The sequence below is a fragment of the Chiloscyllium plagiosum genome, unplaced genomic scaffold, assembly GCF_037043375.1.
Source record: "Chiloscyllium plagiosum isolate Xiang-an unplaced genomic scaffold, Cpla_swu_hap1 HiC_scaffold_13, whole genome shotgun sequence".
Taxonomy (NCBI): domain Eukaryota; kingdom Metazoa; phylum Chordata; class Chondrichthyes; order Orectolobiformes; family Hemiscylliidae; genus Chiloscyllium; species Chiloscyllium plagiosum.
The window spans coordinates 58,469,502-58,605,818 of NW_028270151.1; the positions used below are offsets into that span (position 1 = coordinate 58,469,502).

The 136,317-nt window shown below is 40.1% G+C and overlaps 2 protein-coding genes across 2 annotated transcripts; both read right to left on the reverse strand.

Annotated features, from left to right (window-relative positions):
• Window positions 1–47,514: 47,514 nt before the first annotated feature.
• On the reverse strand, window positions 47,515–78,822 carry otol1b (otolin 1b). Its single transcript, XM_043702926.2, has 5 exons — window positions 78,786–78,822; window positions 68,506–68,877; window positions 64,432–64,521; window positions 59,936–60,007; window positions 47,515–48,621 (listed from the first exon to the last, which is right to left on the reverse strand). The coding sequence occupies exons 1-5, from the start codon at window positions 78,820–78,822 to the stop codon at window positions 47,738–47,740; spliced, it is 1,455 nt and encodes a 484-aa protein (XP_043558861.2). The 3' UTR covers window positions 47,515–47,737.
• Window positions 78,823–91,044: 12,222 nt separating this feature from the next.
• Window positions 91,045–99,676, reverse strand: LOC122556368 (uncharacterized). Its single transcript, XM_087993252.1, has 3 exons — window positions 99,440–99,676; window positions 94,480–94,812; window positions 91,045–92,200 (listed from the first exon to the last, which is right to left on the reverse strand). Exons 2-3 carry the CDS (start codon window positions 94,808–94,810, stop codon window positions 91,347–91,349), a joined length of 1,185 nt encoding a protein of 394 aa, XP_087849378.1. The 5' UTR covers window positions 94,811–94,812; window positions 99,440–99,676; the 3' UTR covers window positions 91,045–91,346.
• Between the last annotated feature and the right edge of the window lie 36,641 nt (window positions 99,677–136,317).

Consider the following 136,317-nt stretch of genomic DNA (forward strand, 5'->3'; position numbering starts at 1 on the left):
TCCTCTATATTGGGGAGACAGGCCGGCTACTTGCGGAGCGTTTCAGAGAACACCTCTGGGACACCCGGACCAACCAACCCAACCACCCTGTAGCTCTACATTTCAATTCCTCCACCCACTCCACCAAGGAAATGCAGGTCTTTGGACTCCTCCATCGTCAGACCACAACAAAACGACGGTTGGAGGAAGAACGCCTCATCTTCCGGCTAGGAACCCTCCAACCACAAGGGATGAACTCGGATTTCACCAGTTTCCTCATTTCCCCTCCCCCCACCCTGTCTCAGTCAAATCCATCAAATTCAGCACCGCCTTCCTAACCTGCAATCTTCTTCCCGATCTCTCCGCCCCCACCCCAGTCTGACCTATCATCCTCACCTTGACCTCTTTCCACCTATCACATTTCCGACGCCCCTCCCCCAAGTCCCTCCTTCCTACCTTTTATCTTAGCCTGCTGGACAAACTTTCCTCATTCCTGAAGAAGGGCTTATGCCCGAAACGTCGATTCTCCTGTTCCCTGGATGCTGCCTGACCTGCTGCGCTTTTCCAGCAACACATTTCCAGCTCTGATCTCCAGCATCTGCAGACCTCACTTTCTCCTCAAAGATATCAGATACTTAGCTTTGTAAATAGAGGAAGTAAATACAGGAACAAAATCAAGTTGAACCTTTATATATCACTGCTTAGGTTTTAGGTGGAGTATTGTGTCATTCAATTTCAGGTTCCACATTTTAGGAATAATGCCAAGGCCTTGGTGAGTGTAAACAGAATCATACCAAGGAACAGGGACTTTAGTGATGTGGAGTATCATGCGGAGCTCAGATTTTTCTCCTTCGAGAAGAGAAGGTTAAGGGGGATCTAAGTTATATATAGTGTTATCATCCCTGCTGAGGGTAGTACTGGACAAAACAGATCTGAACGCAAATTGATCCCATCTAATCAACATACATCATTTATTTGTAATAGACTTCTTCATAAATATTAAGTGCAATCAAAAGGCAACTGTAATTGCAAAATAGCAATGTTTAGATATATCTAAACCCGTATAATTGCCCATTAACAGAATTGTTTGAATATCCATTATGATATAGTCTCTTGGTAAATACCTTCTATAATTTTCAATTTTTTAAGAAACCCACAAACCCAAAAGAAATTAACTGACAGCAATCAATGAGGAACTTGTATAAACATATGCACACTATAAGTGCAATAATAGGCTGCTTATTTAAAAACAAAGTTAAAAATCACACAACACCAGGTTATAGTCCAACAGGTTTAATTGGAAGCTTCCAATTAAACCTGTTGGACTATAACCTGGTATTCTGTGATTTTTAACTTTGTACACCCCAGTCCAACACCGGCATCTCCAAATCATATTTAAAAACAATACAACAAGACAGTCACCAAACTAAAACATTAAAAATTGTTTTATTCTCAAAATGGTACTTGTGGTAGCATGTTTATCGCTGTATCATTGGGTGTGGGTTCAAGTCTTATTCTCTGATTTGAGTACATAATCTAAGATAAAATTTCAGTGTATTGTCTAGAGAATGTTTTATATTTAGAGATAGCACCTTTCAGGTGAGACATAAATCCAAACCTGCCCTTTCTGATGAACATAAAATCTTCTTAAGACCCTAGTTAAAAGGAGAGTGAGGAGTTTGATTGATTACCTTTTTTGGTGGTTATTTCTCAAGAAGCACCATTGTTAGGTTGGGTTGAGCTGCTATATATCTTAGTTATCTCAGACTAATATAGACGTTTACATAAATTCTATGAATTTAAGAACAATGACTTAGAATACCTTGTAACTTGATGAACCTTCTAATATAAATGTTATAAATAGCAACAGCTCACTCAAGAATTTTCTCTCTGGGAGTCAGGATCAAGTTATTTGACCCACAAGCTCCACCCAAAGGTTAAAGCAATCAAGCACTGTACAAGGATCTGTGATCCTAATCAAATAGTATAAGACTATGAGATAAAGGAGCAATAAACATAACAAACGGATCATTTGTAACATGTCTCATATTGCTTATTGGTTGCTGTCCGCATTTGGGCAGCGCATTCCTTTGCAAAAACAATTACAATTTCACAGGTTTCATCAGCTGTGAAGTACCTCTGTCCAACTGAAGGATATAAAAGGTGTTATATAAATCCAAATTCTTATCATTCTTCATGACTGCGCCTGAGGAATGCTACTTTGGAAATAAATGACAAACGTTTTTAACATTATAGACAAATATACCAGTTTAATATTAGTTGAAATGTGGGAAGAAGACAGCTAGATTTGTCTAGAGACATTTTCTTTTTTGCACTAATGGAAAATCTGAAGAATAACTGGGACAAGATGGCATACCCTATTGTGAAATAGGATAGCTGAATGTTTTCCAAATGCCAACTCTGTAAAGGAGATCTGCATGTCAGCAAATCAAGCAGTTGAGGCAGTTTTTAAAATGAGATTATGATGTATCATATTTTTTAGTTCAAATTCTCCCTTAGTGACTTCATCTTCAGTTGATGTGTAGGTACATGTAGCTGACAGCAAGTTCTCCTCATGCTCTTGATGAAGAATGCTGTCTTCATATCTAATTCTAGCCTCCATGAAATGGTTCAAGGAGTGCCTTCTTGTAATATGGGCTGGATTTCCAATCTAAATATATATTTGGATGGGATGGGGTATGGTGGGCTTGTGGTGGTTGCCAGAAATGTTTCCCTGCTCAGCCAGCCCACTACAGGAAAACTGTCTGAAAAGGCGGCATGTGTGTTCTGTGATGGTGGTGGATTACATGGGGTCAATGCTACCAGTAGTTGAACTTGTCACACCCACAAGGAGTTTGAAATTAGCCACAGGGTCTCCAAGTGTGGAGGTGTTTTTTTTCATTGTTTAAAAGCCATCTTTGTGTTCTGGGAATTTGCCCCTGTCATCAGTAAAACACAAAAATGTTCCTCCAATCCTTAACCCCACCCATCATGCATCGCCCATGCACACTACATGACAAGATCTGCACCAGAACTCACTTCTCTTTTGCCATTCATATCCCAAGCTATGTCCCTCTATCCGCCCCTTATGATCCTTCAGAGTTCCCATACCAAACTATGGCAGTTCCTCACCCATTCATCAACGATACACTCTGTACAAACCAATGAACCATATAGGAACAATGCCAGGTGTGAAATGTGTTCCCCAGGCTCAGTTGTTTGAACAGAATAATAGATGTCTCAGCTCTCAGAATAGAGAAAACCTTAGTCTATTTCAAGCCCTTTCACCTAAAACTATGCTCAATCCCTCCATATTTATTCCCATGAGATATTGTGGTGTCCAATGCCATCAGTACTTTGAAGGTCTGGTTGATTGACACATTTGTAGAGCTGCAATTATACTCATTTATTTAAAAGGTATGAATAAATCATCGTTTCTGAACTTGTTCCACACATACTATCGTTAATATAGTGCTTTGCGCATGAGAGAAATTATTGTTAGGCCTCCCCACTGATATTATCAACAATTCACTCCTCAGAATCTGGAACAAGATAGCTGGTAAACAGAGAAAAATCAACCCAAGTTATATTATTTCATGATGCTCATGTTTTACAAACAAAACGTACTATCAAAACAAAATAATCCTAAAATCACAATCATAAAAAACTGCACATATTCAAATGTTGATCATTTTTATTAGTCCTGAATTAGGAGCAGCATAAGGAAAATTACAATTATAACAAAACTGAGCAGTTTAAATTAGCCAGTGAATCAGAATAAGCAGAAAGTAATTCAGTGATGCATTGAAGTACATGCAAGTTCAGCAAAACCCACATCTTCCATAAGCGACGCTTGTAAGCAAAAACATCAATTGAAAGTTTGAAATATCTTTCCACGGATAACACAGGTAATTTTGAGTAAAGTAAAATCTTGGGGTCTTGAAATATTGGAACTTAATTATACCAATATTAAAAATGTGTTTTTTGAAGCATTTTACCTAAGGGTTTCATCTGATTGAATTTGAAGTGCAAAGTGAATGCAATAAAATTTTTTTTGTAGCACTGATTTATTTCCCTCGTGAGCTATGTACAGTGCACAAATAAATCAGTTTGAAATTAAGATTTTTAATTTCTGATTAATGATTTTATTTCAGTTATTTCTGAAAGAAGCACACATCTAACCAGTAATACATAGTTCTTCAATTCAATATCAATTTCTTTGCCCTTGATCTACTTGATCCACTCCATACTTATCAGAAGAATTTGGCAGAGAACATGTTTCATTTGGATTAAGTGTAGCAGAATGATTAATAAAGTCTTTGGCTGTTTTATCTGCGATTAATCTGATTTGTCATGACTCTAGTATAATTAATCCCCAAGGATTATTCTTGTATAATGAAGATTAATCTTCAGCACAAAGAAAACTCATTTCAACTTGCACTGCTGCTCTAAATGTGATAGAGTGACTCCTTGAACTTCCCATATGTAATGCTTTTACAGATATTTAAATGTGAAAATAATTCAAGAAAATTCTTAACATAAATTGCAATCTGCAAACAAGAAAATGAAATTCATCAGTGCACAACTTCATGGACTGGAAAATTAACAATTGATTTTTAGACTAAAATAACAATCTCAACTGCTTCATCCAAAGATAAAGATTTTGGATGGTTTGAATTTCTGTATCAGCTTGCAATACTATTGCCTTGATTCTATTTAATAGAGAATAACTTTAAATTGATTAGTGTGGAAAAGATTAAGTCTGCCTGAAACAGATAAACAAGAAAAATAATCAAATAATGAATGTGAAAATTAAATTAAGTTTCACAAATGTTGAATAACTAATTATTATATACGATTTCTCTAGACGTCTTTGGATAATGAAGTATTTTCAAGTTGCTATAAAACTTTTCCAACAAATTTACACTGCTCCATTTTCAAATTTCCAAAATCAACCAGTTTCTCTCATGGCAGAAAAAAATACAAAAATGTTCTGGACTGCACTCCATATAAAAATTTAATGATTTATGTTAACTATAATGTTGGAAATTTTATTGGTTCAATGAATGATTCTGCACAAATTGTGACTTATAAAACTGCAGAAGCAATTAATGTGTTAATGATAATTACCCTAAAATATTTTAACTAAATTTCAGCTAAACATTAAAACTTTATTATACAAATTTGCTGACCATGTTGCTCAGTTAAATTTCACCTAAAATGCAATACATGAAATTATAATGAAAAAGTTAATAATTTTCCTTGCTTTCTCCAATTATGTCAATTTTAAAAATCATTTCCATCCTTGAGAAGATTGAACTAAGAAATACTGTGATACATGCTTCATCCTTTAGATTTTGGGATTTCAACTGACCATAATCCACAGATCTCACATTATTATGATTCCTGGATTTTCAACAAAATTGAACTTTTATTGCCTAAAAACTAGACTGAACTTGAATTATTTTATAGATATGAAACTGGTGCCAAGGGGAACAATATATTTGGTGTGTTCCTTTCTCACTAAAAATCAGGGCCCATCTTAAGGCAAAAGCTCTGAGCGTTAGAACTTTGCATGTCAAAAATGGGGGCCTATTCAATACTTAACATCCATTTGTGTTCCAGGTCTTGTATGAGAATACCAGCTCCCTACTCTGTATGATTGTGATGAATGTTGCTGTCACCAACCTCTTGGAGTAGGAAACTACAGGACCTGCTTAGTCTTGTGTGGTAATGAGAAAACACTTATTGGTCTAATAAGAGACTCTTCTGGTTCAGAAGATACAGTTTAATACTGACTAGCTGCAGATTACATTGATAAAGACAGACATTGTTGCAGAAAGTTTGTGGAGGACCGGATGTTAGGTTTCACTCTTTTGAGATCCAAGGCTTAAGATCCCTATGGCATTATCATTGAGAGTTAGGTTTACAGCACCCCTCAGTAATAACCCTTTCAAATCCTACACAACACATGCTCCATTTCTTCAAATGCTATAACTCGAAGGATAGTATCCACAAATCGAATCAATCGGCACTATTCCCAATCAGGAAACATTTTACTACAGTCTTATGCTGAGGAATAGGAGGAGCACACTTTTTAGGTGCATAAAGAGAAGTCCTGCTGTAAGGCCTGAAGCACATGCTGTATAATGAAAACAATTATTACTCCAGTGATTATAACAAGGTCAACCAACTGAACCTCATGGAATATGAGTTCCCTGATTGGGGCTGTTAATCTGGTCCAATCAGGGAGCCCTGGCTGACAGATTAAAAGGAGAGGGTTCCCCCTCCAACTCTATTTTGATTTAATCCCTGACCTCCCATTCACTTTTTGAACATGCAGCATTGCCCGCTCTCGAAGGGCATTGCTTGTCACTGACCACTCTGGTGTTTCCTTTCTTCCTGGTAGTGGAATATAACTAAAGATTTACACACTTGTTGTTCTTCACTGTGTCCTAAACTTACACACACACACACATACGTATACACACACACACACACAATAAAACTAAGCACTATTTCTGTTAGGCAGTAGTGTGGGGAAAATAAATTTTAAAAAAGGGGAGTGTCAGAGACACTGACATTCTGATAGTTGACTCCGAATGAGGCAGTACTAAACTCAAGAACTGTTCATATGTAAATAAAAGTTGATGTGATGAAGGGATACTGGCCTCTGTGGAGTTATTTCAATTACCTTACCTCCATATGGAAAAAAATTGTCTTTTTCAGTTTGACCTTGGGAATATCCTGAAAGATGGAAGGACAGTCTGAATATGAGCAATTCCCCTGTGATTGTAAAATGTGTTCATGGACAGCAAGCCTTTAAAAGCTGCCGAAACATCAGCCAAGAAGCACAACATCAAGCATATGCCTTGATCAGAGGTGTGATTGTAAAAACCACTGGGTTATTAAAATGGTATCGTTGTTGCTTCTACAGTGCGGGAGAGTTTGGAAATATACTCCTGCTCTAGTATTCACACAATTGTAGCTTGCTGTGCAGTATTCAACTTTATCATTTCAAAAAACCTGGATATAGACATATGAGCATTTGAATTAAGAACAGGAGGAGACCATTTGGCCCCTCAAGTTTTCTGCATCATTAAGATCATGTCTGATATAATTATGGCCTCAGCTCTACATTCAGGACTACACGATAAAGCTTGACATTCTTGTTAGTCAAGCATCCAGCTACTTTAAAAATCTTCAGTGTCACTGCCTCCACTGTTTTCTGGACAAGGGAGTTTCAAAAACTCATAACCCCCTGAAAGAACACTTATTTTGAAATTTTGTTCCCAGTTCCCACAATGGGCAACATCGTTTCAGCATCACACACGTATTACCCTTCGAATGTTCTATGCATCAATAAAATTAAGCGTTATTCTTCTTAATTTGTGAAGATCCAGTCTATTCAAATTTTCTTCGTAACACCCAAATTCCAGGTATTGGTTGAGAGAATCTCTTCTGAATTGCCTCTAACAGAGAGGATAATCAGAGCAGTAGCCCCATCTGCTTGACATCATAAACAAATGGAAAGGAGTATGATGAGGACCATCATCTAGGGGGCTCAGCGGTGAGGGGATTAAATTATCACGAAAATGTTAAAGCCTATTTAACAATCTTACTGCTATCAGTGTCAGTACACCCTGTCCCTGATTTCACATAAATCCTTCATTAAATATCTCAAACATAACATTGCATACCTTTGATTGCCTATGGCCATTAAAGTATACCAATCGAGTAAATGATCACAACAAAAAAGTTATAATTTCCATGAATAATTGAGCATTCAGTAAGAGTGCACTCTCAATTCCAAATATCTCAAGAAGGAATATTAGTCATTCAGCACTTACCTCATAACATTCTTCCCTTGAGCATCTGAAAATGTTTTCCATTCATCTGTTTAGTGCATTCCCTACATGCAATCTGGGGGCCAGTATCAGTAGAGAATGGTTGGCTGATGCAAAGCTGAAACTTTATTGCTGGAACAGCACAGCAGGTCAGGCAGCATCTAGGGAACAGAAGATTCGACGTTTCGGGCACATGCCCTTCTTCAGGAATGAGCAGAGAGTGTTCAGCAGGAGAAGATAAAAGGTAGGGAGGAGGGACTTGGAGGAGGGGCGTTGGAAATGTGATAGGTGGAAAGAGGTCAAGGTGAAGGTGATAGGTCGGAGTAGGGTGGAGGCGGAGAGGTCAAGAAGAAGACTGCAGGTCAGGAAGGCGGTGCCGGGCTGGAGGGATTCGGCTGAGACAAGGTGGGGGGAGGGGGGATGAAGAAACTGGTGAAGTCCAAGTTCATCCCCTGTGGTTGGAGGGTTCCCAGTCGGAAGATAAGACGCTCCTCCTCCGACCGTCGGGTTGTTGTGGTTTGGCGGTGGATGAGTCCAATGACCTGCATATCCTCGGTGGAGTGGGAGGGGGAGTTGAAATGCTGTGCTACAGGGTGATTGGGTTGGTTCGTCCGGGTGGCCCAGAGGTGCTCTCTGAATCGCTCCGCAAGTAGGCGGCCTGTCTCCCCAATATAGAGGAGGCCACACCGGCTGCAGCGGATGCAGTAGATAATGTGGGTGGAGGTGCAGGTGAATCTGTGGCGGATATGGAAGTTTCCTTTGGGGCCTTGGAGAGAAGTGAGGGGGGAGGTGTGGGCGCAAGTGTTGCACCTCCTGCGGTTGCAAGGAAAGGTGCCGGGAGTGGAGGTTGGGTTGGTGGGGGGTATGGATCTGACAAGGGAGTCGCGGAGGGAGTGGTCTCTACGGAAAGCTGATAGAGGAGGGGAGGGAAATATATCCTTGGTGGTGGGGTCCGTTTGGAGGTGGCGGAAGTGACGGCGGATGATGCGCTGTACATGGAGATTGGTGGGGTGGTAGGTGAGGACCAGTGGGGTTCTGTCCTGGTGGCGGTTGGAGGGGCGGGGCTCAAGGGCGGAGGAGCGGGAAGTGGAGGAGATGCGGTGGAGGGCAACGTCGATCACGTCGGGGGGGAAATTGCGGTCCTTGAAGAAGGAGGCCGTCTGTGTTGTGCGTATTTTGAACTGGTCCTCCTGGGAGCAGATGCGGCGGAGACGAAGGAATTGGGAGAATGGGATGGCGTTTTTACAGGGGGCGGGGTGGGAGGAGGTGTAGTCCAGGTAGCTGTGGGAGTCGGTCGGTTTGTAGTAGATGTCCGTGTTGATTCGGTCGTCTGAGATAGAAACAGAAAGGTCTAGGAAGGGGAGGGAGGAGTCCGAGACTGTCCAGGTGAATTTGAGGTCGGGGTGGAAGGTGTTAGTGTAGTGGATGAACTGTTCAACCTCCTCGTGGGAGCACGAGGTAGCGCCGATACAGTCATCAATGTAGCGGAGGAAAAGATGGGGGGTGCGGCCAGTGTAGTTGCGGAAGATGGATTGTTCCACATACCCTACGAAGAGGCAGGCATAGCTGGAGCCCATGCGGGTGCCCATGGCTACTCCTTTTGTTTGGAGAAAGTGGGAGGATTGGAAAGAAAAGTTGTTCAGGGTGAGGACCAGTTCAGTCAGTCGAAGGAGGGTGTCGGTGGAAGGGTACTGGGTGGTACGGCGGGAAAGGAAGAAGCGGAGTGCTTTGAGTCCTTCGTGATGGGGGATGGAGGTGTACAGGGACTGGATGTCCATGGTGAAGATGAGGCATTGGGGACCGGGGAAGCGGAAATCCTGGAGGAGGTGGAGGGCGTGGGTGGTGTCACGGACGTAGGTGGGGAGTTCTTGGACTAATGGGGACAGGACGGAGTCAAGGTATGCGGAGACGAGTTCGGTGGGGCAGGAGCAGGCTGAGACGATGGGTCGTCCGGGGCAGTCAGGTTTGTGGATTTTGGGCAGGAGGTAGAAACGGGCGGTTCGGGGTTGTGGTACTATGAGGTTGGAGGCGGTGGATGGGAGGTCCCCTGAGGTGATGAGGTTATGGATGGTCTGGGAGATGATGGCTCCCAGACCATCCATAACCTCATCACCTCAGGGGACCTCCCATCCACCGCCTCCAACCTCATAGTACCACAACCCCGAACCGCCCGTTTCTACCTCCTGCCCAAAATCCACAAACCTGACTGCCCCGGACGACCCATCGTCTCAGCCTGCTCCTGCCCCACCGAACTCGTCTCCGCATACCTTGACTCCGTCCTGTCCCCATTAGTCCAAGAACTCCCCACCTACGTCCGTGACACCACCCACGCCCTCCACCTCCTCCAGGATTTCCGCTTCCCCGGTCCCCAATGCCTCATCTTCACCATGGACATCCAGTCCCTGTACACCTCCATCCCCCATCACGAAGGACTCAAAGCACTCCGCTTCTTCCTTTCCCGCCGTACCACCCAGTACCCTTCCACCGACACCCTCCTTCGACTGACTGAACTGGTCCTCACCCTGAACAACTTTTCTTTCCAATCCTCCCACTTTCTCCAAACAAAAGGAGTAGCCATGGGCACCCACATGGGCCCCAGCTATGCCTGCCTCTTCGTAGGGTATGTGGAACAATCCATCTTCCGCAACTACACTGGCCCCACCCCCCATCTTTTCCTCCGCTACATTGATGACTGTATCGGCGCTACCTCGTGCTCCCACGAGGAGGTTGAACAGTTCATCCACTACACTAACACCTTCCACCCCGACCTCAAATTCACCTGGACAGTCTCGGACTCCTCCCTCCCCTTCCTAGACCTTTCTGTTTCTATCTCAGACGACCGAATCAACACGGACATCTACTACAAACCGACCGACTCCCACAGCTACCTGGACTACACCTCCTCCCACCCCGCCCCCTGTAAAAACGCCATCCCATTCTCCCAATTCCTTCGTCTCCGCCGCATCTGCTCCCAGGAGGACCAGTTCAAAATACGCACAACACAGACGGCCTCCTTCTTCAAGGACCGCAATTTCCCCCCCGACGTGATCGACGTTGCCCTCCACCGCATCTCCTCCACTTCCCGCTCCTCCGCCCTTGAGCCCCGCCCCTCCAACCGCCACCAGGACAGAACCCCACTGGTCCTCACCTACCACCCCACCAATCTCCATGTACAGCGCATCATCCGCCGTCACTTCCGCCACCTCCAAACGGACCCCACCACCAAGGATATATTTCCCTCCCCTCCTCTATCAGCTTTCCGTAGAGACCACTCCCTCCGCGACTCCCTTGTCAGATCCATACCCCCCACCAACCCAACCTCCACTCCCGGCACCTTTCCTTGCAACCGCAGGAGGTGCAACACTTGCGCCCACACCTCCCCCCTCACTTCTCTCCAAGGCCCCAAAGGAAACTTCCATATCCGCCACAGATTCACCTGCACCTCCACCCACATTATCTACTGCATCCGCTGCAGCCGGTGTGGCCTCCTCTATATTGGGGAGACAGGCCGCCTACTTGCGGAGCGATTCAGAGAGCACCTCTGGGCCACCCGGACGAACCAACCCAATCACCCTGTAGCACAGCATTTCAACTCCCCCTCCCACTCCACCGAGGATATGCAGGTCATTGGACTCATCCACCGCCAAACCACAACAACGCGACGGTCGGAGGAGGAGCGTCTTATCTTCCGACTGGGAACCCTCCAACCACAGGGGATGAACTTGGACTTCACCAGTTTCTTCATCCCCCCTCCCCCCACCTTGTCTCAGCCGAATCCCTCCAGCCCGGCACCGCCTTCCTGACCTGCAGTCTTCTTCTTGACCTCTCCGCCTCCACCCTACTCCGACCTATCACCTTCACCTTGACCTCTTTCCACCTATCACATTTCCAACGCCCCTCCTCCAAGTCCCTCCTCCCTACCTTTTATCTTCTCCTGCTGAACACTCTCTGCTCATTCCTGAAGAAGGGCATGTGCCCGAAACGTCGAATCTTCTGTTCCCTAGATGCTGCCTGACCTGCTGTGCTGTTCCAGCAATAAAGTTTCAGCTTTGATCTCCAGCGTCTGCAGACCTCACTTTCTCCTGGCTGATGCAAAACCTTCTGGCACACCACCCCCCACCTAACTCCATCCAAGGTACCAAACAGTCCTTCCAGATGAGACAGACGTTCACCTGCCTCTCCTCCAACCTAGTTTACTGTATCCAGTGCTCTCAACGTGGTCTTCCCTACAATCAGGGAGACCAAATGTAAACAAAGGGCCCATTTTGCTGAGCATCTCAGCCAGGCCAGTAACGGACAGCCTGACCTCCCAGTTACCGCCCATTTCAATTCCCTTTCCCATTCTTTTTCTCTTCCATTGGCACAGTGAATCATACTTCAAATTGGAGGAACACCTCCTCATCTTCTCCCTGGGTAGCCTACATTCTGACAGACTCAACATCTCCAATTTCAAATAACCTTCCCATCCATCACTTGCGCCCCTTTCCAGGCCCGCATCCTCCCTTCAAGAACAAAGAAAATTATAGCACAGGAACAGGCTAATCCTCCAGCCTACACTGATCCAGATCTTTTATCTAAACTTGTCACCTATTTTCTAAGGATCTGTATCCCTTTGCTCTCTGCCCGTTCATGTGTCTGTCTAGATACATATTAAATGACACCATCGTGCCCGCCTTTACCATCTCTGCTGGCAACCCATTCCAGGCATCCACCACCCTCGTCGTAAAGAACTTTCCACACATATCTCCCGTAAACATTTCCCCTCTCACCTTGAACTCATGACCCCTAGTAATTGAGTCCCCCACAATGGGAAAAAGCTTATTGCTATCCACCCTGTCTATACCTCTCATGATTTTGCAGACCTCAATTAGGTCCCCCTTCAACCTCCATCTTTCTAATGAAAATAATCTGAACCTACTTAACCTCTCTTCATAGCTAGCACCCTCCAGACCAGGCAATATCCTGGTGAACCTCCTCTGCACATTCTTCAAAGCATCCACATTCTTTTGGTAATGCGACGACCAGAACTGAATGTAGTATTTCAAATGTGGTCAGACCAAACTCCTGTACAACTGTAACTTGCCAACTCATGTACTCAATATCCCATCCAAGGAAGGAAAGTATGCTGTATGCCTTCTTGACCACTTTACTGACCTGCATTGCCACCTTCAGGTCACAATGGACTTGAACACCCAGATCTCTCTGCACATCAATTTTCCCCAGAGCTTTTCCATTTACTGTATAGCTCTCTCTAAAATTGGATCTTCCAAAATGCATCACCTCACATTTGCTGGGATTGAACTCCATCTGGCATTTCTCTGCCCAACTCTCCAATCTATCAATATTCTGCTGCATTCTCTGACAGTCCCCTTCACTATCTGCTACTGCACTAATCTTAGTGTCATCTGCAAACTTGCTAATCAGACCACCAATACCTGCCTCCAGATCATTTATGTATATCACAAGCAGAAGTAATCCCAGCACAGATCCCCATGGAACACCACTGGCCACAGTTCTCCATTTTGAGAAACTCCCTTCTACTAATACTCTCTGTCTCCTGTTGCCCAGCCAGTTCTCTATCCATCTATCCAGTACACCCTGGACCCTATGAGACTTCACTTTCTCCATAAGCTTACTATGTGAAACTTTATCAAACACCTTACTGAAGTCCATATATATGACATCCACAGCCCTGCCTTCATCAATCAACTTTATCTCTTCTAACTGAGCCTTCCCTCCAGCTACCAACCGGATCCATTCCTCCTATCAACCAACATGTCGTACCCAGCACTTGTGTTCACCTATCACTACCTCACCACTCTGCCCCTCTCTCTAGCCAACAACCTCCACCCAACCCCCACTTATCTACAGCTCCCCCTACCCCAACCTCCATTCCTAAACAAGGGTTATACACAAAAAAATGACTTCTCCACCTCCTGATGCTGCCTGGTTTGCTGTGTACTTCCAGCATCCTGCTTGCCTGCACAGCAATACAAAAGGCTCATTGGACTGAGGTGATCTTCCACTCATGTCAGCTCGGTCCTGGGATGAGGTTAATTTTAATTGCATGTATCATGTTTTATAGCTGGAAAGTCTGATATAAACCATTATATATCATTTGTACCATGCTCTGATGTTGTTTCATTCACATTCAGTTATGGGATGTAGGCATTGATGGAAAGAGCAGAAATTTTTTGTCCATCACTAATTGCCCCTGAGATTAGGATGGTGAACTCTTTCAAGTATAATGGGTGTTGTTAAATTTGTGACATGGCCATCCGAAATAAAAGTTGAACAAAATGGAAAAGGAAACCAATGATGAGAGATATACTATGAAACTCAACAAAACAAAATTGTATAGAAAATGTTTTATTAAATAACATCACAAAATCACAGCAGTCTGCATACCAGGCTGGTCCAAAGTTACATAATCAGTACAGCATTAGGTCCATTGTGTCCACATTAGTTCTATATCCTGTTGCCAGTCTCCTTACTTTTCCCCATAATCCTACACACCATTTCTATCCAATTAATCTCCAATGCCCTCTTCAATGCCTCAATTGATTATTCTTCCAGTGCATCTTCCAGTGTGTGAAAGAGTATTTTTTCATGTCATCCATGCTTTTTTTGCACATTAGTTTAATGAATGCTTACACCTTAGAATTCTCAGTCAATTCAAACTCTAGGTTTTAAAAGGTTTATAAGATGATAGTGATGGGGTGGAATGACTAAATGTGTCACTTGACACCCAAATCTATTTCAAGAATCAGAGTTGCTTGTATTACACTGATAGGGAGAAAGTCTCTGGGCGGTACAGGGACTTCCCTACTGAACGAAAGGAAACATACACATTTTATACATTTTCTTTTATCACACCATGGCTGTTACAAACCAAGTGTATTATTAATTGATTACTAACACATCTAATCAGGATAATCATGCGACTGTGTGATCAGTCCATGGGCAGCTTTAAGTCATCCCTTGACCTCATGATGTTTACCAGCATCCCCCTGTCTATTATCCTTGGGAATTCACTTTACATTCCAGGCTTAGCTCCTGTGCCAGTTATTCAGGACTCCCCTGCTGATAGGAAGAGGCCTCTTCCATCTACTTTAGAGAGCATATTTGAAATCACAAAACCTTTTGGAGCACTGCTTCATTTGACCTGATGAACGGACAGAGCTCCAAAAGCTTGTGATTTCCAATAAACCATATGTGTACTATAACCTGGTGTCCTGTGACTTCTGATTTATCCACCCCAGTCCAACCCTGACATCTCCACATCATGCCTCAGGCTGAATATGCACAGTTAAATCCCACAGTGCCTGTATAATTAAAACACAATTTTGATATATGACGTGGCTAGAATTATCTGGGGTCTTAACATCACATAAACACAGGAATAGTATTGGTCAGATCCTTCCCTTCTATCCCATATAAATACCAGACTTTGGACCAGCCTGGTATGGAGGCTCCAGTCAGCATTCCTCAAGGCTGTATCTTGTCTAGTTTTCTCTACACAAGCAGCTCCACCCTACTTCTGTTTATCAGGCCCCATTATACACATTTCCCAAGACCCTTTGTATGTTATCTTAATCTAGTTACCTTAGATATACTCCTATTAACGCAGCAAATTATTCTAGTTTATAGTTTAACTTCAAACAATTGATTATGGAAGCTGCCATTTTAGCTAAATATCTACTTCAGCCATTTTATGTCAACTGAGAACCACTTTCAGCCATTTTATACTGCTTCAGCCATGGGCAGTCCTAACAATAGTTATGTCTTCTAGTGCACTTTTACAAAACATTACAAAAGGAACTAATGTGATCAGGTTGTAGCCGGTACTTTTTTGAAAGCGCAATTTTCCCCAGGACCTTTAGCCTTAAAATACAGATACACGAAAACAAACAATTTACAGATGATTTTGATCTCGGTCAGTGGAGGAGTGGAGTACCATGCTGCTGACTGCATTAGGGAGTCTGTGACCTTGCTTTTTGTACTGGAGTCTGTTCTGTTGCAGCGTGGTTTCAGTGAGGACGCCTAATGAGGAGGCCTGATTTCAGCAGGACCACTCAAATAACAGCATTTACTGTAAAAGCAAAACACTGCAGATGCTGGAAATTTGAAATGAACACAGAATATGTTGCAAAAGCTCAACAGATCTGGCAACATTTGTGGAGAGTAAAATTGAGTTAATGTTTTGAGTCTGGTATGACTGTTCTTCAGAACTTCAAAAATTCTATGGGGAATGTACAACATTAATGGTGTTAGCCAGGTTGCAGAATGTAACTGTCGAAAAGTGTGGCACTGGAAAAGCACAGGAGGTCAGGCAGCATCTGTGGAGCAGGAGAATCAATGTTTCGGGCAGTAGCCCTTCATTAGAAATCAGGCACATTTTTGATGAAGGGCTTATGCCTGAAACATTCATTCTCCTGCTCCTCAGATGCTGCCTGACTGGCTGTGCTTTTCCAACAACACACTCTCAACTCTGATCTCCAGTATCTGCAGTCCCCATTTTCTACGAGTTGGAGAATGTCATGGCTGCAGGAAGGGAAGGCAGTGTCAGTGCTGGGGTTGGGCAATGTCGGAGTGTGGGAGGTATATGAGGTGAGCAATGTTGAAGTGTGGCCGTACCAGAGTGCTTTGACATACCTTCTGATTGTAACTCTCACAAACTATGTGCCTGCTAGGAACAGTGACAATAAATGCATGTGATGAAAACTAGGTAAATACTGGACAAAACACCTAAAAACTTATACATTGACAGTACCAGGGGAGCATCAACAAAGGCTCCTAATGAGCCCTTCTGACAAATTATATTCCCAGTTCACATGTAAATCAGCTTCCTAGAATGTCCAATGTCACTGCAGCTCTCAATAGCGAGCATCAATTGAGAGCTGAAAATCTGGGCCTAATTTTGATAAAAACTGGTGAAGTTTAGCTCTGATCAAATGTTCATTAAGCTGCAGCTCCTTGTAATAACAACACCTTCTAAACAGGCTAATGCTCATACTGCAGCCTAGGACAATACAACATTTAAGTGCCTGTGGCATCTGTTGTATACTGGGCTCATTAAGTCACAATTTGTATGTGATTTGGAGAATGAAACCTTAACCCACTTTCAATGCCCATTCCAGATGCTCAGTAGCAATGTAAAATGGGTGCTGCATGAGAGATTTTCCCTTGCTGCTAAAGCATTTTTGCTACTTCTTTCAGAGGTTTGGGAAGAAGGAAATTAGTGGAACAAATTAAAGCCTTACTAACAGCTTATCTGTGCTGTTCTGACAGAGATTAGTCAATGTGTGCTACTTTGAACTATGGCTACCCTTCTGAGAATCCTTTTTGCTGATTCTGGAACAAACAGGTTAAGATAGAAGCAGGCAGCACAGATAAATACATTTGCATGCTAGGAACTCCATGAGGTTCCCTGGCTATACCACTAGCCATATATACACATCCAAAACATTGTAGCTTAGAATTACAGCTGAAATCTTTACTGTCAACTACAGTAAGGCAGCTTTTGAACTTTTCTCACTTCAGCAGTTAGGGATAATTACTTTTCATTACTAAAGGTGGCTTAGTCTGAACCTTTAAAACAGCAGAGTAATTTCATGTGATAGCAGAAGGAATCAGGTAAAATCATCTGACCTGCAGTTACAGCGTGCAGATCACAGATGTGTCATGAATGTTTTTACTTAATGTACAACAGACCACTCTAAAATAGGGGGGCTGTGAAGTCATGATAAATATCTAAGTTCATTGAAATGACAAGTGCGAGAGAAATGCAAACAGAACCTGTGAAAGAGTTGGATGCAAGTTTTAACATCTTTTCATAGTATCTCCCTGAAAAGAGGCAGCTGCTGGTTGTATCAAAGAAGTTATTACTTGGGTGAATTGTTTTGTGCTACTGACCAAGCAAGATGCTTTTGAGAGTTTGGTTTATGTTCAAAAGAAATGGACTGGAACAGATGGAGCTTTTGAAGGTTTAAGGAATGGAGATTGACTGCAGTGTGTCTTGCTAATGGTAATTGATTCCTGAGGAAACGGGCCTGACTGGATTGAATCTTGAAGGACATTGAACATTTTTATCTGGAATGCTGGGAAGACATTAACTTGCTGGAGAGCTGGACTGATTGTGAATCATCCCTTTTGTGCTATATATCTGCCAGAAAGACATGCAATGAATTGGTCAGCTAAGCAAATCAGTGGCAGATTGAAATTAACCTTGATAAAAGGTGAGTTGATGCACTTTGGAAGAAGAACAAGACAAGGGAGTACACAATGAATGGCAAGACAATAAGAACCTCTGTGGAACATAAGGATCCTTGGGTGCTTTTCTACAGATCCCTGAAGGTGGAAGAACAGAGTAATAGGTTAGTTGGAATGCTTGCCTTTATCAGTTGTGTTATAAATTCTAAGAGCAGAGGGATCATGTTGGAGCTTTGGTTAAGCCACAACTGGAGAGCTGTGTGCAATTCTGGTCACCACACTATAAAAAGTATGATGGTTGCACTGTAGGTGGTGCAAAGGAGATTCACCAGGATGTTGCCGGGAATGAAGCATTTTAGCTATGAAGAGAGGCTGGATAAGCACAGGCTGTTTTCTTTGGACTAGAGAAGGTTGGAGGGGGACCAGATAGAGATGTGGAAGATTATGAGGGGCATGGACAGGGTGACAAGAAAGCAGCTGTTCCATTCAGTTAAAGGGTCAATGTTGATTTGGGTTGTCGTCACAGTAGAAAAGGAGAGTATCTGGCAAAGCATAAGTACGTGTCTTCATTTGTAAAGTGCCCATCTCATTTATAGGAAGCTTGGTTTTGTTTTTAAGTAATATAGCACCCCTGAAGTACTATTAAATTAACTTGCAGGACTGTGCTGTTAAATTAGGCAAATTCTGGGGGCATTTTACTTTGGCATGATATATTGTACAGCAAATGCTGTGACAGCATTATCTCTCCACTACCTCAGCGAGGTTACTCTAGCAATACTCTTAACAGGAAAGTGCCACTCCACTCCAAAAACATACAGATTTCACCATATATAGTGTCTGCTACAGAATTACGATCAAAACCACTGTACTTTGCTTCTGCCACCATTTTATAGTTCCAGCCAGTTCTCCTGTAATGTGGTCAGTTGCCTATAAGAACTCCTAATGTCTGGTGGCCCATCAATGTGATCCCATCATGGTATGTGCCGGATGTGACAACATTTAATATGAGCTGCACTCATGTTATAATAAAAGATCAGCTCAGTAGATTGCAAGCACATCCGGCATCTCGCAATAATGACATTAAGAAGGACTTAGCACACAAACATCAGCTATAATTTTTACTTTTTGCTACAATTGTTAATCTATTTTTGGAGGGATAGAAATCCTCAGAGCAGCACTAAGCATTGATAAACAGTTGGTGTTTCCATCTAAAGTACTGATATTTACAGATATTTAATCTTTCATTGCAAATACAGTCAAGGCATAAATGTTAATCAAATTATTTCTGTTCCCATGTGATTAATACTACATCATCTTGCTATTTGATATTATGTTATTCCCTTTAAAAAGACTGCAAATGTATTTTCAATATGACCATTGAAAAATACAGGGGAGGGGGGTAATTTTCTGAGTTTTACACTGGCAGCAAGGAAGTCTCATTTTTGCCAACTCATTGTCAAAACATTACTGGCTTTCAGACTTGGTATTGCTGGATAAGGTTCCTCATGGTAGCATGCATTTATTATACTGCAGCATTTTACTCAACTGCATGCATTATTTTAGCTGTAACCAAGTATAAAAAATAAATATTCAATTTCTATATTTAGCAGAGTTTTTAAACTGTCTCAGTACGGCTCAGTAAGTATGAATGTTGGTTGCCCTAATAGGCGAGGCCTATTTTCCTATTTTCCAGTGTCCAAAGATAAACCAGCTCACTGATACAGTTGGGGTGAGATGACCTCTATGTTCCCACAACCGTTCCTTATAGTTCTTTTATTTGTGATAAACTCTATCATTAATTCTTCTTAGTAGTACCAGAAGAATTATTAAAGAAAATGGAATTGGGTAGAAGTTCCGCTGAAGTCAAGCCCTGACTTCCAAGTCTATGAGCTCAGAGCTTTGAGATCCTGCTCTGAAAATGATGCTCACTGTGTGTGAGGCACTAAGGATGATATTGGAAAGCTTAGACAATGGAAGGAATTGCAGTTGATCACTGCAAATGCAAATATCTGAAAATGACTTGACACTTTGCATCAGCAATTGGAGCAGGTCTTGGTACCTGTAACTATGATATGCATCACTAATGACAGAGATTCTGATCTGGTACAGCAGCCTAAACCTTCACTCATATGTGGATCATTGACCATCAGGCCTTGGTAGATCAATGAGAAACATCTTTCAAGAAATCTAGGGCAAAATCTCTCAAACTATGGAGGACCCAATTAATATCACTCTCTATGGAGTACAGGAGGGCAACAAGCTATTTGTACAAGGAACCGACATATTTCGTACAACTACATTTCATCTTCCTCATATAGCCCTCCTTTCTGGACGCTTAATCAAGCCTTTTCTGGTCTGCTCCCTCATGTGTTTTGCATATGGATACAATGGATCAGGGTTAAATTGTCCTCTCACCCGGAATAATAACTTGCTGAAGCCAATCCTCTCATACCTTCGGTGCTGTTTAGCAGTGATCACCAATTTCAAGGGTTCAGCAAAGATTAACTTTCCAAAGATACTTAAAAATCAAGAAGTGAAAAGGAGGGATCAATTTACAGTAATCTTTACAGATTTAGTAGAGGTAAAAACAATGACTGCAGATGCTGGAAACCAGATTCTGGATCAGTGGTGCTGGAAGAGCACAGCAATTCAGGCAGCATCCGAGGAGCTTCGAAATCGACGTTTTGGGTTGAGTAAACTATTGAAAAAAGCTACTGCCAAATTCCCTCATCCAGGTGATTGGATTATAGGATCTTAAAGAAAGTGTAGCATGGATAATAGAGACAGTGGTTACAATTTTATAATATTCCTTAGATTTTGGAAGGATTGCAGCAGATTGGGCAAAAGGAAATTGAACACTTATTCAAGAAAGGACAGAGACAGTCGGTAGAAAATAATGCATCAGTTAGCCTAATAATTGTCATAAAGAAATCCATGAAGGAGGTTATAGCATAGACATAAGGCATAAGACTGGAGGTAAGGCTATTCGGCCCATCGAGTCCACTCTGCCATTCAATCATGGCTGATGGGCATTTTAACGCCACTTATCTGTACTCTCCCTGTAATCCTTGTGAGATCAAAAATTTATGATTTTCTAAGTATCATGCAGATTGATAATGTGATTAGGTGACATAAACATTGCTTTGTAAAAAGGAAATCATGTTTGTTTCATTTATTGATTTTTTTTAAAGGAAGTAATAAGAAAGATGTGAGGGATAACATTAGTATGAATAAATGTTAGGTTAGCTAACAGGAATCAGAGAGGAGGGGTAAAGGAGTCTTTTTGGGGGTTGGCAATTCATGGAGTAACCAAAAATATCAGTGGAGGGACCTCAATCCATATGACTGACTTGGAATAAGGGACCAAATGCATCATAGTTAAATTTGTCAATAACATCAAGGAGATTGGGAATAACAAGTTCTCAAAAGGAAGTAAAGATTTTGCATAGAATATTGAAAGGTTAAATGTGGGCATGTATTTGGCAGATAGAGTAATACGTGAAAAATATGTGAACTTGTCCACTTTGGCAAGAAGGACAGAAAATCATAAATCTATCTGACTAGAGAAAACTCTGTAGTATGAAAGGTTTTGAGTGTCCCAGTACATGAATCACAAAATAGTAAACGTATGAGTACAGAAAGTAATTAGGCAGGCAAAAGGAATGTTGTCATTTGTTGCAAGGGAGTTGGAAAATAAAAGCAGTGAAGTTTTGCTGCAGCTGGTCAGGGCCTTGAGAGCATATCTGGAGTACTGTGTACAATTTAGTTATCCGTGCTTAAAAAAAATGCAATCACAGTGGTTTCGAGAAATTCCCTTGACTCATTTCTGGGATGAAGTGCTTATCTTATGCATAAATGTTGAACAGGTTGGGCCTTTACCCATTGGAATTTAGAAGACAGACAGACGATCTTCTTGAAACATAAAATCCTGAGGTGTCTTAATAGGATTGATACTGGGAGAATGTCTCCTGTTTTGGGAGAAATGTGTTATGAATAAACAACAACAAAAGCTTTCCCTTTTCAAATGGAGATGAGCTCCCAACCCCTGCCCACCCCCCCACCCCTCCCCCCATCGAGTGTTCTTAAGTGGAATTTTATTCCCCAGAATTTAGTAGAAGCTGGATCATTGATTTAAATAAGTTCAAAGTTAAATAATAAATTCTTGATAGACAAGGGCTTTGGTAGGTAGACAGGGAAAGGAAGTTGAGACAAGATTACCAACAAAATCATTTTTTGAATGGGGGAGAAATTAGACACGTATCTCTGTATGCCTCTTTATTGAGCTATTTCCTCTTTAAACTGACCTCAACCATTCCATTGTTTCAAAGGCAGGTTGATTTGCGGACACTGGTGAAAGGAAAAACCTGCGATGATATTTACATGGCACATTGATAGACTTTCTCATTGCCTTGTGAAACATAGGCATCTCTGGCTGCTCAGCTTTTATTGCCCATCTCTTGTTGCTCTTAAGACACCAACTGTGGTGAGCTTCTTCTTGAACTGCTACAGTCCATGCTATAAATTAATCCACAATGCCATTAGAAAAGGAAATCCAGGATTTTGACCCAATGACAGTGAAGGAAGAGTGATATATTTCCAAGTCAGGATGGTGAGTGGCTTGCAGGGGAACTTGAAGGGTGGTGGTGTTCCCATGTATCCTCTGCCTTTGTCCTTCTAGATGAAGTGGTCATGGGTTTGGAAGGTGCTGTCAGAGGATCTTGAATGAATTTCTGCAATGCATCTTGCAGATAGTACACACTGCTGCTGCTGAGCATTGGTAGTGGAGGGAAGGATATTTGTGGATGTGATGCCAAGTCTTGTCCTTGATGGTGTCAAGCTCCTTGGGCATTGATGTATCCAAGCAAATGGAGAGTATTCCATCACACTCCTGATTTGTGCCTTTTAAATTGTGTTCAGGTTTTGTGGAGTGGAGGAGTTGAGTTACTCACCATAGTATTCCTTGTATCTAAACTACTCCTGCAGTGGATATATTTATATGAAGTCCAGTTGATTTTCTGATCAATGGTAACCCCCAGGATGTTGATATTAGGGGATTCAGTGGTGCTAACACTGTTGAATGCCAAGGATAGTTGGTTAGATTGCCTTTTACTGGAGATGATCATTGCCTGGCATTTGTGTGATGCAAATGTTACTTGCCACTTGTCAGCCTAAGCCTGAATGTTGTCCAGATCTTGTTGCATTTGAACATGGACTGCTTTAGTAGCAGAGGAGTCGCAAATGCTGAACAACATGCAATCACTGGCAAACAACTGACCTTATGATGGAGAAAAGGTCATTGATGAAGTAGCACATGATGGTTGGGCTTGGAACACTACCTCAAGGAACTCTTGCAGAGATGTCCTGGAAATGAGATGACTGATCTTCACAATCACCATCATGTTCATATGTGCCAGGTATGACTCCAACCAGCAGAAAGCTTGCCTCCAATACTCATTGATTCCAGTTTTCCTGGAGCTCCTTGATGCCACACTCAGTCAAACATGGCCTTGATGTCCAGAGTTGTCACTCTCAACTCATGTCTGGAATTCAGCTCCTTTATGAAGTGGCATGGTGGCACAGTGGTTAGCACTGCTGCCTCACAGCGCCTGTAGACCTGGGTTCAGTTCCCACCTCAGGCGACTGACTGTGTGGAGTTTGCACACTCTCCCCGTGTCTGCGTAGGTTTCCTCCCACAGTCCAAAGATGTGCAGGTCAGGTGAATTGGCCATGCTAAATTGCCCGTAGTGTTAGGTAAGGGGCAAATGTAGGGGTATGGGTGGGTTGCGCTTCGGCGGGTCGGTGTGGACTTGTTGGGCTGAAGGGCCTGTTTCCACACCATAATGTAATCTAATCTAATCTACCCATGTTTGAACCAAGGTTGTAATGAGGTCGGGAAATGGTAGAACCCAATGTGGGTGTCAATGAGAAGGTTATTACTGGTGTCTTTGGCTGTACTTCTCAGTACATCTTGTTCTTAGGTTCTTTTGTGCTTTAATTGCAGCATTTGCTTAAGATTTAAGTTATCCACTTCACTGAGACATAAATCCATTCTCTTTCTCCATTACTTGCATGATTAGAGGGGGAAAAAAAATCTCCTTCACTTTCCACACTGGGTTTGTCGTTCTTGCTGATGTAATCAATGTTGCTGGAGCTACACCAAAATACTTTGGAATTTACAAGATGTTGGTCACTGAACACCCAGTGGTTTGCCATCCTCAGGCTGGAATTCCTCGTTGATTCAATAAAGCACTTCATAATATCTGGTACTAATGCAAAGATTAGTCTTATTCCAGGACATAAATGTATCCTGCGTCATGTGTTTTGTTTTTGAGATTTATTTTAAGGGTTGAAACTGAAGAACTGTTTAACCTCTTAATCTTTATTATTCACATAAGAAATATTTCCAGTTGACACATGATAGATACAACAGTAATGTGTCACCTTACCACTCAAGAATATATAATTGCATAAAGTTGCAGCTCAAAATTTTAAATTAGTTTCTAAGTCGGGAAAATTCCTTTGTTCCTTACCTGCGATCTCAAGGCAACTTCTGCAATTTGCATTTATCTGCATAAACTGAAAATAGAAATGCATAATACCATAATTTGGTTGGCAGTAAATATGCTGCAAGTATATCATGAATAGCTCAAACTTTATCTTCCGAGTTTTATCATGACTATTATATATGGTGTGATTTTATTACTAATTAACTGTTTGAATCTAAATGCACTTGTATCGGTCCTGCACTACTACCCAATTCAATGGGACGGTTTCGATTGTACTCGAGAGCGATACTGCAAGATTTATCTAGTCTGGTCTCGTCGCCCAGATCCAGCTAAATAGATATTTGTTGTCAAATTGCGCTTTCAATATAGAAGCTAAGGTAGCCTTTAGAAGAAATCATAATTCATATCAGTTTTGTTTAAATTGCAAACAAAAATCTTATTTTCCCACCCACAAACACGGAAGTTGGAATGGCGAATTGCGCAGTCCAATTAAATGCTGGGGTTTCGGATTTGATCCCGGACTCCTCCAGAATTATGCTTTTCAGCACCAGTGACAGCTCCTCGTGGGAAAAGAAGATCATGGCCCCTGATGCTCAGATGTACATTTCCCGCAATTACATTGCGTTTCGCTTTTGAATGTCTTGAGCGAAAAACGCAGTACAAATGAAGATTGACAATCTGACGTTTCATAATGCTCCCCCCCAAAAAAAAACTCCCCCCCCAAAAAAATGATCAAAATACAGGACGCATTTTGTTCTCCTGTCTGTTATTAGGATTTGCCGCGAATAACGTACTCCTTGCAGTAAGTGCTTGTTTAACATGCAGTGTAACAGTACTCCCTTAAAGAAACTCCGTCTCCTCAGTTTCTGTTTTGCTGCATTGCTGCAATACACAGAGCAACAGCGTCGTCTCCTGTTCGTTGGAATAAATAGAAAGTTAAAAAAAAGACACTGCTACTTTGGGATCTGTTCAGATTTTGGTTATTTGTGTTTTGTATGATATAGACCTTTGAAGATGCCTGCATAGTGGGAATGTCACTGGCGTAGAGTGTTCAAATGTCGTAATGGCAGGTGGTGAAAATATCTAGAGCTAGTCAAATGACAAGCCAATATGCCAATTTTATCTTGTTTAGCACCATCCTTTAGAGAAACAAATCTACTGTCCTTATTCGGCCAACAGGTGATTCCAGATCCAAAATAATGTGGTTGACTCTTGACCACCCTTTGTAAAAAACTAGGAGAGCCTACTACATCGAGGGAAGGAGGGATTAACAACAAATTCCGATGACATTCATGATCCATCTAAAATGGTACTGCGACTTTGCCAATAACTGGATGAGGCAACGTGGTAGAAAAGATTATATCCGCAGACGTGTTCGCCATGATCCTATATGTAATTTAAATATCCAGAATAACTGAGCTAATTCTATTTCAGGGGAAGGAATATGTTCAGTGTTTATTATACATATTTCAATCTTTCACAATTGTGGATTTTTCTCTTGTGGCTTTTGTTTCTCAACTTCTGAAACAAAACTCAATCTCCATATTTCTAATGGCTTTTATCAATATAAATTCTAAATTTTGATCATGGTGCTTATAATCTGATCATGACATTTCCACAATATCACGTTTTTCAAACATTTTCTCCACAGAAACTGAATTTTAATTCCCACAATAAGATTAGATTAGATTCCTTACAGTGTGGAAACAGGCCCAACCAGTCCTCCAAAACGTAACCCACCCAGAACCATTTCCCTCCAAATACTAACACTAGTGGGCAATTTAGCATGGCCAATTCACCTAACCTGCACATCTTTGGATTGTGGGAGGAAACCAGAGCACCCAGAGGAAACCCACACAGACACAGGGTGAATGTACAAACTCCACACAGACAGTCACCCGAGGGCTAGAATCGAACCTGGGACTGTGAGGCAGCAGTGCTAACCACAGAGCTACCGTGCCGCCCTAAATAAGACAATATATATTTCATAACATGAATTTGTCTGTCTCAGTTGTGTTATGTTATTATTTCTTAGCATTTTCATTAAAGGTTTGGTTTACAAGCATCAGCCTCTTACCCTTAATGAACTGAATATGGCTTATGTGGTCTGAGCATGTGCAGTGTACCTCATTACCCAGAGTGCAATAGTTATTTGACCAGCAAGAAAATCAAGAACATGCTAAATGAACTGTCTATTCATTGCCTTAAAAATTTAAGATTTAAAGATCTGCATCCACTGCCTTATGAGGAATGGAATTCCACAGACTCACCTTGAAAGAATTTTTTTTCATCTTGTATTGACTGGGCAACCCTTTGTTTTTAAAATATGATCCCTAATTCTAGATTCTCCCACAAGAGGAAACATGCTTTCCACATCCACCCAGTCAAGTCCTTTAGGATCCTACGTGTTTCAGTTTGGTTACTTCAGACTCTTCCAAACTTCAGAGAATACAGGCCTAGTTTGTCTAGCCATTCTTCATAAGAAAATCCACTCATTCTAGGTTTTAGCCTAGCAAACCTTCTCTGACTGGTTTCCATGTATAAATATCTTTCTGTAGGTGGGGCGGCCAGTACTGTACATAAAACTCCAGATGCAGTCTCATCAATGCCCTGTATAACTGAAGCATAACCTCCCTACTCTTGCACATCAATTCACTTTGCAATAAAATAACATTCCTGATAGCTTTCCCAATTACTTGCTGTACCTGCATACCAACCTCTACCATTCATGCACTAGGACACCCAAATCTCTGCATCTCAGAGCTCTAACCTTTCACTATTTAGATAATGTGATTTTCATTCTTTTTACCAAAATGGACAATTTCCCACTTTCCCACATTGTATTCATTGCCAGATTTTTCCCACTAATTACCTAGCAATACAGGTAAGGTGGCTCAGTGGTGGCATTGTGAAGCAGCAGTGCTATGGACCTGGTTTCAATTCCAGCCTCAGGCAACTGGCTGTTTGGTGTTTGCAAATTCTTCACACCTCTGCATGTGTTTCATCTGGGGGCTCCAGTTTACCTCCACAGACCAAGGGTGTGCAAGTTAAGTGGATTAGTCATGGGAAATGGAGGGGTTACAGGAATTGGGGGGGAAGGACCTGAATAGGATGCTCTTCAGAGGGTCAGTATGAACACCATGAGCTGAATAGCTTGTTTCCATACTGTTGGGAGTCTGTGAAATAGTTTGAAGACTCCTTATGTCCTTTTCACAATGCACTTTCCTAACTATCCTTGTGTCAAAGCATTTAGCTCCAATATCTTTTGTCCCTTCATCTAAAACATTTAAATAAAGTGTAAAGAAGGTCAATATACTACTGCCAACATCTTGAACTTTTGTACTCCACATTACACTTTGTGGAAGCACCTTATCAAATGCCTTGTGAAAATCTTAATACAATACATCTATTGGTTCCCCTTTATCTGCAGCACAAGTTACTTCTTCAGAGAACTCTGATAAATATAGTCAAACATGATTCCCCTTTGACTAAACCACATTGGTTGATTACATGGAAATTAATCAAGCTCTCTGTTATAACATCTGTAATAATAGCTTCCACATTTCCCTGTGTCAGATGTTAAGTTAATTGGCCTTTAGTTTCTGACTTCCTGCCTCCCTCTTTTTTTGAATAAAAGGAGCTGCATTCAATATTTTCCAATCTAAGGAACCTTCCCAGAATCAAATGATGTTGGAAAATTAAAACCAATACATCAACAATCTGACTCAATATTTCTTTTAAAACCCTAGGATGAAATCCATCATGACCTGGAGACTTGTCAACTCGCAGTCCCAGCAATTTACAAAGTATTAAAACCTGATCATTTTAATTTTCCTGAGTTTGTAATGATGCTGCACTTTTAACAAGGTTATGTTGTCCTTAGCTTTTTGCGAGAGGGATCATAAAGGCAGAGGTGCTGCAATGTCTGGAAATATCTACCTGAAAAGGCTTTTATGTTTGTTTTTAAACACTTGTACAATGAAAAGTGTACACTTGTACAGTTCTCCCAGTTCAGAGCTGTTTCTGGTTTGGTCTGGTCAGGTCTTAGCATGGGGTCTGTTTGAAGCTCTGGTCAAAAAAGCTGCTGAGGGAAAAGACTCTGATTCAATGAAGGTATTCTGGCAGACTCTCTCTACAATCTTTCTCCTGTAAAAACCTGTGTTTTAACTTACCTTTCTGCCAAGGGTGAGTGTTTATAGGATATTGCAGGAAATCAGAACAGCTCTTTAAGTTGCGTTTTCATGACAGTTAGGTGTGCAAATAGTTATGTTATTCTAAATTTGCTTTTCTTTTGTTCATGTGTAAATAAATTCTGTTTTGTTTAAAACCAAGTGGGTTGACCAGCTGTATCACTCTTAGGACAGTCACCCGACATCTGCTTAAAATAACTAGAAAAGTTAGGTTCTGGGCTACCTTCTGAAAATGTTTTGAGGTTTCCTCACCTTTCAGTTCCTTGTTTATAGTTATTTTTCCTCTCTTAACAAGATAGCATACAAGTGATGTTTGTGCTGGTTGTGATTTGAGAACGTCAAGTCTTGATAACCATTCATTCAAAAAAGAGCTTCAAAGTAAATCACGCAACTTCAAAACTAGGCAACATTTTTCTTTAGACTGTTTCCTCAGACTCTTTTTACACACACTACATGTGCTCCCTCAAAACTCCATGCCAGGCAAGATTATCCACAGAATTTGGGATTTAGTCAGCGCAGTGATCTCCTTGGTTATTTGCTTTTAAAGAACAGTACAATTGTATATTTACTGATTACTTGAATCATTATAATGCACAATCATTTTATGCCTCATTATGGCAATATTCTTCTCTTCAATTTCTCTTTCAACACCAGGAAGCTAGCTCTTTGCCAACTGTTAAGATTTTGGAGACTGTAAGTGCACCAACTCCGAAAGAAGAATCTACCATGTCTTGACATGATGCACTCCTTCCCATCCAATAAAATAATTATCTGTATTTTGTAGTCTGCAACAAAGTATCTGCAGCTCACTGTAGATTTCAACACAAGGTTTTCAGAAAGATTTATTGATTTCCATGGCACGGATTTCACTTACTGGCAATAATCTCATTCTGGTACCATCCGTAAGGAATCGCCACTATCCAGTACCTTTGAAATTATTATGACAGTTAAGCAGCCAACCACGTTAAAGTTTGATTCATTGGATGTGGGTGCCTCTGGCTTGGCCCACAGACAGTAATGCAGGATTTAAAAAGATTGTCCTCTCTTGAATGGTTTTACAGTGTCCCAAAAAATTGAAACGTTTACGTGGCGAAGATAGAAGTTGAAATATTGTATTTAAAGACATTTATATTTAAAGCATTATGGAACTTCTTAACAAAAAAGTTGACATTCCACAACTATAAATTAGATTTCAGCATCAAAGTAGTAATTATGACTTCGCGCAATATTTATAGCCTAATTAACTTCAGTCTGCAAGACAAAGATTCTGGGTTTGTAGATCTTTTTGAATCAATCTGCTCATGCGTGTTATGACAAAACTCTGGAGCAGGTAGGGCTATGAAACTGGACCTTCTGGCCCAGACACAGAGACACTACCACAACACCACCAGAGCCTTTCACAAGGTTTTTTTTAATTTCTAGTGAAACTGATAATACAAAAAGCGTAAATTCACATCAAGTCAGTGAGTTCTAATTGGTTCCGTCTAGAAGAACTTAAGTGTGCCTTGTGAGGAATGGAGAATTACTTACACTATTTAAACATTGAAATTAAGAAGTATGTGAATGCCAGAAGTTGTTGTTTCTTTCACAGACTAATGACAATAAATGCTGATAGTTTTGCTACCATTATAACAAAGCCCAGTCCAATAGCTTCATAAGTGATTTTAGGTCTGAATTGTTTTGCTGCTGAATCATTCATTGAAAACAATTTCTCTAAGTATAAATTTTCAACTTACAAATCCTAATCATGAACATCATTCAATTGGAACATATGTTGGAAAATTGAGCATGGATTTTGGATATTAACATTATTTACAAGTTTTGGCTAGCATTGAAAATAAATTAAATAGTTCTGTCACTGGTGGTAATTCTAATTCCCGGTAGTTCTTAAAAGGTTAATACAAATCCACTAAACAATTGTCATTCTTCATTTTCTTTGTAACATTTTGTTCGACATATCGATATCACAGAAAATCTCAGATAACAGTAAAAAGGAATATTGTGCCCAAATCTGCTTTACTTCAATATTTACAGTCATAATTACTATTCACCATTAGCATCATGGACAAAACAAGGCATTGTTGGAAATAGAATTAGTGTACATGCATATAACTGTGGAAAGAAACTAAGATTTTATAAAAACTATGAATATTTTATGGGATACAATAGTTTCTGTCCTGCTGGGAGCATAAAAGTATTGCAGTTGCAAGAGTTGTACAAACAGTTTTCAGTGAAAATTTAGATAAATATTAAACAAGTAACTAATCAATTAAGTAACACTGGACAGACAAAGGTGATATTCCTTCTTACACAGTGTCTCTTGCTTCTGATTTTTCCCAATATATTACCTTCTATTTTGTTTTTTGTTCTCCATGCACTCTGCTTAAGTCCTTCCATTTCTCAGTTCCCAATTCCCTCCATTTCAATTGCTGCTTTTCAACTCTTTTTTCCATTCCAATTATAGCCCTCAATTTATATTACCTGTTAAGTTTGCAGTAGTGGGGTTCCAAGTAGTACAATATGCATTTTGCTGCTTTCAGATGGAGGAAACAATTACAATTTTTTGTAGCAAGTATTGGAGATGTAACGAGACCTGGACCCAGTAAGGGCAGTGAACTTGAGAGCGGTCAGTACAAATTGAAGAATTAGACTCTGCCTGGAGTAATTTTATATTTTTGATTTATGATAAAGTTGGCTTGGTGACAATCCTCACTTTAATAGCAGATTTTTATTTCCCTACAGCTAACTTTTTGAGTCAGATATAACTTCAGTAGAAACACAGTAAGGAACTTTAATTCAGCTTCTGTCTCCACAGATGTTGCCAGACTTCCTGAGTTTCTCCAACATTTCCTGTTTCTAGTTTCCTTTAGTCAAGTCTGTTTCTTACCCTGAAGAGTGGAAGGTTAAAGGCTTTGACTTCTTTGCTCTTTTAACAATGTTTGTATGCTATGCAACTATCACTTATCACCAAAAGCCATATTACTTACGAAGGTCCCATCACAAAGATAACTGTTACCTTATACAGGAGTTTGGTTGCTCAATCACACCTCATTACCCACAATTGGCTGGAAATCCAAATTCCCCCAAAAGGTTTTGTTGACAGACCTGGGAAGAAGGGATGATGTTGATGTGCCGGTATTGGACTGAGGTGGACAAAGTCAGAAGTCACATGACACTAGGTTATAGTCCAACAGCTTTCAGGTAAAGTGACGAAGGAGCAGTGCTCCGAAAGCTTATGATTTCAAATAAACCAGTTGGACTATAGCCTGGTGTCATGTGACTTCTGACTTTGGGGAGAAATGAACGCAGGTATGGGCTCACCACTACCTTATCTTGCACCATTGAAAACCAAGGCTCCAGGAATGGGTTTGGGAGTCTGGAATTGAGCCCTGCCTGCCATTTTTTTTAAAAGACTGAGCCCATATGATCCATTAAAACCTACCTCAAATGTACCAATAAGCTAACTCCTAAAACAGATTAATGCAGTCACAATAATTCACCAAGAATTTATTTTAATCTGATGTTTTGTTAGCTAAATGTATCCATGCCCAAAGACTGGGATCACTTTTATATTTATCATTCTCAAATACCCCAGAAAATAAACCTTATAACCATAATCCAAATAGTGAAGCAGTCCATTGAATGTCCCACTTCTGATTCACCTAATCAGTACTATACAACATCTTGGCATAAACTTGTCACTAGAAAATCAGAAAGCATAATCAAAAGTATGACTTTTCTTACCCATATTTCGAATGTAGTAATCTCCATTGCAGTGCCTATGTAGAGATACATATTAAGATGTTATTTGATATTTAACAGGGTATTTACCACTTATTGCTGTTGGTTGGATCTGGTCTTGCATGTGTTTAAAACAATTCCATAGCAAACTGATCAAAGTGTAATCCAACATGGTGCAGGAAGGCAAATGTCACCTGAGTAAACAGGGCAAAGTATCTCTTTAATAAATCAAACTGAAGGATTGTGAAATTAAAAAAGTTTAAGGACTGAAAAGTGAATTCACCCATTCCAATTTGCATACAATGTCAAATGAGATACAGAAAGATATAGATAATTAGATTAAGAGAGCAAGGAAGACAACAGAAAGTGATAAAATTAAATCTTAGACTTCAAAGAAAAACAGGCTGCCAAGGTATCATCCCACTCAAAATATCAGACAGTGTTGAACAGGAGGGCAGTGGGAATTTTGTAGTCTGCTTCCCCACGCACCCCCCCTCCCCCGCCCCTCCCACCACCAGCCATCCCTCCACAACACCCCCATTTCCCAAAAGCAACTCAGTAGTTGGGAAGTGCATAGTTCTACCATAGTGGCTGAGCAATATGTAAGAAAGTCTACAGTCCAATATTTGTCTCAGTTTGTACAGTATCAGTGCTTCAGTGACTTGGCCTCCACTGCATTCTTTAGCATTGATCACTGTCCTTGGAGTGAAGACATTTTCTTCATCTCAGTTCTAACTGGTCTACCCCATATCCTGAGCCTGTGTCCTGTTGTTCTGGAATCCCCAGCTAGGGAAGACATGCTTCTTGCAGTTGGTCTGTCTAGGCTTGTTATAATCTTATACATTCAGATCCCCCTCTCATTCTTGTAAACTCTAATGAATACAGACCCAGTTGAACCAATCTCTCCTCAGAGGATAGTCATTCCATCCACAATATCAACCTAGTGAATTTCCACTGCATTCCCTCTGTGCAAATATCCTTTTCTTTGGTGGGGAGACTAAACCTGTTGCAAAACTCCAGGTTTGATCTCACCAAGGTCCTGGATAACTGTAGTCAAATTTTCGGACTATTTCTGAACTCAAATCGTCTTGCAATAAAAGCCAATATACCATTTGTCTTCCTAATTGCTTACTGAGTCTACCTGTCTACTTTCATTATCTGGGGTGGAAGGACACATGGATACCTTTATACAACCACATTTCCCAATATGTTACCATTTAAATTCCTTTCTGTAAAGCTCCACATTTAGCCATTATCTCAGTTAGAACTCAAATATAAGAAAGCCAAGTAATGATAAGGAAATAGAGAAATGAGCTTAAAACTCCAAACTACTATGAAATAATGCCACCCTATAAATAATATAGAATGCTTAACAGATTATAAATAAAGATTTATCATTTCAACTTCTTTTCTAGTATTTCTGGTGAAGAGGCCATGTGACTAGAATGAATACAGATTTCAACATTGCTTTTTGAGCCCATTTTGTTACAGACATTAAGCTAAATCAATTTTCTTGTGGCGTGCTTCTTGTGGAAGCTAATACTGAATACTCACAGTAACATGTGAGTACTCCAAGGTAATACCTTGGAGTATTGACCTTGAAATTGTGGTCAACAATATAAAATATTTAAAATTATATGCTAGGTATTATAGTTTCATTCTAATATTAATCTATTTAAATAAAAGAGAAATAAATCAATTTTTGAAGCATTAAAAAAGTTTTGTTGATTACGTCTTAAGCAACACAATTTTCTGAAATCATGTGTCCAACATTTAAATGTCATTAGATGCCACTGGTAACATTGTATATATTACCAAATGCTTGATCAGACCTCATCCCTGATAACCAGAAAACCACTTTTTTGGAAAATAGCAAATCAGAATTTTGCTGTATTAAGCAGTCTTATTTATCTAGTGCAGTTTGATCTCAGACAAAATGTTCAAGATACAGATTAAAGCTAGAATGAATAGATTGATGACTGGGTTAAGGTTATCTTTTGCTTGACAGTGCTAGCAGCAAAAAGATGAAGAATTAAAGAGATTGATGCTGATTGCAAAGGACAGAAATAGATGAAGGTGCAGAGAGTGATAGTGAATATAAGCAGAAGTGAAATGCTGCGAATAGAAAAGTATTTACAGAAAATTATACAGTCTATATTGAGTTAGTTTTAAATCTTTGATTCATGTTTCTACTCAACTATCCTCTTTCCAAATATTTCTAAAAGTATGAATTATGCAATAATCTTGAAGAATTCTACAAGTGCTGTGAGAATGAAGATAAATTAATCATTGGAAGAATTTTAGGTACACATCTAATTGACCTTGTGTTCAACCTCCAATTTTGGATAGACAGTGCACAATTGCCAGAAACATCCAATCAGGCCATGCTGGTTTTTATGTTCCATGAGAGCTATCATTTTAGCCCTTTATTTCCTCTCCATCATGCAGGCTACATCACATTACAGTATCAGTATTTGCATTTATGTAGATTCTTTGAAAGCAGATTTAGATTTCTAAATAATTTAGACGAATAATTACTTCTGAAGTGTTGACAAATGCCAAACAGGGTAATGGATGGAACACAACAATACTCAACTACAAAATGGGCTCAATTTTCTTCAAGGAGCTAGCAATTTCCAAGCACTGCTGTGACTATTTTCCTACTTACAATTGCCTGAGTCAAAACTGACTAGAATTTCTGATCACAAATTACTTTTTCTATTAGGATTTCAGGCTGGGACTAGGAAATCTGGCTGGCCATCGATATTTAAGTGGCTATGACAATTTCAAGGGATAGGTCAGCAATTACCTGAGAGAAAGAAATTGAATAACTGAGACAAAGTATATATCAGGTTGCTGTTTAAAGACCTGGAGCTCCTGTGTTTTCTGAATTGGCCCTGTATAGTTTAGTGACATAAAGCAAAGGAAGCAGCTAGTATACTGTATCAAAGACAATAGACCACAAAAAGATATGGTACAGACCCAGTATTGGGCTATGATGTTGGCAATGATAACTTACATGTTTACACATTGGCAGACAAAATTCAATGGCCTCAATGAGTGAAAGCATCTTCAATATTAACTCCCAAAAGACAGTGGGACAAGTTATGTAAGAATAAAAATACACAGGGCTATGGGAATAGGGACTAACTGAATCATTCTTCCAAAAAGAAAGCTGACACAGGCACACTGAGCTGTATGGTCCCTTTCCTGTACACTGTATCAGTCTATCACTTTTTACTACAATGGCTAAAGTTTGAGGAAACAGTAAGAACTACTAATGCTGGAAATCTGAAACAAAAACAGAAAATTGCTGGAAAAACTGAGCAGGTCTGGCAACATCTGTTGAGAGAAAGCAGAGTCAACATTTTGGGTTCGGTGAATGTTTAGGCAATTGTTTAGCCTCACTCAGGGCATGTCCAGACAAGAGGGATTCAACATCAGCCCACAGCAAAATTCTAAAACAAAGCCATGTGTTGGCCAAATAGTCAACATTTTCTTCAGGACCAGGCCAACAAGCCATTATAGTTGCTGCCAGTATGCAGACTTAAGGCAGAAATAAAAGTCCTACTGGGCCTAAATTGAGTCAGAGAATCATAGGAAGGAAAACGCACATTGTAGAAAGCCCACCTATGTCTCGCTTGTTGAGTTAAATGGCTTAGCAACATCCAAATCAGAACCAATCAAAATAAATGCCTGGTTAAATAGTCAACTCATTCCCATAGAGGTTGACACTGATGTGGCTGTGTCAGTGATTGCAGAACCAGTCTTTAGCAGAATTCATTCTGGTCTCCAGCCTTTAAGTTTGTGTAAGACCTCAGCTAGACTGAGAACGTATATTGGGGAATCTTTACAGATTGAGGGGACAACTTCTGTTCCAGTCTCATATGAGAAGCAGCTGGTTCAGTTATTACTGATTGTAATAAAAAGCTCAGGCTCAAGCCTGATGGGGCAAAATCTGTTGAGAAAGATTCTCCTAGATTGGCTCAACATTTTTCAATTAGAAACGGCAGCCTAATTGAAGTCCTAACGAAATACCTGGAAATTTATCAGGAAGGTCTAGGGACTATCAAAGGAGTCAAGGCCAGCTTGCCTGTTGACCAGGAAGCAATTCCACGATTCTGTAAGGACCACACAGTGCCATTTGCCTTATGGGCAAGGTAGAGGAGGCTGGAGAGTAAAAGAATCATCAAACCAGTCCAGTGTGCAGAATGGGCAGCACCGCTCATATCAATTGTGAAGTCTGATGGGTTGGTTTGTCTTTGTGGGGATTTTAAACAAATGATAAACTGCTTCTCACAGCTGGATAAATACTCGACCCTTTACATGAAGGACTACGTTCAAAGCTGCAGAGGTGCTGTCCTTTGCTAAGCTGGACAAGTACCATGTGGACATCCAATTACAGCTAGATGAAGATTCCCAGATGTATGCTGCAATTAGTACCCAATTTTAGTTTGTACCAATATACAAGACTGCCATTTGAGATATTATTAGCCTGTGCCAATTTTCAGTACATGATGGAAAACATTCTACAAGGTCTATCCCAGGTTGCCACTTATCTAGATGATGTGCTAATATCTGGTAAGACCAATAAAGAGCACGTAAAGAACTTGGACATAATCTTTAGACATTTCTCCAAGGCGGCATATGGCCTAGAGTCAGAAAATGTGTGCTCCAGGCACCCCAAGTGACCAACTTTGATTAGAGAGTCAACAAGATCCATTGGAAGATAAAGTGAGGGCAATCAAAGGTGTCCTGATTCCCATGTCTATACCAAAGCTTAGGTCTTTCCTTGGGCTGGTGAATTATTACATAAAGTTCATATATAACCTGGCCTTGATACTGGTACCCTTACACCTGCTATTGAAGAAGGGTCAGCCTTGGAGATGGTCTCGTTGCCAAGACATAACCTTTGGGGGAGTGAAGAAGCAGCTATCATTGTCTAAAATGTTGGCACACCATCATCCCAAGTGAGGTATGGTGATGGCATGTGATGCCTCCTTGTACAATATCAGGGTAGCGTTGGCTCACAGATGGCCCAATGGAGACCAACACCCAATCACTTCCCATATTGTGGCTGAAACAGAGTGCAAAAATGCCCAAATAGAGAAAGACGGTTTGTCGGTCACCTTTGGTGTGAGAAAGTTCCACCAAAACATTTCCAGAATAAATTTGTAATAGTAACAGACCACTAATCCCTGCCAGAGCTACTCAAAGAGACAAGGTTGTGCCACCCATAACTTCAGCTCCGATTCAGCAATGGGCTTTCATTCTAAGTGTGTATGATTACAATTTGGAACATTATCCATGAGACCATGTAGCAAATGTGGATGCCTTGACCTTCCTCCCATGGGCAGACACATCAACAGTGGTGCCACCATTCTGGTTTTAAACTTTCGGGACATCCTTCTAGTCACTGCTGACAGTATCAGGTTGTGGATGCAAAAAGATCTATCCTGGCAAAACTAAAAAATAGTGGCGATGGGGGAAACAAAAGGTCAGTCCCAACCAGAATTTAATCATTCCTGGACCCAGAGAAATCAAAATCACTGTAGAGGACAGCATTTTATTAAGTGGAGCAAGAGTGATTGACCTGAGCAAAGGTCACTGCCAAATACTGGCTGAACTCCAGGGTTATGCAGGGGTATCCAAAATGAAGATGCTGGTGAAATATTATGGTCTAGTGGCCAGGATTGGATGCAGACATAGCCACATTGGTGGGGCAGTAGCCAGGTTCCGCCTAGGAACCCTCTAACCACAAGGGATGAATGCAGATTTCTCCAGCTTCTTCATTTCCCCTCCCCCCACTATATCTCAGTCCCAAACCTCGGACTCAGCACCGCCTTCTTGACCTGCAATCTTCTTCCCAACCTCTCCACCCCCTCTCCGGCCTATCACCCTCACCTTAACCTCCTTCCACCTATCGTATTCCCAAAGCCCCTCCCCCAAGTCCCTCCTCCCTACCTTTTATCTTAGCCTGTTTGACACGCCTTCCTCATTCCTGAAGCAGGGCTTATGCCCGAAACGTCGATTCTCCTGCTCCTTGGATGCTGCCTGACCTGCTGTGCTTTTCCAGCAACACATTTTTCAGCCAGGGTGCCAAGGACAAAAATTACCATCAGCAGCTCACCAGATTCTTGGGAAAGTTTGGATAAACCTTGAACTCAGTTACAAGTTAACTGTGCCAGTGCTTTCATGGAATTTATGTTTTTAGTCATTGTGGACACCCATTCAAAGTGGTTTGACATGCATAGAGTTCATTCGTCAAATACGGGGACGATGACTGAAAAGCTACAAGGATCTTCTGCAATACGCGGAGTCCTGGAAGTGTTGGTCACAGATGATGGGCCATCATTTACCAGCAGGGAATTTGAGTATTTCCTGAAGTTGAATGGCATTCAGCATATAAAGACAGCTCGATACCATCCATCATCCAAAGGTCTGGCGGAAAGAGCAGTCCAAATGTTGAAGGCAGGCATAAACAGCCTATAATGTCACTCAATACCAAACTGTCCCAATTCCTATTTGATTATCAGACCAGCCCTCATGCAACTTCAGGAATAGCTCCAGCAGAGTAGCTAATGGGGAGAAGACTCCGCACCAGGTTAAATCTGATCTTCCGAGACCATGGGTGGGGGGCTGCTAGTGAAGGTGGAATGGTATCAGGAAAGGCAATGCCAGTCACACGACTCCACTAAGTGAGAGAGACAGTTTACTTAAGGACATGAAGTTTGGGTACAGGAACAACGGAAACTGCCCTGCATGAGTCAGAGGCATGGTCGACACAAGGTAGCATCCTGCGATATACAAATGTTGGGTCGGTGAGGCAGTTCTGAACAAGCACATGGACCACATGAAAGCTGCAATGGGCAGGAGCAAAACATACCCATCCCTCAGGACAGCCAGAAAAGCTGTCAGAATCCGTTGGTTCTCTGCCTCTATTTGGCATCAAAGGAATCTTGGAGTTTGAGATGGACATGGCTATAGATGTCACAGCCTTGATGCCTTTACTACCTGAAGAGGAGGATGACTTTCTTCCAAGATGCTCCAGCTGCTTGAGGCAGGCTACAGTTCAATACATGCGGCCCATATCCAAGGCTGAGTCGAATAGTGGGCCTTGTGTGAAAATGCGGCAGGAGAGGCTGCAAGAAAAAGAACAGGCCTATTTTCCTGAGTTTGAGGGGAAGTTTGTACTGGTTGTAATGAGATCAACAGGTGGACCTCATAGAATATGAGGTCCCTTATTTTGGGCTGTTGATCTGATCCAATCAGTGAGCCCTGGCTGACAGATAAGAACAGGAGTGTCAGACATCCTGTTCACTCAGAGATCTGGCTCGGACAGAGCTGGATCAGTGTCAAGTATTATACACATGTAAATAAAGCGTAACTTGGTGAGGGGATACCAGCCTCTGAAGTTATTTAACATTCAAACTTAAGTAACCAAAACTTCTACAGAATATTCAAAATGATAAGTAAAATTCAAAGCATCAGCTTGATAATATAAATAGGTTTGATGGCATTGCAAATTATTCTATCAGCAATAACTAAAAGGACAACAAGATTAATGTCTTTATAGGTGTTTAGATCATTTCAAATAAAGAATGAAATAATATGTTTGAACTATTACATGCTAGAAGTGTATTGAATTTATTATTTACCCCATAAATGAGTATAGCACTCTGTTATTGTATGGGAGAGCTTGGCAATTTGTCTATTTCTCCCCCATTTAAAGAAGGTGATGGTAATGGGCATAAAATTTCTGGCACATTGCTAACATTTTCTGTTTTGGCTCACTATCAGGGACAGCTGCACTAGGTTAAATGCTGCACTAGATTAAGCAAATAATATGCCTTGAAGTTATAATGTGTTGAATTTGAAGTGGTATGTGGTCTGAATTATTCAGTAGCTTGCCATTATAGAAAAATGATATCACCATTTAGGATGTACTTGAGCTGCCTTTGGAAAATCATTTCACCTAAATTAACTTTAAACAGTTTTACTTTATATTCATCTTTTAAGATTACATCTGCTTAGTTGTCCAGAAGTTAGCATTAAGCCACAGAAGGTTAGATCATAGAACAAGGCCCATTAGCCCATCAAGTCACTTGCTCTTTGTTAGAACAAACCAAAATTAATCCCAGCATCACATATCCTGATGACATTTTATGCTTCTAATGTAATCTAATTTTTTTCCTTTAAAAGATGCAATGTTTTCTATTTCAACCATTTGTTTGGATGTTGAAACCGAGTTCCAGCAACTTTCCATTAAAAGTAATACCTTTCTAACCATACAATCAATGGTATTTTGATGGCCTATTGTGACTAATGTTCCAGCCAGAGAAAGTAATCTCTCCCTTCTAATTTGATCAAAACCTTTTATAATTTTAAAGACAACCCTCTGCTTTACTCCTCTCAACTTTTACAATTCCACAGGAAGTAGTTTATGAGTTTCAGGGCACTCTTCAGAAGTTCTCATCACAGGAGTATTACCCTAGGAGTAGTGTCCTCAGCCCAACCATCAATGTTCTTCCCTCCATCAAATGGTCAGAACTAGGAACATTCACCAGTGATGGCACAATGAACTGCACCACTCACAATTCCTCAGATTCTGAAGCCCTCTTTATCCATATGCAGCAAGGCATAGGTAACATTCAGGATTGTACTGCTATGTGGCAAATAACATTCACACCATATATGTGATGGGCAATGGCCATGTCCAACAAGAGAGAGAATCTAACCATTGTCACTTGATGTTCAATGATATTACCATTATGGAATATCCCATATTCAACAATCTGGGGCCTCTATTGACCAGGAATAGAACTGGACTAGCCGTACACATATTGTGGCCACATGCAGGTCAGAAGCTAGGAATTTTGCAGTGAGTAACTTACCTTCTGTCTCTCCAGTGCCTGTTCACCATCTAAAAGATACAATCCCAAAAATGTGATGGAACATTCTCCACTTGCATAGTGGGTGCAACTCAAACACTCAAGAAACTTGACATCATCCATAACAACCTGTTTGATTGACTCCAACCATTACCTTCAACATTCAGTTCCTCCACCATTTATTCATAGTGTGTACTTTCTGCACTGATATCCACTGCAGTAACTCTTCTAGCAGCCTTTGAGGAACTCATAAGTTCTAATATTTAGAAAGACAAGGGAAGTAGGTGTTTGAGAACAACACTATCTATAATTCACTGGGTTAAAATCCTGGAACTCCCTTCTTAAAGGAATCATGGGGGTACCCCTACGCACTATGGAATGCAGGGTTCAGGAAGGCAGCTCACTATCATCTTCTCTAGGTCAATTAGAGATAGGTAATAAATGGTGCCTTGGCAGCAATGTCCACACCACATGAACAAATAAAAATAGGCACCATTTTAAACTTACATTGTGCACATTCAATGGTTTTAATATTCTTTCTCTGCTCAGGAGCTAAAAACTGCACATAGTGTATTAACCACATCCCAACTAAGGTTTGTGAAACTTTAAACTTGCTCCTTCACACTTACATCTTGCTTTAGTAAAATGATGTATTTGTGGCTTTCTCCATCCACAGACACATATTGAATGTTTTCAACCTTGTAGTACTGTGACATACTTTTTAACCAGTTAAACTATTCTTTGTATTTCAAACTGATTTCATTTTGGCGTGAAATATAAAAGATGGAGTATGATTGATACAGTACAACGGCCTGAAAGCAGATATATTCTGGAAATACACTGTAAGCAGAAACATTCATGGCTGAGGTATTCTGTGTGCCAATGCTAAATGATCACCAGTGCCTTTATATAATGCCACAGAAACATTCTGTTAGCACAATTGCTGACAAAGAGAAAGACAATTCAGTTTCTGTCATTTGTTATAATAAAATAATTTCAGATCTAGAAATTAATCAAAATGACCTTCTTTGTATTCCTGGTGTGATCTTGAGAATTTCATTTGCTGTATTTCCAATTTCAATTTTGACCTTATCTATCTCTGATTCTTTCTCTCCCTTTGTGGATTTTTCTTTTTCTAACCTTAGTGATGGGCTTTCTACAGAAGTCTATTACACGCTTATGAACTTACACTATTGCCTGGAATATTTTTCTATTTACCCTGTTTTATGTACAAACTCAATGTTCTTTTCTGTGAATTTCTCCATCTTTGTTGCATCTGCTCTAACAGTACCTTCTTCCATTTTACTGAAATGTCAGTCTTTGTCCACATCTAAAGACTGTCCTCTAGTGTCACTGGCAGACCCAACCCTCCAACCAATTCCAACTCATTTGCGTACTATTCCTCTTACTCGTTCATCTCCTCACAACCATGATATGGTCTCATCTGTTCACCAACCTTTATATCACTTGATCACATTCTGCAATTTCTGTCATCAACATATCTATGTCATCAACAAAAGCTTGATAAAGTGTTGTGAGCCTAAAAATGTACTTGTTCTCTTCACAAAGATTACTGACTATCTTACATCTCCAGTCATCTTGTTTTAATTTCACTGTATTTGACATTTTTGTTTGTGTTTTAGCTTCTTTTTGTCTCCTATTCACTTGATGAAGAAAAAGGTACAGTACTAAAGTGTTCAGTCATTGTGCAAACGTTTTATTTCTAAACTCTGTCTCACGTGATTCTTTCCAAAAACGATTATGTGGCCAGATGTGAAATGGACAATTCACAGTAGCATTAAAGAATTGCTGTCTCACATAGTATACCTCAATTACTCTTCCAAATATCATCAACACCATTTGTTTTGAAACTAAATCTTTCTGAAAAAATTGCTGTTGAACTGTTTTGTTAAACTGGGTTTTCAAATATAGCAGGAGCAAATTACTGTAGATGCTGGAATCTGTACTGAATCATGGATGTCACCTGACCTGCTGTGATCTCCAACATTTGTTGTTTTCAAAAATAGTACTTGTATGTAAAAGTGGCACTTTGTTAGCAGATTTTCCAACAAAATACTTCAAGTATCATAATGTATTAATGACATAATTTTAGATAAACAGGCTTCCTTTCTAGCAATTAGTGCTCAATATTGCTTGAAATAATTTCACTACTTTGTCAACTCAAAATATAAATCAAATCACCCTAACATTACATTTTAAGTTCAATAACCCAGTCAAAGGTACAAAGCTATTATAAAGTGACATCTGTTGAATGCAAGAATTAATATTGTCACTTTCTGAGAGTTATCTCACATATTTGCTTCTTCTTTCTGGAAGAAATTGAATGACAATAAAAATATCTGGAAAAAAGGTTTCAAAAGGGATTTTTCAACTATTTCCCTTTTGAGTTATTTCCCTCACAATCAGAATATAGAATGTCCTGAGATTACCAATTTGACAAACAAGTCACAGATTGGTCTGAAACACGAGGAAGGAAGAGTAAATGTCAGTGAAAGAGGAGGAAGAGGAAAGTTTTGCCTATTCGGAAATATTACATTATCAACTCAAAGCACATGGGATTACTAACCAACCAGATGACAGCTATTGCAGGAGAAAAATATGTTTTCATGTTATTACAGCAGAAGCAATGTGGAAAGAGTCTTAATACTACTCTACCATTGTCAGAATTACAACACTGGTGTCTAAGTATCAACAGTTTATGCCATAATTAATATAACTTGAGCATGTCAATTGAGTCCAAAATGCACAGTTAGGTATTGGTGGATTACCAAACTGCATATCAACATACAGACTATGACCTCTGCAGTGGCCCCTACTTTGAGTTCTGCCTAGGCTTCCTAACTAAATTTTATAATTCAAGCTTTAGATACATTGGATCACGATTTATCTCATTGGAGGTCCGGGGGATGGAAGGTTTGAAAAGCACCAATGCTGTTACTGAGAGATCTAGTCACTCTATGGCATCCTCAGTAGCAAGAGAATAATCAGTGGCTTGTGTGAATAATTAATGTGTTGATCAGGCAAAACCACATTTGTATCATTAAGCTAGTCTGCTCAAGTGACTATCATTGCAGAGTTTGCAATGCAATTAGCACAGGGACCCAGTGAATGTTACCTTCCTAAACGTAGATAATGTCATAGAGTCATCGAGGTTGACAGCACGGAAACAGGCCGTTTGGTCAAACTTGTCCATTCTGACCAGGTTTCATAAACTAAACTAGTCCCATTTTATTGCTTTTGGCCCATATCATATCCCTCGAAAACTTTCCTATCCATATACCTGTCCAAATGTCTTTTAAGTGTTGCAATTTTTTCCAGCTCTACTATTTCCTCGAGCAACTCGTTCAATATAAGCATCACCTTCTGTGTGAAGAAGTTGCTCCTCAGTTAGAGATACATCATTACTTCCTGTCGGTGAAGAAACGCTGGTTAGGAAGTACATGTGGGAAAATCTTACTGAACAGACAGCCAGGAGTAAATAAACCCTGGAATGACTAACACTGAAATGTGTCATGACAGTTATTTTACATCAGCAAGATTAAAATACTTGGGAGAAAATGCCATTGTATTAATAGATCTTGACACATGGCTGGTGGCAACTCTTCATTTGACAAGTTTATTGATCACATTTGTGGATATCTAAGTGCATTGAATTAGATAAATTAATTAAATGTGATACCTACCTTACAATCCACGCTGAGTGCTCAGCCAAGCCAAGTCAGTCATGTTTCCTCATTCCTTGTCAGAGTCATGTTAAATACAGATGCTCCATGTTTTCACACTGTTACAAATGTGCACTTTCAGGGCAAATTTTTGTAAGATGTGTGAAACATCACCTCATTAAAAAACAGGTTCAATCCTATCCAGCCGATTACTATCCCATCTGTCTATTCCTAATTGCCAGAAAAGTGATGTTGTCAGCAAAGCAACACTTACTCAGTAATAACATGCTGACTGACATACAGTTTAGGTTCAGCAAGGCCTGCTCAGTTCCTGAGGTCATTACGATACAGGTCCAAATATGGACAAAAGAGCTGAATTCAAGATGCAAGGTGAGATGACTGCGCTTGACATCTAGGCAGATTTTGACCAAGACTGGTATCAAACAGGCCTGGCTAAATTGAAGTTATTGAGAATTCAGGGGGAAACTTCCACTTCTCGGAGGCATACCTAGCATGAAGGAAGTTGGTTGTTGCTCTTGGAAGTCAATCTCCTCATTTCCTATGCATCACTGCAAGAACTTCTCAACATAACATCCTAGGCCTAACCATCTTCAACTCTGTCATCAATGACTGTCCCTCCAACAAACATCAGAAATGAAGATGTTCTCTGATGATTGTGCAATTTTCAGTATCAGTTGCATCTCATTAGTTAGTAATGGTTAGGCAAAATGTGTCAGCGCAAGCTTGGAGGGCAAGAGGGTCTGTTCCTGTGCTGTATTGTTCTTTGTGATTCTAACACAGTCTGTATCCATATACAGCAAAATATGGGCAATTTTCAGGCTTGGGATAATAAGTGACACGTGACATTTGCACCAAAGTGTCAGTGCCAAACAACAAGGAAGAACTTATCGTCTCTTTTTGATATTAAATGGTTTCACCATTTTTAAGTCCCTCCCCCATCACTAGCATCCTGGGCTTCATCACAACCAGAAACCTAACTGAAACACTCAGATTATTATTATGGCTTCCAGAACACACAGAGGCTGGGAATTCTGCAGTGAGTGATTCACCTCCTGACTAAATCTTGTCCATCATCCAGGAGACCCACAAGTTGGGACTATGATGGAATACTCTCCCCTTTCCGAGATGAATGTAGCTCCAACAAGACTCAAGTGGTTGTCAGAGCTCAGGATAAAAGTTCCCATTTGATTGGCACCCTAACTATTCCCTCCACTACTAACATAGTGTCAACAGTTGGCAGTACATATAATATGCATTGCAGCAATTCACCAAGGCTCCTCCAACAACACCTTTCAAACTTGCAACCTTTGTATATGGGAGGACAAGGGCAGCAAATATGGAAAAACACTATGAATTGCAAGGTCTCCACCAAGCCATACATACCATTTTTGACTTTGAACCATATTATAAAAGTAATGAGTCCAGATGTTGGAATTCCCTTCCTAGCAACATTCTAGGTGTTCCAGATTGGTTGCAATGGTTCAAAAACATGGTTCACCATCTATGTTCTTCCTGGTTCATTTTTTCTGATGCATAGACCTCAGAGGTCCACATGTAGCAGCAACTTATGCATGCAAAAGTCAATGCATCAGCACTCTAATTGGCGTGCATGAGATCTTTGAGTCTTGGGGGATCATTAGTCACAAATACTTTCTCAAGAGGCATTTGGGGTGAAGAGCAATTGCTTGTTTTGCAAATAATGCTCACTTCCCATGACAATTTCAAAACACACCCTGTACTTTGGAGGCTTCTATTACTGTGTGACACTGCATTTATTGGTGCACATTTTCTATCAGGAATAGTTGCATTTCCTAGTTCAGGCAGTTAGCATTTGTCTGGTGCAACTCTGCATTTCAGCTTGGATGATTTGGGCAAATGGCTCCTATTGTCCCCTACCAGATGAGCTGCTGACTCACTGTTTCATAAAAATCTAAAAAGACCTTCAGAGTTTATTCAGTATAAATTTCACCTTTTCAGCATAAAACCTGTATTGTATGCTGGGTGGTTGCTCAATTTTCCTTTCCACTGACATCAATGAACAGCTTTGCTGCATATTGAAAGTTATCCCTATAGCCTCATCAGTGAGAAATACATGAAGAAAAAAAGATTTCAATAACTAAAAGGCTTTAATATGGTTAGTGGCAGATACTGGATCATACCCTTTCAATTTGAAATTGAATTTTGTTAGAAGCCAGTATAAATAAAGTGCATAGTGAAACAAAGCTTGTATCATTCTGAACATTATCTTGTCAACAGAACACTTCCCCATGAAACCTGCCTACATGGTTACAGATATCATCATTGTATTTTGTAATTTCAACATCCTTTTTCACACCACTTATGGGATAAGATCAAAACTAAAGACTTAGTTAAACCTTGTGAAATATTCTGTTACCCATTTTGAAGATGAATATGAAATTGAAATAGGAAGACAAGAAATGCCATATGTTCACAGCATTTATTGATTTAATTAACTAATATAATATAGTCAGTACAATGTCAAGTTACTTTAAACAAAAATCAACAAAATTAAGTTCATTTTTGATTATTTCAAATATACTGTTTCATTTATTGTCTGAGCAAGGACCAAATCTTAAACTAAAAGTACATTCAAAAGGGGATCCAGGTTGTTGCAAGATAACAGATTTATTTCATACAATGTGAAGCTTACTCTGGATACAAAAGAAACCCTGTAAATGTACTATCATCATCATTGCTCGCAAAAATGCCATTCCAGTCTCGGGTTATCATCAACCAAATTTGATCATTGGGTTTTAACTTTAGAATAACCAGGCCAGATGCCTGATCTATATCTTGACCAAAAATTGCATCTCTACTCTTCAAGGTACGAGTTCCATTTTTTACCAGACTAACTCGTATAGGTCTACTTCTCACAGTCAAATGGTAAGAAAACACATAAACACCTCCAATGCTGCAGTGAAATTTTCCAGTTTCTGGATTGTAGACATTTTGTTCATTATAAAACACTTTTTCAAATTTTATTGGGGTCCCAACTGGAGGGAAGGACTTACTTGGCAATAATCCCACACTAAATGCAGATGGCATGATCTTTATATCCTCACCTTTGTTTCCTGGCAAACCTCTTAGTCCTCGCATGCCCTTTCGACCACGAGCACCTTTGCGACCATCTTTTCCTTTTGGCCCTAGTGATCCTTTGGGTCCCTGTGGTCCATGATCCCCCTTATCTCCTTTTTGTCCATCATTTCCCTTTTCCCCCCTCAATCCATCACTTCCATTAATGCCATCATTCCCTGGATCACCTTTTTCTCCTTTATCACCTTTGTCACCTTCTGCCCCTGAATCTCCACGATCACCCTTTTCACCAACGTCCCCGCATTCTCCCTTTTCTCCTATCTCTCCTCTCTCACCTTTCTCACCTTTTTCTCCAGTTAACCCCATTTTGCCAACATCACCTTGCTCCCCTTTTTCTCCTTTGGTACCATTTTCACAGGGACCTCCCTTATCGCCTTTATCTCCTTTAAATCCTGGAAAACCAATGTTCCCTTTATCGCCTTTAGCTCCTTGCTCACCTGAAAACAAAACAAAACAGAAGATAAGCACATCTCTGACTTTTGAATTTTGTTCTATTTGTTAATGTATTTAACATCAAAGGCGGTCAAACATTTATAGTTGCTCCTGAATTATCCTTGAGAAGCTGGTAGTGAGCCACCCACCTAAGCTACCACAGCCTGCGTGATGTAGGAACACCCCGAGTGTTAGGAGGATCTAGCTTATCTATTTCCAGCTGCAATGGAAAATGGACACGTTTTCAAATCAGGATTCTGCATAGTTTAGAGAGAAACATATGCACCTGTTGCCCTTACCCCTCTAGATCAACTCTGGGCAAACCATAGCCCACCAGACTTTCTTATCTTACCCACAGCTGCACAAGGGAATGTACACAAGGTTTATAGCAGATACAATGATCGCCAAATGCACATAAACAACTGTCCCTGGCACCGAACTGATGGACACCAGGAGTTACAGGAAAGTTAAAATGTAGATCCTGAAGAACTTCAAGGCCGATGAAAAATACATCCTGATAAACTGACATTGGTCAATGATTAGAGTTCAGAAGTTGGATTTCCTTCGGGAGTAAATAAGCTGCCATGTAAAAGCAGCCATCACTTGAAGAGCAGTGAAACACAAATTAAGTATCCAATCAGAATTACTTATTGGATTGCTGCAGTTTTGATTTGCTTCTTGATTTTGTAAGTATATACACTGTAATTTTAAACTTCCACTTATTTTACACTTGCACTTTCATACTCATCATGAAGAGTCAGTACAACTAGAATAGCGTGATATTCCCATTTTTTAAAAAAATTCCAATTGTAAAAACTAATTATTGCTGAGGAATTGTGCCATGGGTCCCGATAATCATAGGTTTTCAACCTGTAACCTTAACGTGACAGTACTCTGGAGAGTGCTTTCAACCATCAAAACTTTTATATGTTCACAACCTAATGAGCTTATTCTTATTTTTTGTAATTTTGTGTACATCCTGTCAACTTTTTACATTATAATTCCACATTAAACTTCACTTAGGTAGAGAGAACAGAAAAACATGAGTTTCACCCCATAGAACAGAGAAAATTAAGAGTAGATATGGTAAAGTTTTAAAATTACGTAAGCTATTGATTAAATAAAATTGAAGAAATGTTCTAGTGACCGAAGGATTGGTGAGTAGTGTGCTCAGATTTAAAGTAATTTGCAAACAAGCCAGAAGATGGCAGATGTGTCGACTCAACAAAAGCACAATTGACATTTGTACTGGTGAAGAAGATTGACAGATCGAAACAAAACTCGTTATCTGCAACAAGTTTCATGGCATGTATAGTTAAGGGTCTCCTCAAGCAATTAAATTCTCAGATAATCCCAATGCTTAGTTTGTTGAAGCACTTCAGAAGATTAGAGTTGAAAAAAACCTTCTGTCCCTGCCGGAATGGCAGGTAATGGTGAACTCCTGAGAAGAGAGAAAAGTGAATAGAACTGAAAGTGAAGAGTGTGTACTTTTATGTTTGGATTCTGTGTTGTTAAAAAAAATTAAACTTAGGATGTGCTCCCTAACAACTGTGGGATAGATTCACTGTGGATGTACTCATTGGCACCTTTTTTAAACATCAGTGATGTGACCAAATCTCATCTCCAGGAATGATAAACAGAGACAGGATACTCGTCCTTGTATATACGAAAAGATGTGATGATTTTCTTTTGATGTCTTCACATTTTTTTCCTCTTTTCTTTATTAGTTTTCTCTAGTGGTCCTTGCAACACCATATTGGAGAACACAGTAATACAGCATCCATGTTGGCAAGACAAAAATAAACTACTGTGGGCATTAGAAATAAAAATAGACCTTGTTGGACTCAGATTAGGCAAAGGTGTAGTGAGGAAAGAAGTATCACCAAACTTTAATGACATTGTAAGGAACGGTTCATATTATCCAGGGTGGTGTGAAAGGGTACAATTGTTGTATATAATGCACTGTCAAGTTAGGTAACTATCATAATAAAGGTTTTATGTTTTATTTATGCCAAAATAAATAACTATTGTCAGGATTTGTTTCTTGGTCATTTATGGCCATATTTTCCATAGATATTCAAGACCTAAATGGGGCCCTCTGATCAAAATATTTGCTTACTCCCATGGTACGAGGTCATGGGGTTGAGGGGTGCTTTTGGCAAGTTGCTGTAATACACCATAGAGCTAGAAGGTTCTGTACCAGAGTACATTTGCACTAGAGGGGAAAAATGTTTAAGGAAATGGATGGAGTACTAATCGTGTAAGCTATTTTGTTCTGGATATGTTGAGATTCTTGACTAATTTCAAGCAGCAGGGAAAAAGGAGCAGGTCCATAGTGGGATAAGGAAAGTTGGATCAGGAATGGAGGAATTAGGGAGCAATTCCACAGTAGGGGGAGATGGGTCTTCATCCAGAGCGAGTGAAGCAGGGGTTAGGTCCCAGGTGCCAAGGGGTTTTGAATACTGGGAGGTAGACAGTGGGTCAAGTCAAATAGCAAGGAACACGAAGAGAGTGCCAGGTCCTGAACAAGGGAAGTGGCATATTAGGTCCAAAGCAGGAGAAAAAGGGGAGCGCAGGAGAAGGGGGGTGTTGGGTCCAAAATGGAAGCAAGGATTGGGTCCAGAGTGAGGGAAGGGTGGTATTGGGTCCAGAATAGGAGAGGAATGGGCCTAGAGTGAGGGAATGGAGATGATGGGTCCAGAGCAGGAGAAGACAGGAGTGGATCCAGAGCAAAGGAAAGGGGTTGCCGGGTCCAGAGCAGTGTGGGTTATCAGGACCCGGGGATTCTATAAGGGTCTGATGGGTTTAAGTGCTCTGGGGGAGGTGTAGTCTTGGGAGTGTAAAGTAGTACAGAGTCAGAAGTTAGACTGCATTTAATATCCAATTCTTCCCCTAAGCCACAATCAAACCTCCAAATTTGCCAAGTTAAAAGGATAATTTTGGAGATTTTCAAGTACAAAGGAATTGTCCAGTGGAATCTTCAATTTCCCAAGCAATTCCTTTGAAGTCTGCTATGAAAGAGATTCTCAGCATCCCCATTCACCCACCTCCCATCTACACTGGAATAAAAATGGTCTGATCATCAGAAGATCCGTCTTAAGCTTTTTTCTGCACCTATTACTATGAGGGCAGTGTCTTCCTTCATCTCACTTCATCTGCCAATTTCAGTAGATTGGTTTAGGTGCATCGCTTCATCTCCTGTACTAATCTGTACAAATGAGTCAAGTTAAACAATTGTAGTTATTTGTGTCAATGTAAAAGAAAATAGATCCCTCATTTATATGTCATTATTAAACATATAAATTGTGAAACACATCTTTTAATTTACACAAACCATTAATAAATATACCTACCACAAATAAAATAGTTTGAAGTTATGTAAGATTAAGGCAGTTATTGTATATGCTGTTTGCAAATCTAGAAGTGGTGTTTTCACTTCTCTTTGATAAACAAATATTTACAAAATCATTAAGTTGCTGTTAGCCAGTTGGCAATGCTGCACAAGGTAGCAACCAGAAGGATGGTGAGGAATCTATGGCAGGCTCAGGTGAGGAAGGGACTGCAATGCTTCATTCCATGCCCACACCAGCATCGCCACTGGACAATCACAACCAGGCAGCTATTGCGTTTTTAAATATCAAACCTTTGCTTCCAAGGGTACTTCCTTGTTAAGGGCTCCTCTCTGTTTGTCCATCTCGAATCAGCAGCTCCCAACTCGGACAAAATGACTGTCAATGTGCCAATATCATTCCATTAGCTCTGTAGCCTCCAGAGCGTACATGTCATTCACAAACCCTCTCTCTACCCGCTCCCCCCCACACTCTAGCCTGAACCTTAAAAGTAGTGCTGGGCTTTGAGTGGTGTCCCGAGACAAACAGTTGGGGCCATAGCCAGAAGCAGCTCCCAGGCCTCATCGCACACCCAATTTTATTTCTAGCCATTATTTGTTGCAAGGGACAGGCAGGGAATGAACTCTAAGCTCGCAACTCCGTCACTATGAGTGGCTGATTTGTTTTGTGACCATGGTTTACTGGGATGAATGACAGAGTCACATCAATCCATGGGAATCTTGATTGGAAGACCACATTGAAGGACAGAAGTAACACTCGGAGCTCATTTTACGGACTCTCAGTGCTTTATGACTGTGGGGCCAACTTCCAACTGGCCAGTTATCTGGCTACCAATATTCCTCATAGGATGGGGATTGGCCATTCAGCCCTTCCATAACTTCCCGCCCTTTGATATTACATGTTAGAATCAGTATGGTTAAAATAAAGTTTGGAGAGGTGGAAGCAAGTGGATTAGCATATAGATCCCTCTCAAACTGCAACGTAAAGTGAAGGATAGGCAATTTCAGCTGATCATGAATCCATGTTGATCATGCAGATGCTTTTGCTCTTCAAACTGATGTGAGCCACAGATTGTGAGATGCTCACATATTGGTATCTGTGCACTGCATGTGGGTGAATATTCTTGTCAAAATTATGTCTGTCTTCTGGTTCCTGACCACAAATATTCCTGGACCAGGCAATATTTACTGTGTTACAGTGATATATGGAGGACATGAAAATGCCCTGCAATCATATGTTGAAGTTTGTACTGATGGTGCTCCACCTCCTCAGGCAACTAGTCAGACCTGCATGTCTCAGTGAAGCATGTTGCTCTGTCTGCTGTTTGGACTCATTGCATGATTCACAGGAAACAATTAGCAACTAAAGAACTGAACATGGAGCGACATGTGCAATTGCAGCATTCACATTTGTGACCTATATTGCACCTTCACCACATTATGTGTGTCTGTTTGAAATCCTGTGTGACAACAAGGATTCTGATCATTTGTGTTGTTGTTTCACACTAAGGTTCCCTGGTTGTCAAAAGTAAGACAAAATCCTGATGAATCAAATTTAGAGAACTCAAAACCCCATTGGGGCGAAGTTGTCAGTCATTCACACTGGCAATATAGGAAATTCAATGGAAGGAAATCCATAACAATCTGAATTTCTGGCTTCTGGATCAGCTGAGCTTATGCATGCCTGTCATCTGACTGCACTAATAATTCAGAGCAAAGTTCAGCCACACTAAAATGAAAAGTCATGTGCAAGCCGACGATGATGGCTACAATATGGTCCCCTTCATGTCTGGAATATGTACTCACCAAGACACATTTTCAACATGGTTGAAATTAGAGTGTTTTACCTTCTTTTACTATTTTTCTCCCTAATAGTTAAACATGAAATGTGTTTTGTTCGAAGGCAAAGCAAGAAACATATTACTTTAGCCTGTGACAACATGGATATCATGGAAAGGCTGCCCCATTTTGTGTTGGGAAAGCCCAATATGCCACATTGCTTTGCAAATGTCAGCCCACAGTAGCCATCCAAGTGCAAACACTATCCATACATTCTGAAGATAATAAAATCCTTTGGATGACTTCTAGCTTTTTTGAGACATGAATCAGGAAAGTGGACAAAATGTACCAATGCAAGAAAAAGAAGGCTAGCACTCTGATGACACTGAAGTGTCCTATATGAATGCCCAATCCCTCACCATTGTTCAAGCCAAAGCTGCAAAGCCAACAGAGATGTCTGGGATTTTGCAGTGCAGCAAAAAAGCATCTGTTTAATTTACATTGATGACATGAAGATAGCACATCAAGCAGAAAAAAGTATACTGAGTTTGTCCACAGTTAACTGCCAATGTTTTTGCTGCCATTGTCTTTTAAGATCTGGTTATTGTAAGGTCTGAACAAATTGAAAACTAAAGACAATTTTAATTTATTCACTAGATCACTGTGTTTTCGATTTGTTTGACTGAAAATGTGTTCATAGGAAAATTTGGTTACGTTAGTGCTTCCTTGACTACCTTGAAGCTCCGCTTAATACAATTTTGTAGGCAGGCCTCTTGCAATTCAAATTACCATGATTTTACTGTAGGCAAAGACAGAACATAAACATTCTTCAATTGGATGATCCAGTCACAGCATTTGTGAAGCGCATTACATTTTTTTTATGCTGAAGTTGAACTATAATTCATTTCCCCAACTTTCCATGTTTCTGGCTTGAAATGGAAACAGTGTCCCACTCATATTATGACTAATCATCTCAGCTACTTGCAAATGTATTTTGAATCTTTTTTCTCCAATTTGGATGTGACAAATTTCAACTAGTTTCAAAACACTTTTGAATGTCACTCTGAAGATTTGGATTTGCCCAGAGCAGAAACGCTTTTTGAAATTCTGCAATTAAACTTTAGAAATGTTTCTGGACTTTCTCCAAGAGTCCGGAGTCGCCATGAAGACCAATCGTCCTGAGATCACACTAAATAGATGAAAAGTGATAGTTTCTTTCACCAGCAAGTATTTGCATGGAGCTGGATTTGGACACTTACCTGCAATGAGTCTCAATATTGATCAAACTGATGTCACATCAGAGATTAGATGTGTAGTAATTAGCCATGCTGCTAGATTTTAAGAGACTGCTGCAGCATGACTACCTACATACCCTCTCATTAGGCACAATAACATAACAGTTTTACAAAATAATTTTGCAAGAGATGTTCATATGTATACAAAACACTGCTTGCTAATCTTTAATGTGTGCATGTTACTAACAAAATACGAACTTTAACGTCCTACTATTTTGCTTTCATTGGTATCTAGGGTCACAGCAATTTTGTAGTGTTATAATTCAGTCACAACTTTAGGAAGCATTTTCTGGGTAGACTTATTACCTAAATTCAATTGCTCCAAATGGCATGTCACCTCTACCACAGTTCTCCAACTGAAATGGGAGTTCTGCAATGGAAGTGGTAATTTATCTAGATTACACTGTATTCAAGATAGTTCTTAGTATAATATAATGCCAATGCATAATCTGTAAAGAATAAAACTTCTACATGTACAGTCAAGCAATTATGGTTATTATATGAGGAGAGGCACAGTATAAAGCTAAAAGAAGCAGCTTGCACAAATGTCAAGCAAAGTAATAATTCAAAACACTGAGAAATATGGAAATCAGTAAAGGCATATAAGGAAATAGAGACTTGATATGTTAAGTGCTACAGATTAATCAATTTTTCATAGCAATTATAGAGTCAGAGAGTCCTACAGCACAGAGACAGGCCCTTTGGCCAAAACTGGCTCATGCCGACAAAAATGTCCATCCATGCTAACCCCGTTTCCCTGCACTTGGACCATATCCTTCTAAACCTTTCCTATCCATGTGTTTGTCCAAATGCCTTAAATAAAAGTAATGTACCCATCTCAACCACTTCTACTATTGGTTCATTCAATATGCACATAACCCTCTGTGTAAAAAAGTTGCCCCTCAGTGGGAACCATTTATTCTTTCCCCACTTACCTTGAATTGATACCCTCTACTCCTTGATTCCCTAACCCTGGGAAAAAGACTGAGTGCATTCACCCTATCCATGCATCTCATGATCTTATACACTACTATTAGATCCTCCTCAGTCTCCTATGCTCTAAAGAAAAAAAATCCCAGTTTGTCCAACCCCTTCCTATCACTCAGACCATTGAGTCTAGGCAACATCCTTGTAAATTCCTTCTGCACTCTTTCCAGTTTAATAACATCCTTCCCATAGCAAAATGATCAAAACTGAACACAATACTCCAAATGCGGCCTCACCAACGTCCTGTACAACTGCAACGTAACTTCTCAACATCTATTCTCAATGGAGGTGCTGGAAAAGCACAGCAGGTCAGGCAGCATCTGAGAAGCAGGAAAATTGATGTTTCGGGCAAAACCCCTTTATCATGCCAGAAACGTCAATTTTCCTGCTCCTCAGATGCTGCCTGAACAGTTGGACTTTTCCAGCACCACTCTGATCTAAACTCTGATTTCCAGCATCTGCAGTCCTCACTTTTGCTTTTCTATACTCAATGACCTGACCAGTGAAGGTCAGTATGCCAAAAGCTTTCTTCATGGCCCTGTCTACCTGTGACTCCACTTTCAGAGAACTCTGCATCTGAACTCCAAGCTCCGTCTATTTCACTATACTCCTTAAAGCCCTACTATTCACCATGAAACTCCTACCTTGATTTGACTTTCCAAAATGCAATATTTCACACTTATCCATATTAAACTCTATTTGCCATTTCTCGGCCCACTTCCCCAGCTGATCAAGGCCCTGCTGCAATTTCTGAGAACATTCCTCACTGTCCACGATACCGCCTATTTTAGTGTCATTTGCAAACTTACTTAACATGCCTTGTACATTCTCATCCAAATTATTGAGATATGTAACAAACAGCAATAGACCCAGCACTGACCCTTGAGGCACACCACTAGTCACAGGCCTCCAGTCCAACAAGCATCCTTCCGCTATTACCCTCTGCTTCCTACCCTCAAGCCAATTGTATTTCCAGTTTGCCAACTTTCCCTGGATTCCATGCGATCTAACTTTCCACAGCAATCTACCATGTGGACGCTTAACAAAGGCCTTACTGAAATCCATGTAGACTATGTCTACCACCCTGCCCTCATCAACCTTCCCGGTCACTTCATCAAAGAACTCTAGCAAATTTGTGAGGCATGACTTCCCACTCACAAAGCCATGCTAACTGCTCCTAATCAAAACCTATCTTTCCAAATGCACGTATATCTTATCCCTCTGAATCTTCTCAAGTAACTTACCTCCCACAGATGTTAAGCTTACTGGTCTATAGTTCCCAGGCTTTTCTTTTCAGCCCTTCTTAAATAAGGGCACAACATTCCTTACCCTCCAGTCTTCAAGGACCTCACCTGTGGCTAATGATGATCCAAATATATCAGCCAGGGCCCCTGCAATTTTTTCTTGAGCTCTTGCAGAGTTCTTGGATATATCTGGTTAGGAACAGGAGATTTACATATCTTCATACATTCTAATTTGTCCAACACCCCCTCTACTGTGATATGGACTGTCTCCAAGATATCAGCACTAACTTCCAAAGTTCCCATGTCTTTCGCCATGGTAAAGATAGAGGAAAAATATTCATTGAAGAGCTCATCCACGTCCTGCAATTGTACACATACATGTCCACTTTGGTCCTTGAGGGGCCCTATTCTCTCTCTAGTTATTCTTTTACCTTTAATATACCTAAAGAATCTCTTTGGATTCACCTTAATCTTCTCAGCCAATGCTATCTCATGTCCCCATGCCCCTCCTGATTTCCTTCTTCAATAAACTCCTGTATCCCTCCAACATTCCCTTGATCCTAGTTGCCTGTACCTGAGCCATGCCCCCTTCTTCTTTCTGGTCAAAGCCTCAATATCTCTTGTCATCCAGGATTTCCTACTCCTGTCAACCTTGCCCTTCACCCTCTCAAGCACATATAGACCTTGAACTCTAGCTATCACATTGTTAAAGGTTTCCCACTTGCCAGAGGTCCCTTTGACTGCAAACAAACTACTCCAATCAACCCCTACAAGCTCCTGTCTAATTCCATCAAAGATTGCCTTGCCCCAATTTAGAATGTGAACCAGTTTTGTTTTCCTCCATAACTATTTTCAAATTAATTGAACTATGGTCACTGGTCCCAAAGTGCTCCCCCAATGTCACCTCCACCACCTGTCCCTATTTCCCAGTTCGGAGCAGAAGTATGAAGTTGAACGCACGAAGCTACAGACACAGCTGGGGTGTGTCTATTTCAATATGAGAATAATTTTACAAAAGAAGCAGCTAAGCAGAATCTGCATGGATCACTGGAAAATATTCAAAGAAAAGGAACAGACATAGAAATCCAATGGAGTGAGTACAGAAGCTATAATGGGAACACCAGAAGTGAGTTTAGATAAAGTACGCAAGTATGCATCAGAGACATATTCTGGAAGTAGAATCAACCAAGGAATGTAGACAAAGGAAGTGCAAGACTAAGGGAGACATTGGCTGTAAAAATGGCTGTTTCATCAGCAGAGAGGTTATCAAGAAAGCTGATGATACAAAAGTAGATGGGAACACAAGTGGTGAGGAGAACAGAAAGAGTCACCACAGAGATATATGGATGTGCTAAGTGAGTGATCAAAAACTTAGCAGATGAAGTGAAAGATAGGATAATGTGAGATTATATACTTTGGCAGCAAGAATAGAGGGGCTAATTTGGTAGTTTCGGCACAAAAATCACCAAAACCTAGCATACAAGTTCAACAGGTAATCAGGAAGTTATATGGAATGTGGACTTTTTTTCAAAGTGAATAAAACCATACAAGGCATTAATTAGACCTCTCCTAGAATCATGAACAATTTTTTACCCTTTTCTAAAGAAAGATATAGTGACATTGAAGGCTGTCCAGAGAAGGTGACCTCTGATGCTTAGGGGTCTTGACAGAGTAGATGCTGAGGGGTTATTTCTCCTTGTGGGAGTCTAGAACCAGAGGGCATAAACTCAGAGTAAGGGGTCATCCATTTAAGACTGAGATAAGTCAGAGTTTCATCTCTCAGAGGGAGGTGCATCTGTTGAATTCATTCTCACAGAGGCTGTAGTCATTAAGTATATTCGCAGCTGAGGTAGACAGATTTTTAATAAGTATGGAAATCAAAGGATATAGGGGAAAAGGCAGGAAAGTGCAGTTGAGGATTATCAGATTAGCTATCTCATTGACTGTTGGAGCAGATTTGATGATCTGAATACTGCTCCTACATTCTACCGTCTTTTGGTCTGAGTGCAGAAAAATGAGGTACAGACCATTGTGAGGAATGCACTGCATATTTGAGGATGCAGGCCTGAGAAAGTGACTAAGCTGCTGTTTAGGCCTGAATGGATATCAGGTGAGCTTGGAAATCTAGCAGACAACAATAAGTGCACAAGGACAAAGTTTCACTGAAAATGACAAAAGTAGGTTTTTTTTAAAAAATTACATCAACATCAAGGAGATTAGATACATGTAAAATAAGCTAGATTGCAAAGGTTACAGTTTCAGGGAATTTACAAAAATGAAGCCACATAAAAATAAAGATGTCCAATGAACAATTAAATGTATAAACTTGTTAATTTTGCTTTTATACTATTGATTTATTTAATTTCTAATTATTTTATTGTGACTCGAACACTTAATTATTCCTGTGATTAGGAGTTAATGACAGTATATTATCGTAATGATGTCATTTTATTTATAGCAAAATGTAAATAAAGGAATAGGTTTTATTAACAGACCGACTACGCTATCATCTATTGCAAACAAAATGTCTTAAATTAAAATGCTACATTACAATTAATCAAATAATTGGCTCTCTCATGCTGCATATTACTAAGTATATATACCCACCTAGTTGGTAGATCAATAAAAACTTTATTATATGTAAGAAACATGTTTTTTTCCATACCTTTTTCCCCTGGTTTTCCGATAAATCCTGGAAGTCCATCAAATCCATCGAGACCACGGTCCCCTTTTGACCCTGAACAGCAACAAGTACTTCTTTTAAACCATAGTTAAGTGTTACATTTTTGACAAGTTGAGTTTATATTTATAAATAAGTTAATATAATTAAAGTTCAGCAATACTGATGAGACAATAACAAAATAATTTCTGAGGAAGATTGACAGTGTAGCTGCTGAGACGTTTAATGCCTTGGCTAATAAGTCCAGCATTAGAATACATATTTTCAAGCTAGGAGAACTACTTTTTCCCCCTCAATTTATTCTGAATCTTTGCAATTCTCTAGCCCAGAGGGCTCTGGTTGCTCAGTCATTGAATACATTCAAGATTGAAACAAAGGGAAATGAGACTGGGCAAGGACAGTTCATGGTAAGGCTCAACCATAATTGTATTAAATGGAGCAACAAGCTCAAGGGGTTTGTATGGTCTTTCATGCTCCTATTTGTTATGCTCATATATTTCTACTATTTATTAATATGATGCATTAATCAAAATGGAATTCTTCCTTAAACTATAGTATATTTAAGTTGGGCAAATATGTACCTAGGATACAGTAGGCTGAATCTTATAGGGGACTGAGCACATGGGACTATGGTGAGATGACCAGTGAAGCTTGTCTCAACATCAGGAGCACCTCGCTGCATCTTTTATGTATTTGTTTGGCAGTGGTGAGTTGAGAACTAAGCAGGATTATAGCTTGTTAAAACATATTATTGGCACCACAAAGCACCTCATTAGCATTCCACTTCGTATTTTACCAAATTCATCAAACAAGCAAGACATCTGCAATTCTCAACATTGAATTCAGAGTGGGTACCTCGCTACTTCAGCTCCCCACTGGCTCTAAAAAGATCTCTGTGTTGCTCAACACCAATGAGAATCTGTGGGCATGATCCACAGGTACCAGCCACGTGCACCTTTCATCTACGGATTTTGACATCTGACATCCGTCAACCCTTCACCATGATACCTCTCTGATCCACCAGCTGCTTAGGAATCACATTTATAGAGGGTCGTAAAATCATGAGGGGCATGCATAGGGTGAATTAACCAAGGTCTTTTTCTTCAGGTAGGAGAGTCCAAAACCAGAAGGCATAGGTTTAATGTGAGAGGGGAAAGATTTAATAGGGACCTGAGGGACAACCTTTTTCACTCAGAGTGGTGCGTGTATGGAATGAGCTGTTAAAGGAAGTGGTGGAGGCGGGTATAATTACAACATTTAAAAGGCATTGGGATGGGTACATAAATAGGAAGGTTTAGAAAGATATGGGCCACAAAGTGACAAACAGGACTAGATCAGTTTAGGATATCTAGTCAACACAGAGGTGTTGGACTGAGGGATCTGTTTCCACGATTATAATTCTATGACACTATGGCTCTATGACTTGCATTGCAGAGTGCTCCAGCAATTAAAACTGAAAAGCTGCATCAGAGACACATTGTTTGTAGGAACAGTTACCTAGCCCTCTACCATGCTTGAATTCAAAAGCATGCAAGAAAAGGAAGGAAAATGGCATTGATCACATCCCAAGTGGGTGGGGTAACAGTCTTGATCTGTGATGCAGGGGTTACAGGATTAAATAATGAGAGGGTTTTGTTTAAAAAGGAAATAACATCACACACAGACCCCTATTCTGTACAGAACACAGGTCTGCTGGGTCCCTAATCCCTGGCCATCCTCACACATGTGCAGCAAGCAGGAAGCCAACCTCCTAAACCAGGTATCACTAACCACCTCATTCACACCAGTACATTTGGGCACAGAGTTCAGGAAAAAAAAACATGCAGGTGCCGGTGTTGGACTGAGATGGACAAGGTCAGAAGTCACATGACACCAAGCTATTGTCCAACAATTTTACAGAGGAACCTTGATTATCCAGTATTCAGTTATCCGAATATCAGATTATCCGACAAGATCACGAGATCCCGATGCCTGGATAAACTATGCTATCCGGCATTCAATTATCCGGAATTTGATTAACTGAATGAAATACTCCCCGCACGTGTCCTTTAGATAATTGAGGTTCCTCTGTAATTGAAATCGCAAGCTTCCAGAGCGCTGCTCCTTAGTCAGGTGGAGGAAAACAATAGAGTTGTTTTAGCAGGAGGGTAAATGGTATTAGAATTGTCCTGTACACACCTTGTTCATTTTGCTTCAAGATGCAGCAGCAAGTTCTTAACACAGACAGACATCACTCTGGTACATCCCGTAGAGACATGGTGTTAAGCATCGTGCTGGCATAGTTGCACTCGGGGCTAAACAGAGACTCGAATAAACAGATGCTGCACCAAAACAAATCGAATTTTAGGCAAACATGAGACTTCATGTTTACTGGTAAGTTACTCATGCCACCAAAGTGCCCTTATCAGGTTTTCCTTCTTTCTCTCCCTCCCACACCGTGTCATCCTTGGTTCCCCAGTCGGAATGATGGAAGCTGCTCAGCAGGAGGGACGTTGGCCCTGGAGGTTTGTTCAGGCAACTCCAGGAGAATTCTCCAGTTCTGAAGAAGGGTCACTCGACCCGAAACATTAACTCTAATTTCTCTCCACACATGCTGCCAGACCTGCTGAGTTTTTCCAGCAATTTCTGTTTTTGTTTCTGATTTCCACCATCCGCAGTTCTTTCTGTTTTTATCCAGGGAAATTTCTGCCTGGACAGCTTGACAGGCTGAGGGGCTACTTGCGTGTGGTTCCACCTAAAGTTGGGTGCCTCCTGCAATTGGTCTGTCTCCTTGTGAGGAAGGGGCACATGGAGTTCACACTGGGTTCCCCGTCCATAATGCCCTCAGGCCTGAGCAACAGTAGCTGTGCCAATGGAGCGCAGGCATGTGCTTGACCTGGCTCTCCATGGCAGCTGCCAACCTGCCCATCGGGGCTCCTAGACTGACTCATGCTTGACTATTCTCCAGCAGCCACTGAGCAATGAGGGCCATTGCATCCTACATACCTGTTTCCTGATCCTGTTCCTCCCTGTGCATGTGGACAAAGTTCCTGACTGCCAACACCACAGTGTCCTCTCCTGCCTGGGGCTGAGCAGGAGCCTGGTCTCTGGCAGTCCTTCAAGGGCCAGTGGCCTGGAACCTTTCTTCCTCAGCCAGCTGCGAACCTGTCACAGCTGGGTGCTCACCAGATTGCTGCCACACTTTCTAAGCCTAACATTCCCACCGAGGTGTCAGTTTGTGGGCTGGTGGAAAGTGAAGGAGGCAGCCTTGCTGATGTTTCCTCCAAGGGATCAAGACTTTCATCCTCAGAGGTTGAGGAGATGGCTTCTGGGGCAGTCAGCCATTTTTGCATGGATGTGGGTGACATCACACTGGTACTCTGCAAGACATAAGGTGAAAAGGCATCATGACCAGGGGTTAGGAGTGGTATGCAATGAATCACACTGACAACTTAGCTATGTTACTGTGAGTGTTGTAGTGGAATGAAGAGTGCTATATCCTGAGTTGGCAAGACATGGACATTTCAGCATTTTTGCAGCTGCATTCTTGACCTTCTGCTGGAGGGGCTGGGGTTTCTCCTAGTGACTGTTGAGGAGATTAACATTGGGCACCCCTCTACCTGTCTGGGCTCTTTCTGCCCTGCTATGGGCTGTTTTCTCCCACAACAAGAGAAAGGGAGAGTTTGAGTGAGCTGCAAGTGGGTGCACAACTGCCTGCACAGGTGTTGGAAAAGTGGTGAGGTGTTCAGAAGGAGTGAGTAGACAGCACAGAGGGCAGGCAGAGATCATGGTGGTCATTTGAGGAGAGGGGTGTGAAAGCAGGTGAGGGATGATGTTTCGGACAAGTGAGAATGGTAGAGATGAGCCTTGGTGGGAGTTGAGTGAAGTAGCAGAGAGAGAGAGAGTGCGTGAGTGAGTGAGTGCAAAATAACAGAGAGAAGAATGTTCCACTTACCCTGACAAAGTCAAGCAGGTCACTGATCTTGCAATGATACTGCTGGCCATTCCTTCACATTGTTAACACTGCAATGGGTGACCTCAGATCAGGCTGCCGGGATCCAATGGCATAGCATCCTCTGCTGGTGCTCCGGGAAAAGGACACCCTTTCTTTGCACCACCCCATCCACCAGAACCTCCAGGTCTCTGTTGGAGATACACGGTGACATTACCCCGCGCTCTCCTCCTCCAACATGTTCGGAATCTGTCTGTGACCAAACAGGGCAGATTCTGAAAGTCAGTGTTTATCCAGGTGCTTAGTGATCTTTTAAAGATAACACAGCCAACAGCACTGCTGGTCTTTTGTCAGATATCCGATGAGTAGTAAGTTGTTCCAGGAATAAGGTGGAGCTAGAATCAGATGTGAGAGATGCTACAGTGACAGGGTTAATGGTCAATGAGGCAAGTTTGCTAGGTTTTGCCAAGTTATGGGAAAAAACCCTCCAAAATGCTGGACACACCTCACACTTAGTCAAAAAAAACCATCAACCAAATATCCAGCTTACCTTTTTCTCCAACAGCACCCTTGATACCAGTTTGACCTGGGGATCCAGGGAGACCTGCTATCCCCTGGTCTCCTTTTTCACCTGGAGGCCCTATAACAGAGGAAAGGTAATAAATGCTGAATCAATAGGTGATTCAATTCATGTTCCAAGTATCTCTAGCTCATCTGGAAGTAGACTAATTGGAGAACTTTATCACATATCACTGCAACTAATTAATGACAAATATGATTATTCAGTCACAGTGCGGAATGAGACATGACCCCTACCCCCGCCCCATCACCACCCCAGGCCACTTGTGTATGGCCTTAGACAACTATCATATCTAAAATTCCTCAACACAACACGGAGAAACAATTTAAAAATCTATAAAGTCTGTGTTTTTAAAAGCTGAATAAATAAGTTCTATGTAGTGAGGATAGAACAAACCAAACGTCAAACATTGTCTTCCAAAAATTGTTTTTTTAGAAGAATTCAGCTCTTTTAAAAATTTGCTGCAAAATTTATGTTTTTTGCTTCATAATTAGAATTTCTAACTTTAGCCATAGCTGTAATAACTTGATTAATATTAGATGGTCAAGCTATTTGGAAGCATTTTTATCTACTTGATTCAGTCCAGAAAAAAAAATGATAAAAGTATTGCTGTGTCAAATTGAAATAAATGCCTCAAATTATATTATTTAAGGAACGTCTTCTGTGAGCATCTGATATTATAGGCACTCCTGGTTACAACCGTCCTGTTCCCTGCACCTTATAAGCAATCTAGTTTTATTAAGTTGAAAAAAAACTTTAAAACTTCAGAAATCTTATCACAATATTTATAGTTCAATGCAATGATTTTGAATACTTAGTTTGATTTTATACACTTTTTTTTCCAACAGAATTGTCACAGCACCCAAGCGAACCATTCAGCTCATCATTTCTGGCTATCTAAATAAGCGTCATGCATTAGCACCATTCTCCTGTCTCTTCCCCATATCATGCACCTTATTTAGACAAAAATGATCACTCAATGCCCTCTTGAATGCCTCAATGGAACTTGTCTCCACCACATTCTATCCATTGCATTCCAGACCTGAACCAATCACTGTGTGAAAAGAAGAATTTCTCACCCCACATTTGCTTCTTTTGCAAATCACTTTAAAGCTGTTCTGTCTCATTCCTGATTCTTTTATGAGTGGAAAAAGTCTATGCTCTTTATCCAAATGTGAAGAATAACAGATACCTGTTCATTGCTTTGATTTTTATGGCAGGCTCTTCCATATTAGACACTCGTGATATTGTTGTGAAAAATGTAAACAAATTGACATTTTCAATTCAGAATAACTCTTAACTGACTGCAAATCAGTTCTCCAGCTGTCTCTACCAGTAGAATTTATAAGTTGACAGCTGAAGTTAGACTGCCATGACTGTGCTGTTTTTGTTCATATCAGACCACTGCTTCAAGAGACACTAACTTTTATTAAGTAATGCGCTGTAGACATTGGAAAAGACCACAACAATGGACAAGGTCAAGGTGGGAAAAGTCTTTTGTAATCAATGATCTTGTTCTGAAATTGAGGGCAATAAATAGTCATTCATTCCACACATAACCCATACTTCAGTTGTTTTGGAGTGCCACTGGGCAGCAAAGATGGAGTAAGCACAAATATGATTCATCATCCTGAGCATCAAAATTCAATCAATTTTCAAAATGAATTTGTATTTCCAGTTGCACTTTAAGATCCCTAAAATATTGATTAAGCTGTCTCATCTTATATTTTTCATTTAGAGAAAATGCCGGATGAAATCATGGATATGAACCAAGAAAATTGCACTTGATCAGGCAATGTTACTCCATTACATGTCTAAAAGTAAATATGAATGGAACATTTACCTCCGCATTGCTTTATGGAGATAATATTGCAGCCAACGATAATGCTAGGGTCCACTGTTATTTGGACATGCTGAATACTTGCATTGTTCTCTTCTGCCCTCATTAATCAATATATATTTGACACTCTTAGTGCTCAGTGACTGAAGCATAAGGAGTTTCATAGATTCTAATGCCTAAATATCAGCTTCCATTAAAAAGGCCAACTGGTCACCCTTAAAGCAAAATTGATTATAATTTTCAATTATGCTCAGGAAAATGCAGAGGCAGACAGAGTTCAACCTTAGAACCAACAATTGAGTATTTATTAACCGGTCAATAGGAAAGAACAATTGAAATAACTGCAGAGTAAAAACAGCAAATTACAGTCCAGGCTCAGGGGTCACACTGAAGAGGTCTATAAAATCCTGAGGGGTATGGATAGGATGAATAGCCAAGGTCTTTTCCTTGTGGGGAGTCCAAAACTAGAGGACATAGGTTTAAGGGGAAAGATTTAAAAGGGACCTAAGGGGCAACTTTTTCTTACAAAAGGTAGTGCATGTATGGAATGAGCTGCCAGAGGAAGTAGTGGAGAAAGCAAGGACTGCAGATGCTGGAGAGTGTGCTGCTGGAAAAGCATAGCTATCAGACAGCATCCAAGAAGCTGGAGAGTCGACGTTTCAAGCATACGCTTTTCTCAGGAATATGGGGATGGCCCAAGGGGAGTGGGCCTGGAGGGTGGAGGTAGCTGGGAATGTGATAGGTAGATGAAGGTGTGGGTGAAAGTGATAGGTTGGAGAGGAGGATGGAGCAGATAAGTGGGAAGGAAGATGGACAGGTAGGACAGATTGAGAGGGCAATGTCGATTTGGAAGGTTGAATCTGGGATAAGGTTGGGGGATGGGAAATGAGGAAGCTAGTGAAATCCACATTGATCCCGTGTGGTTGGAGGGTCCCAAGGCAGACATAAGCGTTTTTCCTCCAGACATCTGGTGGCTAGAGTTTGGCAGTAGAGGAAGCCCGGGACTTGCATGTCCTTGGCATAGTGGGACAGGGAGTTAAATTGTTTGGTGACAGGGCAGCGGAGTTGTTTAGTGTATGTGTCCCAGAGATGTTCTCTGAAACGTTCCGCAAGTTGGTGTCCCGTCTCCCCAGTGTAGAGAAGTTACACATCGAGAGAAACGGACACAGTAGATGAAGTGTGTAGAAGTACAGGTAAATCTGTGTCATTGTGGAAGGATTCTTTGGGGTTTTGTATGAAGGTGAGGGGTGGGGGGAGGTGTAGATGCAGGTTTTGCACTTATTGCGTTGGCAGGGGAAGGTGCCAGGAGGGCAGGGCGGGTTGGTGGGGGTGTGGGCCTAACAGGCGAGTCGCGGAGAGAATGATCTCTATGGAACATAGATAGGGGTGGGGAGGGAAATATATCCCTGGTGGTGGGGGTCTGTTTGTAGGTGGCGGAAATGGTAGAGGATGATGCAATGTATTCGGAGGTTGGGGTGAGTACCGGGTCAGGGGGGGCTGTCCTTGTTGCATTGGGGGAGGGGTTCGAGGGCAAAGGTGCGAGAAGTGGAGGAGATGCACCAGAGGACATCGTCAACCACGTGGGAGGGGTAATTGCAGTCTTTGAAGAAGGAAGTCATCTGGGATGTTCTATGGTGGAATTGGTCCTACTGTGAGCAGAAGTGGTGGAGGCTGGTACAATCACAACATTTAAAAGGCATCTGGATGGGTATATGAATAGGAAAGGTTTAGAGGGATATGGGCCAAATGCTGGCAAATGGGCCTTGGCTAACTTAGAATATCTGGTCAGCATGGACGAATAGGATGGAAAGGTCTGTTCCTATGCTGCACAGCTCTACAACTCCATAAATATGAGAACATTTTTCCACTATATTAAATATTCATGTGTGTTCTATGTCTGAATCACTTTTCAGACACACCATTAGATATTTTGATTAAATTTAAACACCATACTAACAGCATGTTGCTGTTTTCTAGCTGTCAGGAACCCTGTGCATTGAACGTCTAACAAGCCTTAAAACCCCATAGTTTGGAAGACTGATACCAAATCAATGCGGTGCTATTGGCACCAATCCTTGGATCATCGATCTGCAACTTTGCAGGAGCTAATGGTGGTGACCATGGTAAAGGGGAAATGATACACTGGTTCTATAACAGAATGCACAGACTTTACTGTATAAATTCAACTATTGTGTCAATTTTACCTGCTTCGCCAGGTTCTCCCTGTTCACCTTTTTGTCCTGGTACTGGAGGACAGCAGTCACAGCAATTAAAAAGGAACTCATCTGAATCAATAGTAAAATTTCCATTATCTTCAAAAGGCGGTACAGTTGGAAAGGTGTCAAATAAACGTAGAGATGTTGACTTCAATGTGGAACTCTCAGAGGAAAGACCTGAATTATCAGTCCCAAGTTCTTCTGCAGGTACAGTCGAGGTTGGAAATAAAGCCCTCGTAAAAACTTCATCTTTCTTAAATTCAGCTTTTGGTGGTGGTGTACTTTTTGCAACTATTTGTGCTATGAAGAGGAATAACAGAAGGAACTTTGTGTGCCACGGAAGGTTAAACATCCTTGCAGCTGGAAAAGATCAATCAGTATATTAACAGTTAATGGAAATAAGAGACAAGATAAATAACAATGTCAAGGACCATATTAGAATTCACTTTTCAATGTTAGAAAAACTTTTAATTTTTTTTAAAAAAAAGCTTAAATGTGTGCAAAAATATGCAGCTGCAATTTTCAAAAGTTTAATATCAATGTGATACAACTCATGGGGCTCTCCAACACATTCATCAGCATTTATAGCCTCAGTACAGATATGCAGTAACCATCATGGACATGATGGGCAAAATAGACTCCATCTGTGTTGTAACTATTCTAATAGACAGTTAAAGTGCTCATCAGTAACACTGTTTAGACAAGGGTATAAATACCATTATTTAACAATGAACAAAATTGTAACTGTGTCACCCAAACAAAAATGACCATATTTTTCTATGTTTGCAATGGGCTGGATCTTCTTTTGCACATGGAAGCGAGACAGGTAGTGGTGTGCATTGAAAATTACATTTTTGGAAGTAGTCATTGGTTGACAATACCTTTGGAAAGCGAAGCGAAATTGAAAGGATGAACAAGGGGATTTGGGAACCTAGAAGTCTCCAATTAATTGGTTGTGGATTCTGAGAAGCCGCTGCTATTATGGAGCCATCAGGGTGAATGGACATAGGTCAACGTAATCATGAAGCAAAGAATTATGCTCAGCTGCTCAAGCAGTGGCACAGAGGAGCTAAGCGGCTTCCATTTGTGAGTGGAGTGGCAGGATTCCAGAAATCGATGTAAGTTTGCTGGCATTACTTGAGGACCAGATGTTGGCAGGGGAAGCTCCAGTGAACAAATGAGTGCCAACTGATAGAGTTCAAATGGGAGTCACTCCAGCAAAATAGCAAAGAGAAAATTCATGAGGAGACCACAAGAGCACAGCAAAAGAGCTACAAGGGGATGAAGGCACTAATCTAAGGATTGGGATTGCTGGCTAAGAGTCAACTATCTGCAAATGACAGAGCACAGCTGGTGAGAGACCATAGTCAAGATATTTATGTTCTGGTACATAAAGACCAAATGTCATATGACCCACAGATACCCCTACTTGCAACCATCAAGGTGATCAATATGCTGCATTTTTATACATCTGAGGATCATCTACAAAGCTGAATGACACCTCACAGTCTGCAGCTTATCATGCCATCAGGTAGGTCATAGATGCCATATTCCAGAGGATAGATGCCTATTCCACCACAACAGATGGATCTGCACAGGCATAAGCAACATTGGGCTTTGTCACCAATGAATCCCTCAGGTTCAGGAAGTCATGTTTTCCCCCATAGGCCATCAATGCACCTGTAAATTAGCCAGTTTCCTGAACAGAAAAGGTTTCCAGTAAATGAATATCCAGCTGGTCATTGACCACAGGAAGCACATTCGCAGATCTACTGCCAACCCCCTGGAATCCCCCATGCTTCCTTTATCTGAGAGAGTCTTCTTTGGACCTACATCCAGAAGCCACAAAATAAAACAAACTATGGATGCTAAAGATCTGAAACAAAAACAGAAATTGCTGGAGAAACTCGGCAGGTCTGGCAGCAGTGGAGAGAAAGCACTGTTAATGTTTCAGGTTCATTGACCTTTTCCAGTTCTGAAGAAGATCTGACTCCCCTTGAGCATCCAGTTATGAATGGAAAAAGGTGCTCCAACCAGAGTCATCCATTAACACAAACCTGTACTGAGCAGACCTTTCGCATCTTCACGGTGGCACAGTGGAGGGTGGCACAGTGGCAGTGGTTAGCACTGGGTACAATTCCCGCCTCGGGCAACTGTCTGTGTGGAGTTTGCACATTCTCCCAGTGTCTGTGTGGGTTTCCTCCAGGTGCTCCCGTTTCTTCCCACAGTCCAAAGATGTGCAGGTTAGGTGATTTGGCTGTGCTAAATTGCCCTTAGTGTTAGGTGAATAAGTAAAGGTAGGGGAATGGGTCTGGGTGGGTTGCTCTTTGGAGGGTCGGTGTAGACTTGTTGGGCCGAAGGGCCTGTTTCCACACTGTAAGTAATCTAATCTTGAAAATATCCTTCCATTGCTTTGACAGTCATGTGGTCTTCTCCAGCATGAGCCAGCCAGAGTATCTCACATTTGTATTGAATATGTTTACATTACATTTAACTACTAATCGGAAACTTCTACTTTTACAGTGTAAATGAAAATAAGCTAAACTTTTACTGGGAGAGAACACACTGCACTTTGTATGCCAGGACAGAGCTTCATGCAATCATGCTAACACACTTTTCTCCTGTCTATTGGCTTTTAATTAAATTTGGAGAACACAGGGAAGCTTATCTGTGTTTAAAGGATTGAATCGTGGAGGATGGAAATTCACAAGCACGTGCCTCTTCCCTCAGTAACAGTAACGAAATATAATTGACATCAAGATCAAAAAGTTAGCCTTGCAGCCTATATGAAACAAGGCACCTTAAAAGCAAAACAACATGTTGAAAGTTACTTTAAGAACTATAAAACACCATGTTATCTGAATACCAAGAACAATACTACACAAGATCACTTTAAGATTAGATTCTCTACGGTATGGAAACAGGTCATTTGGTCCAACAAGTCCACACTGACCCTTCAAAGAGTAACCCAACCACACCCATTCCCCTACCCTATATTTACCCCTGACTAATGCACCTAAAACACTATGGGTAATTTTGCATGACCAATTCACCTGATCTGCACATCTTTGGATTGTGGGAGGAAACCCACACAGACACGGGGAGAATGTGCAAATTCCACACAGACAATCGCCAGAGGGTGGAAGCAAATCAGAGTCCCTGGTGTTGTGATGCAGCAGTGCTAACCACTGAGTCACCAAGCCACTCAAGTGAAGACAAGAGACAAGGGCTTGTCTCGGATTTGAACACAGGACATCTAGCATCTCGACACTATAGAAAACCCTAAGTCAGAATCTTACCCCTAGACTAACAAGCCACAGGCTAAAATGGATTTTTGCCCCCGTCACAGGAGGAACCATTGATGAGGGAAGGAGTTTCTATAAGCTGTGTCCCAAAGCTTGGCACAAGCCACTAACTGAAGCTGCAGTGGCCGCTTTCAGCTGGCAGCGGGGAGTTGGAGACAATGGGGTCACATCCTGCTGTGTGTCCCTGTCTCGCTTCGTGTGGAGTCAGGGTGAATCATGGATGAGTTCATGGGTGAATCACGGGTGCAATGTCAGTACGTGTTCGGTCTCAATGCTTGATCTGAAATATTTGAGGCTCTGTACCTGAGTGGGCTTGAGCCACCAAGCTTTCAGCCAAACATACTTACCAACTGAGACACGGAGGACCAACATTAGACATGCAAATTCCCCTAAATCAGGGATCTGAAGGGCCGTTGGATGGCTAGACTTCTCACTAATTTTCCTGCTAACATCAACAAGAGTATCAGAGACCTGAGGAGCCACAAACACCCAGAAGGAAAGGACCACAAACTGCCAAGGTCTTTCTCAAGAAACTACCTGGAATACTTCATCCGTGATGCTGGTAACGGTGAGATTCAAACTCATAATTTGATAGAGACTGGAGCTTAAATCCATCACCTTAGACCACTCAGCCACACTACCACACACTTGTGGCATTAAAAATACTAAAGTTGATTAAGGTTTTCACAAGGTCCCATATAACAGTTTTTTCATACTTTTCCAGAAGGTAGTTGAGTAAGGTGTCACAAAGATGCTAGATAGCACAAACTAGAAGCTCACCGTATTGTGAAAAATGGGATTATTGTGGATTAAGAATTGGTTCATACACAGACGTCAGAGTAGGATGAACAGGTCTTTTTTAGACTGGAAAGGTGCAATTAATGGAGGAGGCTACAGAGTGTATCCAAATTTGCTGATGATGCTAAAATATGTGAGATAGCATGTTGTGATGAGGGCATAAGGAATCTGCAAAAACTTAGCAGCTGGAGTTTAATGTAGAAACATGTGAGGTCTTGCACCTTTGGTAGGAAGAATTAAAAGGCAGATTACTACTAAAATGGAGAGAGACTCCAAAAAAGGGTAGCCTGGAGGAATCTGAGGTTTTTATGTATGAAACACAAAATGTTAGCATGCAAGTGCAGCAAGTAATTACAAAGTCAAAAGGAATGTTGAACTTTATTGCAATAAGTTTATTGCTTATTTTTAAACTCTATTAAAAATAAGGAAAGGCCTTGTTACAACTGTACAGAATGTTGGTGAGGCCACATCTGGAGTATTGCATATACTTTCGGTCCCAAAATTTAAGCAAGGATATACTGGCATTAGAGGCAGTTCAAAAGAGATTGACTCGGCTGATTACTGAGATGGAGGTGATGATGTATCGAGAACAGCTAAACAATTATTTACTAGAACTTAGAAGAATGAGGATCCTTTTGAAGCATGTAAAATTTTGAAGAGGCTTGACAAGATAAACATTGAGAAGATATCTCCACAAATGAAGAATCTCAAACTAGAGAAAATAATTCCTGCAAATCGTGGTACTCGTTTAAAACTGAGATGCAAAGGAATTTCTTCTCTTGAAGAGTGATGAATATCTGGGATTCTTTATTCCAGAGAGTTAAGGAGGCCAGATTACTGAAAACATTTAAAGATAAGATGGATAGATTATTGAAATACTGAAGAGTGGAGGGCTATGAGGAGCTGGCACTAAAGAGGATTTGGGGCCTTAGTAAATGAACCATGATGTTATATAGTCATACAGCACCAAAACAAACCCTTCAATCCAAACAGTCCAGCCCGACTATAATCCCAAACTGAACTAGCCCTACCAGCCTACACTTGACCCATTATCCTCCAAACATTTCTTATTCATGTACTTATCCAAATGTCTTTTAAACATTGTACCCTCGTCCACCACTTGCTCTGGAAGTTCACTCCACATGAAAACCATTCTGTGTAAAAAGGTTGCCCTAATGTCCTTTTTATATCTTTCTCCTCTCACCTTAAACATATGCCCCTTAGTTTTGAACTCCCACACCCTACAGAAAAGACATCTGCCATTCACCTTATCACATGATTTTATAAACCTCTATAAGGTCACCTTTCAACCTTCTATGCTCCAGTGAAAAGTCCTAGTATCTCCTTATAACTCAAGCCCTCCATTCCTGGCAACATCCTAGTAAATATTTTCTGAATCCTCTGCAGCTTAATAATATCCTTCCTATAACAACAAGGTGACCAGAATGGGACACAGTACTCCAAAACAACAACATCCTGGACAACCTCAATATGTCATCCCAAATCCTATATTAAAAGGTCTGAATAAAGAAGGCAAATGCCTTCTGAACCACCCTGTCTACCTATGATGCAAACGGCAGTGTAGGCTCCAGGAGCAAAACGCTGCTCCTATTTATTATGTTTCTTATGTTGTACATCTCAACCTGCAGATTATTCAGAGACAAGGGGGGGATCTGACTTCAGGGTTCTACTTCAATATCTGATTCAATGAGCCCACTTTGCATTGATGCAACAGCTACATAATAACTACAACATCAGTAAGGTGCAATAATTATTGTTCATTGATAGAACTAAAATTCAAATTAAAATAGGATTGAACTAAAAATAATTCAGAACAATTAGTAATTTTTCCTAATCAGTAATAGTTTCAAAATGGAATAAGAATAGATGAGGACAATGGGGAAAAGTATCTTAAAATGATTCACAATGAGAAGAATTTCAGTAGCAGCGAGATGAATGATGTGGCAATCAGTCTTGGGCTGTGCGAGTTGAGGGAAATATTTTGGTCAGAACAACATGAAATACAAGCTTACACTTCTTCTGAATAGTGAAATGCAACCCTGGCTATCTAACTGATTCCCTGGGACAAAGAAACATAGGCTAGATTTTTACTCCCGGCCAAGACTGACATTGGAGACTAGCTGGCATTAAGAATAGCCTTGCCAGCCAGAATGGTTTCCAGCTTCAAGACATTTTTGCAGAGAGGTAATGAAGGAGGAGAGTGCAGCAGGACTACCCAGTGGGTTGCCAACTTATGTTAAGATTAAGATTTTTCCATTGGTGCCTACAGGTCCCAAATGGCAGAAGATTGTTCAGAAATCTAGAGACAGCCTCCTGGAGGCAGACCCGTGGATGGGAAATCACTCCCTGCCTGCCTGGGTGCATAAATGGTTGCAGGACATGCTGTGAAGGACTCCCCTACTGCTTCAATTTGATGGCCTGGCTAAGAGCCAATTTTTAATTGAAGTTTAAAAATTTAGAGAGAAGGCACTTCTATTTTGAAAAAGCCTCACCTTTAATTACAGGCATCATGACATACTGCTGCTTTCTTGATGGAGAAGTCAAACTGACCTGCCAGTTTTAAGAACAAGCCCACCACCCTGTCTGTTGATCTCCCTATTGCCTTTTGTTAAATGTCCCTTGAAAACATAAGTCAGCAACTCTTTCTAAGGAGCCTAAAACAATCCCAACCCTTTTACTACCCTGAAATAATAAACCAATATGTTTAAATTGTGGAATGGGGCTCCAACCCAAGTCCACTGTTTCAAACCAAGAGAGCATAATCAACAAAACCTATGTTTGTACAGCAGATTTCTATATTTGCCTTAGCGAGTTTTGCGAAGATTTGTAGCTCAGTCAAGGTTCTGGATATAGGTTTGCTCGCTGAGCTCGAAGGTTCATTTCCAGATATTTCGTCACCCTATTAGGTAACATCTTCAGTGGGCCTCAGGCGAAGCACTGCTATTAGTTCCTGCTTTCTATTTATATGTTTGGGTTGGTGATGTTATTTCCTGTGGTGATGGTATTTCCTGTGGTGAAGTCACTTCCTGTTCTTTTTCTCAGGGGGTGGTAGATGGGGTCTAACTCGATGTGTTTGTTGATAGGGTTCCGGTTGGAATGCCATGCTTCAAGGAATTCTCATGCGTGTCTTTGTTTGGCTTGTACTAGGATGGATGGGACAACACCAACCCAACAAAACCCAAACATATAAATAAAAAGCAGGAACTATCAGCAGTGCTTCGCCTGAGCCAACTGAAGGTATTACTTAGTAGGGTGACGAAATGTCTGGAAGTGAACCTTCCAGCTCAGTGAGCAAACCTACGTCTATATTTGTCTATTTGGCCATGGAAAATGTATTTGTTTTCTCCATGGCATCTTTGAGAAAACATACATTTTCTTTGCATTATTAAGAACTGAAATTATTATTTTGGATTAGTGGAATCAGTGTTGCATTCAAAATTAAATACAAATGATGAATTGCCACATTTCAGTTGTGATTACTCAGTTGCAGTTATATGTACTAATATTTTTGCCTCACTGCACAAAAAATATTTGGGGAAAATGAAAATGTCAAGCTCATCTTTCAGTTATAAATCAGCAAGAGAATTATACTCCATGAAGTTTGGATGTAGAGCAGACTATTGGCTAAATGCTGTGAATAACTATAATTCAAAAGGTATTGTGATGCAAACCATGTGATACATCCAATACCATTTATTGAAAGTTTTAATTTTTTTTAGTTTTTGTATTAGTAAGATGCGGGCTTTGCAGATGTCTAAATTTAATAATAAACTTGTTAGTATCTCTGTGTCTATTTTGATTTCTTTTAAAACAGTTTTTGAAGCCTGGCTTTAAAAGGAATGGATTTCCTATATCTTAGATCATTTTGTGAATGTGCGAGTAAAATAGTGGGACTTCAAGGTTTGGTAGAGATTCCTGAAACGTACTTTTTTTTAAGATTAAGGGAAACACTTACAGTTTGGAGAGACAGAGGTTCTGTTTTTAGATCTACTTAAAATTCAGACAGTCCAGAGAAATGTTTGAATGAATATGGTTGTACAGACTAGGGGTCCTGGGAGAAAATATACAGAACTGGGTTACCTTACAGTGAAGGATTAGTCTTTGTCCCAGGTCAGAAATGTAGAGGTAGAACCCTAAAAAGGTTACTTAAAGGTGAATATGTTTAAGCTCAGGAGTGTAATAGCTTCAGGAAGAGTCTGTCTGTAGTTCCAGTCTATAAGTTAAAATCACAAGTGACTTTAGCCTATTGAGCTGAGACTCCACTGTGAGTATTATGTCAATGGTGTCTTTGGGAACGAGGCAAGGTGTGTTTTTGGATACTATACCAAGGCTGTGTTTTGCTTACTGTCCAAAGGCTGTTTATTTTATTTTCAATTTATAAAGAAGGGTTTTAGGATTGATAATTAAAAATGCAATCTGTGTTCAAACATTGTTTATTCCTGTTAAAAGCAGCTGGTTTGCTTTATTCTATCTTCGTTATTTCTTTTGTTAATAAACCATTTTATTGTTAAAGCAGAAATCTGCAACATTTTGAGCTTATGTTTCAGCGAGAGAAAAACAAAACATGATCAATCAAGCAAGGTGCCTGTCCAGAGTCTGACTTTTTCAGTAAAAACATCAGCTGATATCTTAACAACATTCACAGTCTTGGTATCTAGAGACCATGTTCAGCAAGAAGTTTTCTTTTGCTTTCAGTTATTGTTTTTAAATGTAACAAACATAGACATCTGTGTTTCATTTTACTGATATCCATTGCTTGTGCACTTCCTGAACCCTAGCACAGATTTTTATAATTGTCTCAAAGTTTAAAAATAAATAACAATACAGATTAAAGGGTGTCAATCTGGTCTATTATTACCCTTGGACATTGAAAAACAAAATGTGCAGTATGACTGCAGAATTCTGGTTCAACTCCATTACTTTAAGGAAAATGCTTGGGAAGATATTGAGTCACACTTGGTGAATGTTATTTGCAAATGTTTGCTTTGTCCATGCTACAATTTAGATAATGAACAATGAGGTAAGCGGGAACAGTGCAGAATAAGCAGGGTAACAGAATTATCAACCATTTCAAACAGCAAGTCATGGCCATTAACTTTTATTGGTTTTCCCCATTCACAAGTAAAAGAGAGAAACTAAATCTTTGCCATTCCTCTTAGATCACTGGGTGTTGGTCATGGTTCTTGCAATAGAGCACTTTTAGAAGTATTTGAAAGCAGTGGTCTAACTAGAGTATCACTGAGCAGTTCTCCATTCCACTTATATAAATTGCATTAACAAGGCATAAACACAGTGGCTGTTGTTTCCAGCATTTACTGGTACTGTGTATCTACACTAATGCAAGATTTTAATGACAAAGGGTTATTTTGCTTCCATCAAGGTAACCAAAAACCTACAGTTATCCAAAAACAACTCAAGTCTTTGTTGCAAGATGTAACCTAAGGATGTTTTAGGTTTGCTCTATTGGTTCTGCAAAGCCATTGAAACAGAACGTTTGTTCCTCCTTTACAGAATGATAGAGTTGAGTGATTCCTATCACTTCCGAGTACACTTCAAATGTTGCTAAAATGTTTTTTTTTAAACTGAGTTTGAGAATTAACAGCAACCCTGAAGTGGTACTCTGTAAGGTAACAAGTGAAAACGTTCACATTTCTACAAGTCATAGTCAGTGAATATTACTTTCTTTTTACAGCTTTGAAATGCCCACAAATCTTCCGAACAACGCTGATAAACGCGATAAAATAAACCCAGAATATATGAGACTTTAAACTCCCTTCCAAGATGATCTGTAATGCACCGTTTCCTACAGGTGTCCAATGCTTTAACTTATTTCCACATTCAGAGGCACATTATCTCAACATTTACATCTGTGCAACACAAACATGTTCTTTTCTAATTTAGGAATGTTTAGCATAAACTTTCCCCCCATTAAAGTTAAGAGTAATAGAGGTAATTCGCGATTTCAAGAGCTGTTAAAGTTGACTTTTAGATTTTTTTTGTTAACGATTACAACGCGAAATAATATACTTTTGTAAAATCTAGACTCCCAGTGTTGAAATACATGGTAACGTTGATCTTGCAGAGTAAATAATTCTACTACCGACAGCAAAAGTACTGAAGCTAGCACCAAGTTTATTGGCATACCTGTTGGAATGTTTCCTTCACCATTTATCCCAATCATCTAGACCAATCCGCCCCAAATGAAATGCATTTCCCCATCCATTGATTGATTTATTTATTGCTTTTTAGGCCCGAGCCAATGGCAATGCATGAGGTATTTGCAGAGGCAGGGGATTGGCTATTTTTTTCTGAACATTTTCTCTACCCAAACTCCAGTGATTAGCCAGAAACCAGTCCTTTTTTTTTTCACGGATGTCTTTTTGCAGTTCAATTACTTTTCTACTGTTTGGTGGGGATGAAGGTTCTTTAAAAATCTAATAGACTGTATGAATCCAGTTTGGAAACCTCAGGTTACGTGTAATTTCACCATAATATTTGCAGGCAGGAAAATGCTAAAATAAACTCACTTGATGATTTCAACGTGGAAGTACACATTTTCATTTTTATAGACTGAATGTATAATACTATCTTAGTATTTTCTTAGTACTTTCTGCTGTAAGATTTAGGCGATTAATGCCCAAAAGAATTAATTCTGATCCTAAGTTCAGAACCATGCTACGTCATCAAGATCGCAGTTTAGCATTTCATACCAATAATTCCATATTTCTGGTTTTTTTAAACAATCAATTTGAAAACGTTATTTTTGTATGATCAAAGTTCACTACAAAAATGCCCTGAGATTTTGCCGAGCTAAGACTTGTTCCATTCTTGGCAAATCTAAAGAAATGGGTAATGTTGTGATTTAGTGAAATTTGTGGAGTAGGCTGGCCACTGCCACGAAGAGATTGCATTCGCTTTAACGGCGGCAGAATCGTTAACTGGTACAGGCCAATTTCGGGCTTTCAAAATAAAAACAGATATGCCGGTCTGCTGCTCTCTGTGGAGATGGGAGATGGTTTCAGATCAATAACCTCTCATCAAACCTGTACTCTACGATTACACATGTGGAAGAGTTTATGGAGATGTGATACTAATATTGAAATCTAAAGATGTATTTAATGATGAGAACTTTTGATTTAAAAGGAGCAGGACTTGGTTTTTAGGCCCTCGAGCCTGTCCCGCCAGTGAGTCACGGCTGATCTCCATCTAATTCCATATTTCCATATTTGCCCCATATCCCTTCATACCTTTCATGAGCAAAAGTCTTTCCGTCTCAGGTTTGTAATTCATAATTGTCAAACACCAATTGTCATTTTCATAGGAGAGTTCCAAACTTACATCACCCTTTCTGAACAGAGATATTTCATCATGTCATTTCTGAAGTTCTGGCTGTTTTAGTCATAGAATCATAGAGTCATATAACTCCGAAATCCTTCTGTCCAATTCGTCCATGCCGATCAGTTTTCCTGAATTGAACTAGCCCCATTTGCCTGCATTTGGCCCATATCCCTCTGAACCTTTCCTATCCATTCACCAGTCCGAATGTCTTTTACAAGTTATAATTGTACCAGACTCCATCACTTCCTCTGTTTCCATACACACACCACCCTCTATGTGAAAACGTTGCCCCTAGGGTCCCTTTTAAACTTTTCTCCTCCCACTTTATAACAATTTCACCTAGTTTTGAACTTCCCTCCTCTAAAGAAAAGACCTTGGCTGTTCATCTTATCCATGTCCGTGGTGACTTTATAAAGCTCAGTAAGGTCACCCCTCAGCCTCCTATGCTCTAGGTAAATAAGTCCCAGCCTACCCAGTCTCTCCTTGAAACTCATCGCACTCCAGTCTCAGTAATATCCTTGTAAATATATTCTACACCCTTTCCAGTTTACAGCTTTAGTTCCAGGCTCCCTGTCTGGAGAAATAGGTAGAATTGAACATAAGTAGAATAAATTCAATGGTATTGTATTTTAATGTCATTTCTATTGCAAATACTGATGCGTTACATCCAGAACCTCAGCCTGAGCTACAAATCTTTTCAAAACTCGCTAACTGATGCGAAGATATTTAACTTGAGCAGGATAGTTTTCTAGCTTGCAACTTAACTGTAGACGAGATGTTCTGTGCAATTTACAATGGGATATTCTGGATGCTTATTATTTCTTCATTAAAAAGTAAGTTATCTTTAAAGTCAATCTAATATTATGCATTACAACAGTTTCTTAAAGGCTGGGAAGCGGCCTGCTTTGCGCAATGTTCACGGGACTACTAACCTGGTATTTACTGGAATGGAAGGGATAATGGAGGCCAAGCCGAATGTCGAAGATTAGCTGCAGCGTCTGCAAAAATGTCAAATTTACAATGATGCGAAAATATCCGATGTTTTAAAAGACATTTCTACAAATACAATGCAAATTAAATGATTATGATTATTGAAGCAAACATTTTCAAGAAATATTTTGGGGGAGAGTCTTAAACTCATTATTATAAGAAGAGGAACAAAAATAAGAAAGCTTTTTGGCAATGATTCTATGTATTGGACGTTTCTCTTCATCGGTGTTAAGATTGAAGACACCATAGTTTTACAAATAAGGAAGAGTTAATCTAATTCTAAAGAATGCTGCCTAGGGAGGTCAGACTATGTTTTCCTCCACTGGCCAATTTTGGTGCCTCTGGAAATTAGATTTCAACTCAGGGCGGTATGATGGTATCATTGGCTCTTTTCTCGTCAAAAGCTGTTAAGAGTTTCTGTAAAAGCTGGATCTGCTGGTGTCAATTTAGTTGCAACAAGCCTGATAGATGTCTTTAATTTGAACATCAGCTAATCTAGTTGTGGCGCTACGAAGAGACAAATGTAAAGTTGTGCTGCTCTGAAACTAGACATGAAACACTGAAACAAGTTCGGGGAAGGAGAGGTTATTGGCCCAGAGAGAAATAATGAAACCTATATTTCCATGTTAACGAGCTTTCAGAATTGGAACATGGTCAGATAGGTGATTAAACTCAGACAGGTGATTGAAGTCCCAGGATACATAGTTTCCATACAGTAATTAAATAGCGTGCAAGGGCAAGCAACAATCGCATCCGGGAATTGACGGCTGGGTAAGAAAGGCAATTTTTGGTTGTTTAAAAATCCGGACAGGGAAGATAGATAATTAAGTGTCTTTAAAAAAAGATTCACGAGGTTTTAATTACTGAGGTATTGATTTAGGAAACCGCAGACAGAAAAGTTAATAAGAAACGCGCTTTGTCAGACGTGAAGAAGATAACTTTTGCATTTGGATGTTGACCAACCAACAAAGGCAAGAACTATATGAGATCTAATCTCATGAATGTAAAGGGAGAAATAGAGAACTACCTCTAATCCATTCAACACGATATAATTAAAACTATAATGTTCAAGATAGAACCATAATGCTCAAGAAGAGTTACCCAGTAACATTTCTAAGCCGGATAGTGTGTGACTTACAGAGAAACCTATTGGGCTAGTGATCCCTTTTAGCTGCGGCCTCTTTTTTCCTTCTCGGTGGGAGAGATCAGATGTGGAAGGAGCCACTCTGAGTTACCAAATAATCTAGATGGTGCAATTTGCTACTGTGCATCAACGATAAAGGGAATGAACATTTAAGATGATGCATGGGGTACCAATCAAGTGAAGACTTTATCTTGGGTGGAGACACACATCTTATTTTATTAGACTTACTGCACAGGCAAATGGAGAATATTACATCATACTTCTGAATTGTACCCCATAGATAGTGGATAGGTTTTGGGGGATGAATTACTGAGGGCAGAATTGTTAGCTTCTGACCAGGTCTTGCAACCACATATACTTAAAGGTCCACACTGGTCTAATTCAATTTCTGGTCAATGGTGACCCTCAGGATGTTGATTGGGGTGGGATTTAGTGGTGGCAATATCATTGTATGTTGAGGAGGAATGGTTAGATACGTTGTGGTTGGAGATGATCATCACCTGACACTTGAGTGGCATAAGTGTTACTCACTAGAGTCACTACAGATGTACAGCACGAAAACCTGTCCATGCCGACCAGATATCACAACCCAATCTAATCCCACCTGCCAGCACCTGGCTCATATCCCTCCAAACCCTTCCTATTCATATACCCATCCAAATGCCTTTTAAATGTTGCAGTTGTACCAGCCTCCACCACTTCCTCTGGCAGCTCATTCCATACACATACCATCCTCTGTGTGAAAGTTGCCGCTTAGATGTCTTTTATATCTTTCCCCTCTCACCCTAAACCTCCACCCTCTAGGTCTGGACTCCACCCCCACCCAGGGAAAAGACTTTGTCTATTGATCCTATCCATGGCCCTCATGACTTTATAAAACTTGATAAGGTCACCTCTCAGCCTCTGACGCTCCAGGGAAAACAGCCCGAGCCTATTCAACCTTTCCCTATAACTCAAATCTTCCAACACTGGTAATATCCTTGTAAATCGTTTCTGAACCCTTTCAAGTTTCACAACATCGTTCCAATAGGAAGGAGACCAGAATTGCACGCAATATTCCAAAAGTGGCCCAACCAATGCCCTGTACAGCCTCAACATGACCTCTCAACTCCTGTACTCAAAACTCTGACCAATAAATGAAGGCATACAAAACATCTTCTTCACTATCCTATCTACCTGCAACTCCACTTTCAAGGTGCTATGAACCTACGCTCCAAGGTCTCTTTGTTCAGCAACATTTCCGAGGATCTTCCCATTAAGTGTATAAATCCTGCTAAGATTTGCTTTCCCAAAATGCAGCACCTCGCATTTATCTCAATTAAACTCCAGCTGTCACTTCTCAGCCTATTGGCCCATCTGATCAAGATCCCATTGTAATCTGAGGTAACCTTCTTCGCTGTCCACTACACCTCTAATTTTTGTGTCATCTGAAAACTTACTAACTATATCTCTTATGCTGACATCCAAATCATTGATATAAATGATGAAAAGTAGTGGACCCAGTACCGATCCTTGTGGCACTCCACTGGTCACTGGCCTCCAGTCTGAAAAACAACCCTCCACCACCACCCTCTGTCTTCTACCTTTGAGCCCGTTCTGAATCCAAATGGCTAGTTCTCCCTGTATTCCATGAGATCTAACCTTGATAATCAGTCTCCCATGGGGAACCTTGTCAAACACCTTATTGAAGTCTATATCGTTCAAATCTATTGCTCTGTCCTCATCAATCCTCTTTGTTACATCTTCAAAAAATTCAATCAAGTTTGTGAGACATGATTTCTCATGCACAAAGCCATGTTGGCTATCCCTAATCAAGCCTTGCCTTTCCAAATACATGTACATACTATCTCTCAGGATTCCCTCCAACAACTTGCCCACCAAGCTCCCTGGTCTATAGTTCCCTGGCTTTTCCTTACCACCCTTCTTAAACAGTGGCACCACATTAGCCAACATTCAGTCTTCCGGCACCTCACCTGTGACTGTCGATGAAAAAATAGCACACAAGAGGCCCAGCAATCACTTCCCTAGCTTCCCACGCCTGATCAGTTCCTGGGGATTTATCCACTTTTATGCGTTTCAAGACATCCAGTTCTCCCTCCTCTATAATATGAACATTTTTCAAGATGTCACCATCTATTTCCATACATTCTATATCTTCCATATCATTTTTCACAGTAAATACTGATGCAAAGTACTCGTTTAGTATCTCCCCCATCTCCTGCGGCTCCACACAAAGGCTGCCTTGCTGATCTTTGAGGGGCCCTATTCTCTCCCTAGTTTCTCTGTTGTCCTTAATCTATTTGTAAAAACCATTTGGATTCTCCTTAATTCTATTTGCCAAAGCTATCTCATGTCCCCTTTTGTCACTCCTGATTTCCCTCTTAAGTATACTCCTACTGCCTTTATACTCTTCTAAAGATTCACTCGATCTATCCTGTCTATACCTGACATATGCTTCCTTCTTTCTCTGAATCAAACCCTCAATTTCTTTGGTCATCCAGCATTCCCTATACCTACCAGCCATTCCTTTCACCCTTACAGGAATATACTGTCTCTGGACAGGCTTCCTATTTTCCAGCCATCCCTTTACCTGCGAACATCTGCCCCCAATCGGCTTTTGAAAATTCTTCCCTAATACATCAAAATTGGCCTTTCTCCAATTTAGAACTTCAACTTTCAGATCTGGTCCATCCTTTTCCATCACTATTTTAAAACAAATAGAATTATGGTCGCTAACCCCAAAGTGCTCCCCCACTGACACCTCAGTCACCTGCCCTGCCTTATTTCCCAAGAGTGGGTCAAATTTTGCAACTTCTCTAGTATGTACATCCACATACTGAATCAGAAAATTGCTTGTTCACACTTAACAAATTCCTCTCCATCTAAACCCTTAACACTATGGCAGTCCCAGGCTATGTTTGGAAAGTCAAAATCCCCCACCATAGCCGCCCTATTATTCTTACCGATAACTGAGATCTCTTTACAAATTTATTTCTCAATTTCCCTCTGACTATTAGGGGGTCTATGGATCATCCCTTTCTTATTTCTCAGTTCCCAGATAACTTCCCTGGATGTATTTCAGGAATATCCTTCCTCAGTATAGCGTTAATGCTATCTTATCAAAAATGCCACTCCCTCTCCTCTCTTGTCTCCCTTTCTGTCCTTCCTGTAGCATTTGTATCCTGGAACATTAAGTTGCCAGTCCTGTCCATTCTTGAGCCATGTTTCTATAATTGCTACGATATCCCCGTCCCATGTTCCTAACCATGCCCTGAGTTCATCTGCCTTCCTGTTAGGCCCCTTTCATTAAAATGACTGCAGTTTAATTTATCAATCCTACCTTGTTCTCTGCTTTGTCCCTGCCTGCCCTGACTGTTTGACTCACTTCTGTTCTCCACTCTGCAAGTCACAGATTGGTCTCTTTCCTCACTAACTCCCTGGGTCCCACCCCTCCCCACTTTAATATTTTAAATCCTCCCGAGCAGCTCTAGCAAATCTTCCTGCCAGTATATTAGTCCCCTTCCAATTTAGGTGCAATCCATCCTTCTTGAACAGGTCACGTCTACTCTAAAAGAGATTCCAGTGATCCCAAAATGTGAATCCTTCTCCCATACACAAGCTCCTCAGCCATGCATTCATCTGCTCTATCCTCCTATTCCTGCTTTTAATAGCTCATAGAACCTCAACCTGAGCTACACGTCTTCTCAAAACTCGCTAGCTTGTAGAGTAATCCAGATATTACTACTCTCGAGGACCTCCTTTTTAAATTCCTGCCTAACTCTCTGTAATCTCCCTTCAGAACTTCAACCTTTTCCCTTCTGATGTTGTTGGTTCCAATGTGTACAATGACTTCCTGCTGGCCCCACTCCCCCTTGAGAACATTCTGCACCCGCTCTGGGACATCTTTGATCCTGGCACCAGGGAAGCAACGCACCATTCTGCTTTTTCTCTGCTGGCCACAGAAACATCCGTCTGTACCTCGGACTAGAGAATCCCCTAACACAATCGATCTCTTGGAACCCGACGTACCCCTCACTGCATTAGAGCCAGTCTCAATACAAGAAACTAGGCTGTTCGTGCTATGTTCTCCTGAGAATCCATCACCCCCTACATTTTCCAAAACAACATACTTGTTTGAAAGGGGGAGAGTCACAGAAGACTCCTGCATCACCTGCCTACATCTCTTACCTTTCCTGGAGTTAACCCATCTATGTGACTGTATCTGCAACTCTTCCCCCTTCCAATAACTGTCATCCATCAAGTCCCCTTGGTCTTGTAAATTCCTCATTGCCTCTAACTGTCTCTCCAACCGATCCATTCGATCTGATAGGATTCGCAACCAATAGCATTTATTGCAGATATAATCCTCAGTAACACGTAAACTCTCCCTAAACTCCCACATCTGACCAGAAGAGCATATCACTCTGCTAAAGGCTATTTTTGTTTCTTTCAATCTAAAAACACAGAAAATAGCACTGTCTTATTCCGCTACGAAATACTTATGGCTTATATTTTAGCATTTAATCAAGAGACATATCTCAATATCGCATATAATCAAGAAAGAACTCACTCTACTCACTACTGCAGACCTACTGTAAGACCATGCTTAAAATATTCACTTATCTGTTTCTGTGCTGTGACCTCTCCCAAACAGGTTCCTCCAAGGTTAGTTGTGAATTTCATTGTTTGTTAATTTTTCCAGATGTACTCCAATGTCCAGCGATACATGAATTCAAACAGCAAAGTCAGTAACTGTGCAGGTTCACTGCTGTGTCAGTTAGCAGTGTGGGTATCCTCTCTTTCTCTTTCTCTCTCTCTCTCTACTGCACTGACCTCACCATATGCTTCCTTTGTCTGTTCCTCACCCTTTTAAAAGTGCTGTTGTTTTGACTTCTTTTTTCTCCAAAGTTCCAAAACAAAGCAACAGCATTTAAAACAGTAATTGCTGCTCCTGGAATTTGAGGAAACCACCTCCAATAGCTAAACTACCTCAAAAAAGGAGCAGCCTGTTAGCCAGAAAATTTTCCCTTCCTCCATCTTGGATTACTTATCATTCCAAGCCTGGATATTGTTAGGCATATGAACACACACTGATTCAATGTCTGAAGAGTCAGGAATGGTACTGAACATTGTACAATCATCTGCAAATACATCTAATTCTGATCTTATTATGAAGGGAAGGTCAATGATGAAGCAACTAAGATTGTTGGGTTGGGAACTCCAACCTTAAAATGTCCTGCACTGATGTCCTGGAACAAAGATGTTTGAACTCCAACAGTCACAGATATCTTTTGTTGTGCCAGTCTTTTGACTGAAACAAATGGAAATTTCACCCCCTGATTTCCATAGATGCCAGTTTTGCCACATTCAGTTAAATGCCACCTTGATGTCAAGGACACTTACTCTCACCTCACCGCTAGAGTTTAGCTCTTTATTCCATCTTTGACTCAAAGCTGTAGTGAGGTCAGGAGGTGAGTGACTCTGGCAGTTCCAACTGAGTGTCAGTGAGAAGTTATTGCTGATTGAATTTGAAGTGTGATGGGCTGAAAAGTTAAAAATTGCAAAGGTGGTGCTCATGAATACTACTTTGTAACTTAGCATTTTTAAAATTAAAGCCAGGATTCAGAAATTAATTGTGAGATATTTTAAGTAATATTTTTAAAAGATTATACAGTTCATTTTAATCAACAGTTATTGTTTTTAAGCCAATGTTCTGTACCATTTCCAATTGGAAGAACAAACAGCTAATTTGCTACTTATGCCTTTTCAATGAAGGGCTGAGAAAGATTGAGTCTTCCAAGATTGAGTTCAACTGTAGGGAATTTTAAGTGCAAAGCCATACTTTACCACAATGTGGGAAAGAGAAGCAGTGTGTCAAGATCTGTTAATATCATGCATCGCTGAAATATGTCACCATACCATCCAATTTAACCCTAATCTTTAACTTAAACTGATGAGAAAGACATGTACTCTTCTTATCCTTATCAAGTCATCTCTTATTAGTAGTCAACTTAACTAATTTAATTGCAATTGGCTTAAAAACATTGACAAAATGAAGTATTGACAAAAACAACACGATTACTTTTGTCGCATTCACAAAAAGAAGCTGGAAAGTTACTGGAAGATAGCTGAATTATGGGAGCAAAGTGTTTCAGACACAGATGTATTGTTTACGCATGTGTTTATCCATGTCTTTTTTTTACAAATCTGGATTGCTAATAGATGTAAAAAGCAAATGATGGCAGAAGACGACTCTTGTCTCATGTGCCATGGGAGCTGTAAAGAGCAGTCTCAAAATAAGGCAGCAAACCCCTGCAAGGTATCTTCTTCTAATATGTTGTTTTTTTGTTGTTACTAGCTTGTTCATTCCTCAAAGGAGAGTTTATAGTGCTGTTTACTGCATGAAGCATGAAAAGTTAGATTGAATAATTTCTTATTGGAAGTCATTCTCTTGATAGCTCAAGGAAGAAATCAAGTCTACCACCTGTGATACTGGGGAGCAGAGGAGGAGGCCATGAGGAGCATTAATTTACATTTCTGACTGAAATGATTTGCAAATGTATCAGCCTTGTTTATTGCAGTGAAATCTTGAGGTTCAGGTTATTTGCGAGACTCATCCTTTAGGTCATTGATTTGTTTGCATCAGCATTTATGACTGCTTGCAACTGGACTGCAGATCTTTAAATTCAATCTATTAGTTGCTTTGCTTTGTCTGTAGCATACCGTTTCGGGTAGTTAGGATGCATGTAGTCCTGAGATGTACATTCATACATTGGCATTACATTTTTAGCTACATTTGTGCTGACTTAAGCATATCATTGAAAGAAAATGAACATTTTAAAAAATTGGCTTTTGATTTCAAATTTAACCAAGTTAAGGACAATGCATTTGATGAATCAGTTCAAATTATCAAAAATGGGTGATCAATGCTATTAATGACAATTTATAACATTTATAATAATTGAGGCTTTTTATAGTTCATTCTCTACTGGATTAATTTCTTATTTAAACTTTGTATATGTAATGTATTTGTGTTGTCTTTTTTTACAATATTAAAACTAAAGCTGTGCTATTAAAAATTCTTGAACATAATTAATCAGATATCACTGGTCCCAGCAAGAAAATGTTCTGAACTGTTTTTACACAATTCCTGGATGGAGACAATCCTTTGGAGTTGATTTAGGCTAGGAATTTCCATTCGCCCCATTCGTCAATGAAATTGCTCAATCATTTACAATATTTCATTGACTTCTAACTATAATAAACCCAATCAACCACACCCAGATGTCAAAGAACTTAAAGGATAAAATAAGGCAGAAAAGGAGGGCTCATGTCAGACACCAGGAATTCAATATTGAAGAAAGCTAAGAGGAGAATAAAAGCATAATGGTGAATCCCAGAGGAAGCTAGGAAAGTAAAGGAAAGTAAAATCAAGGAGAACTCTCAGATATTTTACCAATGCATTGAGTAAGATGATAACTAAGGAGGAGTGGCCTCATAAAAGATCTAAAGTGTAACCTATATTTAAAGGCAGAACCTGTAGCTCTGAATGGCCAGTTTTCATCTGTATGCTGAAAAAGGGTGGTCAATGCATGTATAATAATTATTAAGGAGGAGTGGGAAATATTGAATATGATAAACAGGAGAAGAAAGGAAACAATGGGGAATTAACATACTTAAAAGTGGATAAGTCACCAGTGACAAATGAAATATACATCAGTCAATTGAAAGAAGCCAAGGAGGAAATACCAGATTCTCTGACCATCGCTTTCTAATCTTCATTAGGGTGGATGTGATGGAGGATTGCAGGTCTGCTAATATACCTTCTTAAAGTGGAATTAGGTTTTTTTTCATTCATTGATGGAACATGGGCATCACTGGCTGACTAGTATTTATTGCCTGTTCCTAGCTGTGTTTGAGAAGGTGGTCTTGGGCTGCCTTCTTAACTGCTACAGAATAACGTACATTATGTGAATAATACTTATTAATAAAGGCAGAAACCCTTTTCTCAATTAATTGTCTGAATATATGCCTGAAATCCCATAACTTAGAAAACATGGGATGAGGCTGAGTAGCTGAGTTTTTCAGTAGGTGCAGACACAGTAGGCAAAGTGGCCTCCCTCTGTGCCACATGCTGTTGGTACCTTTTCTAATTACTGTATGACTCTGAAATGAAGAATTGTGCAGTTATGGAGGACAATGGCAGAGGTGAGACACTGGCATAGTGGCAATATCATTTGCCTAGCCAACACAAAGGCCTAAGTTAATACTGTAAGGACACCAGTTCAAATCCCAACTGTGGTAGTTGGTGGAATTTAAAGTAAATCAATTAAGTCTGGAATCTAAAGCAAGCCTTAGTAATGGTACGTGTGACAATTATTGTGGATTTTTGTAAAAACCCCTTTTGATTCAGTGGAATCTGGAATTAAGAATCTAATAATGACCATTGTTGATTGTCAGAAAAACCCATCTGGTTTACTCATGTCCTTTTAAGGAAGAAAACTGCCATCTTCACCTGGTCTGGCCTACATGTAACTCCAAACCCAGAGCAATTTGGTTGACTCTTAACTGCCCTCGAGGCAATTAGGGATGGCCAATAAATGTGGCCAAGCCAGCGACACCTTCAACCTATGAATGAATAAAGAAACTTAATATCTTTTATGGAGGGGAAATCTGTACCTGATCTATCTTACATATAACTCCAGAGCTACAGAAATGTGATTGACTCTTAACTAGTCTCTGATATGAACCAAGGGCAATTAGGGATGGGCAAGAAATGCTGCTATCCTTGCTAGAGATGCCCCCAACTCATGAAACAATAAAAAAAGGTTCAGCATGAACACAATCAGTCAAATGGCCTTCTTCTCTGCTGTAACAATTCCAAGATATTAAGTAAATATATTAATATATAAATACTATCCAGTATTATTAGGAGGGAAATGAACTTTATTATTGTAACTGATTGGAAGATACAATAGATTAATTACAATTGAATTTTTAATCAATTCAGATGCAGTAGTACACACCATTCCTTTTCTCAAATGTCATGCAAATCTGATATTTTTATTCTAATGATATTCATTGAGTTTTCTGCAGAAATGGAAAGAACAGAATTGTAAGTTCTCAAGTATATGAAATGTTCAAAATAGTAGCCAATTTAAAAATCATACAGTACTTCACTAAATATTACAATAAAAGTTTAAGAAACATAGTATCTGGGCTTATACAAATAATCAGAGGCTGAGTAGAAATCCTGAAAAGGTGGACATACTACTACTATGTGTCATTTGCGTCCCTCCACCACTGTTAACAAGTCCAAGCCAGATTTCATCCCCATTTGAAAGATTCAAGATCAGAGATGCAGAAGCCGAACCAATATTTCCATTAATCTGGACACTAGAAGTGTTAAGAATGTTGACACCATTCATAAAAAAGCCAATTGTCAGTTTCCATTCTGAAACTATTACATTGTATGTAAACAAGTAGATGCCACTAACCTCAGCAATAAATGTTCCTGAACTAGTGTTATACAGCTGCTGTTCATTAAAGAAAATGTTTTGAAATTTAACTGGCGTTCCAATCAATGAAAGTTCAATTTGACCCATTAACCCAACTGAAAAAGCCTGAACCGTAGCACATCCATTTTTCTCATCACTGGGACTCAGAAGTTTTGTCACTTCCTGTTGATCAGTTTCAATTATTCCTTCAGTACTTGAGCTGCCTTCTGACGCCTGTGATCCTTCTGGCTCGGAAAATGTAGAAGGTGCAATCTCTCTGCGAAATACCTTTCTTATTTCTTCCTGAGAATGGATTTCTTTAGAAGAATCAGGAAATTCAATATTACTTTCTTCTTCACGGTTCCTTTCGAAATGTTCTGCTTCTCCAGAAGATGAGTTTTGGCTGCTTCCAAAATCTCTGTCAGCTCCTTGATGTGACTTTACTCCTTTTGAGCCCAAAGGACAACACTTAGCAGGATTATTCTTTGGACCTGGAACCCCTAATGCATTGGAATTATTCAATGCATTATTTTCTTTGAATCCTGGTGCAGGTACTTCAAGGATGTTGTTTTCTTTGATGCCAGACAAACCTGGAAACAATATAAAGTGTTAAAATCTCATCTTTGGATTGAATCATCAGAATTTGTCCCTTCACCTCCCCAGATGACATTCAAAGAACCAGCCAGCTTTATCCTATTTATAGAATAGAATAGTGTAGGATCAGGGCATTCAGTTCAAACCAAGTCTCTGAAAAGCATCTCATCCAGGCCCAACCCCATACCCTATAACCCTGCATTTCTCATAGCTAACACACCTAACCTACACATCACTGAACACAATGGGCAATTTAGCATGGCCAATACACCTAACCTGCACACCTTTTGACTGTGGGAGGAAACCAGAGCACCTGGAGGAAACCCGCACAGACACAGGAAAAACATGCAAACTCCACACAGACAGTCATCCAAGGGTGGAATCAAACCTGGGTCCCTGGCACTTGAGGCAGCAATGCTAACCACTGAGCCACCACACTACTTCTATTATTCAGCTCTCTGTCGAAAGTCTTCTAGGCTTCAAGACAGCACTTCAAGTCCATATTCAGGTTTCTCATAAATTTTCTGAGTTTCTACCTCTACCATCTTTTCAGACAATGAGCTCCAGGCTCATATCACCCCCTGGATGAAAACTTTTCCCCACTAATCATTAGATTAGATTACATTACAGTGTAGAAACAGGCCCTTCGGCCCAACAAGTCCACACCGACCCGCCGAAGCGAAACCCACCCATACCCCTACATTTACCCCTTACCTAACACTACGGGCAATTTAGCATGGCCAATTCACCTGACCTGCACATCTTTGGACTGTGGGAGGAAACCGGAGCACCCGGAGGAAACCCACGCAGACACGGGGAGAACGTACAAACTCCACACAGTCAGTCGCCTGAGGCGGGAATTGAACCCGGCTCTCAGGCGCTGTGAGGCAGCAGTGCTAACCACTGTGCCACCGTGCCGCCCACGGTGGCATCTTAGCTATTACCCTAAAACAATATTCCCTGCTTGTGATCCCTCAACAAAAGTGAAAAAGTAATATTAGTAGTAATAGTACTAATTCTGGTTAGACCCCTAAGCTGTTATGCACAACAGATCATTCAAAGTTACAGAAGTACTATTCAGTGATGAGTTATTCTGCCATGTTAATGTACTGGTACTGTAATAATTTCAATAATTGTTCAAGTTTTTTCACCCTATAATCTGTATGTCCTTGCTTACTGTGACCTGCTTGTACTGCTTGCAAAGTTTTTCACTGTACTTAGGTACACAGGACAATAAATCGAGTCAAATCAGTGTATCAGCAGTAGGATTTGGAGAAAATGTAGTAATACAGAGACTGCAAGGTTTGTAAGGGTTTGTAGCTCAGGTTGAGGTTTAGGGTGTAGGTTTGCTTGTTGAACTGTCGGTTTGATATCCAGACGTTTCATTACCTGGCTAGGTAACATCATCAGTGGCGACATCCAAGTGAAGCAAAGCTGTTGTCTCCTGCTTTCTATTTATACCTTTCTCTTGGATGGGGTTCCTGGGGTTTGTGGTGCTGTCATTTCCTGTTCGTTTTCTGAGGGGTTGATAGATGGTATCTAGATCTATGTGTTTGTTTATGCCATTGTGGTTGGATTGCCAGACCTCTAGGAATTCTGTTCCAGGATAGATGTGTTGTCCCACTCTCAAACCAACACTAACAAACTTAAAAGACCCAGTACAACCCATGGACAAAACCAACGTTATTTACAAAATTCCATGCAAGGACTGCCACAAACACTATGTAGCACAAACAGGAAGAAAGTTAGCCACCAGGATATACGAACACCAGCTAGCCACAAAAAGACACAACCCTCTCTCCCTCGTAGCTCTACACACAGATGAAAAAAACCACCATTTCGACTGGGACAACACATCTATCCTGGGACAGGCTAAGCAAAGACATGCCAGAGAATTCCTAGAGGCCTGGCACTCCAACCACAACGCCATAAACAAACACATAGATCTAGATACCATCTAACAACCCCTCAAAAAATGAACAGGAAATGACCTCACCACAAAGCCCAGGAATCCCATCCAGGACAAACATATAACTAGAAAGCAGGAGACAACAGCTTCGCTTCACTTGGAGGTTGCCACTGATGATGTTACCTAGCCAGGTAATGAAACGTCTGGATATCAAACCTACCACTCAGCGAGCAAACCTACACCCTAATACTGAAACTGTAACAATAAATTTCTACTAGTATGTTGGAATTTTCAATGACAAATGTAGCATAGTACAAAGAACTCGTTACTTTTTTATTGTCAATTCATGAAGATTTATAGTCTTACCATTAATTTTTGAATCCATATGAGCAGTTATTTCAGCTTCATTGTTTTCATTAGTTGGAAGGGGAATAACTTCTGGAGATGATATGGCAATTAGAACATTTGTTTCATTCTCTTGAAATCCAGAATCAGTCGTTGTAACTAGATCAGAGAAAGTAGTCTCAGTTTCAGAGGAAGCCGTTGGGTCTGGAGACTCACTTTCACGAGATCCAAAATCACCTTGTTCCATAGGTAAAAAAATTCTACCAGAGTCACTGTCAGCAAGACTGGTTCCATTCTGAGCATATAATCTGGAAGCCAGCATCGGCAGTATTATCATAAATGTATGAAGCATTTCTACAAAGATTTAAAAAACACAATTTTTAAGTATTATTTAAATGTTATATGTTTGTGATTTTTTAAAAAAATACATATTGAGATCTAAGCAATGGTGGTGAATGAAATACAAAGTTTTAGCCACCCAGTCGGACAGCTAAGTTAGGAATAGTAATAGAAGGAAATATGATTTCACCATATTCTCTACAACATTACATCTCATACCATTGAAAGTTTCTTTATCAGTAAATTATTTTTCTTATAGCTTAATCAAGCTTGTTCCAATGGGCAATATTGTAATGGGTACCCAAACCCAGAAGTAATTTTACCATCATACTTACAGCTGACATGTGCATTTGTTCTATTATAAATTAAATTCACACCCTCATGCATCTATTGCAACATCCAATCTTCGAATCTGTTACTGTTATTCTAAATACCACTCCACTTGAGCAGTCCTTAATACATCAAATATTTCAATTGGCTTACCAGTGATGAAAATTATTTCTCAAAATCAAGACAGCAAGTTTAAGATATATCAGCATTTTCCTCATGAAACATTTTGAAAATTTACTCTTTGGGGAGACAAATATTTATCAAAAAGAAAAATTGCCTCTATGAACTGTACATAATTCTTATGACATCATGGGGAGATTATATTCCACACAGGTTACACAAACATCATTTTTTGAGCTGAAATATCTGGGTTCAAGTCCCAGCTGCCCCCAAAGTGTGTCACAGCATGTCCTAACAGGCTGATCAAAGTAACTATACAAATATTGTCCTTGCATGCCAAACCATCAGCATAGGTCATTTACCAAGTGGAGTGAACAGTTCTGGGACTTGCTTACATTTAAAATTCCATGAGCACTCTGTTGCTGAACACCTCACCTGGATGTGATGTGTTCAGTAGAATGTCATAGCTTCTGAGTCTTTTTGGCATTTGGGAATGCTTGCAAACTTAAAATAAAAACCTTGATGTTATGTTAAGTTATTTACTTAAATTAACATTGTGAATCCTCTTTTCCATAATATCAGTGTAATGTAACAAAATTATTAATGGTAAAAACTGGAAAGGGACACAAAAACCACCAATTGTTAAAATCCTTTGGACCAAATGCCTTCACACAGTTTTTGGAAAATGTTCAACCAACAGGTGCAAATCCCAGGCACATTCTAGTTTACTGTTTCCATTAAAAATCAGTTGCACCATCAGTCTCATTGAGGGAGCACACAACTTCACTAAAAGTGAAACTACTCAAATCCATTTTAGGACCTTGATCAATTTACTACATTTGATAGAAATCCAAATAAAACAACAGTTTTTACCCACAATGTTTAAAAAGCACATCTCTACATATTAAGCAAATCCACACAAATGAACTTTAATACATTTTTAAAGCAATCAATGTAAAATTTCAAAACTTTCCACATGAACATGTCCTATTCACCTTTTGTTTATCTGAATAATGTGAGTTTACCTGCACAGAAAACAAATCAACCTTCACTACAATAGCTTCGATCAAAATTTATTTTGCCCTGGTCCGTGGCAAGTCTTAAATAGAATGTAAGTGCTTCATGAAAATGAGCATTTATTTCTCAATTGCATGTTAGATGCCTGTCATTTTCTTTTTAATAAATTGAGGAATTTGAATGAAATGTAGGGATGCGCTTCAGTGCTCAATTATAATTACCGTTATTTTCTGACTTAATAGTCACTCACCAAATAACTGACTGTGATTTGAACAAGGCCTACACGCTGCTGCGCTTTATATAAATTAATGACAGTTCTGAGCCAAGAAGTTTCAGAGCTGGGTAGTTATTCAGATAAACCAATAGAAATTTATTTTTTTTTACAAAAAATTCCAAATACCACTTCAATGGTTACTGACACAAAGCTTTTTTTTTTAAATTGCACTTTCACAATGAGAGTTCAGTCTTATTTAACTGGCACATGATACTTACTAAAATGTGAGAACATGCAGTTACTACATCGTTATCAATGGCTATGCTGCATTTTGCTGATCTAAATGTCACAAGTAAATTGAAAATCATCAAGTATGTTTGCGTTTCAATTAATTTTTGCTCCATCAATTTCCACAGGCATTTTTAATATGAAAAGGTTGCTTCAGTAGCACCAATGATATAATTAAACACTACTAAATAAAAAGAGACATGGGTTTCAAAGGCTCTATATTAACAGGACAACAACTACAGCCATTTCATTATTAAGTTCGAGCATTTCTGAGAAAATGGATCCAAATGCCGCTCAATTTCTCAGACTACAGTGATACAGTGCTAATGCTTATTCTAAGAAAAAAATCTGAAATTGAAGATTTCATTCAAAATCCAGCCCAGAGATTTGATGAAAATGATTTAACAAATAAAATGGAGAAATCCCAGCACTGATGACACTAAAATAGGTAGAAAAGTAAATTGCAATGAAGAAATAAGAAATTTACAAGCGAATATGAACAGGTTGCATGAATGAGCTGAAATGTGGATAACTCTAAGGTATCTATTTTTGTCAGAAAAACAATGGAGAGAAACTTCAAGATGTTTTAGTGCAGAGGGTTCTGGGTGTCCTTGTACATGAATCGTAGAAAGCTAGTATGCAGGTATAGGAAGCAATAAGGAGGGCAAATGGAACTTTGGCATTTATTGGTAAAGAAATGGAGTTTAAAAGTAGGGAAGCATTGTTGCAATTGTACAAGGTTTGGTAAGACAACATCTGAATAGTGCATAGAGTTTTGGTCCCCTTAGTTGATGACGAATTTAATTGCATCAGAGGCAATTCAAAGAAGACAGAGATGAGGAGGGATTACTTCACTTAAAGGAGCGTGAAATGGTGGAATTCTCTATTCCAGAGTGTGGTGGGCACTGGGACTCTGAGTACATTTAAATTGGTATAGATAGATTTTTAATTAGCAGTGGGTTAAATGGTTATGGAGATTAGGCAGGAAAATGGAGTTGAGGCGATGATGAGATCAGCCATGATCGTAGTAAATTGCAGAACAATACTTAGAGGCTGAATTGAAAACACCTCTTTCAAGTTCTTACATTGATGAAATCCACCAAAAAGTGTATTGTCTCGAGATTTCATACGCAAATCTTACTTATTGCCATTCAATGCAGGCTTTTAATTCTGAGGGCTCTTGCAATTGGATTGTAGAGGTGCCACAAGGATTCTGAAAGGTTGACAATTGTCTGATGTCAATATCTGTATTGAGGGATGTATGCTACTGGTGTCCATGGATGGAGCTCTGGGATACTGTTGGGTGCGACATGGAAGCTCTTTGCAGTCAGCAGTTACCATGTGCTGCTCTGACTTCCATGCTGAGAACTCTGGGCATCTAGTTTACTTGCATCAGGTGGTACACAAGGAAGCTGCATAACAATGAAATGAAAGGAGCTGAAAGATGGTGTGGTCATGTTTGCGGATGAATTTTCTTAACCAATTTTTATAGAAAGTGAAAAACCTAGACTAAGACCTTTGTAGTTTCAGTATATATTCCTCTTTTAGCTAACAACATGTCCCATTCAATTAGATTGCACACTGATCTGTCTGGTCTGATCTATACCTTAATTCCTAATTACATTTTAATGTGCATTTTTCTTTTCCATGTGACTAGCATCTTACATTTAAGCTTTTACCCTGGAGCAAATGTTAAGATAGATGGCCAAAGGTTTGACAAAGAGTTAGGATTGAAGAAGTGTCTCAAAGGAGGTGAGAGGAGAAGGCAGCAAAGTTGAGGATGGAAATTTCAGAATGCCATGTCTAATTAGCTCAACATAGAACAGCCAATGGTGGAACAGTTAAAATAAGGAGGCTGGAATTGGAAGACTAAGAGTTCTTGGATGCTTATAGGGTTAAGAGCAGCAAAAGCACATAAAGGAACGAAGCCATGGAGACATTTTGAAAGAATTTTTATACTGAACCAAGGGAGGTTTTGTACTTCAACAAACACAGGGGTAATGGCTGAAAAGAGACTTGGTATGAAATCTTATGGGGGCCTGAATGATTTTGGTAATGGTGCAAAATGTGGCAGAATTATGTGAAAAGCCTAGTGAGGCCTATCTCAACATCCAAAGCAAATCACTGCATCCTTTAACTAAATTCAGGGCATTGAGGTAAGACTCTCACTGGACAGAAGTGAGTTGCCTATTATGGGGGATCATTGCACATTAACCACATTATTAGCTGCACATCTCATTTCATTGTTATGCAGCTTCCTTGTGTACCACCTGATGCAAGTAAACTAGATGCCCAGAGTTCTCAGCATGGAAGTCAGAGCAGCACATGGTAACTGCTGACTGCAAAGAGCTTCCATGTCGCACCCAACAGTACCCCAGAGCTCCATCCATGGACACCAGTAGCATACATCCCTCAATACAGATATTGACATCAGACAATTGTCAACCTTTCAGAATCCTTGTGGCACCTCTACAATCCAATTGCAAGAGCCCTCAGAATTAAAAGCCTGCATTGAATGGCAATAAGTATTGAATAGCTGCTTAAGAGACACATCACAGGGACGATGATAAAACTTACGGATTGGATCAGGCTAATCCTTAGGGCTGCTTATTTGCTGTCTTAGGGCTCACTCACATAGTATCTAATTACATACTCACAGAATCACTGCCTTACCTTGCTGTTCGTCAGTCCTCAGTCAAGGGAGGGCAGACATTTTGCTGATCATCCGAGTGAACTTCTCTGAATTGCCTCTGATGAAATGAGATCTTTCCATAAATAAGAGGGCCAAAGCTGCTCACAGTACTCCAGATGTGATCTCACCAGCACCTTGTATAGTTGCATTAACATTTCTCTACTCTTCTACCCCAACCCCCTTCAAATAAGGGCCAACATTCCAATAGTCTTGCTGATTACCTGCTGCGCCCATGTGCTGGCTTTCTGTGTTTCTTTCACATGTACTGACAAGTCCCTATGTGTTCCAGTTTTCTGCAGTTTTTCTCCATTTCAATAATAATCTGTTCTTTTGTTCTCCCTTCCAAAACAACTTCACATTTTCAATACGTCTGTGTGAACTGTTTTTTATCTCTCTCACAACCTGCCCTTCCACATATTTGTACAGATGGGCAGTGTTTCAGTGGTGGCATTAGGCAGTCTCAGTGAGCAAGACGATATATGGTCAGAAGCTGAAGTGATGGTCTATAGGCTATGAGAAAGATGAGCACAATTTGAGAGGGGTGAGCAAAAATTATTTAATGATATGGGCCAACTATGAGTGGGCTTGTAAACAAATACCAAGGGCCAGCGGTGATAATGGCCAACGGTGATAATGGCCAACAATTGAAGAGCAAACTGAATCTGAAACTGAAAAAAAATCATATTTTAGAGTTACACTTCAGTATTTATTGAGTCTTACAAATACATATTTTTAAAAAGGTGTAGAGTGAGAGATCAGACAGAGCATGGTTTAAATTATTTTAATGTGCATTCTGGGTGGCTAGATACAGGAAAGCATGGACCAGGTGTCTTGGGTAGCAGAGGAAAGTATTTAAATGTTTTTAAAATTCATCTAATAGTAGCAAATAAGAAACTGAAATAGCATTAAATAGCAAACATTTCCATTAATATCAAAAGTGATAAGGTTTATCACTTGCTGCCAGATACATGCCTTGAGGATCAGGAATAAAGCTTACTCTAAAAAGTGTTCTCTGATTTTACTCCGAAAAGAGTTAGCTCTAATTGTAAGAACAGCCCCTCTTGAATTTGATTCCAATCAAGAAGAAATAGAGTTTGGGTATTTACCTTATCAATGGCTTTAATCTTAATCACTCAAACCTACTAAACTGAAAGGAATACAAATCGGATTGTGGAATTTGTCCTCATAATTTCAAACTTTAAACCCTGGTAATGGTACAGTATATGGTATCCATTCCATGCCCAAACTGAGATTCAATTAAGACCCTGTAAAACTGAAAAAAAAATCACTTCCTCACTGCATGGAAAGTGGAGTCGCAGATAGATAGGATAGTGAAAAAGACATTTGGTATGCTTTCCTTTATTGGTCAGAGTATTGAGTACAGGAGTTGGGAGATCATGTTGCTGTTGTACATGATGTTGATTAGGCCACTGTTGGAATATTGCGTGCAATTCTGGTCTCCTTCCTATCGGAATGATGTTGTGAAACTTGAAAGGGTTCAGAAACGATTTACAAGGATGTTGCCAGGGTTGGAGGATTTGAGCTATAGGAAGATCTTTTAGAGCTGTTGTGGTTCTGTTCGCCGAGTTGGAAGTTTTTGTTGCAAACGTTTCGTCCCCTGGCTAGGCGACATCATCAGTAATTGGGAGCCTCCTGCGAAGCGCTTCTTTGATGTTTCCTCCGGTGTTTATAGTGGTCTGTCCCTGCCACTTCCAGTTGTCAGTTTCAGCTGTCCGCTGTAGTGGTTGGTATATTGGGTCCAGGTCGATGTGTTTGTTGATGGAGTTTGTGGATGAATGCCATGCCTCTAGGAATTCCCTGGCTGTTCTCTGTCTGGCTTGCCCTATGATAGTAGTGTTGTCCCAGTCGAATTCATGTTGCTTGTTGTCTGCGTGTGTGGCTACTAAGGATAGCTGGTCGTGTCGTTTCGTGGCTAGTTGATGTTCATGTATGCGGATTGTTAGCTGTCTTCCTGTTTGTCCTATATAGTGTTTTGTGCAGTCCTTGCATGGTATTTTGTACACTACATTAGTTTTGCTCATGTTGGGTATCGGGTCCATCGTTCTGGTGAGTTGTTGTCTGAGTGTGGCTGTTGGTTTGTGTGCCATTATGAGACCTAGGGGTTGCAGTAGTCTGGCTGTCAGTTCCGAGATGCTCCTGATGTATGGTAGTGTGGCTAGTCCTTTTGGTTGTGGTATGTCCTCGTTCCGTGGTCTTTCTCTTAGGCATCTGTCGCGCGGGTATCCATTTTTGGCGAATACCTTGTATAGGTGTTCCTCTTCTTCTTTTTGCAGTTCTGGTGTACTGCAGTGTGTTGTGGCCCTTTTGAATAGTGTCCTGATGCAGCTTCATTTGTGTGTGTTGGGGTGGTTACTTTCATAGTTTAGGACTTGGTCTGTGTGTGTGGCTTTCCTGTATACCCTTGTCGTGAATTCTCCGTTCGGTGTTCTCTGTACCATCACGTCTAGGAATGGGAGTTGGCTCTCCTTTTCTTCTTCTCTCGTGAATCGGATTCCTGTGAGTGTGGCGTTGATGATCCGGTGTGTTTTTTCTATTTCCGTGTTTTTAATGCTTACAAACATGTCATCGACATATCTGACCCAGAGTTTGGGTTGAATTTGTGGTAGGACTGTTTGTTCTAACCTTTGCATAACTGCCTCTGCTATGAGTCCCGAGATTGGTGATCCCATGGGTGTTCTGTTGATTTGTTCGTATATCTGGTTGTTGAATGTGAAGTGTGTTGTGAGGCACAAGTCCAGTAGTTTAAGTATGCCGTCTTTGTTGATAGGTTCAGCGTCCTGTTTTCTGTTCTGTATGTCCAGTAGGTTGGCTATTGTTTCTCTGGCTCGGGTTTTGTCAATCGAAGTGAACAGTGCCGTCACGTCGAATGATATCATGGTTTCTTCTTTGTCTATGTGTATATTTCTGATGATGTCCAAGAATTCCTGTGTTGATTGTATAGAGTGTTTGGATCCGCTGACCAGGTGTTTCCGTTTCTGTTGTAGTTCTTTGGCCAGTTTGTATGATGGTGTCCCTGGCAGTGATACTATGGGTCTGAGTGGGATGTCTGGTTTATGTACTTTAGGTAATCCATAGAATCTGGGGGTGTTGTTGCTTTCCGGTTTCATTCTTTTAGAGCTTATAAAATCATGAAAGGCATGGATAGGGGAAATAGACAAGGTATTTTCTTTGGGGTGAGGGAGTCCAGAACTAGAGGGCATAGATTAGGGTGAGAGGGGAAAGATATAAAAGAGACCTAAAGGGCAACTTTTTTACACAGAGGTTGGTGCATGTATGGAATGAGCTGCTAGAGGAATTGGTGGAGGCTGGTACAATTGCAACATTTAAAAGTCATCTGTATGGGTATATGAATAGGAAAGGTTTGGAGGGATATGGGCTGGGTACTGGCAAGTGGGACTAGATTGGGTTGGGATATCTGGTAGGCATGAATGAGTTGGACCAAAGGATCTATTTCCGTGCTATACACCTCAATGACCTTATGACAGGTTAGATGGCCTTCTCTTGTGTGATGTTTCAAAAAGAATTACTGATATTGTTACAGACGCAAAAACAAACATGCTTTGATGACATTTGACCTGGAAGTGATACATTAAAGAAAATGTGTAACTTGTTTAAAATTCCAGTGGTGTCTAATTATTTTTATGCATGTTTGGAAAGCACATTTTAGAGTTTGCATCAATTTTAAAGGATGATTTGTATCTTTCTTGGAGAATAAGAAATATTGGTCTATGGGACTGGCAAACAATCTGGTAGGAACATCAACAGGAAGGAAGTTAAGATACAGTCCCCCTGTGCCTAGACACAGAAAGATATTACAGTTGAAAGACAGCTACAAGCAGAGGGGCTAGAGGTGAAAAGCATGGATGCAGAAGCAAAGGAGTAGCGGAGACAAAACAAGGCACACAGAACATTTTCTAAAAAGAAAAAAAGAAATCATTCTTAGGAAGAGGTCAGGAAAAAGATGTAGGAGTTCTTGGAGACATTAAGCAAACTAGTTAGAACCAGAAAAGCTTTGGGAATAGCTCAAAAAGCCAAAGAGCTCATCACTTTCCATGAATTGGCCATTCTATGAACTGGGGTGTTATTGATTGGTCAGTTAAAAAGAAACTCTGCAAATCTACAACAACATGACTTTCATGACCCGAAAGAGTCAGGATTCAAAGAATATTGTTTTGTTGATGATATTCATAAACTCAAAGCTGAAAATTGGTGTAAGATAACATTCCTACCCTGCATGAATAAAGAACAGTATATTGTGGAACTGTGCAACTAGTCTATAAGAGAGTGATTTGGGGGTTTGTGGTCCTGTAAGGCATAACTTTTTTTGTATCGACAATTTTAAAAGTCTTATTATTTGAAGCAGCATTCACTCTTTGATTTATGTATCATTTCAATTGGTTCACATTCAAGTTAAAGATGCAAAAAGCCAAATCCTGTTAGTAATTTGTTCTTTCAGAGTCATTTGGAAAATTGAGTTATTTTGGATCTCCGAAGTAATCATGTAAAGATGGGTAAACATGTTATTAACGCCAAATGGTGCATATTGGAGGGTGGAACAAAGAATGGCATGGCATGACACGGGAGAACAGAAATTATGCATTTGACTGGCTCCTTTCAACTGCAATGGAACAATGAATTATTGTCCCTTAAACCATTATAGAGGAGACGACAAATGCAGCAAAGAGTACTTTCAGAGGCTGATTAGTCATTTAAATGTTTTAAACAAAAAAGCTCACTTCCTAGATGGATTAACACATTTTAGATTCACCTATAAGAATTTACTGACTGTTCACAATCAGCTAAAGAGTAAGAACTTGTTTTTACAGCTGCTTTGTAATATACATATTCTTAAGAATTAAATATTTTTCAGTAGGTCATTGATTATGATGAAATAACAGGAAACATTTTATTTCTCAAGCTGATGAAAATATGTCTTGTGTCATAGTTTTCTGTTTTATAACCTGATTTACATAATATTTTGGAAAAATTGGAAACTATATACTTGCTAAAAGGAAAATCTTACAATGTAAATAAAAATAACTGTTAATTCTAGAAAATAAAGTAATGATACTCAAGAAAAACAAAATAATTATCACATTTTCGGTACATCCTAAAGTGTTTTATATCCGCTATCAATTACTGTCAAAATATGAACACATGAAAATCAGTAGGAGCTTGAGCTGACTTCACCATTCTATAATATCATGACAGATCTGACTTAATCTTAAATCCACATTCCTGCCTATATCTGCTGAGCCTTCACTCTCTTGCTTAACATAACTTATTTAAAACTTTATAAAAATGTTTGAAGACTTGGGGCTGAATCTGACAATTTTTTGCTACATCTCATTTGTGTCAAGTTTCTTGGAGGATGTTTCACCTCAAGGTCTGATGACATCTCTTGCTATATTTTTCCAAGCTTCGTTAAGTACCTACTCTACCAGTGTGACATCCCTCTCGTCCAATTCTAGCCCTATCTTTTCATATCCCAGAAAAAAAGTTGCCACACTGGATACCACCAGAAGACCAGTCTCCCCTGTGATTATGTCATATTTAAATGACCCAGACAAGCACTGGCATTCCAAAACTGTCATTCTCGCCAATCAACATTCAGTCAGAAGATATCTGAGAAGGGGAAAATAGCACCATTATTTTCCAACAGGAACCTCTTGGAGGCGAGATAGAAGTTGATGCACTGATAGCAGCTGCAGTCTTCCGAAGAGGGTGATGAAAACATTGCACAGGAGGAACATTACTAGGAACATTACTACAAATGACAGATATGTACATCGTCAGGTGCAACAAGCCAGATTGGACATAATTGACATCCGATTTCAATCGATGTGATCTTTATGCAGTGATTAATTGAGTATAAATTAGTTGTCCCCCTTTTCCAGAGGACTCATGCAGGAGGCCAGAACTCTAGGTCCTAGGAGCCCAATCTCCTGGTCAGTTCAGTCTACAAGTCAGTTCTGTCTCCAAGGTGCAGGAAAATAGCCAGCAGTGTCACAAGAGATGATTAATGACCTGCTCTACTCCACCATAGTAAGTGCAAACTCAGATACTCTCAGCTATCTCATAGTTATCCCACCTCTGATGTTAAGACTAATTCCAATGCAAGTTGTGCCAGAACACCCCCACTTTATCTTGTTCCTGTGTGAAGGGGTACATGCTGCAGCCTGAACTGTAAACTTTCCAAACATGGCAGATTTTTCCCATATGCAAGATGCTATAAACTATACTCATGGCATTGTAAAGTCTCCGGCAATTACACTGGAAATTGCCATGATGCCTGTATCCCTGAGAAGTCTTGTGTTCCTGCTTCATTTCAAAGAATTGGTGCACTAGTTGAATGGTTATTGGAAGATAATGGTTACACTCTGTGACCGATTACACTATTAATTAATCCCCTAACTGTGGACAAGTATAGAAATGATGCAGCCCATTCACACAGGGACATAATGGAGCAGATTGGTCTCTTGAAGATGAAGGTTCTCATGTTTGGTTTGATCGAAGGGAGAGGGGGCCTTGCAGCACACCCCAGACAGTGTGCTGCATGATACTTGCATGACATCCTGCACAACTACAACAGGCAAAGAGGGGGTGAGACAGATGTTGAGGAACTGACAACAGCTGCAGTCTTCCAAAGAGGGAGATGGAGGAATGCAAATGTGGTTCAATTGTTTAAAAACAATACAAAGGAAATACCACATAATTATCAGCCAGATCGTCTTATTTCGGTGGTAGGCAAATTGCATAGGAGGAACATTACTTCAAATGACAGATTTGTACATCATCAGATGCAATAAGCCAGACAGGACTTAATTGACACCCAGCTCCAATCAATGTGATCTTTATGTAGTCATCATTAATTGAGCATAAATTTGTTGTTGCTGAAAGGCACAAAGTTACTGTTTATTCCCAGAAACGAATACAAGCTTGTTTCTTGTTTTTTTTTCACATTTTCTGTTCAATAAAAGCTAATCTTTTGTTCTATTTGAACTGTCTCCAACATATGATGCTCCCACATTCAATAATATCAAAATGTTGTATTATGCTGGGTGTTTTGGAAACATTAGCACCCCTTAGACAAGAATGTAACACGATATAGTGTTAAGGAACAATAGTCTGGGTGCTTTGAAGGTAACCTTTGCATCTTGCAGATACAGTTACAGAGAGACAATGATGTATTTAAAACTGTGTGCTTCTATTTGCAATGTAGTGTCACCTGTTGCAATTCTTTAAAGTTGATAGTCACCAGGTCCAAATGGATTGTTCCCTAGGATATTGAAAGAGGTCAGAGAAGAAAGAACAGATGCTCTGAGGATTATTTTACAATCTTCACTAGACATAGGAGAGGTGGCAGAGGATTGGAGAAATGCAAATGTGGTTCCATTGCTTAAAAACAATACAAAGGAAATACTACATAATTATCAGCCAGATAGACTTATTTTAGTGGTAGGCAAATTGTTAGAATCAATCCTGAGAGATTAGATAAATTGTCACTTAGAAAGACTAGCCTGGGTCAGGCAGCATGACTTTTTTTAAAGGAAGATCATGCCTTACAAATTTGATTGAATTCTTTGAGGAAGTGACAAGGAAAATTGATGAGGGTAGAGCAGTGGATGTGTTGACATGGATTTTCTTAAGGCATTTGAAAAGGTTCCACATAGCAGACTAGTCAAAAAAGTAACAGCCCATGGGATACAGGATAATTTGTCAAATTACATCCAAAATTGGCTTAGTAGCAGGAAACAAAGATTGATGGTTAATAGCTGACTTTGTGAATGGAAAGCTGTTTAAAATGGTGATCCACATGGGTCAGTGTTGGGACTGATGCAGTTTGTTTTCTATATTAATGTTGTGGACTTGAATATGGGAGACACAATTGGGAAATTTGCAGATGATGCATAAATTGGCCGTGTAGTGGATAGTGTAGAGTCATAGAGTCACAGAGTTGTACAGCACGGTAAAAGCCCCTTTGGTCCAACACATCCATGCTGACCAGATATCCCAATCTAATCTAGTCCCACTTGCCAGCACTTGGCCCATATACTTCTAAACCCCTCCTATTCATATACCCATCCAGATGCATTTTAACTGTTTCAATTGTACCAGCCTCCACCACTTCCTCTGGCAGCTCATTCCATACATGCACCACCCTCTGCTTGAAAAAGTTGTCCCTTATGTCCATTTTAAATTTATCCTCTACCGACTAGTTCTGGATTCCCCCATCCCAAGGAAAATACCTTGTCTATTTCCCCTATCCATGACCCTTATGATTTAAAAACCTCTATAAAGTCACCCCTCAGCCTCCGATGTCCAGGGAAAATAGCCCCAATCTATTCAGCCTCTCCCTGTAGCTCCAACCCTGAAGGAAGGATGTAATTTATCTGGAGAGAATGAAGAGAAGGTTTTATTAGAACATTGCCGGGGCTGGAGTATTGAAGTTACTTGAAGAGGTTGGAGAGATTGCACTGGTTTTCCTTGGAACAGAGAAGGCTAAGGGCCGACAGGATTGAGATGTTTCCCTTCACAGAGAGTTGAAAGAAAAACCATGGGTCATGGATTCAAACTAAGAGGACTAAGAGAAGATGTGTGGAAAAAATATTTTTATGCAGAGTTGCGGAGGTAGGGTTGTGATGTCTTGAATTCACTGCCTGAGTTGGTGGTGGAGGCAGAGATCCTAAACTCTTTGAAGATCTCTGGATCAGCACCATAGGTGCTGTAAACTGCAAGGCTATGGGCTGTGTGCAGGAAGATGGGATTAGGAAGGGCATTGGGTGTCTTTTGGGTTGGCATGGACAGGGTGGGCCAAATGGCCTCTTTCGATGCTGTATCATTTCTATGGTGCTGTGTCACCTATGTGCCTTCAGAAGTTGTCTTTTCTCAATTCCCTCCGTTTGACCTGGTGCACAGTTAGGCTTTAAATATGATGTAAGTGACATGACTCTCAGAAGGTTTCAGAAGTGGTGAGTAACTCCACTGTTGGTGAGGGCACAATCGCACAAATGTGGTGGCACAGAGGTGTGGTGCTTATATAATGAGGTGAAATGCCGAAAGATCTGTGAGATAACTCACTACATCTCACCAAGAAAAACGCTCTGTGAAATTCCCTGTAAGTAACAATGAGCTGATGTTTGATAAAATGCAGCTCAGAGTCTTTTGTTGTATCTTTTTATTACTTCTGTAACCACTGGACTTATCATATGATTTACAATTAGATTTGTACTCTCCAACCCTCCTGCCCAGTACGTTTATCCATTTTCCTTAATAATACTTTTCATTTTATCCATTTCTCCTTAATTCACTAAGTCTTCTAAACTTAATCCTTTATCTCAGCCACTTCATTTTAAATCTTCTCTATTTCCTTGTTGTGTGGCTCGAAAGAGCACTGGCCCTAGCATGATGCAGGTACAGACCATCCCAATTGTACTGACCCTAATTTCCCCAATAGAACATAGAATGTAACAGCACAGAACAGGTCCTTCAGCCCTCAGTGTTCCACCGACCTGTGGAACCAATCTGAAGTCTCTATCTCTGACACTATTCCATTTTCATCCATATGTTTATCCAATGACCATTTAAACGTCCTTAAAGTTGACGAGTCTACTACTGTTACAGACAGTGCATTCCATGCCCCTACTACTCTGAGTAAAGAAACTACTTCTGACACCTCTCCTATATCTATCACCCTTCAATTTAAAGTTATGACCCCTCATGCTAGCCAGCACCACCTAAGGAAAACACCTCTCACTGTCCACCCTACCTAACCCTCTGATTATCGTATATGTCTAATTAACCTCTCAACCTTCTTCTCTCGAACGAGAACAGCCTCAAGTCCCTCAGCCTTTCGTCATAACACCGTCCCTCCATACCATGCAACATCCTAGTAAATCGCCTCCGAAGCCTTTCCAAAGCTTCCACATCCTTCCTGTAATGTGTAACCAGAAACTGTACGCAGTACTCCAAGTGCGGCCGCGCCAGAGTTTTATACAGCTGTAGCATGACCTCGTGGCTCTGAAACTCAATCCCTCTACCAATAAAAGCTAACACACTGTATGCCTTCTTAACAACCCTATCAACCTGGGTGTCAAATTTCAGGGATCCATGTACATGGACACTGAGTTCTCTCTGCTCATATACACTACCCAGAATCCTGCCATTAGCCCAGTACTTTATATTCCTGTTGCTCCTTCCAAAGTGAATCATCTCATACTTTTCCGCATTAAACTCCATTTGCCACTTCTCAGCCCAGCTCTGCAACTTATCTATGTCCCTCTGTAACCTGCAACAACCTTCAGCCACTATCCACAACTCCACTGATCTTAGTGTCACCGTAATTTTACTAATCATCCTTCTACACCCTCATCTAAGTCATTTATAAAAATGACTCAAAACAGATCCTTGCAGTACACCGCTAGTAACTGAACCCCAGGATGAACATTTCCCATTAACCACCACCCTCTGTCTTCTTTCAGCTAACCAATTTCTGATCCAAACTGCTAAATCACACTCAATCCCATGCCTCCATATTTTGTGCAATAGCCTACCATGGGGAATCTTATCAAATGCCTGACTGAAACCCATATACACCACATCAACTGCTTTATTCTCACCCACCTGTTTGGTCACCATCTCAAGGAACTCAGTAAGGTTTGTGAGGTATGATCTACCCTTTACAAAACCATGTTGAGTATCCCTAATTAACTTATTCCTCTCTCAGATGATTATAAATCCTATCTCTTATAACCTTTTCCAACACTTTACCCACAACCGAAGTAAGGCTCACTGGTCTATAATTACCAGGGTTTGTACTCCCACCTTGAACAAGGGGACAACATTTGCTATCCTCCCTTCTTCTGGCACTATTCCTGTAGACAGTTATGACATAAAGATCAATACTAATGCCACACTTTGTAAACCAGAACGCCCTTCTCTCACACCAGTCTTTGAACAATGCATTCATCTAATCAATCTGATTTGCCCTATGCCAATTTTCATGTGGCAGAGATGTTAATCCAGGGATAATGACTTTTGAAATTCTGCTGCTTGTTTTGGTGCCTAGGTCCTCATACTAACAATGCAGAACCAATTTCTTTGTCTGGCTTATGTTGTTGGTATCAACATCGACCACATCGATTGGACCCTGACCCTTTCACTACAAGTTGCTCTCCAGCCCTGAGCAGATGTCCTGAATACTGACATGGGGCAAGCGACACGACCATTTCGGCTCATGTTCTTTGCTGAGAAGAGAGTAAATTCCTTTGACAATGCTGTCTCTACCACCACTGCATCACCACAGAAGAGCTTCCATATGGTGGAATAGTCAGTTATCTCATCAACCTGCAGCCAGCACTCTGATCCAAACAGGCTAATGCCTGCTTACTTGGACTCATCTAACACTTTACTCTGTCTTATTTTAGTACTGAGGAGAAAGTGAGGTCTGCAGATGCTGGAGATCAGAGCTGAAAATGTGTTGCTGGAAAAGCGCAGCAGGTCAGGCAGCATCAAGGGAACAGGAGAATCGACATTTCGGGCATTCCTGAAGAAGGGCTTATGCCCGAAACGTCGATTCTCCTGTTCCCTGGATGCTGCCTGACCTGCTGCGCTTTTCCAGCAACACATTTTCAGCTCTTATTTTAGTACTATCTGTCTCACAGCTCTTTGATAATCTTGTTTTTCTTCTATAATATCACTTTCTGCTTCTGGTTCCCTTGCTAAGTTAGTTTAAGTCTTCCTAAACTGATTAAAGCCTAAAGATAACATCTTTGTCTATCATAGGCAACATTTGCAAGGCACCTATATGGTCATCCCTCGACTATACGAATAAGGTTTAATGGGTTTTTCTTGTCCTTCTGCTACCTCATTATTGAGGGTACAGCAATTTCCTGGATATTCTCAAGGGAAAATAGGGATAGGTATTAAATGCTGGTCCAACAAGTGACATCTACATTGCACAAATGAATAAAAACAAAATTATTCAATTTTTAAGATGTTGTTTACCATAACAAAAGCCACAAAACTACAATGTCTTTGTACTCAAAGTATTGGTGTTTCAAAACTGGCTATTGGTCCACAATGGGGACAACCTATTTTTCGCCAAGATTTTTGACAGCCCATTCTCAGAATACACCTATGGTTCTTTGTCATAGCTGGATGGGATTCAATCCTCTGCTTTGCATGACCATTTTCAGACTTAAGTCTTTGTTTCAACAATACCTGTAATTGAGAAGTCTCATTCCCCAGATACATTGGAAGGTCATGTTGTGAATACATTCCGCATAATGAATTTTAATGTTCAGATAATTACCTCTTCGATAATTTGCTAGACAGTCCCAGACAATCCTTTGTATGATCCTGTGAATCCAGATACTTTCAAAGCAAGAGACTTTGGTTTGTACTGTCTCAGGTCACTTTAACTTTTCCTCTGTTAACCCAAAATCCAAGACTTCAATGTTAGCTAATACAGATTAATAGTCTTTATTTAAACCCACAATAACAACATATATGACATTGTCCTCTCTGTGACCTTTGCATTGCTCACCTCATGCTCAGACCAAAGGTTATCACATATAATACATGTTTAAAAATATCAAAATCACATATTCATCTCAAATAGCCACCTTACTGCTTCAAAACATTTACCAGACAGTGATGGAACAGGGTGAGTTTTGATAGAGGCATTATATGCTCAGATATCTGAGTCTCATATTCAACTTATCAACAGACTTCCTTTAAGATTGATGGGCATTGCACGATATAAACAGCTTCATTGAACACCATTAAAATAGTCAAATGTTATGAAAAATATCATGAAAATATGAAATGATTTTTGCTTTGCTTGACAATTCTTTTTAATTAATCTAAGATAGAGAGCTGTAAAATTTAACAGACTCTGAAACCCAAGTGATAAAACACACTAGCTTCCTAACTCATCATGTGATTCTTGAGCCGACATTTCGTGAAGGTATAATAATGCACCACTAGAGGACACTAGAAAAATACAACAATCTCAGAGTAAAATACAAATTTGCGTATGGTTCCATGAATAGTAATTTTAAGTCAAAGTAAACTATCAAACTAACTAAATTTTGAGGGTTATTATTTAGACTTCTGGACAAATTTAGATGTTTAGATATATATTTTCCTGAGAATGAACAGCAAATGTGGGGAAATATTTTATCATAAGTGATAATATTAAGAAATCATATACGTAAAAAGTATACCAGCAGAGCATCTCATAGGTTTTGCCTTTTGTCATTTTTAAAATCAAAAGACATATTTCTACAGAGACTTGTTTTTTTTATATTGTGAGTGTGTGTGAGATTAGAGGGATATAGTTTTGATTCTGGATCATAAGTTAGGTGTTAATCATTACTTGCCAATTGTTCTAATACTAAGTTGTGTTCAGAATATATTTTTTTGGTTCATTAAAGAAGCCAGCTTGTCATTTCTTTAGTAAAACAAAAGAATGGAATTGGCCATTTTGGTAATTGAATCAACATGTTTACACTAATGATGCCACTAGTGGAGTGTTTGGATTTGATTATTACTGCATTCCTTTCACCATAGTCAAAACAATAGGTTGATGCCTTTGCTAAATTAGTCAAAGAATTTTGTGGTCAGTGTTTATTCATGTCATTGCTAAATACCAGCTTTTCATAAGTAAGTTGTACTTAATTGTATCAACACACAGTAATGCAGAGAAAGAAATTTGTGAGAACACTCAAAGCTAAATTCCTCACCATCTATAATCAAATAGAATCACAATGCAAAATCAAAGGAGGACGTCTGGTCAGGTCCTTCAAAAAGCAATTCAATGAGTCCCACTCACAAGCTCTTCCCCGTAATTTCTTTCTCTTCAAAGCTTTATCTAGTTTCCTTTCGAAAGCTGGGATTGAATGTATTTTCTCTCCCTTTTGGCATTATGGAGCAGCCTGTCACCTGTCACCCGTTGGAACACCATAAAATGCATATTCTGAAATCTGTACTCACAGCAGTGCTATAGAAAGAGCTTCACAGTTCAAGGGAACCACTCACATTCCTAATATCTTTCCACTATAATTATAGGTTTGGAATGCACTCACTATTCTCCTTCTCTTGCTTCAGTTTCCTCTCTTTCTACGTTTAAGTTAAAGACAACTTTTTTTTTTCTTTGAAAGAACTGATTCCCTAGGCCATTCCTGCCACTGCTTTTCACATGTTTCTGTCGGTTTGTAGCAATGTCAGTCCATCTTTGTTTTTATTATGTTTTTGGGTCCTGTTTTTGTCAGGCTTTTCTGTCAAGATGGATTGGCAGGCTGTTCTGACCAGTTGCTGTTCTGTTCTATCGGGGCTTCCTGCTGTCTCTGACTGGGTGTGGAAATTGGTTAAGTTGGTTACAAGTTCAGGGTTTTCTCCTCTTGGAGTTTCAATGCTTGGAGATCCCTCTCTGTCAAACCTTCCAACTTCGAGTATGCCAACAATTCAAACATAATGATTAATTCATGCTTTCAAGAAGTAGGAGACAGTAAGGACTGCAGGCCTTCAAAATGCATGGCCAAGTGGAGGAAGAGGTGGAAAATAATGGCAATCATTAAACATGACACTGTCACGCGCCAGTCATTAAAAACACGGCTGCTAAGATAGTAGATGCTTTGGTTTAATTGTCCAAAATTCTCTAGACTCTGGAAAAGTCCCGACAGGTTGGAAAATATTGAATATAAAACCTTTCAACAAAGGGTGGAGAGCTAAAGCAGAATACTATAGGCCAGGTAGCATGTAATCTATGGGGGGAAATGCCACAATATATTACTGAAGAGATTATGGCACGACACTTTGAGAATCTTGATGCAATCAGGTAGGATCAACATGGTTTGTGGAAGGAAATTCCTGTTTTTCTGTGGGAACTGTACATGTGGAGCACTGCAATTTCCAGAAGGCATTTGACAATGCATCACATTGAAAGACTTCCTTAAAAATAAGACCTCATTGCATAGGGGGTAGCATAACCACATGGATAGATTAGAGTGATGCTGGCAAACCACAGCAGGTCAGGCAGCATCCGAGGAGCAGGAAAATCGACACTTCGGGCAAAAGCCCTTCATCAGGAATAGATTGCCTGCAACGTCGATTTTCCTGCTCCTCGGATGCTACCTGACCTGCTGTGCTTTTCCAGCACCACTCTAATCTAGACTCTGATTTCAAGCATCTGCAGTCCTGTTTTTACCTAATCACGTGGATAGAAAATTGTTTAGCTAACAGAAAACAAGGAATAGAGGTAAGTTGGTCATTTTCAGGTTGGCAAGAATGAAGCAAGAGAAGTAGCATAGGTGTTAGTGCTGAGACATTAACTTTTGCAATTTCTGTAAAGTACTTAAATAAAGGCACCAAATTTGTGGTCGTTAAGTTTGCCAATCACAAAAAGATAGATAAGAGTGTAGCTCATGAGGAGAACATAACACATCTGCAAAGGTATATTGTGAGTTAAGTAAGTTGGCAAAACATTTGCAGATTAAGTGTAATATGAGAAAATATGAACTTGTTCACTTTGAATGGGAAGAATAAAAAAGCAGCATACTATTTTACTGAAGAATAATTGCAAAGTGACAGAGGGATTGGAGTGCCCTGAAACATTAATTACAAAATAAAATGTGCAGATACAGCAAGTGATTAGTAAGGCAAATAGAATGTTGTCATTTATTGCAAGGGGAATTGGATATATAAGTAAAAAGGTTTTTCTGCAGTTCTCATTGGAGAGACCACATCTAGAGTACTGTGGACAGTTTGGTCTCCTTATTTCTGAAAATACATAACTGCATGAGAAGCAATGCTGAGAAGATTCACCCAACTGATTCATGGGATGAATGGGTTGTCTTACAAGGAAAGTTTGGGAAGGTTGAGGCTGTATGAAGTTTTTAAAATTAGCAATGACCTTGTAGGAGCATGGAGAGACTTGACAGGGTGATACTGCCTCATGCTGATCCTCCCTCTCTCTTTCTCTCTGACATCTCTCTCCTGTAAGAACCTGTGTTTGAATTTACCTTTTTGGCAAGGGGTGTGTTTATGAGAATGTTACAGGAAATCAGAACAGCTCTTTGCTAAGTTGCACCCTTGAGGGAGTGAGTAGAAAATTCAGTTTTAAAAAATCTCTCTTTGGAAATGAAGAGAATCTTTTTCTCTCACAATGCTATTGGTCTGTGAAATTCTGATCCCCAGAGAGTGGTAGGAGCAGGATCATTGAATATTTTCAAGGCTGAGTGAGAGAGGTTCTTATTGACAAGAGAATTAAAGGATAAGGCAATAGAAAGGAAAGTAAAGGTCAAAATCAGATCAGCCATGAACTTATCAAATGGCCGAGCAGGCTTGATAGATTGAATAATCTATTCCTGCTTCTATCTTTTAGGTACATATTTATGACTCTAAACAGTGAAAAATCTATTTAAAATGTTATTGTTGGCATTCTAATTAATGCTGAGATGTGTATTTGAATTGCTGGCTCATAAGAGATGGGTGAGAGAACACACCCTTACAATGTGTGACAATACAACTCCCTTAATAAGGTTATTCTGTCCTTGTTTTTTTTTGTTGAGACGGGTCCCTAAAGGCAGAAGTGCCAAAATGTCTGAACTGGCTACTTTAGTAATGGCTAACAGGTGCTGCCTAAGTCAACAAGCAGGAAAGGCTTCCAGTTTTTTTTTAAATACTTGTACAATGAAAGGAGTGTTGTCAGTTCACCCACTTCAGGGTTTATTCCAGTTTTTAGCTGGGGACCCAATGAAAGAGCTCAATGCTGATCCTCTCTCTCTCTCTCTCTCTGACATCTCTTTCCTGTAAGAACTTGTGTTTGAATTTACCTTTTTGTCAAGGGGTGTGTTTATGGGATATTTCAGGAAAGCAGAACAGCTCTTTGTTAAGTTGCATTTTCATGTCAGTTAGGTTTTCAAATAGTTATGTTATTCAAAATTTGCTTTTCTTTTGTTTGTAAAATAAATTTTGTTTTGTTTACAACTGAGTGATTTGACTCGCTGCATCACTCCTGGAATATCCACTTACACCTGCTTAAAACAATGGGAAAAGTTAGGTTCTGGATTACCTTCTTAGAATGTTTTGAGGGGGTGTATCCTGGTCCATAACAGACTAGGGGCTCTTTGCGGGATTTGTTCTATTGTTCCGATTTGGGATTAGGTTGCTGGACTCAAAGGCAGCAAGTTGTAGGTGTTAGTATCTTTTGTTCTGGATGTTGAATTTGGTTGGTTTAAATAGTGCTTGATGTGGTAGTGGCTCTTCCAGTCACAAAGAGTTTTCTGGGGGTAGAAGAAGTGACTTTGGAGGTTTTATAAAAACCAAACAAGGCAAAGCTGCTGGAATTGGCAGTCAGAGACAAAAAGAAACCTGCAGGTGCTGGAATCCAAGGTAGACAGGTAGGAGGGCGGAAGAACACAGCAAACCAGGCAGCATCAGGAGGTGCAGAAGTCAATGTTTCGGATGTAAGCTGGAGTTGGAGTTACCTTCATCCATAAGAAAAGGAGAGATAATTACAGAAATAGCTCAGTATTTAAATTTGCCAGACAAGACATTGGAATTTTTGGAGATGGCTTAAATTCAATTGAAAAGAAGGCAGATTGATTTAGAGGCAAAAGAAAAAGAAAGTGAAAAAGAAATGAAACTTTTTGAATTATGATTAAATTATGATTAAAAACTGAGGGAAGAGAAAAAGAATGGAAGGCCCTAGCAGAACAAAACAAAAAGACAGAATTGTTTTAGCAGAACAAAAAGAAAAGGAGAGAGAAGGAAGAGAAAAGGAAAGAAAGGAAAGGAGAAAAGAGAAGAAGTTTGAACTTCATAAAATGGCACTTAAACAGGAAAGTCAGCTTAAAAGGATGGAGTTGAAGGCTGAAGGTAATCTGAGTGAGGAAGAGAGTGAGGTTGAGCAAACCCATGGCCATCAAAGGCCTGGTGGGAATCTGTTTAAATATATTCAAGCATTAAGTTTAAGCAAAGAGAATGATGTAGAATCCTTTTTCATCTCATTTGACAAGGTGGCTAAACAATTGAAGTGGCCAGAGACCATGTGGTTTTGTTGATCCAAACAAAGCTTGTAGGTAGAGCTAGTGAGGTATTTGCATCACAATCAGAGGAGATATCTGGGGCATATGAGGAGATGAAGAAAGCTATTTTAAGTGCATATGAGTTTGTGCCAGAAGCCTACAGACAGCATTCCAGGAATCTAAGGAGGGACTCTGGTCAAACCTATATTGAGTTTGAAAGGACCACACAAAGTAATCTTGACAGGTGGATAAGGGCATCAAAAATAGAACAAACCTATGATGGTCTTAGAGAGGTTATTTTGGAGACGTTCAAAAATTCACTTCCTGGAGTAGTGAGAACTCATGTCGAAGAGCAGAGAGTTAAAATGGCAAGATTAGCAGCTGAAATGGCTGATGATTATGAGTTGGTCCATAAATCAAAGTTTGGCTTCCAACATCAATTTCAATCAATGAGGGATTAAAAATTGAAGAAAATAGAATTTCTTACATGGTAACGGCAAAGTAGATCTAAGTGAAGATCATAAGGATAACTTACCACAGGGAAAAAAGGAAACCTTTGAAGCAGAAAGAAGTTAAAAAGCTCTGGTGATTTCACTCAATAAAGTAGGCCACATGAACCCACAGAGTTGATGGGTTAGAAAAAGCACTGGGAAGCCAGATGTAGGAAAACAGGTTAAACTAGTGAATTTTTGTTGGAGTGATAACAGAAAGCACAGTGCAGGCTAAAAAGCTACATCAGAATGTATAAGCTGGTTCGAAGTTGGTTAAGGAGGAAGTGCCAGATCTTCTGAAACCATATACTTGTGAAGATGAAGTTTACTCACATAGGCCAGGAGCAGCAGGTAAAGAGATTACAGTATTAAGAGATACAGGTTCCTCTAAACTTTTTCATGTTGAAAGATAAGGAAATATGTACTTCTGAAGGAATATTGTCAGAAAAGGTACTAGTAACGGGAATTCACAGTGAAACAAGAAGTACTCAATTATGCAAAAAGAGATTGGAGTGTCCAGTGAAGAGTGGAGAATTTGTGGTAGGAATACTGGACAAACTCTCAGCTCCAGGAATACAATTTGTCTTTGCTAATGATGTAGCTGGTTCACAGGTAGGAATGCTGGCTACTGTGGTTGAAAAGCCAGTGGATAATCAGGCAACTAAGGTATTACAGGAAGCATATCATCGGATTTTTCCTGACTGTGTGGTAATGAGGTCACAAAATCACCAGTTGAAACAAAAGAGATCAAAGAGTACAGATGAGAAAGTTGAAGTAGAGTTATCAGAGACCCTATTTGATCAAATTGTTGAGACAAACCAGGAGCAGATGGATGACAAAGTACACCTCTTTAGCTCATAGAAATTAACTGAGTCATAGCAGAAAGATGAAAAATGAAAGCAATTCTATCAAAAAGCATAAAGAGGGAGAATTCGAATGTATCCCTGAGTGCTACTACCTTAAAAATTATGTCTTAATGAGGAAATCGAGACCATCACATATTCAGGCAGATGAAAAATGGGCAGATGTTCATCAAGTCGTATTGCCAGGGGTTTATAGAAAGGAGGTATTGTGGGTAGCACATGAACTACCAGTAGGAGGTCATTTAGGGGTAAGAAAAACTCAAGCTAAAATACAGAAACATTTTTACTGGCCAGGACTGCACAAGGATGTAGTTGAATTTTGCCAGACATGATATGCATGTCAGGTTACAGGCAGTAATAAAACCCATGCCTTTAATACCTATTCCTGCATTTGAGGAACTTATTCCAAGAGCCTTAATTGATTGCGTAGGACTCCTACCTAAAATAAAATGTGGCAATCAGTAATTGTTAACAATACTGGATGTGTCCACTAGATTTCCAGAGGTCATTCCATTCTGCAATATCATAGCTAAAGGGATTGTAGAGAAATTACTCAAATATTTCAGTAGATACTGTATACACACAGAAATCCAATCAGGTCAAGAGTTAAATTTCACATCAGAATTATTCAAGGAAGTTATGGGCAGCTTAGGAATGAAACAATTCAAATCTATACCATCAAGAATGGCTGAGAGCACGAGAAAGGTGGCATCAGACATTAAAGACCATGTTGAGGGCTTATAGTCAAGACTATCCAGATGATTGGGATAAAGGAATTCCATTTGTACTTTTTGCAATCAAAGATACAACAAATGAATCAACTAAATTCAATCCATTTGAATTAGATTTTGGGTATGAAGTGAGAAGACCATTAAAATTGATTTAAGGAGAAATTGGTGAGTCAGAATTCAGAGACCACATGTTTAGATTGTGTGTCAGATTTTAGGAAATGACTAAATAGAGTGGGGGAGTTGGCTAGACAGCATTTAAAAGTATCAGAGCATACAATGAAACAGGAAGCAGACAATAAATCAAAAGCATGCAATTTTGCTATCAGAGATAAGGTGTGAGTGTTACTTCCAATAATAGGTGAACCTTTTAAAAGGAAGGTTTAGTGGACTTTATCGAGTTAAAAGGAGTTTGAGCGAGGTGAACTATTTGATAAGGATTCCAGACAGAAAGAAATCTCAGAGTGTGTCATGTGAATATGCTCAAAAGATATTTTGACAGGGAAGGAAAGCAAATGAGACTGTGTGACTGGTGACAACAAAGAGGGAAGAACTAAATTAAGAGAATTCTCAATTGGATATTCATAGAATCATAGAGTCATACAGCATGGAAACAGACCCTTCGGTCCAACCCATCCATGCTGACCAGATATCCCAACCCAATCTAGTCCCACCTGCCAGCACCCGGCCCATATCCCTCCAAACCTTTCCTATTCATATAGCCATCCAAATGCCTCTTAAATGTTGCAATTGTACCAGCCTCCACCACATCCTCTGGCAGCTCATTACACACTCCTCAAATTAAATTGGACAATGAGAAAGTTATCAAAAATTAGGATAAATTATTGAGTTATTTTTCAGGGGAAAATCCAAATGACCTGAAAGGATTATTGCGATCACATGGGGAGATAAGCTGGGAAGAACGAACCTAATAATGCATGACGTAGAGATAGGAAATGCTGTTCTGATTAAGCAACATGTTTGTAGGTTTAATCCTCTAAAGTTGACACAAGTTCAAAAGGAGATTGAACACAAGCTCCAAGACAACATAATCCAAGTGAGTTACAGTGACTGTAATGGTGCCAAAACCAGATGGCACCCAACAGTTATATGTGGACAATTGCAAAGTCAATGCAGTTACAAAGTCTGATTCATATCTGATCCCACGTTTGGAAGACTGTATTGAACAGGTGAAACAACAAATTTATATTTCAAAGTTGGAGTTCCTTAGAGGATACTGGCAGATACTTTTGTCCAAAAGAGCAAAGACAATTTTGGCTTTTGTAACGCCAAATGGACTGTATCAATTTAAAGGAGAAAGCAGACGCTGGAGATCAGAGTCGAGAGTCGGGTGCTGGAAAACCACAACGGGTCAGGCAGCAACCCAGGAGCAGGAGAATTGAGCTTTCAGGCATAAGCCCTTCATCAGGAATGAGGCTTGTGAGCCAGGGGGCTGAGGGATAAATGGGAGAGGGGTGAGGCTGGGGGCAAGGTAGCTGGGAATGCAGTAGGTAGAGGAAAGTGGTGGTGATAGGTCGGAGAGGAGGGTGGAGCGGAAAGATGGGAAAGACAATGGACAGGTCAAGAGGGTGGTGCCGAATTGGATAGGTTTGGGAATGGGATAAGGTGGGGGGAGAAGAAATGAGGAAATTGGTGGAATCCACATTAATCCCGTGTGGTTGCAGGGTCCCAAGGCAGAAGATGAGGCACTCTTCCTCCATGCATCTTCCACTCCAGAAAGGACATGCAGGTCCTGGGCCGCCTCCATCACCAAGTTCTAACCACCCAATGCTTGGAGGAAGAACTTCTCATAGTCATAGAGTCATAGAGATGTACAGCATGGAAACAGACCCTTTGGTCATACTCATTTATGCCAACCAGATATCCCAACCCAATCTAGTCCTACCTGCCAACACATGGCCCATATCCCTCCAAAACCTTCCTATTCATATACCCATCCAAATGCCTCTTAAATGTTGCAATTGTACCAGCCTCCACCACTTCCTCTGGCAGTTAATTCCATACACTTACCACTCTCTGTGTGAAAAAGTTGCCCCGTAGGTCTCTTCTATACCTTTTCCCTCTCACCTTAAACCTATGTCCTCTAGTTCTGGACTCCCCGACACCAGGGAAAAGACTTTGTCTATTTATCCTATCCATGCCCCTCATAATTTTTTAAACTTCTATAAGGTCACCCCTCAGCCTCCGACGCTCCAGGGAAAATAGCCCCAGCTTGTTCAGACTCTCCCCATAGCTCAAATCGTCCAACACTGCCAACATCCTTGTAAATCTTTTCTGAACCTATCTTTTGGATAGGAAGGAGACCAGAATTGCACGCAATATTCCAACAGTGGCCTAACCAATGTCCTGTACAGCCACAACAACTCCTGTACTCAATACTCTGATCAATAAAGGAAAGCATACCAGATGCTTTCTTCACTATCCTATCTATCTATCTACGACTCCACTTTCAAGGAGCTATGAACCTACACTCCAAGATCTCTTTGTTCAGCAACACTCCCTAGGACCTTACCATTAAGTGTATAAGTCCTGCTAAGATTTGTTTTCCCAAAATGCAGCACCTCGCACTTATCTGAATTAAACTCCATCTGCCACTTCTCAGCCCATTAGCCCATCTGGTCAAGATCCTATTGTAATCTGTGGTAACTCTCTTCGCTGTCCACTACACATCCAATTTTGGTGTCATCTGCAAGCTTACTAACTGTGCCTCTATGTTCGCATCCATGTAAATAACAAAAGTAGAGGACCCAGCACCGATCCTTGTGGCACTCCACTGGTCACAGGCCTCCAGTCTGAAAAACAACCTTCCACCACCACCCTCTGTCTTCTACCTTTGAGCCAGTTCTGTATCCAAATAGATAGTTCTCCCTGTATTCTGTGAGATCTAACCTTGCTAATCAGTCTCCAATGGGGAATCTTGTCAAACGCCTTGCTGAAGTCCATATAGATCACAACTACCACTCTTCCCTCATCAATCCTCTTTGTTACTTCTTCAAAAAAACTCAATCAAGTTTGTGAGAAATGATTTCCCATGCATAAAGTTATGTTGACTATTCCTAATCAGTCCTTGCCTTTCCAAATACATGTAAATCCTGTCCCTCAGGATTCCCTCCAACAACTTGCCCAGCACTGACATCAGGCTTACTGGTTTATAGTTCCCTGGCTTGTCCTTACCACCCTTCTTAAACAGTGGCACCACGTTAGCCAACTAGCAGTCTTCTGGCATCTCACCTGTGACTATCGATGATACATATATTTCAGCAAGCGGCCCAGCAATCTCTTCTCTAGCTTCCCACAGAGTTCTAGGGTACATCTGATCAGGTCCTGGGAATTTATCCACTTTTATGCATTTCAAGACATCCAGCACTTCCTCCTCTGTAATATGGACATTTTGCAAGATGTCACAATCTATTTCCCTACAGTCTATATCTTCTATATCCTTTTCCACAGTAAATCCTGATGCAAAATACTCATTTAGTATCTCCCCCATTTTCTATGGCTCCACACAAAGGCCGCCTTGCTGATCTTTGAGGGGCCCTATTCTCTCCCTAGTTACCCTTTTGTCCTTAATGTATTTGTAGAAACTCTTTGGATTCTCCTTAATTCTGTTTGCCAAAGCTATCTCATGTCCCCTTTTTGCCCTCCTGATTTCCCTCTTTAGAATACTCCTACTTCCTTTATACTCTTCTAAGGATTCATTCGATCTATCCTATCTATACCTTACATATGCTTCCTTCTTTTTCTTAACTAAACCCTCAATTTATTTCGTCATCCAGCATTCCCTATACCTACCAGCCTTTCCTTTCACCCTAACAGGCATGTACTTTTTCTGGATTCTCATTATCTCATTTCTGAAGGTTTCCCATTTTCCAGCCGTCCCTTTACCTGTGAACATCTGCCCCCAATCAGCTTTTGAAAGTTCTTGCCTAATACCTCCAAAATTGGCCTTTCTCCAATTTAGAAATTCAACTTTTAGATCTGGTCTATCCTTTTCCATCACTATTTAAAATCTAATAGAATTATGGTCGCTGGCCACAAAGTACTCCCCCACTGACACCTCAATCACCTGTCCTGCCTAATTTCCCAAGAGTAGGTCAAGTTTTGGACCTTCTCTAGTAAGTAAGTCCACATACTGAATCAGAAAATTGTCTTGTACACACTTAACTCTCCATCTAAACCCTTAATACAATGGCAGTCCCAGTCTATGTTTGGAAAGTTAAAATCCCCTACCATAACTATCCTGTTATTCTTACAGATAGCTGAGATCTCCTTACAAGTTTGTTTCTCAATTTCCCTCTGACTATTAGGGGGTCTATAATATAATCCCAGTAAGGTTATCATCCCTTTCTTATTTCTGAGTTCAACCCAAATAACTTCCCTGGATGTATTTCCGGGAATATCCTCCCTCTGCACAGCTGTAATGCTATCCCTTATCAAAAATGCCACTCCCCCTTCTCTCTTGCTTTCCTTTCTATCCTTCCTGTAGCATTACTATCATGGAACATTAAGCTGCCAGTCCTGCCCATTCCTGAGCCATGTTTCTGTAATTGCCATGATATCCCAGTCCCATGTTCCTAACCATGCCCTGAGTTAATCTGCCTTCCCTGTTAGGCCCCTTGCATTGAAATAAATGCAATTTAATTTATTAGTCCTACCTTGTCCCTGCCTGCCCTGACTGTTTGACTCCCTTCTGTTCTCAACTGTACCAGTCTCAGATTGATGTCTTTCCTCACTATCTCCCTGGGTCCCACCTCCCCCCGCTAACCGCCCCCACCCACCCCCACCTTACTAGTTTAACTCTACCCGAGCAGCTCCAACAAATCTCCCTGCCAGTATATTAATCCCCTTCCAATTCAGGTGCAATCTGTCCTTCTTGTACAGGTCACTTCTACCCCATCTTCCGCCTTGGGTCCCTGCAACCACACCAAAGCACTAACTACCAAAAGTGAAAGAGTATTCCAAAATAAAACCTTATTCAATTTCCATGGTTGAAAGCACAACACTTTGAGAAGACAAAGCATGAAATACAGAACTGTTTTCATTGCACAAATATGCAATTCTTAATCTTAATTCCTGGAAACTGAACTTAAAAAAAAGCAGACAACATTTTCTATGCGGTGCAAGGCATTTAACATAATGACTCATATGATCCTTTCTAAATCTATTATTGGCCCAACAAAAATAAAATTGACACTATAATTCTATATTTTAGTACTTTACACAATAAGCTATGGAAGAATAAGATTTAACAATAAGTCATTAAGTATATAATAATCATCCACATAAGCAGGACTTATAAAACTAATTCTGGCATTGTCTGTCTGTTTACATCTCAAAGTAATTTCTAAGCTATAGAAATGAAGTTTACAAAATCAAAGCTCAAAGCACAATGACAATGACACATCAGAAATTTAAGTATCACATTCAAAGCACTTTCTACAATTGTCAATGCATATTGTGAAGGAATGCTAATTTTTAATACCAACCATCATGGATAAAGACAGAATGGGATGAATTTTAGTTATGATTTTTTTCCCCTCTTAAGCCAGAACCAGCAAGTTATTGATCATTTCACTCTTTCACCATTTTATTCCTATCCCTTAATGTTCTGCACTGAAAAGTATTCCCAAAGTTTTGAGTTAAAACAAAACTCAATCTTCGCTATAAAACCCCCAACTCCTCCCCCCCCACCACCCCCCAAAATCAAAGGTTGGGTTTATTCTCAAAGTATTTAAAATGTCGGGCACTGTTTTCTACTTCATTCATACATACACACAAACATTCAAAGTAGAAAGAAAGAGAAAGGGAAAGAAGGAGGTTACAATGCATGAATTTCTTAAAAATAAAACAAAAATGTTGGTAATTGTTTAATTGACACAGTCGACTGAGTCAGTGTTCAATTGGGAGTCTATCAGTTGGATAATCTTGCAGCCATTATTTTTTCCTGGGAGCTGAGATGCAGGTGGATGGCTTTCAAAGGTGCAAAAATATTTCCTGTCCTTCAAGAATTATTCCAGTTTCACAGGCAAAATCCAAGTTTCTTTCCAGAGATCTGATATTTAGGAGAGATGGATGAGAAATGAAGGCTCAGTTAGGGCACTTGAAAGTTACAAACTAGCCAGGAAAGACTTAAAGAGAGAACTAAGAAGGGCCAGGAGGGGACATGAGAAGTCATTGGCAAATAGGATCAAGGAAAACCTTAAAGTGCATCAGGAATAAAAGAATGACTAAAGTAAGATTGGGATCAATCAAATACAGTAGTGGGAAGTTGTGCATGGAGTCAGACGAGATAGGAGAAGCGCTAAATGAATATTTTTCCACACTCTTCACACTGGAAAAAGAAAATGTTGTCAAGTAGAATACTGAGATACAGGCTTCTGGACTGGATGGGATTGAGGTTCACAAGGAGGCGGTGGTAGCAATTCTCAAAAGTGTAAATATAGATAGGTCCCCTGGGCCAGATGGAATTTATTCGAAGATTCTCTGGAAAGCCAGGGAGGAGATTGCAGAGCCTTTAGGTCATCAATATCTACAGGAATAGTGCCAGAAGACTGGCAGTACTGCTGATGTCATCTTTGCATCATCATCATTGTCGACAGGAATTCTGCCAGAAGACTCAAGGATAGCAAATGTTGTTCCCTCGTTCAAGAAAAGGAGTAGAGACAATCCTGGGAATTATAGATCTGTGAGCCTTACTTCGATAAAATGTTGGAAAAGGTTATAAGAGATAGGATTTATAATCATCCAGAAAGGAATAAGTTGATTAGGGATAGTCAACACGGTTTTGTGAAGGGCAGGTGTTCTTTGAGAAGGTGAATAAACAGGTGGATGAGGATAAAGCAGTTGATGTGGTGTATATGGGTTTCAGTAAGGCGTTTGATAAGGTTCCCCATGGTAGGCTATTGCACAAAATATGGAGGCATGGGTTTGAGGGCGATTTAGAAGACAGAGGGTGGTGGTTGTTGGGAAATGTTCATTCTGGAGTTCATTTACTTGTGGTGTACTTCAAGGATCTGTTTTTGGAGCACTGCTGGTTGTCATTTTTATAAACGACCTGGATGAGGGTTTAGAAGGATTGATTAGTAAATTTGTGGGTACACTAAGGTTGGTGGAGTTGTGGATAGTGATGAAGGATGTTGCAGGTTACAGAGGGACATAGATAAGCTGCAGAGCTGGACTTTGAGGTGGTAAATGGAGTTTAATGTGGAAAAGTGTGAGGTGATTCACTTTGGAAAGAGCAGCAGGAATAAAGAGTACTGGACTAATGGTAAGATTCTTGGCAGTGTAGATCCCTGAAAGTTGCCACCCAGTTTGGTAGAGTTGTTAAGAAGGCATACGGTGTGATAGCTTTTATTGGTAAAGGAATTGAGTTTTGGAGCCATGAGGTCATGTTGCAGCTGTACAAAACTTTGGTGTGGTCGCACTTGGGAGTACTGTGTGCAGTTCTGGTCACCGCATTATAGGAAGAAGGTGGAAGCTTTTGTAAGTGTTCAGAGGTGATTTATTGGGATGTTGCCTGGTATGGAAGGAAGGTCTTATGAGGGACTTGAGACTGTTTTCATCCGAGAGAAGAAGGTTGAGAGGTGACTTAATTGAGACATAAAAGTTAAACAATGGGTTAAATAGGGTGGACAGTGAGAGCCTTTATCTTCAGGTGGTGATAGCTAGCATGAGAGGACATAGCTTTAAATTGAGGGGTGATAGATTTAGGACAGATGTCAGAGGTAGTTTCTTTACTCAGAGTGTAGTAGGGGCATGAAACACCCTGCCTTCAACAGTGTTAGACTTGCCAGCTTTAAGAACATTTAATGGTCATTGGATAGACATATGGATGAAAATGCAAAAGTGTAGGATAGATAGACTTCAGATTGGTTCCACATGCTGGTGCAATATCGAGGGCTGAAGGGCCTGGACTGTGCTTTAATGTTCTATGGTGGGCAACCTTCAAATTTCTAAGCCTTGGAGCTGCTCTTTTCAAGATACTGAAGGAGCAACTGACATCAGAAGTCAAAACCGTGCTCTTAAGCAATTCAAGTGCAGGTTCCAGTTATGTGACTGGATAGTTTTTGCTAAGCCATTCAGAGAAATTACATACTTTGTTCATCCTAGTAAAAATGATTGTTGTTAGGTAAAGCAGTGCTGATAGCCAATGTCAGTGACTAATTGAAATTAACATAATTAACATTTTGGTATCAGGTAGTCATTTACAATTCCTTTGTGTCCTGGACCTTATAGCAGCCAGGGCATATCTAAGCAATATTTGGTGACAATAGCTCGTAGGCAAGTCTCCAAGAGCTGTTAATGCACTAAATGGCTTTTACTTGCAGAAAATTCAAGAGGGTTTCAGTTAATTCCAGTTATGTGACTATAGCAGCCATCTTAAGAGCCCGACAGTGTTGATCTTTTTTTAAATTAAACAGAAGAATCATTTTGAAAATCATGAAGTTTTACTAAAAGAAAAGATTTTCCTTTGCATGTTCTGGTCTTTACACTATCCTATGCTAACCATCACGTTTATTGTTAATGTACACTAGTTATACAGAAATTCACTTTGAGGTGCTATTGCTTTGATGCTGTGACTTTTGAGCTATGAATCAAGGTTGTTTGAATGCGACCAAAATGTTAACAAGGTACTGAACAAACAACTAAAATATTTTTAAAAATTATTATACATAATAAAGCCAGAGAAATTTAAATGGTAGCTGAATAGAGTCAACAGCTAAGAAATACTACTTATGGAAATAAAAGGGGCATGTAACAATCTGGACCAAATATAAAGAATAAATGAACATATTAAAGAAGAGCATTTTGTGAAATCAGTTTTAGTTTTCCTTTATGGGATATGTGCTGTCAATCCTTGTGATAAATAGGTTGGTAAACTTTGTAGAAGTTAAAGAACAAACATTTATTGCTACCGAAGCATCACAACAAGCCAAAAATATTTTTTGTTTTGAATTAATGTTTAATGATAACAGAGATAAGTAATGAAAATCAATGGGGAGGCCTTGCAGTACAGTGTGTAGTGTTCCTGTCTCCAAGCGAGAAGTGTAAATTTCATTTCAGGATTTAAAGGCCGAGGAAGGTGCATTTATAATGTAAATCCTGCCAACATAAAACAATGGCAGGCAGCAAGAATGGGAGAGATTCCAAGTCAGCCATATGATGAGTAGAAAATGGATCCTTTACTTCAATGTTCATAACAACATTTTTTATAACATGCAGTATAAAGTGCATGTTGCCAAAACAACTCAGACCCCTTGTGGGAATGGTTGGTTCTTTTGGCCGGACAGTTGGTGTGAATTAGAGTGGTGTTCTGAGCATGAGGTTCAATTGTCACTCCAGCTGAACTTGAATTCAGAACCTGTCTCCTTACACTACTCATGGGGGAGATCATGATGCTGTGGGTTGGACCTGCCTTTGGACAAAGAACAGAAGAAGAATCTTTTAAGATCTCTCCCGAAATAACCTCATTAACATGTGCCACTAATGCTAATCATTGCATGGGCAAGTTTTCCACATCTATCCATTTGGGATTATTCCATATGGTAATCTGAAGTCAAATACAAATAATTCCTAGACTTAGTAACAGCTCATAATTTCCAGGTTGAATTAATTAGCCAGGTTGATTAGCTACACTGTGCAGAAAGAGAAAGCCACAAACTAGTCAAGAGAGAGAGAGATCCTTCATCTAGAAAATCATACAGAATCAGAAAAGGGCAGCAATCTTGCAGGAATCTACAGATCCACTGGAGTAAAATTTACTAACAAATAACTTTTGTTGGGATTGTAACCCTTATTTTGAAGAATGCTCCAATACTTGCTGATGTTCTGGATTTGTTGATGTTTGGTACAAATTTAAGGCATTAGGGAACCTCCCTTGGGCATGGAGCAATGTCACTCTCTATTTGACATAATTCAGTGACCCAATTCCCCTTTTGACCTGGTCCCCATGTAAATTATCATATCTTATTCACAGATAATCATTCAACCTTGAAATCTCATATGACCTCTCTACTCTCAATACCTCAATCATAGATATGGCTTTCTCTGATAACTTCCTTGCTTCCCTTACCAGTCATTGCTTTTCTTCTCCTCATAACTCTATTTCCTTCTGCCGTTCATCTTGGAGAAAATACCTACCTTCATCCTCAACGTCAACACCGCACAAAGGTTTCATAATGTCCTCTATTTATGACTATGATTAGACCTTTGCTTTGTAACTCCCTTTCTCCACTGTCTCTGTTGTCAGGCATCCAGATTCAGAAGAAGTATAATGTTCTCCAGTAATCTACAGCAAACTTCGTTTCAATTTTGTTAGAGTTCTTTGATGAAGTGACCAGGAGGGTTGATGAGAACAGGGTGATAGACAGAGTCTATATGGATTTCAGTAAGGCGTTTGATAAGGTTCGACGTGGTAGGCTGCTCTGGAAGGTTAGATCACATGGAATCCAGGGAAAGTTGGCAAATTGGAAGCATAATTGGTTTGATGGTAGGAGGCAGAAGATAATAGTGGAAGGATGCTTGTCGAACTGGAGGCCTGTGATTAGTGGAATTCCCAGGGGGTTGGTGCTGGGCCCATTGCTGATTTGGATGAAAATGTACAAGGCATGATTAGTAAGTTTGCAGATGACACTAAAATAGGTGGTATCGTGGACAATGAGGAAGGTTGTCAAAAACTGTAGCAAGATCTTGATCAGCTGCGGAAGTGGGTCGAAAAATGGTAAATAGAGTTTAATATAGATAAGTGTGAGGTCTTGCATTTTGGAAAGTCAAATCAAGGTCGGAGTTTCATGGTGAATGGTAGGGCCGTAATAAGTGTAGTGAAACAGAGGAACCTTGGAGTTCAGATGCAGAGTTCTCTGAAAGTGGAGTCACAGGTAGACAAGGCAGTGAAGAAAGCTTTTGGCACACTGACCTTTGTCAGTCAGGCACTGAGTATAGAAGTTGGAAAACTATGTTGCAGTTGTACAGGATGTTGGTGAGGCCACACTTGGAGTATTGTGTTCAGTTTTGGTCACCTTGCTATAGGAAGAATGTTACTAAACTGGAAAGAGTGCAGAAGAAATTTACAAGGATGTTGCCCGGACTCAAGGGTCTGAGTTATAGGAGAGGTTAGACAAGCTTGGACTTTTTTTTATTTAGAGCGTAGGAGACTTAGGGGGAGACGTTAGAGAAGTGTATAAAATCATGAGAGGCATGGATAGGGTGAATGCACTGTCTTTTTCTCAGAGTTCGGAAATTGGGGAAATCAATCGAGAACTAGAAGCATCAGTTCAAGGTGAGGGGAAAGAATAAAAGGGAACCTGAGGAGAAACGTTTTTACACAGAGAGTGGTACACATATGGAATGAGCTGCCAGAGTAAGGGATTGCAGTGGGTAACAACACTTCAAAGGCATTTGGACAAATACATGGATAGGAAAGGTTTAAAAGGAGGAGGGAAATGGGCTTAGCATGGATAGACATTTTGGTCAGCATAGACCAGGTTGGGCTGACAGACCTGTCTCTGTGCAGCAGAACTCTATGAATCCAAAACTGGCATCTCTTGAACCAGCACTCTCGATAAACTGGCCAAAATGATATATATACCTCAAAAATTGCAAAGTTTACTGCATTCTTCTGTACAATTATTATAGTTTATTGATTTATTTACCTCAGTTAAATATATTTGTTGTTCAATAGAATGGCCACATGAAATTTCATCAGTTGATTCAATTTCGAGTCAATTTCTCTCAAATACCATGATCGACCATAAAGTCTGAGTAGTCAGTTGAGGGTGCAAGTGAGAAGGCTCTCTGCTGGTCAGTTTGTTTCAGGCAATTTTGCATTATTATTTTAGTGATTTATGCTGTAAAAAAAAAGTAAAGTAGTGATGTGTATACCGCCTGCATTACATTTCTATTACTTAGTATGTGTTTTTTCATTAATAGTGTGGGCCTCTTGATTATCCAGAACATTTGATCAATTGGCACGCTCCTGGTCCCATAGGTGCCAGATAATGAAATGTTTACTGTGTTAAAAAGAACAAACCAAGTATCCAAACCCATTTTGCCCACATTGCAAAGATTGATTCCCTTAACGATTGCAACATCACCTGCCTTCACTCCTAGAATAGTCCATCAACCTTAAAAATATAATTTGTTTGTATATTACCTCAGGACTTGACAACTTCAATGTTCACTTTGTCTCCCAACCTTTTCTTACAATCATGTGAAATTCTGGGAATCATATCCTCCATCAGACCATCCAACTGTGATAACAGCCTATATTGTTAGCACTTTATAAAGCTATTTAATCAGTGCATAAGTGAATGTACACTGCGGGAATTTGGATTTATTGTTGTAACAGGGATATGAAGAGTTGGGTTCTGATTATAAATAGATGTTCTTCTGCCTTTCTCCTGATGACTTGTTTTGGATGGATGGAAATTGTTCCATCTGGAAAACTGGGACTTTAATCTTGCAATAAATATTACAACTTTTTTAAAAAGAGAAATGAAGTGATTGTTTTCCTGATAGTATTAGGATTTCCTCTCTGCTCATTATATTTGACAAAAAGCTATCGTCAGAGTATCTGCCAGTTCATTAAACTGTCAGTTTTATTGGGAAATCTTTTATATGTCTGGACATCAACACTTGTTAGCTGCTGCTAATGATGGCGGTTTGTGTGGGAGCCGAATGCCATTTTTTGGAGATTCGCCTGAGGAATAGTAATGGTGACATTGGGCATTTTATCACTTGACATTTAATGGCTTCACAGTTTTGGGCACTTAAAGCTTTTTCTTTTAGCGCATCAAACATCACCTGCATGTGAACTCACAGCTGACAAAATTGTAAAGGAACATTCACTGTGGATACCAGCTTGAAACCTTAGCTAAAGCAAGTTGCAAATTTTTATCCACTGTGTAATATATTATTCATATTCTCTTTACTGCGGACTACCCATTTGTTGAGCAATTTTGCTATCCTGGTATTGCATCAATGCCTTGACATCACAGTCATGTGCATTCATAAACCTAACTGGACCAGCTGTACAAACACTGTGGTTATTTGCTGGCAAGTAACTTCCCTTTCAATTCCTCAAGGCCTTACCAGCATCTGTGAGGCACGACTCAAGAACATGAGAAAATACTGCTCACACACCTGGAAAAGCTCCAACAACATCCGACACTCAACATCATCCAGGACAAAGCATCCAATTTGATTGGTACACCCATCTATCACCTTCAACATATGTGCCCTCTGCCACTAAGAAAAGTGGCAGCAGTGTGCACTATCTACAAGTCTTCCCCAGCAGCTCTTACCAAACTGGCAGGCTGTACCACCAAAGAAAACATGCAGGTTCTCCTTCAAGTCTCACATCATCCAGAATTAAAACAATATTTTCACTTTCATTCATCACTGCTGGGTCAAAACTCTAAAACTTTATAACTAACAAAATTGTGGGTGCACACACACCACACACAGTCAGCAGTATTGCAAGAAGGTGGCTCTGAGATATTCTCATGGGGAATATGGACAATAAATGCTGGCTTTGAGGCATCCACACTTCATTATCAAAGAAAATCAAATTCAGGTCTGAAAAAACAATAAATCCTTTATAATAACATAACCAGCTAACCATATGCATTTAATTGCGAACATTGGTCAGCACTGCTCTAGGGTCAAACAGTTCTCTACATAGACTGAGCAAGTGTCCAGCAAGAAAATAATGGTAGTAGTTAACATGAATGCTGGTGATAGCTCTCAAGAAAACATCACATGCCAACATCCCAGTCATCCCATTCAAATGACTGTCATAGAATTGTTGATTTTTCAGACAGCACCTAGAATTGTTTTGGAACTCTTGCTTTAAGGAGCAGCATATGACTGGAAGAAAACGAGGCTGCCTCTGTACCTAAAGGCAAGTACAAACCCAACAGCCATCCAGCTCTCTTCCTTCCATGATGGGGAAAACAATGAAAAACCACTAAGTTAGCAGTTTGAAGACACACAAGATATATATTAAGTAAAGGGAAATGCAAGTCAGAACATTCTAAACATAGCTACATCAGGCAGTGTAAGGGTAAGGGTCAAGAGTGTAGTGCTGGAAAAGCACAGCAGGTCAGGCAGCATCTGAGGGCAGGAGAATCCACACTTCGGGCATAAGCCCTTCATCAGGAATTATGCCCGAAACATTGATTCTCCTGCTCCTTGGATGCTGCCTGACCTTCTGTGCTTTTCCAGCACTACGCTCTCAACTCTGGTCTCCAGCATCTGCAGTCCTCACTGTCCACTGTAAGGGTTAAGGTTGCACAAAGGTGAAATTAAATTTTATTCTTGAATGCTAACATATAATGGGTCCAATGGAAGGAAATTTTCCACATGAGCTTGGCGGATGGGTAGTCTGCATCATACTATTTAATAATTCGTACCCTTGAGTAGTATTCTGGTGTTCATGGGTCCATGTTTACAGCATAGCATTGGTCTCCTAAAAGCAAGAACTGGGATTTTCTTGATCTTTCAAATAAAGTTATAATCGTGACCATCACATAATGGACAAACAAGAACACCGGATATATTATTCTGCTGGATGGAACCATACCACATAGTAAAGTTGCCATAGTCCCACAGGACCATAGATCTGTTCTCTCACTAGAAACAGACAAATGATGGGGAGTTTAACGTGGTTGTATAGGATTTGAACACATGCTGTTGGCATCATTCTACATTGCAAAGCAGCTGACTGAGTGAACCCAGTTTCAAGTACACCACGAGAACAGATCCAATTGATGTTCAGGTGATTACATGAACTAATGGGTACAAAGACAATGGCTTCCATTGCCAAGATCAAAACACCACTTTTGTAGCTGGCCTCAAAGTCCAGATGTTTTCTTATGCCATAACAAAGTATGAACTGTTACTGTGAATAAAAATTTCAACGCTTTGTTAACATTTTCATGTAAAATTGATGATGCTGAGCTAAAATTCTGAAATTTGACCAAATGTGTGAACATAGCAAAATCTATCTAATAGTAACAAAACCCTAATATACCTTGGCTGCTGTGCAAGACTGAATGAAGAAACATGAGGCTGTATTCTCCAGTGTTGCCAATTAGATTGGCTTAGTGCCAGTAAATAATAAACATCAGATCAGAAAAGTGCTGCTTTCATATGGAAAATGTGTAAAGTAGGTGTTAGCATCTTTTGCTGTTTGGGAATACGTAAATTTCTTTACATTGGCATCCTATCTTCCAAACTAATGTGATAAAAGTTCACTTACACCCACGTTAGAATGTTTTAAAAGTGAATCATGATCTGCCTTTTCCTGCTGAAACAGGCTGCAAACCAGTATTGTGCTAACTCCTCACTTAGAGTCATAGAGGCATAGCATCATACAGCATAGAAACAGACCCTTCGGTCCAACCAGTCCATGCTGAACATAACCCCAAACTAATCTAGTCCCACCTGCCCGCTCACAACATGGCATACACTGCTGGTTAACTGGCTATACTCGGAACAGCGGGCTGAGCAGCCAGATAAGCAAATGGAACACCAGGATAAAGCACTAGGATTGTGGTGTTTGAGATGTAAAGGATCACTGACATAAATATCCATGATCTTAAATTCAACATGAACACAAAATATGCCAGACGCAGGAAGAAAATAAAATCAAAGCTGAAACCCACAACTACTGTCCCAGATGGGAAAAAAAACAGTTAAAAAAAACTCGAGGATTTTGAAAATAAACACTGTGGTTATATTTGTGTTCTATGTTTAAGTAGACGAGTCACACCAGTATGTGTCATTTGATAGTTTTGCTAGTTTTTCCATCAAAGGTAGTTGAGAGTGATATAGAAGGTGCGTAACCTGAGAAGATCTGCTAAAGTATGTGAACAATTTTTACAATGTTAAAAATCACACAGCAGTAGATAATTCCTGTTCCTATTTCTAATGGCCTTATTAAGTTTCTTCGCTCCCAACAATATCAGTAACGGCACTTTAAATAATCTGAACCAACAACAAAAATTACGGGTGAAACTCAGCAGGTCTGGCAGCAACTATAGGGAGAACGCAGTGACAGTTCATCAGAATCTGAAATCAGGTCCACCAGGGAAATGGAGAATTGGGGAGGCGGGGGGGGGGGGGGGGCGGGGGGGTGGGGGGGGGGGGGTGGTGCCCCTTGGGTCTGATGATAGGGAGGGAGGCAATGAATGGGGTGAAGGATTGGATCAGGTCAGATCTGGCAGGGATGGGAGAGTGATTGTGCCCAGGGTGGCTGGCACAGTCCAGTGGTGGTGGTGATAGTAGTGGTGGGGTAGGGTTGGCATGGTTTGAGATGAGGTCAAATTGAGTCCGGTGGGTGGAGAGGAAGGGTACCAGGTCAGAGTCTGAGTGTTGAAGTCTCTGGGGGAGATGTAGCTGGGAATTGAATGGGGTAATCAGGGGAGCTGTTTCAAGTGTTTACTCAAGACTAGATTATATACTTAATAATCTGATTTTTCTTATATCATTAATTTACTTAATTTCATCAGAATCCCCAAAGGCTCCAATTTAAGTGGAGACTTTGGGAGATTTCCAAGCTTATGGGGAATTGCCCTAGGAAAACTCAGTTTCCCAGGTAATTTCCATCAATGCTGGAATAACAACTGTCTAGCCATCAGAAAATCTGGGTCAATGGGAGAAGGTAGGATGATATGGGATCCTGACTCATACCTTTCAATCTG

Coding starts and splice junctions, on each gene's coding strand:
- LOC122556368 (XM_087993252.1), bottom strand. CDS start 94,810: ATGCTTCATACATTTATGATAATACTGCCGATGCTGGCTTCCAGATTA. Junction 92,201..94,479: donor TATGGATTCAAAAATTAATG/GTAAGACTATAA, acceptor TATTGTTTCCAG/GTTTGTCTGGCATCAAAGAA.
- otol1b (XM_043702926.2), bottom strand. CDS start 78,822: ATGATTGGGATAAATGGTGAAGGAAACATTCCAACAG. Junction 68,878..78,785: donor TGAAGGAAACATTCCAACAG/GTATGCCAATAA, acceptor GATCTTTTCCAG/CTGCAAGGATGTTTAACCTT. Junction 60,008..64,431: donor GGGTGCTGTTGGAGAAAAAG/GTAAGCTGGATA, acceptor GTTGCTGTTCAG/GGTCAAAAGGGGACCGTGGT.